We start from the raw sequence: 101,550 nt of genomic DNA, 5'->3' as shown, positions 1-101,550 counted from the left end.
GGAAGATACATTTTTAAAAATAATCGAAAAATATTTTTAGTTAATTATAGTGAATTTACTAGATGGAAATAAAATGTAGGGTTGAAATTGTATATAGTTGCGATCTGCATTAGCCAAAAAACAGACTGGCAGTGCGTGATAAAGTATATAGCATCTGGACGCAATAAAGCATTCACAATCAGTAAAAAATGACATTTTAGTTCTGCTTAATTCTGCCTGATTAACTTCATTCGATAATAAACATACATTTGAAATATGACACATGTTGATAAATGTGACAGTTCAAAGAAAATATATTGGATAATCGATCGGGAAGCTCAACCCTGCGCTGTTGTTGCCCAACCACTATTTCGCAACCACTTCTGTCAAGCTTCATATATATTTTCCAACAAGTTTCCCTGACACCATTTTTAAATAAAAAAATCCATTTGAAATAATTATAACACGGCGCAGAGACAAGGAACGCACATCGGTCGGGGGAGGCTGCGTGCTGCGATCAGTTGGAGTGGAGCACGGCTGAAGCGAGACGCGAGAGAGGGCGCGCACACAGCACACACATCTCGCAGCGGCGCCAGCAGTCTCGCGGCCTCGCCAGTCGGCAGTCGCGTCTCGTTGCGTGCAGTGCTCTCGGCCAGGCGCTCACAGACACCCATTCTCTCTTTATTCGTGCTTCAGCTGCTGCAGCCGCCGCCGAAGAAGCGCCGAAAGCAGAGCCGATCAGTCGTCGGACAGTGGCCGAGTTGCTCCGCCGATGGGCCTTCGGCAGCCCGCCAACGACCCCTTCTAGTCCGACAACTGAGTTTTCGTGAGCGTTTTAACGCGTCGTCAGGGAACAACAGGTTGCCCTGAGAAGCAGGCGTCGCACCGTACGACGGATCAGCCGATCGCTCGCTCCTTCGCTCGCAATGGCAGGTAAGGCAAACACGAAACCGTCGTCACACATTTACTTCTTCTTGTCTCGCGGAGACCCGGAAACTGCTTCGGGGGGACGTTCGAGATGGGTTTCTCTCAAGAATTTGAAACTTCACAGGCATCGTGTTGAATTTAATTATTTTTAAAACACTTTAAAAATAAAAATTATTATATTTATACTAGAATAAAATTAAATTTCGAAACGTTTTGATATCAGAGGAGTACGATCAACCTCACCTATATTTTAGAGGCCAATCAAAATAATTTTTTTATTGCACCTCAAGATTAATTGCAAGTCGTGCCGATTAATGTGACTCGCACTAGATATGACGATGACAATTATTATTTTTCAACGTCAACTCATTATTTGCTGAAAGTTGCCGAAAAAAGAGACCTTTTTACTATACAAGGGCGTGATCGAATTGTCCCCAAGCACGTATACGTACTGCCTCCCGCCGGGACTATCTCTTTCATGTTTTCCTCCAGACATTTGTTTGCTTTGAACAGCTAAATAAATACACAAATCAGTCAAATACTATAGCCGTGCCAGCTGAGTTCAAAGAGAAAGACCAAAGAGCACCGGAAAGAGTGTCTCAATACCCTGAAAAAGGTTCAGATTTTTTATTACAAATTTATCAACCTTTCACAAAACGTTGTCTCTGGATCTGGGAAGGATTTTTTAAAGCCTGAGAAATGACTCATCCTGCTCGTTTAATTAAAATCTTATGTAATCTCCTTAAGTAACTGTCGAAAACTCGTAACCGAAGCAAATTCCGGAGCCTTATTTTTTCTCGTTTTGCCAGCCTCTTGGCGCCACTTTGGCCGAAAGCCTGTGGCATGTCGTCGGCAGGAAAGGCCTACGAAATTAGCTGGCTCTCTCTGGTGTGTGTGTGTGTGCTGGTGCTGGGAGGCGAGTAGTGGGATTGACCTCATGCAGGCAGCGTTGGCCTTGACGCCAGCCTCCACAGCGAAAACCCTGTTCCCGGCGCTGCTTGGACCGCGCGAGAGCATTTTTCTCGCTGCTGGCCACACGAAACGGTTCTTTCCGACGAACAAACCACATGTGATGCGCTCTATAACGCACCTCAATCCTTCTGTTTCACTTTCCAACACACCCGAATTTTCTAGTTAAATTGGCCTGAACATTCTTAAAAACTGTTTCCGGATAAAAAATTGTGTTAACAATTAAATTTTTATTCACAGAGTGGATCTGTACTGCAAAATTCATTCAGAGGGGATTGCTACTGCAAAATCCTGGAAATACTTCTTTCCAATGCATGAACTCATCCCTTAGGATTCAGTTTGAGCCAAAATTGACTGTAAATTTTTTATAAAAATGGTCGCAAATTGGGGAGGACTGTCTCCTTACTTGATATCTTATTTTATTTCACAACAAATAATTTCTTTAAAACGCTGATGGACAGATCTCAACGAGAGGAATCGAAATCTGCCAAGAAAACATGGTAAAGAGCTGTAAATTTTGGATAACATTTTAATTTTAACTCTCTTTTTTAATATTGAAAATTGTAGAACACATTTTTTATCGATCAACTGCTTATTTCATCTAATAATTTTCAACTCTCGCCCTGTATCAATCACTTTTAAGTGATTTTACCTACGTACTACCTAAAATATTATCTAAAAATTGGGAAAATAATAAAAATTTGTCCAGAGTACCGTTAGAATTATTCAAAAAAAGTCGAACCAGTTGAAAATAATGATTTATTTCACGTGGAAGAAAATTTGCCTCATAATTAGCACACTAATTCATATATCGCAACAATAGGAATTGAAATCAAGCAAACAAATCATGAAAACACCGTTAAAATTTTTAAAAAATTCAGCACAAATCTAAAATTCAATTGTTATGTGGTTCTGGTCTAATTATTGCTCATTGTAGAGATGAATTGTTGCTAAATTCCGCAACTACTACTTGTTCGAAATTTAACGATCCATTCACTTTAAAGTTTAAAGGATAAAATCGATATAAAACTGTGGTCTAGACAAAGGAGTCGACAGAGTGTTGCTTTTCGGGCTGAGAATGAAGGCGCCTTTCAATATTTACCGGCTTTGAGAGCAACCACCGCAAAATTTATCCAGCAGCGTTCCACGTCGGCCGACTCGGCAATAATTTATGGGGTGTAGTGCAACGGCCGAAAACTAACTCTCTCGGCGGGCGGAGTGAATTTTTCAGCTCGGCACACACACGCGCGGTGCGACGGAATTTTCATTATTCTCGATTTACGACGTGTTGCAAACCACCAAATAGTTTTTCTATTATTAACAGTCAAGGGAGAGCGACTCAAAATCCAGTATTTATTCTGTGAGGTTTCGCTTAAAATGTTTCTTCAAGGCAAAAACTTTTGTTTGTAAAGTTTGCGCGGAGATAATTAAACGGGGAGTAAAGGGAAGGACTGTTTTGGCCCAGAAACGACTGCAAGTGTCTCGGAATTTACAACAACTGTAAGCAGCAGAGATTTTTAAACCCTGTTCTCTCCACAAAAGGCAAAAAGTAGACGTGCATCGCGAGAGAGAAAGAGGAGCAGGTGTGCAAATGGTGCGGTCTCGCCAATGCAGCCTTTAATTGCTAAACAAACGCCTGGAAATTTATAACGTTGTGTCTGCATGTGTTTGCATTTGCAAATGCACTCACGCCGCTAAAATGGAAAAGCATCCAGCGATTGAATGCATAAAATGCAATAGAGTCTGCGGCAGCCGCCATAAATGCAATTGGACCGATTGCAACTTTTGCATATGATATTTGACTGCGGCGGGGGCATAGCGTGCCGGGCAACAGCTTGCAACTTTATGGCGGAGACGCCAAGAAATGGATGCAAACGCCGCTCGCTGCTCGAGCCAACTTCCTTCCGTTGCACCAGCTGCCGCCACGCAAGCTCTTGCGATTCGGGTCTTTCGCCTTTTCGTTTGCAAAACTCTGGAAAAACAATTCGCAGACACCGAGTGAAATGAGGGAAATGCTTGCCTGAAATGAGAAACGTAAATAGCGTCTCTTAACAAAGAATAGAGAAAATGCAGAAATGAAATTGGCATGATTGATTTGATTTATACAAATCTGCTAGACTCATTATAATGCTTTTACATTTAGTAAAAATCTTAAAACTGTTACAATTACCAAATGTTTTGCTTGAAAATCATAACTGATAAAATAAATAATAAGCTTTATTTTTATTTTTAAAATATATTTTTTCATATTTTAAAATATTTTTACAATTATTCATATTTAAAATTTTTATTCTAAAACATAACAAATTGTTTTTATAAACTAGTCGCCAAGTGACTGTTTTTAAAGACCTTTAAACAGAAATGATATTCGACTTAAGGATTAACAATTTAAGAGAATTGACTTGAAGAACAATTTAAATTAGAAAAGAATTTACCCGATTGAGCCGGGTCCTTCACAATTAAACGCTCGGAACAATTAACATGCGACTTGTTGGCTCGAGTGTCCGGCGAAAACTAATTTAAATTCAAAATCTCTCTCTCTGTTGCATTAACGAATTTCTAACAATCATTAATAACAATACCCTAGACTAAAAATGAAAAAGGAGTGGGAGCTCGGCTCCGCAACCACTACACAGTTAATTTATAAATAAAATCTTTTTATATTGGAAATGGTCCAATTTTGGAATCTACTGAATACTTGAATAGTAATTTGATGTTCTTGGTTCCATTTGAATGCAGGCGTTTTAAATTGTAGAAACATTTACTTAAATCTATGATAAATACCAAGACCCTGAAAGTTAACAGAGGTAGACCTGAGTAATTAATCTCACAAAATTATTGAGGGGGAATTGAAGAATTCTCAGTTTCCTGATAACATGAAAAGAGGATAATCACAGCAGTTTAAATTATTGCGATTGAATGGCACAAGCAGAGATTGTTTTTGTCGGCGCGGAAATTGGAAATTAACAAGCTCGGCGGCGCGAGTAGCATTGTATTGCAAATAGAAGCTCATGAATATGCACGAATCCATTTCTCTGATTTATTCATTTAATCCGCACGGCTCGCAGTTCAATCGTTTTGTAAATATTAAATAATGCAGATTCCGATTTGCATCAACCCCCATTGACCCAGATGAAAACGGCCGGGTTGATCGGTGGAAAACAGCTGCCAGCCGCCATTTTCCCCCAGAATGCAAATGACGCCCGAAATCGCTATCGACAAAGTAATTTATCCCCGGCCGAAATAATGACAGCTTTCAAATCACAATTTTTCCAATTCGATTGCCATCTGAAATGACCGCCTGAATTGCTGCTCTTCGTGAAACGAGAAATTTGATTCGTTGAGCCGAAAAATTTTCGTTGCAAAAATAATTGGAAAATGTATGATTGTTTGTATTTTTTCAATTTATAAACATCACGAAAATGTCTGTTATTTCATATTGAAAGATTCATATGTTTGATATTTGTTTAGTGTTTTTGCTCTTTAAAAATTGAAGTTGGCCGTCAGGGAGCCCAACTTTTTCTTTTATTTTGATAATTAAAATTAAAAAAAGGAAAGAATTTTGTAGAAACCACCAGTACGCGCAGATATGGCGTTTGGTGGATTGCGGCGGGAAGATACAAACGTAAAATGAAATAGGCTTGGAAAATTTATCGTGAAAATACCTGCAAAACAATCAATTTTTGTTCTTATTAATTTAATACCAGCTGATTACCCCGGTAATTAGCGAATCGACCAATAGATGGCACATCAGGCTAATGGGAATGTAACAAAATACGCGGGAATGAAATTATTACGTTGGCACTTCTCTTTTTTGACGCTTCTGATTCGCCGCTGGACTGTCTCCTGATTGGCCTCCATTATTTCGAAGCCATATTGACTTCTGCCCGGCGGGAACAAACACAGATCGCAAACCGGCCCCTGTTGGTAAGATAACATGGCCCTGATTCTTATAAAATTCTGGAATGGCTAGCCGAGAAATATTTGTGCAACCACAATTAAACCTTCAAATCTAAAATGATGTAAATAACCATTACAAGGATCCAAATTAACCTTCATGGGCCAAAAGACACCTTCCATTTCCTCAGAAAACAATGCAAATCTGGACCTTTCTCTCGCGAATCACAGAAATATTTCTTGCAACTTCGAATAAAGCACGTTATCTCTGTTGGTGACAAAAAGTTTCGACATCGACCTATTTTTCCCTTATATATACTTGTGGCTGAAAAATGGCAAATGAGACTTGCACGTTTTAGTGCTAAAAATCCGTCATCGTTAAGAAAAAATGGCACTAACGGCGACCATATTTCTCAAGGAAAGCGCTTGATGTCGTGTGCAATGCGCCCGCTGCAACTCCTGCAATGCATTTCTCCTTCTTTTAGCGCTCATAAATTCTGATCGTCTTTCCCAGGCGTGGGTAGCCGCCATTTGTCTTTATTTTGCGATGGTCAAACGTTGGAAAAAAGAAATAAAGCTAATGAAATGTACTGAATCAAGTTTTAAAATTTAATTTATAAAAATTCGGCATATAATTTTAGATTGTGACCGAATTATATTTAAATTTATTTTGCTATGATTTTCAAGTAAAAAATGACAAAGATTGCGTTATGTATATTTCAGGCGTACAATATAAAATCCTTTTCGCCTTGGCATTTTTTCGTATTTTCCCCTCCAAAACTCAATTTCCCTGACTTTTGCAGTTTAGGCGGTGGGTGGTGGCCCTTTAGAGCGAGTGTATACGGGGGCACGGCGTCGGCCGGGCAGATTGAAACGGGATATATTACGTCAAAAATGGTGGCCGAGATGAGGCAAACGCTCGTTTTCCCGGCACCAGAGAAAATTGCTCCTTCTTTTTCACTGTCTGATTCAGGGCGAGTTGCAGACCCAAATTGCATTTCACGCTCCACCGAGCTCTTTATGCCGCCATGATTGCGAATATACATTTTTCAGTAGCCGAAATGATCAGTTTTTTGCGGGGGAAAATGTTCCAATTACCGAGAATGATGAATGTCGATTCGGGCTAAAGCTCGCTCGAGCGGTCTTGAATATAAAATGAATTGATGAACCCTCGATTAGATGGGAAAGTAACTGGTAACTGAGAAATGGATTTTTAATGAAAGCCAAAGCCTCTTCTTTTTTTCCGAGAAAGTAGTCCATTTAATTAAGCTGTAAAAAGGATTGGAAGGAAAAGAGAGATGAAATGTTGGAGATAGAGTTTCTGTAATTATTTCGACCACAAACTGAAAAGTGACCGTGATATCAGAGATATCATTATTTTTTTAGAAAGGTTTAAGGGAGCGATCAAAGTGGGTTACTCATTATTATCAGAGTGCAGTGAAAGGGAGTGGCCGATTTTAACAGAAAGACACTGCACGTGTGTGTGTTTGTGTTATGCGAAAGTGAATGATGGCTGCAGCCGATCCAGACGCGGTTGCAAAAGGTTATTTATAATTCAAGAATCCATTAGAGAGATTGGAATTGGAAACTAATGGAAGAGTATTTATGTATTATTTGAGTTCAACAACAAATCAACTATTATAGTCAATCAAAATCAGAAGTTATTGCAACGTAATCAAATATTCTTGCTGTAAATGCCAAAATGAATGAATTAATTAAACTACGTTCACCTGTATTACCAAAATTCATCACAGCAACAAAAAAATATGTTAGTCGCAAATCACGTAGTTTAAATTGTCGAATGGCTTAGCTTGGTACAAAAAAATATGAATAGAATTCTGAACCGGCGATCAATCGAAAACGTCTGACTTCTCATCGCTGGGCGACAATCGAAAAGAGGAAAAGACGAAATCGTCTCCCTCCCTGTGTAATTCAACTCTCCCTCACAAATTAATATTTATAAAATACCCTCTGAGAAATTTTAATCCATAAAATTATGTTTCTTCTAACATGAGAAATAAGAAAGGACCAAAAATATAATTATGTTCTCTTCTGATTGCAGTTTCACAAGAGTACAAATGGTTAGCTATTTTTTTAGTTTACCAAAGAGTTTTTAATTAATTTTAATGAAATTTATATTATAATTATAAAAATATTTTTAAATTAAAAAGTTGAATTTAAATGTATTTTATTGTGATTAAAAATTTGTTATTTAATATTTGCTCACAACATTTTATAATAAATTTATTGTTAGATAAATTTGACTTATTTTTTATTTTAATAATTAAGATGAAATACACATAATTACGCATGTTGTGCGTATTTTGTATTTTCTGTAATCTGTATCTCTTTTACTTATTTTAAAATTTACTTATATGCCACTTTTAACTATAAAAAAATCTCAGCTTTCCGCAGCAGAAATATAAAAGCATTCATTTTTCCTATTTCAATCTCATTTGGCAAATCCTCATCGTTTCAAAGCTAGAAATTCCCGTCTCTCGCCAAGGCCTGGAATAAATTCAGCTTGTATTGTCGGATTATCTGAAATGGGAAACTCCTCTTATCTGCAGTACAGCACAATTAAACGTGGCGAAATTGCGAAACTCGCTGGCCGTTACATCAAAACTACTGCAATGGTTTTCCGAGATTGCCCGCGCCTTGCGAGCGAAATGCTAATGCCGGCCGAGCAAGCGGCCAACGTTCTGGAACGGCAGACACGTGTGTGACTCGTCCAAATGCTGAAAGAAATGAGAAAAACTGAAAAAAACGGGGCATAAATCACGTAAGAGATTAAAGTTAAATAACAATTTTCTATCTTGAGAATCACTCCAATGATGCTATATAATTACACGTATTTGTTCTGACGAGAAACAAAAAAGGGTTTGACCTTTGGCGTGCGCGTAATTATCGTAGCGCCGCAATCGCTTTCTTCGTTCTCACGCAGCTAATGTAAATTACAATTAACACTCTTCATGCTGTCGTTCGGCAAGACTATAGTGTTGGATCTTTTTTTGTGTTTCGATGATGCGCGGTTTCGATTAATCATTGCCTCCGGGCTGTGTGATTTCTCTAATTTTGTGCGTTTGTAGCCTCAGCTGCCATGTAATTTTTGTCTCACAATCGGCGACTGTCATTATTGCGTCATTAATATTTAATAGCTTCCTTTGCAGTCTAGAAGGATTGTTAAATTCTTAGGCAAACAATGAATTAACAGCAAAACAATTTTTTTTTTCGAGAGATGCGTAACTTCGCATGGTCTTTTCCGCGTTAGAAATTGTGTAAGTGAATCGAGAAAAGGTTGGTTGGCTTGGCGTGTGGCTGGCTGAAGATCACCGCGAAAGAATGCACTTTCCCCCGGGAAACGGAACAAGTAGGCTCTTCTTATTTTATGGGAAGACAGCCAAAATCCTTATTTGCAAGCGTGCAGCTGGAGAAAATGCATGTCAAGGATTGTTTTACTAGCAAATCTCGAATTAGCTTTTCTGTCAATCGGCAGGCAGGCTTTCAGGCAGGCAGGAAGGAAAAACCACTTTCTTATTAGGCAAGGGCCGTTATTCGCACTCTTTCCAGCAGCACACACGACGCGCAATTCGGAATTCAGCACGAGACCGGCGGCAGCAGATGCTCTCTCGATCAAACTTATTTGCTTGGGCTTCCAATTTTATATTTACGGCCTGCTAGGAGGGATTCGCGAATGTCAAGTAGGTGATTTGCATTTTGCTTTTAATAAAATCAGCTAGATTTGTATTTCACCGGCTCATCTGCAAGTCTGATTGCAGTTTACGATCTACTTCGGTTACTAATGGGAAAGGAAATATTCAGCTAATAGGAATAAAAATTTACTCTTTCTAAAACGAAGATGAGAGCTGTGACATAAAGTTGTCGTTGCTCCAAAAAATTTAATTTAATAGGCGAAGAGTAAAACTCAAATACAGCGGGGACCAGATTCGTGCGACGCGCAGATATGGCGTCCAGTGGAGTATGGCAAGAAAAAACGGTCACGTGAAAATGCGCGAAAAGAACCAAGTTTTCATCAATATTGAGACATAATTTGCATTAATTGTACTAATTGTTTCTTTTGGATCGTAAAAACAAACTCTTGACACTCGTACGGCAATCCAAAGAGAGCTTTTTATTCCCACTTTCAGACGCCATCTTGGATCTGCGCAGTGGGAACCAATTTTATCGCACATCTGGCCCGCGCTGCGCAAATATAAATTTCAAACGTTTTATTCAAAATGGTTATCACTTCCTTAAAAAGATGTTCAAGGCTAAATTCCATCCATTATAAATTTTTTATAAAATTAATGAGCAAATAAATTTAAATTACATGTTTTAACTTGCAAAAACCCCACTCTCTTGGACCTAAAAACCATTTAAAACATGTTTATCTGGCAAATTTGCAAGTCCAGTGTCTATTTACGGCTTAGGGGGACCTTGTTAAACTGGAATAATAGGAGGAAAAAAGGCGAATAGTAGCGCAGACGAAAATGCGTTGCATAAACGCTCGGCCGCATTAACTGTTATTGTATGTAACACACGGCCAGAGGCTCGCTGCGGGCGAAGCAAATTATAGTGATTCACGTACGTTCAGTACTCGTACTCGCTGCTCGCATTGAACTAATTCAGCCTCGATTAATTGCATTCTAGCAGGCAGCAACCCCAGGCGCTGCAAAATGCTCCGCATTCGCGCAGCAAAAGTTAATTGATTTTGCAATATCTCGTTATTTTTAACCGCAAAACTTTGAGCTGTTTAGCTTGTTGATACGGGGATAATTATTGTTGTAATCGCTGCAAACACTCGGCCTTTCTCACCTCTGTTTATATGTATGGCAGTGAATCCGATGATTTTTTTCAAGGTGGGGCGGGCCTCTCATTCTCCTATTGTAATATGAAATGTTGTTTGACTGATGATATTTTAAAAGAGACAAGGAACAGGATTAATCAGGGTCACCTTGCTAAATTTTTCTGATCTAGATTATTTTTACAATAGCAAGAAATGATTTTAATAATGGGAATATCCCATGCTATACTTTTAACCAGCGTCACTCAAAATAATTTTTTACCTGCATAAATTTCAGATTGGGAAAATTATTTCAAGGATTCCAACGTCATACGTTTTCCAGGTAAAAAACAAGATTTAAGGAAATGAAAAGTTTTATTGTTGTGTGAGCAACAGTATGTATAATAATGGTCCCTAACACATGGTTTTCTGAGAAAACGAAGCATAAAAAGTACACCTCTAGAATCAGATCATCTTGAGGTTGCTTAAGAACGGCTCAAATTAAAGCTAATTACAATCTCTGTTTTTAATACCTGTGCTAAAAAATATATCAATATACAAACACAATTAAAAGTGTCAACTTTCATTAATTTGTCATAAATTATCTTGATAAGCTGTGATGACCAAAAGTGTAGATCAACTGACAAATTGTGCAAATCTTTAAATGATAATTTTTTATTGGCATTACTCAGAAACCAAAAAGAAAAAAAATAATGATAAAAATTGAAGAGTTAATTCAATATAAAAAATTCTCTTGAAAAGCAGAGGTGATAAAACTTGAAAGATGTTGATCTAATAACACCGGCAAATTGCATGGCTTAGTTATGATAAGAGATTAAGGCACTTCTTTAATTGGCACTGGTTCATATGCAATCGGATTAATGGGAATAACGGTCGTAAATAAAAATGTTTGACGTCACTATTTTGGCTAATAAAAATTGAATTTTTTTCGAGAAACCGCTTTATTACATACCAGGACGATTGAATATTTTTCCTCCTAAAATCAAGACGCTGTTTTACCAAACAAATTAAAATTTTCGCTTTCTGGCTGTCCATCCAAAGAGAGAGCAAAATAGGATTAAATGCGTACCAGCATGAATGTCGGCCGAAAACCAATTACAAGCGACAACCCTTTTCATGAGGATTAGTTTTGACACAATCCAATTTCAGTGCGAATCCATTACGATTCCGTTATCCGAAACAACGCGGCTGTTAATTGCGGCAAAACGGCCGATTATATCGAGATGAGCCTGTCGGTGCGAGCAACCGACCTGTACCGCGTCGGTCATTGCGCAATGCGATTTCCTTTCTTCAACAGTTGCGATTATGGGTTTAGCAGGTGCGTGCAGGCTGGCAGGCAGGCAGCTATACGCACGTGCGAATAACAGTGCCATTAAGCAGCGACGTTTGTTGTGCTGAGCGCGTAATTGATCAGAAAAGGAGCGGATAATCGTTCAATGTCATTAGTCCGTCTTTCCGCTACTGCAGGGTCCATTCGTTCGGATCAGAGCGGTAATAAAATCGGGCCGCAATAAACTTGTCTTGATGAAAATAAAATCCGATTAGTGCAGGGGAGAATAAAGGATGGTAAATTCTCTCTGTAGCCCTTTGGGCCCTGTGCAAAAATAATTTATCGGGAATAATAATTTTTTTACAGAAAAAAAATCTCCTGGTTCCTGGATTTCATCAGCTCTAACTCTTATTATTGCAGAGTTTCAATAAATTTTATATTTTTGTTAAAATAAATATTTTTTTGTCTAAATTCCCTATTTTTAATTATGAATGAATGTGCTATGTCGAATAAAAAATGATTGGTACGTATTTAAATACACTTTTTGTTTCAACAAAATTGCACTCCTGTATTTAAAAAAGAAACCACCCCCAGAGAGAATGATGAAATTGTAGCCCTTGTGAAATTTGCACAGAAGTGTTTAACAATAAATGTGGAAATTTGATTTGACGCTGATGAAACAGGGAGAGCAATTAATTATCCTGCGGCATTTCGAAATGAAAAGCATTTTCAATGGAGTATATTTATTCCCTTTTGTTGGTTTTCTATTAAAAATCGAATCCAGCAGCAGCGCGTGGGCTGGCCTCGTCTGTTATTTAAAATAATTTTCGATTTCAAAAAAAACAAGAGAACGCTTTTGCAGAAGATAATTAAAATTCCATAGCAGCGCCATGCTGAATCCCAATCTTTTTTTGCTGCGCTGGCTGGCAACACGGCTGCTTAAGCGGCATTTTTTTATGCCGCCAAAAACGAGGAGAAATCTGTTACGAGAGACACTCTGCAGCTGTCATGCGTCCCTGCTTTTGCGTGCGACACATAATTGCCGCTTTTGTGAGCACAATTAGGGAGCGGAAAGTGATAAGCATCCTTTTTTTTTGCTTTGTTATTTGCATGCACGCAAATTTCCGCAAAATTCACACTTTCCATTAAGTCATGCATGCATGGGATATGCTTTTTTATTACCTAATGAGTGTTTTGTCAAAAGTTCTGGTACAGTGCCTCTCATGAATAGACTATAAATTTTTAAATGCAGATTACTGTAACTTTAAACCTAATGTTTTATTTTAAATGCATCATAAATTATTCTCAGGATTTAACGGTCAGACAAAAATGTTTTCAATATGATACTGTTGCCCAGCGGGGACCAGATTCGTGCGATGCCGGTGGAATATGGCGGGAAAAAACAGTCACGTGGAAATGCGCGAAAGGAACCAAGTTTTGGTCGATATTGTGACATAATTTGCATTACTCTTAACTAACTGTGTCTTTTGGATCGTAAAAACAAACTCTTGACACTCGTACGGGAATCCAAAGAGAGCTTTTTGTTTCCTACATTCAGACATCATCTTGGATCTGCGCAGTGCGAACCAATTTTATCGCACATCTGGCCTCCGCTGACAAAATGCTTAGCGACAAAAAGCTCTTAAACCAAGGTGTTTAACTCGACCCTTTAACCTAGCGTCAGGTAATTTGACAGCTAAATAAATTGAATCAGAATTATATTCACAATCAGTAAAAAAGTCATTCTTTACGTCCAATAGGAGAAAGATGATAATTTAATTTGATTCATAAAAAATTCTAATTAATTAAATATCGATTAGGTTGCGTAAGGTGTGTGGGATAACAAAGGTGCGGAATGACTTCCAAGTTTTACTGACAAGAGTTGGCGTCGACCTACAAAGCGGCATCTTGATGTCTCTGGGCCGTTGATGGCACTAATGATGAGGCAGCGAGATTTTCACTTTTCGCTCTTGCGCGGCAGCTAACTCGAATCACTCAGTCAGTTTAGTCGAGCGATCCTGAAATTTTGATGCGATGTCGACACACACACACGGCGGCGGCGGTTGCTCCAGTACCGGCGGCACGCGGATGGGATAATTAATCTCCATCTCGGCTCCCGCGACATTTAACACCCATTTACAAACACGAGCGATGAGGCAATTAGCGGGAATCAAATCGTCAGAACGTCAAAATAGCTCATACATTGCGATAGATAAGATAAAAAGGATCGGTCCTTTTATAGGGCTTCGCAGAAAAGGAGATCCGTGCGTCTAAACCTTTTCCGTGTGCGGTGTGAAATTACATTATCCCAAAAGCCACTTGACGGGATATGTTATCAAAACTTGCTCGACGTGCCTGCATGATTGAAGTCGGCGAAATCGCTTTCCGAAGCCCTGTGTGTGTGTGTGTGCGATGCAAAATTCAATTTATTGCTCCATCGGCAGCAGACGTACGGTGGTGCTGCGGTGGCGGCCAAAAAGAGTTCGCGCAGATAAGGTGCGACCGCCGCGAATTAATGGTCTCGCCCGCCCGCCCACCCGCCGATTTGCTGCCAAAAACCCAAAGACAGCTTTACATCCGACAATTTTTTTGCGTCTGCGTCGCGCCGGGAAATTAATGAACGCAGACTCCATTCGGAAAACTGATACAACCATCAGGATGAAAACCTGCAATGCTCGATTTGAGATCGATTGGTGAAGCGGGATAAAAATAGAAGTTGCTTTATCTTACAAGAGCGAGTTCCGTTGAAAGAAATGAAGAAGTAAAATCTACAGAATAAAAAAAGTCCAATTTTTCACTGAGGCTTGGAAAACTATATTAGAGTGTACAATTTTTTATTGATGAATTTAAGAATACATGTATGTAAAACATCTAATTAATTGAACGCTTGTTTAAATCAAGTTCTTTGAAATATATATCTTTTAAATCGTATTTTAATTTAAAAAAATATAAAACATGAAACGTATTTTTCCCATGACTCGATTCCACGACTGGATCAAACGGTAAATTTTCCTAAAATACTGCCAAAGACCATTTTGTTTGCGAGTATGACTTACAAACTACTAAAATATAAAGATTATTTTGGTCTAAAATCCACAACAAACTTTGAGTGCATTAAAACACAAAGCAGAAATCTTCAGAATGAATAAATTGAACAAAAAATTGTCATTAACAGCTCGTAAGAAGATCCTATTCATAAAGTTAAGCAAAAAATGATAAAAATAACTGTTTTATTTTGAAAATTTTCTATCTTAAAAAAGAAATCGGGTGATCTGAGCAATAAATATCCTTTTTGGCACACTCTTTGAATCACAGCTGGTCCAGGAGTCTAATCTTTCACGCTTTCTGTGACCTTTGGCTTGAAAAAGAGGACATACGACTCCAAAAGTTAATCTTCCGGAAAAAGAGCTTATAAAATATCCCGGAATTATTCGTATTAAAGGGAGCAGAAAATGCCTCGGTTTTGTCCCCGTGGCTTTGTTGTATATGTGTGAGTTTGGTTTTACTCTTTTTTAAAATGAGCCTCTGGAGGCGTCTCGAATTAAGTGCACAGGCGAAAAGCGAACGGCTCATTTGACCTCTTGTGCACACAGAAGGAGAGGAGAAAGAAATTTATGCGCTTCTCTCTCCCAGCCGGATACAGCTCGCATGAAAAATGGCTTGAGAGAGTATATATTATTATATTCCTTTTTGCATCGGATTGCGAAAGGACGGGCTGTTGTATTAAATATTGTGCCGCCATAATTTTCGATCAGAAGGAGGGGCTGCGTGTTTGCCGGGCGCAAACTCCTGTGTTTGCCTTTTCCTGGCGTAAATATTTCGACTCAATTCCGCGTCAGCAATCCATTGGGATTGTTTGTGCCATCAAAAGTCGCTCAGCGGCGCGGCAGCTATAATTTCGCGGAAACCGTGGCATCCTTCTGCGTCGCGAGATGAATGCTAGCCGGCCGACAAAAAATCTGGATCACCAGACGACCGTCTATAATGGCGTTCAAATGGATGTGGCGAGGATGAAATGAGCCACGCTCGCGGCCGGGGATGAAAAGCTGCTTGCTGCTCTCGCCCGGCAAAAACCTGCAGAGAAAAGAGGCAAAACGAGCATCTTGAGTCCTAAATGTGAGCTCTTATACTGGGAGGAAAAACTTGAAAGTCATTTTTAGGGCCGTGAAATGTAGACCCTTAATCTGTATTTTTTTATACTGTTAAACAGGAAAATAAATTTATAGATTAAGGTCAGAACTTTTTGCTATCGGTCGATTAGTTTTGAAATAAATCTAACAATTTGGTGCAATGTTGTTCTCACAGCTCAAATGTAAAAAAATGCTTGAAATTATTTAAAAATTCAAATTTCATCTCCAAAAGAGTTTGTGGATTAAAGACTAGACGTGTAGCATAATTTGGTATCCTAAAATTGAGGAAAAATCTCTAAACGGAATTATCTAAATATTAAATGCAAAATAAGGAGCAAAATATTTGGTCAATAACTGGTTTGCATTGTAATTTTGGCCAATCCTAGGCCTCATCACCATTATTTTTAATTTTTAATAATTACCGTTCAATCTTGGAACTTGGAAAATAAATTATTCGCATTTAATACAATTAATCTTACTCTGGATAATATCAACGAAATTGATTTTTTTTTCATTTTTACAAATTGGAATTTTAGTTTGAATCAAAATCTGAAAAAAACTTTGTTTTTTTAGAACACAAATCGTGCAATTTTAGGATGCTCAAAACACGTTATTATTTATATGTTTAACAAGATTAAGGATAAAAAATATTACAAATGCATTTAATTGTAAGAGAATAAAGGATTAATTATTATAATCTAAAAATCAAAGTTTGTAAAAAAACTTTCAAATCTCATAATTGATTTATATCGAGAAATGCCGTTTGGCGCCTGTCCAGCTGCTTTATGTGGAAATAATGACCAGGTTAGAAAGAGGGATGACAGAAATAAGACCGATTTTCAACTAGGATACGAGGTGATTGCTTCACGTGACAGTTTGTTCGCTGTATCTTCCAAGAAACGGTCATTATTGCACATTTTCTAGCAGAGTCCAAGCAGTTACGTTGCCAATAAAAATGGATTCATATAAAAAGCTTTCACAAAACGATATCAAATGGAAAATGACGAGCATTGCAGCCAAAGACCGTGAGGAATTTGCCAACAAACTGCATGGAAAGGCTGAAATCTTTTTTGGCACTCGTCCCTGCGTGTTTGCATCGATGACGGCGGCGGCGGGCGGACAAAGCCATTCGGAATAACAATAACTCGGCAGTTAGATAATGAAAGTGGCCTCGGGCGACACTGCAATAGTAATCGCACTCGATTTTATCATGCGCCTTTCTTTGTGCTCCCCCGACCGGCCGGCACTTTCCATTTCGTCCGTCGTCGCCGCAGCAGAACCTTTTTTTCCTTGCCAACCAACGCGCGGATGCGGCGCGGATGAGCGATGCTGAGTGTGCACATTCACGGTTGTTGCTGGCGTTTTGACAGCGCATCCTATCGACGCCAATCACCAGCAAAACACTCCGCCGCTGCAGACAGACGGAGAATCGCACGAGTCAATGATCGCGGTCCAATTTTTTTTTCGGCCGTCGCCAACTCTTGCACCGCCGCGCTGCCCTTCGAGTGCTTTTACGTGAATTGCTTTCCAAACTGCGACTGGAATGACGGAGAAATTCTCCTGGAGAGAATAAAAAACTTCTCCTCTGTGGAAGAACAAAGAAAATAACAAACTGCTTTTAAATCTTGTTTGGAGATATGTAAATCCTCATTGCCAATTCGTAATTTTAAGAATTGAGTTAAATAAGCCGAAATTGACCTAGGTATAGCAACGTAATTTATATATTTATAATTAAGCCAGGACAGACCCAAGAGCGTTTAAACAGACGATTGAAGATCTGATGATTTCTCACTGCAGAACAAACCTTTCCTTTTATTTATTTTTTTTTTAATTAATTTGTGATATTTTGGTTTTGGTTGTGGGCAAAGTTGCACTGCTGGCCCATAAAGTTGAGCCTAAATTTAACAGACCAAAATATTAATGGATGCTTTTGCATATTATGTAACCTTAAATTCAATGACGGAATTGTTTTTAGGAAAATGTATTTTTTCATCAATCCTCATTTGTTTTTTTGCCGCAATCTCAACCAAAGCATTTTTGTAGAGCTAAAGCCACCAAAGTAGAACACACAAAAGCTGTCTAAAGCGGATTATTTTTGTAATCCATGGAAGTAATCCTTTTTAGTCGCAAAATTTACGGAATACAAAAAATAATAGAACTTTGTCAAGGACTTATATAAATTCTGTTTAGTTTGCTAAATATAATTCTTGTTGTTATGTTCAATCAGAAAAGATGATGGTTAAAATACGGTTGGGGAAACTCAAAATAAGACTATTTAGACGTATTTAACTTTCAGAGATGAATATAGTTTTCTTTGTTTGAAATTAAAATAAAAATTAAATCCGGCAAGGACATAATTTTTATCGATTTTAAAGTGCTCAGTAAGCTTCACTAAGGAGTTAAGCTGGTTGTAGACGGATTATGCCCAAAAAAAGATAAAATAAAACCCATAAAACCTATTTAAAATACAATTAATATTTTCATTTTATTAGATTTCCGTTAAGATTTAAAGCCTGAAAATAACAAAAATTCAGGCATTCTCTTATATTTCTCATTCAGAAGAGTCAATATTTTAATTTATGGAGTGAGAAAGCTTAATATCGAATTGTTGCGTGAGAGAAACTTGGACAAGTATAAGAGGTTCGACATACACGTCGAGCTCCAACAATAGTTTTTGGTTTTTCATTTCTGAGGCGAGCGTAATGCGTCTGTGGATATTCACGGCACATTTCACTTGATGCGAGCTATGAATTTCAAAAGGGCCGCAGCACATACATAATCGAAGTGCTCTCCGCCGCACTTTTGTTCAGCACAACCGCGCGCGTGTGACGTGGGTGGGTGGGTGGGTGGGTGGGTATATGGCTTGTGGGAGGACTGGCAGCGAGAGAGCGAACGAGCCAGATCCATCTATCCGTCCATCCGCCCACGCAGAATTCCTCGGCCGAGGCTTAAAACTCATGCAGGCCTGCGTCGCGCAGGGAACATCCTCATTTTTCAATTAATTCAGACGTCGGGCAAAAAGCTCCGCGTGCACCGGCCACCGACAGGCCCTTCCACCTCGAAAGAAAAAGTTTTTATGCAAATTAAATAAAAAAATAAAAAAACTCACCTGCGGAACTCGGCGGAAAGGCTCTTCGCCGCGAAATGAGCGCTATATATGTAGAGCTGGAACTGCATGAGAGCAAGAAAAATCTAGCAGAAGTACTTTTCCGTGCCGTTTATGTGCGGTTTGGAGAGCTGCCTCCATCTTTTATGTAAAAGTATCTCTCTCGGCTTTTTTTAATTAGATTCAGTGGAGCACCATGAGTGCAGAGCTGCGTAACCGAATCTTCTTAGTTAGCCTTTTATTTCTTAGCCTTTTTTGCCATTGATTATTAGCAAAACCAAATTAAAATTTGTTTTTCTTGGGAAACGATGCAATGTTAAAAGAGATTATGAATTTTTATACAAATTAATTTAAGGCACGAAATAAAGATTGGTTTTTAATTCAAACCCCGGTATACCAGAAAATAATGTGCAGATGCGATGTCAAATTTTTCGAATTTGTGGCAACCAACACGACTATCTGTTATTATTTATTGCAGCGGGGACTAGATTCGTGCAACGCGCAGGTATTGCGTCCGGTGGGGTATGGCGCGAAAAAACGGTCACGTGAAAATACGCGAAAAGAACCAAGTTTTGGTCAATATTGTGACATAATTTGCATTACTCTTGAACAATTGTGTCTTTTGGATCGTAAAAACAAACTCTTGACACTCGTACGGGAATCCAAAGAGAGCTTTTTGCTTCCCACATTCAAACGCCATCTTGGATCTGCGCAGTCCGAACCAATCGCGCATCTGGCCCCCACTGATTAATTATAAATAATTAACTATTTTTTTGTTTATTTAAATGGCAAAAACCTTAATTGCTTCCTTGCTACTTTGAACTAAAGTGCGTATTGAATATTTTGTACAAGTAATATTTTTAATTATTTTTAATTTTTATATTGTTAATTTAACTTAATTAATATATGGATATTTTTAATTAGTAGATTTATATAAATTATGTTTTTTATTATATTATTTTGGGCTGTCAATTACCATTATTGGCAAGAAATCGTAATTAATAAACTCCTTTGCTTGAGAATATAGAATAGAGATGATGTATCTAACTGAAATATATTCGGTTTAAGCACATTTTTCGCCTTTCTCTGTTTCCCTCACAGGAAATTATAATTTAAGTCTTGAGAAATAATTTTTTTTCTGCTGTTATGAAAGATTTAAATTGTTAGGTTTATAGTAGTGTATCGGAATCGCCTATTCAGCTGCTTAAAACACGTTTTCTTCTGGCAGCATGATTAAGAAAAATGATATTTTATTATTCAAATCTTTATGCATCTCAAGAATGACGAAGTTAGTTTCGGTATATCCTGTTTATTTCGCACACAATACTCGAGTCGGTCCAGTCCCTTTGAGACATTCAATCAGATTTTATGTTCACTGCTCGGTTATTGTTACGATTATTATTATTTAGAGGGTATCCAATTCCGCGCGCGTGCTTTGTTTCACACCGAATCAATTCCGACCGAATCCGAGGTCTCTTGTTTTTCCGCTCATTGCAAACAAAGAGCAATTTCCATACAGCGAAAACAATAACAACAATGAGCTATTTTTAGCCATAATAGACCACAAATCGCTTCCCCGAGGCAATCTCGCACACGGACGGGAAAATTCCTGAGCAAAACGTGCGGAAGCAGCCTTGGAGGCAGAGTCTCATTCCCATTACCGAATTAAGCGGAGGAAATGAGAAGCAGATGCGCTCACGTCCAGCCTTGAGATTGCAGGTGAAAGCCAAAATTTGCATGGTTGCACGGACAAAATCCGAGAGTCACCGCCGTTAACAACTGATATGACATCAAATCGGAGCGTTTCCTTTTTGTGTTTGTGCCAATTGTCCTCCGCGTGGCGTATCTCATAAATCGAAAAGTAAACGGCAGTGAAAGTATTAAAAAATGAAACATAAATTAAGCAATGAGTTGCATAAGTTTGCCTTTCACGCCTTTGAAACGCATTTGAAATGAATGAATGAATGAATTTTCGGCCCTGGGAACGTTGCTTTGTGTCTCGCCTGACAAATCAATTTCTGCAAATTGGCTTTCTGCAAGCAAATAATCCCCTGCAAACGAGGATCGCGAGCAATCTCGGGAGACAAGCTGCGCACCAACGAGATTTATTACGGGCAAAATCTGCGCCGAGAAGCGAGCGATTGCCTCGGATTTCTCCTGCTGGCAAACTGCGTGCGCTTCCAACAGCCCAATTGTCAGGGCTCAACAACTTACAACTTTTGGAAAAGGGTACAATAAGTCAAGAGAACTAGCTGATCAGTTGGGATCATGTCATGAAGTCGAAAGCAATTAAGATTACAACATATTTGAATTTAAACAAAGTTTAATCATTTTTTAAATACATAATAGAACCATTTTTAGTGTTTTTGTCATATTTAGAAACCTCAAAAAATGTTTTTTCTTTTAATTAAAATTAGGTTTTTAAAAAATATATAAAATATTTTAAATTTATAAATCATTAGGTTCAATGGAGAGAATATTATAAAGATTTTATAGTCTACTACTACTACAACTACATGTTTTTCTTCTTAAAAATATCTAAAAATTTAGCTTTATAAATACACAAAAAATTTACATAAATTTAAGTCGACGATTAGAAACAGAATCAGCTCCTTGATTTGTATTAAGCTTCAATTTCGTTTTTTTATCTTTTCAGAGAAGTTTTGAGGCCAAAGTAGAGAAACCAATAAAGCTAGATCATTCTATGCCATTTAAAAAATGTTTCTTCGTAGTCGCGGAAAAGCATTTATTTTTATTTAATTGCTTTTCAAAAGTGCAAACATGAATGTAGGCTAAGCCAACAATTTGCGAAAGGTTGACGGGCAGATTTCTCACGCATCAGGGCTTTGGCACGGCAAACAATCCTGATTGTCATCAGAGAAACTCTGCCAAAAGAATTTTATAATATCCATACAGATATTCTAATTAAATACCTGGAACGAAATTCCACACACAGAAAATAAAATAGCATAAAAATGACCCAAATAAATTGTGCGCAATATTTGTTGCTAGGCCTTTTCACCAGCATTCTCCCTGGCCAGATTAAATGTGCAAAGCCGGGCTGAGCGGCGAGAATTTGGAGAATTCAGTGCACCCTTCGGACTAATGTGTTTGCGCTGTGTGACGTCGGGGTGGAATGCCGCGTGCGTGCGTGCGTGCACTGCAACACACCTGGGTGCGCGCCGTTTTCATAAAAGCAATAAAGTCGCATGATTTAGTGGCGTGTTTTTCGAGTGAGCGCCGAAAATCCTTTCATTCCGCCTAAGCCGCTTTGCCGACGCTAAAAGTCGAAGGAGCCGCCTCGCGAAAATTGCGATTTCAACATTTTCACAGACTAAATGCTCCCTATTCTCTTTTGTTCCAGGTGCGTACGCCCGGTAGAAAGCCGAGGAGAAATATTTGCTTCGACAGCGTCAAATGTCAAAGGTTTTTACCGCTGAATTTTGGTGGGTTCCTGACCAACAGCTCTCTTTGGAGCTCAAACTGGTTAAATATTACAATTTATTGATTCATGAATTCTAAATAAGGTTAAAATGTACAATTTCATATCCCAAATTCATTATTCTACGCAATAAAATGAAAATTTCGATTCAAAATAACAGTGGCAATATTCTCTATATCCTTTCAACAGTTATATGATGTTCAAAATTTATGTTATAAATTTTCCACTGAATATTCTGCCGTCAATAATGAATATAAACCTCAAAATTGAATGAAAAGTTGTAAACCAGAGTGAAAATAATTCAAATAACAATAACTCTACAATTTTGTTTCGATAAAATCAATTTTAAGGCACTTTCGGTGCAATTTCAGACTCAAACCGGCCACTGTGCATTCTTCTCTTAATATGTTTTCTTTTGACGTCATGAAAACCAAAATCGGTTAAGCCAATCGCCGCAGAATCGTGAAAAACTATTTTTTGAAATAAAAAATGTTTACCGACGTTTCTACAACGAATGGCTATCTTGATTTTTGTTTTCAGCACGTCTAAATATATTATTCTAGAAATATAATGCGCAGCAGCAGGACTAAGTCTGCAATTGCAGCGGAAGTGCCTTAAAATTAAATTTATTCCGAAAGTATACGGTGGCGCCAACTGTTGGCGGCTTCGAACACTAAAGGTTTACCCAACTCCCGACTGTAATTCGTTCTCAAAGTTTTTATTTTCGCATTTCACGTCAAAGAAATTTAAATTTCTTCGTGCCCTCAATTAAATTTATGCTTGAATGTAACTTTTTTCTTCTAGTTTTTCTGTTCAATCGGTTTGCCATGCATTTATTCCAATCCATGCGCCAAAAATTTGTGGGAAAACACGAGAAATATTCCAGAAAATATTTTTGGCTCGTTATTGGCAAGGCAGTTTTTTCTCACAGTAATTCATTCTCATTGATAAAACACGTCTTTCACAAGACGACAATAAAGGGTTATTTTTGCTCGGAATCTTGGCTGCGTGCCAATCGCTGGCTATCGATCAAGCGTTCGAAATCAATTGGCCCGTTGGAGCAGGGCCTGCTAATTCAGCTGCAACTCGTAAAATTCATAATATGCACCCCGACAATAAGCCGCACGTGTTTTTTACGAGCCGACATTTCCGTCCGGCACAACACACAAACTTTCTTTCGATCTGGGGTGGAAACAATATGGCAGACTTTGACTTATTTCTTGGCACGCTTGGCGTTATTTTTCTGACGGGCGCACACCATTTTCCAGTTGGTTTGCAGCGGCCCCAATAGCACGTGGTCTGTAAACTTGCAGAGTTATTCGCGAGCAGGTGCAGCCGCAATCAAAAGTAGAACGTGATCTCTGTGTTTCCCTTAATTGGCTGAATGAATGAAAGTAAATATGGAACGCTCGTGCAATGGTAGTAAATTTACAAACAACCTTCGGCAAACGGTTAGAGCTAATAGGGTCCAGTATCATTTTATTTTATCTGGATTTATTATCATCATATTGAGAAACAGCGGGGGCCAGATTCGTGCGACGCGCAGATATGGCGTCCGGTGGAGTATGGCGCGAAAAAACGGTCACGTGGAAATGTAAGCAAAAGGATTTTTAATTCGCTAATTTAATTTATTTGAATATAGTTTTATATTAGTTTCAATTCGACATACAAAGCTAGGACAAAATACCAACATTGCATTGATTTATAAATCTTTACTGTTTATTTTGTCAGAAGAGCTTTAAATTTGAAATAATTAAACATATTTAGAGCTAAAACATAATTTAAAATATGTTATAAAAATGCTTAAGAAAGATTATAATAGTAAACATGATTCAGGTTAAATTTTAATTTTCTACTCTTAGCAATTAGTCGTTGCAATGATTGCAAACTTTAAAAATCTAATTAATAGTTTAACTCTAAAAGGTTATTAAAAGGACGTTTAGAGTATCGAGGCCAAGCTACTTTATTACTCCGTGCGTCAGTTATTTAATTGCACGCAGCTGCTGTCGGAGCAGTAAATTCGCCATTCGAAAAGTGCTGTTCTCTGAATAACAATTTCGAAAGCGTCGATCACAGTTCTTGCGCCCCCGACAAATCTATTGCTGTCAGGGCGGCAGTGAAAGAAAGGTAATGACCCTCACCTTGCGCACGACCTGTCAGACCGACAAGTGAAATCCGCAGTGAGCATCCTCGTGGCCTAAATCCGAAAGTGAGCGGTAATAACCGTTTGTAAAAAGAGCTTTTCGGCGCATCCAAACTCGTTCTCCGCGGGGAGAAAGAGAATCGTTCACTTTTTGCGAGTTGGGGAGTTATAACTGCGCCTCCACTTTTTCACGCTTCGCTGAGAAAATTCAAAACGGCAAATCGCATTCACCAGGAAAATGCTGCTTTTGTGACAGAACTCCAGCAAAGTCTAAAATTAAACCCTCCTGAAATTCTTTATTAAAAAATATATCATGCCTTGTTAAATTTAATCTCAGGAAGTAATGAAAAGACGATTCCGATGCTTCGTGAGTGAATATCAAGTGTCACTTTTTAGAGAAACTAGCGTTGTCTCGAGTGATCGACAGAAAACCGGTTGCGTCGTCGTCCGCAAGCGTGTTATTTATCTCTGAAATCCGGTGTCAGGGCCGATAGCGTGATTTTCGCCAAGGCGAGACAGGGGCACAGCTGGAATGGATGAAGCAAGTGCAAAGCGATGTACAAAAACATGTGTTTCGCCGGAAAGATCACGTGATAATGAAGAGAACCGAGGAATTGCGTCATTGTTATATATCATCCACTTTTTATCCAGGTCGGCCTGAGAAAGCTTTCTTGAATAATTTCACGGTGAAGCCATTGGGCGTCTGGAATGTTGTTTGTATTCTAATCAACGACAGGTGAGTCACGAAATTTTGGGCTCACTAAAAAGCTGATCATCTCTGAAATTGAGAGCATTCAATTTTTAAATTACAAATGGAATTGATAAAGAAATAGGAATATTTTGATTTCGGAATTGAAATTTATGTTATTATTTTATTTTAACTTAAATTAAGATCAAGTATTTTGATATTGTTTATAACTAGGATAGACAAGAAAAAATCTTGTGTGTAAAAGGCATAATGAGCCAAATGTTTTAACCCGGGTGCCATAGAAATGAAGTTATTAAGATATTAAAATTCAATTATTGAGGATGAGTTAATTTGCTTACATGAATATAAAACAACAAGAAATTGTATCAGATGTTTGGGTTTTTTGCGTAATAGTAAACTTAATAAGGACAAAATCCAAAATTAATTAACATTTTTCGTTAGTTTGTTAATTTTCCAGTTGAATTTAGCTAAGAATGCGGAGCACTAGAATAAAAGCCGAAATCAGAACGGAAGTACAATAAAATGTCCAATGAACGGGTTGCTTTATCTACCACATCAATCAGCCATAAAAATTAATTGAAGTGTTTACTCCTCACGAAAGCCAACGAAAGAATTCCATTGAATATAAACCGTGCTAATTTTTTCAACCTAATTGGCATGACTGAAGCGAAGCCAATCGATTTATAACGGCAGTGTTTGTGAATCGAGGAATTTTGGTGCGGATTTTGCGAATAATCGAGAAGGTGGAGGTCGGTGCACCCGGCCGCACTAGCTTTAGCACGCTTTTCGCGTGCAGCGCGGCGCCACCGCGTTTAATTACGGCGCCGAGCTCAGCACCTGGCCATTAAGCGCGGCTAATTTGCAGACGCATTAAAAGCGGCCAGGAAGGAAAGTGCACTCGCTCGTCCCGGGGAAGCGAGTGCAAAAGCGTGTTTTGTTCGCGAAACACCCACTCGACGCGGCCGGCGCTCGCGTGGTTTGCCGTTTGGATTTTCGGGCCAGGCCTTGCGCTAATTAGGCAAACAGCTGACCAAATTGCCTGTTTTGCCTGCGTAAAGCCGGCTTTAATTAAATTAATTAATATAACGCTGCTCTCGCCGCCGTCAAAATGCGGAGAGGCGGCGAGAAAAGCAGCAATAATTGCCTCCGGGGCCTGTGGATCTGCACCGAGGGGAGAAATCGAACTGCAATAACAAAACCACGCCTCCCAGAGAAATTAATTACTGCAACCAGAGTCTGTTTCAAATAAATTTCAATCCTCTAAAGCACTACTTGATGGCCTCATAAATAATAATCTTTTTCTTTTTTTTATCAGATTATGATATCGATTTGTAAGTCACAAGTGAGGGCTGTTTTTTATTGACTTGAATGAAAGCTGTTTTATTAAAAAAGCAATTTTCATATTTCGGACTTGCATTCATAGAATTTCTGTCAGCCCAACATGTCAGAGCGGGAAATAAAATATTTGTAAATAAATCTCTCAGCTTGGTATTCATAAAATGCCTATTTTAGGACTTTTCATACAGGTCCAATCGGCAGGAAATTTTTTAAAGAGGAAAAAATACGTCAGCAATAAAAAAACTCCGCTATGCAATGAATTATTGAACAACCTAGGAAAAAGATTTTAAAGCGTGCTCTCATTGTTAAATAAAAGAGAATTATCACTGGAACGAGGGCAACCCTGACGTGCCAGGGTTCACTTCCTCACCTGTCATGTGAGAAAGGGTTACACTTCAGGAAAACAAGTGACTAAAGACCTTGCCCTGGGGGACATACATCTCATACAGAACAAAAAATTCTTGCTTGGGCAGTTAGAATTAACTTTTAAAGTTGTCTCGGCTGTTTAATTGAACATCTTTTGGCAAAAATGGGATTTTTAAGAATATTATCTTTTTTGACTGAATGTACCCTGCGTGGAAAAGAGAGTAGAGCCATTCCGTTTCTTAAATTAAAAAAGATAAATCCGGTGTTTTTATTCCTTTTTTGTTTTAAGGTATTACCTTTTTTGGTGCAGTGCTGCAAAAGGGCACAGACTGAAACAAGGCCTAATCCTGGACCACCAAAAATTGCCATCTTTTACAGTACAAGTTTTCAAAGTCACTATTTAACAAATTTAAAAGGATCAAAGATAATTTTCCATGAAAATCCTGGTATATGATTCTTTTCAAAGCACGTATTACATCATTGAGAGACTCTCCGCTTAGAGCAGGTGTAAAACAGGATTCTCCTCTGAAACATAAGAATAAATGGCATTGAATTCACAGTTACATCCACTGAGCTGAATTTATTGTCCAGATAGAACGCCGCGATTTAAGAAGCAGATTGTGAAGCGGCCAAGCAAATTTGCATTTGTAAGCCGAAAAGGTCGAAATTTCGCGCTCACCTTGCCAGGGTCTACGTGGAGTGCAGCACGTTTTGGCAGAATTTCAATCGGGTCGCAGCTTTTTGCTGGAAAAACGACGAGTGTGTGAGCGTTGAGAAAAGTGCCAAGTTTCGCAACTGCAGCATTCTCTTGCGCGCGTGTGATAAACACTCGATTCGAGTCGTTTTCGCTTTCGACAATGAGCTCATCCCGCTGATTAATCGTCTATTGAGAAGACTAGAAGATGCGGCGTACGTATGAGATCATAATGTATACCTGGCTGCCACTCTGCCGTAATTAATTTGCATCCCGTCCTTGTGGCATCGAGTGTGTTTGTCTTGGTGCGCGGACGAGTCTCGCCGTCTTCTCCAAACCGAGAGCTTCTCTCTGCAGCCTGCCTGCGTGTTTGTGTATATATACACACAATCGATGCATATGGAAGCATGACGCAAGACCTTTTTGTCTTCCCCGAGAGTGACGTCACTCACACAATGTCAGCCGCGCAAAATGATTTGCAAAAAATTTGTTTAATAATCCTACGTGTATGTGTCAGCCTTTTCGATTTCCCTCGCTGCTACACTATAGGGACGGTTGAAAAGCGAGAGTATCAAAGGACGAAATTAGATTGGAAAAGGAAAATTGCGGAGGAAAATCGAGTTTAAAAAAAACTCGTTATAGAGCGTTTTCAAGCCTGATAAATTGTAGACCAACAAAAGGACAATATCTAAAGGCTGAATAACACGAAAAATGGCGTGAATACATATTTTCCTTTAGTTAACTTCATCAAAAAATGGTAGAACTAAAAATATCATAAATCACAAAACACTGGGAAAAGAGGATTTATTTTTATTTATTTGTGTTTGTAGAACTTGTGTATTGTGTTCATTTGTTTGGCTGGCAAGAAATTTTTAAATTTTATGCCTTTTGGTAGTGTGTCCGGTTATAATGACCGTTCTTAGAGATGAAAAAGCCGAACTTTGTGATTTGTTGAGCATTTTTTAAATTTTTATTCGGACTAAAAATTAGACTGACTAACAAATATTTGAAATATTATTTTATATTTTTTAAGCTTGGCCGCTACTGAAACAATTAAGATTTTTTGAGTTTGCCAAACCTTTTCGAGGATAAAAATTTAAATTAAATGAAGATAAAAAATACTTTTTAGGGTTCAAAATTCATTTAAAGATAAAATTTTGACAGCTCGAGAGGAAATTTGAGATTCTGAAGCTTTGCACATATTATTATGCTACAAAATGAGTAACAAAAAATGTCTTCTTGCTCTTGACTATTGGGTTCGGCAATTTAGCAATGCGTAAAAATTGGTGTTTTGCGCAAAAAATCAGCTGGAACAAACACCAGTTTTGGTGCTTTCCGCATTTTACCGAATTTAACCCCGAAAAGGTCCGAAAATTTTCGGTCTCTTGATGAAACCAGTGGCTTTTTTTATACTGATTTTGTACAAATCTTTATTTTTGGTCATCCATATCATGATAATTTTTTATATTTCATAAAATGCACGTGGTTGGAAAAATGCGCATATTTCCAGAAAGTGATTTTGCGAACCTTGTTGACTTTACTGTAACGTAAAGGATTAAATTTGCTACTTTATTATGGTGCACTCGCTCAGGGCGCCCAAGTTTAGCAAGAACTTTGAAATGCTTTATTAGATTAAGGCGTATGAGTTCTATGGCCTTCTTCGAATAACTCTGGAATGAAATTAAACTTGTGCTGCACAAAAGCGTCCCGTCTTTTTGATCCCGAAAGGGACGTTTTGGACGAAACGAGAAAAGTGCAGACGGAGTTTTGCCTGGCCACGCACGAAATGCGATTAAATCGGACGGCGGCGGCGGTGGGTGGAAACGCCGGGGCAAAAATGACCGCAGCCGCGCAGATTTCATTATTTGCGCACGCAGAGAGGCGAAACCGCGACGTCCAAAGCCGCTTTTGACAAATATTGAACTTTGCCCGATGCAAATTGTACGCGAGAACGCGCGCAGGTGGAGCGGACTTAAACCCTTTTAAACCTGGCCGGTGCGGCACAAAAGGTGCTTATTTGTTCTCCCTCGTCGAGGAGCTGTGAGCGAAACGCGCGCGCTAATGAACAAGCTGCAGCTTTTACGGGCCATTTAGTCGTGCGGGCAAAGAAAATGAGCCCGGAGACGGGTTGTTGCTCAGCCAAACGGGCCAGTTTCGTGTCTGCATGCACGCAGCCAAATGGCCTATTCAGCCAGCGCGCGCCCGCCTTGCCTCGCGCGATTCATCAGCCAGCAACTCGAGTAGTCAGCGCGGCCGAAACTCGGAAAATGTTCAAAAGTGAAATTTTATTCCGGGCCAACTGAAACGCACCTGGCGTGGTTCTCAGGGTTCACAAAACCGGATGCGAAAAAAAGGAATTAAAATAAAATTATGCACTGCATTGTAAAAACCCTTTAATTTTAATATTTTTAATGCCGCTGATTGTATGATATGAAGGATTTTTGGAAGATTCAAATTCAAATTTTCATATTTATTCGTTTTTTAGTGCGAAACACGCTATGTTATCGATCGAACTTTCTTTTTACGCAAAATATCAGAGGTGCAATATTGCGCATTGCAAAATATGGCCCAACCTCGTGGTTTCTGATAAAACCGCAATATTTAAAAACAAATTTTACAATTTATAATTTTAATTCTTTTTGACGGCAAAAACATTATTTTAGCTAATAATAAAATTTTATTAAACGCACTCTTTTTGCTAATTATTACCTATTTTGATATTCCACTCAAATATATGCCACTATTTTGATATAACTTAATTTTTTATTTATTTCTAATACGTTTTTTCAATCACGATCATGAAAATGGTTTCATACTATTTCATTCAAAGAATTTGCTAGTATAAATTGTCAAAGAGTAATTTTTCATAATTTTTAGTACCAATTCGGTGGTTTATTGAATTATTGTTTCTTGGATCGTGGATTTTTTGTAAGTTTTCAGAGAATTAGAACAAATTATGAGATGAAGTTTAGCAATATTCTAGAACATTTAGCACTCCATTTATATAAATAGTGTTTGGTGCCTTTCAAAAGGAAAACAAATCAGTGGAGGGTAAGAAAACTTTCCCTAATTTTCAGGGTCCAAATTTTTCTAGCGCGAAAATTCAAGAGTTTGTGAGGTTAAAAAGATTTTAAAGCCAACCCAATTTACTCTGTCCTTTTTTATTAATTACTTTGGTAAATTTTACCCAAAAAGGAATTGATATTGATTTTTCAAAACAGAAATTCCTTATTCGTAAAAAATGTTGAAACTTTTTCTCTGGATGGATCTTAAAAATGTTTGATCTAAAAACATTACGAAGTCAGATGCATTATTTATCCCCTCAAAAATTCATGATATTTTACCATATTTTGGATAGAGAGATCCTCTCCTTAAAGGCTTAATCTGATCTCTTGAACTCGTTTTTAAAGCCAAATTTTTCCTACGAAGCTGTAAAATTATTCCTCTCAAAAGTTTGTGTGCCTCTATACTGACAGCTAAAGAACATTTTTTTAAATGTTGCAAACATTAAATTATATAATGTTTTGGCCAGAAAACAGCCCGTTTTGGAACTTCTGGAACCATTTTTCTCTACAAAACACGAAACGAATTTTGTCGAGTTCAAAACTTTCATGTGTTCTCTTTTTTCGAAATGAATGTATACAAGAAAAGTTGTTGCACTTTTCTGTCGTTTCGCTTTATAGAGAACAACGACGACGAACAGTTTTTCTGGCGTTTGATGCCGTTTATAATCCCACGCGTTGCCAGGCTGAGCGCAGGAACAAAACAAAACGTCCACATGTGCGTGCAAAGAACGCTTTGGTTTCAGACTTTCTTTTTCGTCCCTCCAGCTGTGGACCAAGTTGTTTGGGTTTTTTTTCGGCCGACGCGTCCTATATATATAGCAAGATTCTTTTTCGCCTGCTTGAATTTCAATTTCGTCGCAAACACGAACGAGAAAGCAAAAAGGGGCGTCCGCTATATATATGTTTGGGGCCAGATATTGTGACATTTATTGGAAAACTTGTAAAGGAGCCAAATACAAATTTCCTCTCGCTGCTTTTGTTCCCCTGCGACGCGTGGCGCAAAAAAAAAAGAACTCGATCCAGCAATTTATCGGTTCTGCCCGCAAAGAGCCGCTTAAAAGTTTCCCCTGCTAATCCTCTGCGGAGGAATTCCTCAATTCCACCAAAAAAAAAGGAGAAATCCAGCTAAAAATTGTGTTTTTCTTTGGCAAAGTTCAAAATTTGACGGAAAGCCGGAGATTTAATTACGTTTTCCATTCCCAGGAGGATTTCCGGCTGCCAAACTTTCATTTATTTAAACCGAGTTAGTGACGGAAATTTTCTACTTTAGCTGGAAAACGGAAGAGCAATCTCGTGCGCGTCGTGAATTTTTTGTTTCACCTTCGTGCCCAGATTTAGTACTAAGGGTGTGCGGCAAATAAATAAGCTGTGATAGAAAAGGAGGAAAAGTCGGCGCGCAAATAATGGAATTGGAAACGTGACGCACGCCTGTTTCGTTCCTGGAAAAAAGAGGAAAGTTCGGCGACAAGGGCGAACTTTCCTTAATTGCAGGCGAAACTTTTCTTGTTGCGACAAATAATACCTTCTTCCGCTCCGAAATTAATGAGAGCTAGGTGAAATTTTGAAGGAATGACAAGATCTCGGCCAAGTTTGTCGTCTGAACGAAAGCGAAGGGAGAATAACAAAAAATATGTCTAGTGTGCAAGATGATTCTTCCTTAGCCAGAGGGGAATTTTTAAATCATTTACAGGACATAAAAGACGTTTGGCTATTTTATATGTTTCAATTTGAATAGGTAGCATTTTTATATTGAGGTCTTTTGCAGTTTTTTTTTTTAATTTAATACAGATTTAGAACGATTTTTTAAAGAATTATTTTGAAAGATGAAGAAAAGGTTTATTTTCTCTTTTATTAGTATCCTAGTTATTACCCAGAAAATTTAAAATTTAAAGCCATAAAAACAAGGTTTTAAATAAAATAAAAATTTTGTAAAAAATATTAATAAACGATAAATATAAAAATTTTATTCATTTTATAAAATAAAACTCATAATAGGAGATAGAAATAATTTTTCTCCTCGTAGCAAATTGTTGCTCTCAATTTTTCCCCGAGGTTTGCTCCAAATTTGGGCAAACGACTGAAATAAGCCTTCTCGTGCGAAAAGCAATCTGGCTGGGCGCGCAGAGACGTATAAAGTCGGAGAGTCTGGAGAGTCTTATCATTTTCGGCACCTCCATCTTGCTCTCGCCGTGCCGAGATAAGCAATACGCACGCGGGCCAATGTCGTTGCACCCTTGATTAAAGTCGACTTTATCGCCAACTGTAAAAATCTATGGATTCGGGCTACGCACTGCCTCCTGCTGTCGGCAAATGGAGCGTGCGGCTCTCTCGATGCATGCGCTTCCAACGGAGCAAAGATCAAAGCCAACCCTTGTTGGCCGCTCAAACAAATATTATGCAAATGCGATTGAATTTGCAAGTGATTTCTCAAGGCAAATACTTGATTAATTTAAATGATTGCAAAATTGGATTTTTTACGGATGTGTTTAGTAAACTCAAGAATTTTCAGCCTCCATTAAAAATAAATATATAATAACAATAATTTTGACCTCTTGCTTTAAAATATCTGTATTAACTTAGAAAGATGTAAATTTTTACCGTACGAAATTGTGAGGAAATCGGCTCCGAGGTTAGCAAGTGAGCAATGTCAATTTTTTTTTATTTAATTCACCAGCTAGAAAATTTACCCATAATTCACACACCGTTTGATTATTCGATAGGAATCAAGCAAGAAAGCCATCGACAAAACCTTTTATTTTTTTGGGAAATTTTGCAACACATACTATTCTAATATTTGATATATTGCACAATAGAAAAACTATTTCTAAATTCCACAGACAACAAACTCTATGATCCACATGCCAGAGCCAACAATGACATATATACTCTTAAATTTTTTATCTACTCCAACCTCGCCAAATACTGACATACATTTTTAATTTGTAAATTCTGTGTAGGGTCGGATAATGGAAGATTGATTTATGAAATTAAATCATATTAAGATATATATAACGGATGAAATACACTACACTTTAAATACTTTTAATTAGACTCTTTAAATAGTTAAATACAGCATACAGATAAGCATTAATGTTAAATTTCGTTGAACTCCTCCATGATTAATCATGTCATTTTAATAAATAAATTTTAGTGACTTACGCCTTATAGATATTATTCTGAACTCTTTTAAAGGAATATAAATTTAGATATTGGATTTTAATTATAATTTAAAATGAATGAAAAATATAAAATTAATTTATTAATTTATTTATTATACAAAATAATCAGCCTTTTAATATAACATTGCAAATTGATAAGCAGCTATGCTGTATTTTTTAATATTTTTTTATTTGCCACCTCTAATTGGGTTTGCCCAGGCCTGGTAATCAGCTCCTCCGCCACCACCACGGCCTTTCCTTTTAATCTTGACACTTTCGATGGCGAAATTGCCTTTTCCTCTCACTTCAACCTGAATTTTAGCAGCCTTATTTTTGCCACTGATCACCCTTATTCCCTCCGTCTGCCGTCTGTTGGTCACTGGTTGAAAAATCCTGCGCGTCGTCGGCATGAAATTGCTCAAGTCCATCGTGACGAATATCGGACCTCGCACCACTCTTTCGGCTCGATTTGCAATAATTCTCGCAGCTGTTGGCGTCGCTGTTGGCGTCGCTGTTGAACCTTGCTCCACATTTTTCGCGACGCAAACCTGCCGATGGAAGGATGAGTTTCAATCTGCGTGCCAAAAGAGATTGTTTTAAAGGCTGTGAGATTCTTACCATAATGATCAGTGTGAAGAGAACGAGCACCCGATGCATGACACTATCAGATCTGCTTGATTTCAAACTACTGCGGTTTGAAAGCATGGCGTCGAACGGTCCAGAACAAACGTCACTTCCCGTCCGGAAATTAGAAGTGGGACGCCGAATTCACGGTTTGTGATATTTAAAATTTGTTTTTGTTTGATAAATTTATTTTGAAATCTTCAAATAATTAAAAATTAATTTAATTTAGTTATGCCACTAAATTGAATGATAATTTATTGATATTTTTTTTTAATATTTTCATTTTAAATGTGGAAAATTTAAATTCATTCTATAATCTCAACATGGATCAAATGTATATTCGATATAAAATTAAATAGGTATCTTAAAGAGTAATTTACAAACTGTAATTGAAAACAAAAGGGAGCAAAATCTGTCTCGTAGCAGAAAATAGGAAGAAATAGTTTAACCGAACAAATGGGAAATAAAAAAATGATAAACAAAAAGTTTCAAAATATTAATTTAGTTAACTACTGATTGATGTTCTATCTTATAATTTTTAATATTCCAATTCCATTGCAATTTGACGATTAAATTTATTTATTCTTTGCATGAAGCCACTATTGAAATTAGAGTCATACATTTGGAGCTCAATAGATGGCACCACCATCAGAGCTCAATTAAATAATATCTTAATTAAAAGTAAAATTATTTTTCTAAAGCCATAAAAATTAAAAAAATACTTTAATTAAGTTTTGTCACTAAATTCATTTTTAAATGAGGTAATTACAAAAAATTTTAATTTCCCCTCAACATTTATCATGTGTAATCTCGATACAATTGATTGAATAGCACTATAAGAGCAATTTACAGACTGTATTTGAATCCAAATGGGAGCAAAACATGTCTCATATATATAGCTGAAAACCATCTGCATTTTGGCTGTCCCAGCAACAGTCGGGTTCGAATGTAAATTAGAGTAGTTTCCGCTGTTACCGCATAAAGTTAGCCGGAATCGTGTTATTGCACACGCAGAGCCGTTTCCAGATTCGACAAGTGCAGCTCGGGCTGACCTGTAATAACATTTAGCCGAGCAGCTGCTTTGCATGCGGGCCGAAGGGGTTGTGCGCAACACATTTCATCCAGATAAATAGATCTGCTGCTGCCGGAGAAATTCCGACCGTGCAGATGGTGTCGGTGTACGTACGTAGTTAGTTCCATCGAGCTGATATAGTGTGTTCTCTCTGCCTGCACTAAATTGCGTGTTGACTCACGAGGTTCAAAACGGAGCAGAGAAGTTGCATCTCCATTTGTTGGTTCGGTTTCGCCACTCGAGCGTATATCCAGCGAGATTAATGGACGCGCCCGAGTGAATTCAATTCGAGATGCGAACAGAATGGAAATTATGCTCCCCCCATCAATTTAGTCGAAACAGTCGAGTGGCTTAACTTCTGTATTAATCGCCTGAAAATCCATTCTTGGATTAAACGCGACTGATTTTGGTTATTTAGTCTTCTAAGCGGATAAATTAATTGGTGGATATGAGAACTTAAGGCTAACTACAATTTTTGGACCAGAGTGAAATGCAGAACGATATTAATTTAATTAAAAATACGTTTTCTTGAAGAAGGAATTATAATATTTATTTTTCAAAATTATGTTGAAAGGATTTTCAGCAATATCATTTCGCATTTAGTTGAATTTAAGGGGTTAAATTTTATTCCTCAATTTTTTTAAATTGCTTAAATTTTTGTGATCGTTAAACTATTTTTTTCTATCAATTAGACAGCAGTTGTCAAAATTTGAACGTGTTTTCACATTTATATCTCCTTAGACATATGTTTGAAAAGCAATAAAAAATTGAATTTCAAATTTAATCACCTTTCCTATATTTATTTCTTAATCTAAAAATTGAAACTACGCGAATTTTGATTATTTTCTCAGGGTTGAAGATTGAAAATTCCAAACAATTACTTCAAATAACCTGAAAATCTGAAAATACAGTAAAATAATATTCTTTAAATTTGTATTTTTTTATAAATTTTAGATTTAGAATGTTTTATTATTATAAAACTCAATTAATCAAAAACTGAATTTTTTCTTTAAATTTGAGGTGTATCATCGTTTTTTCTTCATATATATTGTAAAAATTAAATTGCTAATTGTCATTAGCGTAAAAATAAAAATTCATAGTATATGAAATTGAAAAATTAAAAAAGGAAAACATAATTTATTTTGGTTTATGTCAATCAAAACAATTTTTAATTTATAAATCGCTTTAAATTTCGAGATTTAATTATTTGAACGTGTCCATTACCCCGTACTCCAACACTTTAAAAAAATACTCGTAGACTGAATAATTTATAAGAAATGAGAAACAGTTTCAGGTGGCCAATTTGCTTTTAAATTACTCAATTTGGCCAGAAGGGCAGAGTCTGAGGAAAAAATATCTCAAACTTCACAGTCGTTGTCTTAATTGGAATTCATAGAGTTGCGTGTGTCTCTCGCTCTCGTTCTCCCTGGAGGCGGACTTCAGTGAAATATTAATTATCCAACTGCGAGCACTCCAATTACAAGGAGCTAGCTGCTGGCCCGAATTTATTATATTTCTGCTGATCCCCTTGATCCTTTATCTCGCTGGGCGCTTTGTGCGAAATGTTTTGCTCCTTCGAAATGCGCTCTGCGTCGAAACTATCTTGCTGCTGCTGTTGTGCTGTGCGTGCCCGCTTTTTCCGCCGCCACCGCCGCCGTCGACGACACGGCTCCTTCTGCGCGCGTTTCCAAACTGCCGGGTCGACGACTTTAGTCGCCCCGAGCGAGTGGAGAAAATTGGCTTGCGACCCAAAAGAGCAATGCTGTCAAAGAAATTTAATGCTGAGTAGGAAGAAATAGTTCAACTCACCAAATGGAAAATAAAAAAATCTTAACCAAGTTAAGTTAAAAACGAAGAAGTGATAGATATTAATTGTGATATTTTATTATATTTTTTTAAATTTCCGTTGCAATTAAATAATTAAATTTATATTTTCTTAGGATTATTTGCATACAGCTGCTATTTAAATTAGAGTCATACATTTGGAGCTCAATAGATGGCGCCACCGTCAGAGCTGAATGAAGATGTATCTTAACTTGAGCCAAATTTAAGTTAAATGCAGCGATGCTCTGCATCGGAGGCTTCAAATAATTTCCAGACTTGATATACGAAAGCATTTTTAATCATATTTTTATTTAATTTACATGGTTTAGATGTAAGAATCTTATTTTAGTCGTCAGATCTCACTTCTTGCTCTTCACTATAATTCATCAAAGCTCTAATCCATAAATCTTCCACTTGACGTGCTGAAGTAATTTATTGATTGCAGTAACGAAATAGAAATTTATGGTGTTAATCAACCAGTCAGACAAGCTGCTCATTTTCTTCACAAAACTGTCTCGTCAGCATCAATAAATCGTGCCCTGTGCCTCACATTACGCGACCCGACTGCCTCCCAAGCATGCATGTTTATGCTATTTTGTTTCACAGCGATGCGTGAAGATCAAAAAGATTAAGCGAGCGTGCAAAGCAGCAAACTCTGGCAGGCTTATTATCAAATCCGTCTGTAAATGGCTGCAACAAACACACACACTCTCTCTGGCAGAGTAGCGGGTGGGCTTTTGCTTTGCGCTGCGCATTCGATCCGCGCGGTGCAAAAGGGGTCAAGTGACCGGACCAATTGACCGTGAAGCATTAGTCTGAGATGCACGCCAGCAGCAGTTGCCATTTGCCAGCCGCGGCGAAAGGGGTGCGCCACGGGCCTCTTTTTATCCTGATTGATTCAGCCGCTGAGTGCGCCTAATCGTGCGTGCGCCGTTTGCAAATCTGATTTTCGCCGCAATGCATCGCCCAGCAAATCGACCGATTTTCCGTAACTCCTCCGTGCGTAATAAATCCGATTGTGCGAGCGTACAGATTCATATTTCTCGGTGCTTGGAAAGCAATCTGAAGCACAGGGATCTCTTTTCTCGCGCAATTTAATACTTTAGAGTTGTTGTTACGACGCTCCAGGACTTAATATTTTAATTTTGCCTCTCTGCGTATTTGCATTCTGTATCCCTGGTTGACGTTATTAGATTCAAAATTCAATTTTATTGCGGATCAGCAATATCCCAGGTACAATTGGTTCCCACTGCGCAGATCCAAGATGGCGTCTGAATGTGGGAAGCAAAAATGTCTCTTTGGATTCCTGTGCTAGTGTCAAGAGTTTGTTTTTACGATCCAAAAGACACAATTAGTACAAGTAATGAAAATTATGTCACAATATTGACCAAAACTTGGTTCTTTTCGCGCATTTTCACGTGACCGTTTTTTCGCGCCATACTGCACCGGACGCCATATCTGCGCGTTTGCAAGAATCAGGACCCCGCTGCAATATCCTTAGTTAAATTAAATTAAAAATGAAGTAATCAATTTCCTTGACTGCTTTATAAGTTAATATTTGAAATTAACCGATGCTTCAACGTCAAAAAAGGAAACTTTTCTCTAGTTTCCCAACTCTCATTCCCGCTGTCAACATTATCTTTCAATCCCACTTGCCGTCTTTGTTTTCTTCCGCTTTCCGCTCAATTTTTGCTCCACTTGGAGTACAAGATAAATAAAATTGTGCGAATGGAACAGCTGGTGCGACCCGTCGGCGAATTTGCCAGCTTCTTCTTCCACTCCTTGATGCTTGTTTTTAGAGCCAAATCGCATTAGCACAGGGGAATAGTGGAGCAGATCTTCAAGTGAATTCCGCCGGCGGCAAAAAGGGCGCTGAATTTTTGCACACTCGCAAAAACACCACTGATGAGTTTTCTTGCTCCCCATCCAAGGGAGCAAGACAATGCTTGGAATTCCTGTTAAGTTTTGTTACAATTATCTTGCTTTACCGTATCAGAATCTGTCAACCAAAAAAATTAATAATTTATAATGATTTAAAAACCACATTTTTTACTTTTAAAATTTTGTGGCATAATATCTAACTCAATTTTTCTAGAAAAACAAGAACAAGAAAATTCAGGGAGCTCTGAGAGCTAGTTCTGTTTGGCGGAATATTTATTGTCACACCTTATTTTTATTCGTGGAAGACAGGAAGAGTAATGTCCTCAAGAGGACTGCGGAGGAGTCGATCGGCTGGATGGAAAGCCACTTGGTGCCAAAGCAACGGCCTTTGAGGAATTTGAACCACCTTTCCCTCTCGGTAGCAATTTCACCCTGCTCGTCCGTGGGGAACGAAAATAATGCTCTTTCTCGCCGCTTTCCCGGCATGCGAGCGATTTTTATCAATTTGGCCTAGCTCCGGGGAGCTTGCAGAAAGCTTTCGCGGCAACAGGCCCGACGAAATTCGACGCTGAAAGATGCACGCCGCACCTCCAAGGCGAATTTAAATTGCTCTGCCCTGGCTGAAGCGCTCAAAATGGAAATTATGGACGGAAAAGGTCAATCTCATACAGGCCTTGTAACTGGGACAAAGCCTCACGACTCTATAGGACAAAATCCACAAAATCCCAACGGTACACAATACATGAAAGAGCTTTTTTTAGTTGGATGAAGAACTGAAACGGAAAATTATTTTATAAATTTTAATTTGTACCTTGGAGACAAACTAAAGTTTGGATTTAATATTCAAAGTTTTTATCACATATACAGAATTGTAAGATATTAAGCTTTTATAAGATATTTTGAGACTTGCTATCATATATGCGATAAGATATCTTAAAAGGCAAAAAACAAATCATTTCCGCATTGAAAATCTGAAAGAAATTTCTTTCGCATTCTCTGGCAGTGGAGGAAATAAACTTAACCCCTTCAATTATTCCGACTTCTTTAGTGGAAATCAATCAATGACCCTTTTCCGAGCTCACTTTTAATTAACTCCACGACTCTTTCATTGTACACAAACTTTCTGGTCAAAGCATTGAAAAGCAGAGCAGGCATTGAATTTCAATTCGAACCATTTGCGGACATAGCATCAGCAGCAGGAGGCTGAGGACGGGCCTAAAAGCAAAATCCAATCAGGCGCGAGTCGAGGGCAAGTTTGATTTTCGCTTCGGAGCAGCCGGCTCCTTCGCCTTCCATTCAGTCCGCGAATTCGCGCATCTGCGCCATTAACAATTCTAATTCGCGTCGGTTCCGGCGGCAAAGAGGCAGAGAAAGCAGCAGGAAACGGCACTGGCAAAACTGATTCGTCGTTACCAAACGAATTTGCATCCGCTCGCTGCACTATGCATGGGGCGGCGGCTCCCCAGACTCTAACTTTGCACTGCGCTCCGACACGTTCGAGTGCGTCTCTTTCCTGTAACTGTAAATAGTGGCTAATTATTACGACTCAATCGGCACTCGGAATAAATTATAAAAACTGCATAAATACGTTTCACGATGATAAAAAATTAATTAATTTACCTACACCAGTGCAAACTAACAATTAAATTGATTTAAAAGTCGGTTTTTGTTTTATTTTATTTATTTATTGATTGCATTTTATAATAATCGGAAGTAATATTATCATTTAAATTTGAACTGTTATGTACGTATTTATATATAACCCTCTTTTCATTCCTATTTAAAGTATTAAAAGCCAATTTAAGGTCATTAAATTCCACCTTCGTAATATGACATTAATTGCACAAGTAAAAGAAATCTTCATTTCTCAGAATCCTCTCTTTTGAGCTTTGTGAAAAATTAAATCCTTCTCCTCTCACTAAATTGTTCTAACGCTTCGTATTAAGGAAAAGATTAAATGAAAAGGCACATACAGTTTTTACTCAAACTCGATTTCCCTGCATCCAAGTGTAAACACTGCTTTATTTTTCCAGGGATATTTCCTTGAATTAAAATTAGCACACAGGCTGTTTAAGAAACGGAGAATCAATTTGAGTCAATATAAATAGTCCGTATAATAGAGAGGCCTAACAGCTTGGCACGTTTCCACCAGCAGTTTCTTGTGCCGACGAGAAGGCGAAAGAAGAAAGAAATTTACTCGTTGCGCTAACTGAAATAGACGAGTCGGCCTGAAAACTCAATTAAAACTGAGAGCAAGTGCAATTTGCTCGTCCTCGCTCTTGCCAGCCATTTGACGCGTCTGCTGCTGAACAATCAGAGCACATAATTTTAATTTGCCGCCAGGGAAAAGGATAAATTCGCTACGTCTGACTTAAGGAGCCTATCTGGCGCAGTTGCTTGCGAAAAGTTGCCAAGAACTGAGATTGCAGCATAAATAGTTTTACTGCCACCAAGCAGAACTCTTCGGAATTCCTCCTCCTTGCATACGTAGCTTGTTCCAGAGTGTACAGTTTTGCATCTTTTTGATTGCATCTTGTGCCTTGGGCATTAATTAAAAGTTGCATCAGAACAAGTCGCTACAAATTCTGGAGGAATTATTAAATGCGGGTACTTAGGATGCGTGCTGTTTGCGAGAAGTTTATTTATGCAAATTTATGGAAGAGTTAACGAAATTGTTTATTCTGAACAAGTCAGAAAGTTTTGACAAGGATAATATGAATGGCGGAAATTGAAGCGAGCATATCTCGTATGGACATAGCAGCTGTTTTGAATTTTTACACTTGATCAGTCAACAGAATTCACTCCACAGAGCTAACTGAAAAGCATTCTGGATCTAAAATCGACGGAAAGATCGACTGAAATCCTTGCTAATCACAATGAAATAGAAAAAATGTGATTAAATCTTGTGAATACCAAATCTTAAAATAATGGTGGCGCCTTCTGTTGATGTATCTAAACACTAAAAACTTTCCTAATTAGTGGAATGGTAAGTTAATCTCGTTCTGACATTGGAGCTCTGCAATTTAGGAGAAGGACAAGGAGAAATATGGCTTAAAAATGACGAACAAACACAACTTTAAACCCTAAAGAATGTCTAAATATTCAAATCAACAGTGGTGCCATCTGTTGGCCGTTTCGAGAACAAGCAAATAGCCAAAAGTCTCCTTATAGAACTGTTCAAGTGGAATCCAAAGAGATCTGGCAATCAGGTCAATGTGTACCTACCTCTATCACTATATACAGAGCAGAAAACATTATAATCAATGGGCCGGGAAATGTTTGTCTTCCCTAAGAGCTGTGGGAAAAAACGTCGGTAGAGATTAGCGAGGTCAAAGTTCTCGCGAGTGGCTGTCGGGGCAGCGCGGCGAAAACTTCTCGCCAATGTTTACACCTCGGCCGCGGACTTTTTACAGCGCACTCTTTCTCCGGGCTCCGCTCGTAAATTGTCAGGGTGCGAACGCAATTATCCTGAGTGTTTTGTCTCGGGCGCGCGTTGCGTGTGAAACGTGCTCGAGAGTGGAGGTCGCGGCAAGAATGCAATCTGGTTCGTTAGCACAGAGAGCGGTGGTTTTTGCCCTCCGCGAGCGAGCAAATTGAATGGAAGCACACGCAACTAACGAGTTCGCCTTGTCTTACGTGCTGTGTCACGAGATCTATTTGTCTCTCGGCGGGCAAACTTATTGGCCGATGCAAACCGAAAAGCCCCCGTTCCCTGCTCTCGAGAAAGGCTTTATTGGTGAAATTAATGTCCCTGGCGCCGAATTACGCTACCACCCTTAAAAACGCCTGCCCCTGCCTATATATATAATACGAAACTGCTTCCGCTCTCGGTTGCCAGCGTGTAATCAAGAAAAAGAGACCATTTCATCAAGCAGACCCTTCAGGGATGGCCGCTCCTCCCTTAAATTGAATCAAGCCGCACTACTCCCCGACAGGCAAAGCAAACACCGTGTTTTCCTCACCGCAGCTTTTTTCTTCCTTCAAACACCACGCCAAAGGGCGTTGTTTATTCGCTGCTGATGATGAGTCTTCGCCTCGTGAATCCTAATCGCTCGTCGTTCCAAATGAAGGAGACATTCGTTGATTCTGGCAATTTAGGTCGTATCTTCTATCTCGGAAGCAATTTTGTTAATAGAAAAAGGCCGTGTAACCAATAAAAATTTATTTCCTGCGGTGTTGATCTTGTGTTTCTTTTCACGTAATGAAAAATCCTTTACGCCTCAAAGTAAATTTAAATTATTTTATTTCAAAGGGTCTTGAATATTAGACACAAAATGATCAGTTAAATACAAACTTCTTAGTACTTTAGGCTTCCAATTCCATTTAATTTCAACCGAAAAAAAAGGAAAAATATTGCTAATTCGGTTTAGCCAAATTGGATGGCAAAATGCACGATCCGTTTTCCTTTTACACTCTTGAGATGACTTGGAAAAAAATAAAAATTCAGTCTTGCGAAAAAAAATTCATTTGAAGAAATAAAGAATATATTGAAGAGGTGACAACGAGAGAAATAAACAGAATTAAATTTCCATCCCAACGACAAGGGTTGCGTTCCCCCTGTCTGTTCACAGCCAATTCACTCCGTTAATTAGAGGAGGATCGATTTTGCATCAGACATGGCGTAATTACCGTCACGTGAATAATTAAGGAGTCGACCGCTGTCAAGCACCGCATATTTGCTCATTGTACGGCTCAGCGAGCTACATGAATTAATGTTGTTGTTGTTACGATTCCGGTTCCCCGCTCGCCGCTTATTGGATTATCGATGTTTTGGTGCTGAACGGAAATCGTTTGGTGCTGACATTTGCACGAGTGGGCTTGCAATTAACCCTTCCGACCCTATTGTTCGACTTTCAAGGGTTGCAACAAACGGACAGAGAGAGAGTAGAGGCAGGCGAACGAATTTCATTATTCAAGGAGCGGCAGGCGACAGGATTTTGTTCAAAAAGTCTTCTTTCCCTTCATTACTTTTTTACGACGCAAGAGGAATAAAACGTGGCCTAAGTACGTTTTGGTTTGCCGGAGAGAGAGAACACAAAACTAACTCCAGCCGAGCTGCTCTCTCGCTCGGCTGCCTATTTCAAAGTTAATATAACAGAAATAAGTGGTTCTCACAGCGTCGTGAATATTGCGAACGCGTGCGTCACAAGTTATGAGCGCAATCGGCGACCACCCTCGTCTCTCTGACGCCGAAATTCCTGCCAAGATTGCGTGAAACCTGCTTTTAATGGTCTCAACTTGACATTTTTATTTTAATGGGATTTTGGAGGAGAGAAAATAGAATTAGAATCTGATATATTGTTAAAAGATAAATACATCATTTTAAAAATAATACATTTCGCAAGTTTTTGCTAAGAACAAAAGCTCAAAGTTTTGAATTTGCCATTCTTACACACTTCATTTTCATTTTTATGTCTGCGGCTTGACATTATTTCAGTCAAGTGTGGTGAGAATATTTCAGCCCCGAGAAAAAGATGTGATAAAAACACGGTTCGGCAGCTTTTAATGTGTTGCGGGGTTTCGGAGCCCGGAATTGCACTGGGGCGGATTACTCTCTGAAAGAATATATTCATTCAGCCGAGAGCCGCTCGTCTCCTCGCCTTTTATGCACATTTCATTCGCCGTCACTGCCGCTTTTTGCCCTAATGGCTTTTTCGGTATTGTGCGCCAGCTTAAGCGACTTTTTCCCCATTCGCCTTGCTTAATCTACGGATCGGTTTTTGTTTTTTCCCTCGCGAAGAGAAAGGAGAGGATTTTGTTTCCTTGTTCCTTTTTGGCTGCAAAACCGACAAAAGTGTTTGTCTTTGTCGAAAAAATGATGGAAGTGGAAAAGGAACAAACAGAATTGTTAAGAAGGAGATTTTATTAGATATTTGTTCTGCCATACAAGCCTTTTTTGTAAAAAAAGCTGTTTGTATTTTCCTGGTTAAATAATTTTTCTCGTTGGAATAAAAAGTAATGTGGTAAAAAGGAGCCAAATTTATCCAGAAGGATAAGCATGGATAAAAGACTAGAAAAGTATACTACGTTTTTTTGGATTTAGACAGGAAAAGAGATTACTAGATCGAATTATAATTTTTTTTCAGAGTTAATAAAAACAAACCAAAATTGATCAACCACACTGTTTTGATTTTCTCTCTTTTAATGTTCATTACTGGTTGATTTTAGTAATTTCCCTCTTAAAAAATTTTCAGACCAAAAAAAATACTCTCAAAAACAAACAATTTATTAATTTTATTGTTGACTATAACTCTCCCTCCATTTGTTCCCGCAAAACTCGGATATTAAGAATTCCACTCTTGAAAATCGATGAATCGAATCCCTTTTCTGTTTCCGTTCTTCCGATTTGAGGCGTCCGGAAAGTGGCATAAAAGCGTTTCGACTCGGTGAGAGGCTCATTTCGGAGCCAAAGTTGGTTACAGGCACATTTCGCTCACGTGCCGAGTTTGGGTCGGGGCCCGGAAACTGGTGCAGCACGCCCGCCGAGCGCTGAATACCAAGCGCGTTTTGCGGCTGTTCGCACTTAATAAGCGGCAGCAGGGGGTGCATCCCCTTTCTCCTGAGGTGACACATGCTTTTCCGCCTTGTCTCGCCGCGCTCAGCCCGGCAAAACACGCAATTTCCAGGCCACGTACGCCGTTTGCTCTCGACACATAAAAATCCTGCCTGAATTCTTTACGCTTGACACGTCACGAATGGTCACCAAATTTGAATTTCCGTGAGTCAACGCTTTAATAAACAATTTTTTGTGGACGTGCGCTGCCAACTTCTTGGCTCATTTAATAATTTTTTTAATATATCAGCGGAGTCCAGATGTGCGATAAAATTGGTTCGCACTGCGCAGATCCAAGATGGAGTCTGAATGTGGGAAACAAAAAACTATCTTTGGATTGCCGTACGAGTGTCAAGATTTTGTTTTTAAGATCCAAAAGACACAATTAGTACAATGTCACAATATTGACGAAAACTTTGTTCTTTTCGCGCATTTTCACGTGACCGTTTTTTCGCGCCATACTCCACCGGACGCCATTCTGCACGTCACACGAATCTGGCCCCCGCTGTAATATATAGAATAAAAAACCCTCTTTGTTAGGATTAGCGATTGTTTAATTTTTCCGAGTTTGGATGTCCTGAAAACGATCTAAGACATTCATGAAAAAAATAGGGCAGCTTTTGAGTAATGTTCTTGTACATCCAGCTTCCAGCTCATTAAATAATAAAATTCTCTTCTTTTTCTTTGAAGAAAAGCTGGCTTACTTTTAATCGGCTGAATTTTGAGCCTTCTGCAAACAGTCTGCTCCATTTCCATGCCTCATTTTTCACCGTGCGCGTCCTTTAAGACCCGCCTTGCACCCCAGAGGGCGGAAAAAAGACGGCGTTGCACGCTTGAACTCGCAGCCTAATCACTCCACAACAGAGTGGCGCAGGCTTGTTGCGGAGAACACCCTTGCTCGTCCTAATTCACTTGCGGGCAGGAATTTAATTAAAGGATTATCCCTTCTTGCGCTTCCACCCGAGGAGGCGATTTTTCAAACCTTCAGCCTTCTGCAGAGATTGCTTTTGTGCTGTGCACCTAGCCGATTTATTACTTGCCACCGCACCGAATTTGCTCTTCCGCTCGCTGAGAGTGAATTAAGCCGCCAGCCGAGCACGCAAGCCCCGTCCATAGTTCATTAATGGAATTAATGTCTTCATTGTGCGGAGAAAAATCACCCTGATGCGATTTAAAATTGAGGACAGGATGCCTTTAAATAAAATTCTCAAATTCATCTGAACCACCCCTTCCCCATTGCAATCTCTAGGGTTTAAATCAAACCCTTAAATAGTGTATTTATTTATTTATTCTGTGTCGTTTGGGTTTATTCTGTTGGAGTGAAGCATTAGGTTGGATTAGTTGGGAAAACAGAAAAGAGCGTAGGCGGTGGACACATTGAAGTAGGGCCCGGGGTCGCTGCCTTTCGTCCCTTACAAGCACGTTTTGTGTAAGTCCGCTAGAGACACACATGCACATTGTGGTGCAGGCTAATAAACACGTCGGTCGAGTGCGCAAGCGTGTCTTTCGAGTCTTGATACACGACTCTGGAAGTAAAGATCCACGCGGGATTTTAGCTAATCGGAAGTGTAATGGTTTTTTCATGCTCTATTAAGATCAGTTATTAATAACAGAAAATACCGTTGGTTCAAATGTCGACGTCATCTAGTAATAATTATTGTATTTTCCCACATTGAGTGAATAATGAAAGGGGTTGTTTATAAACAAGTTATATTAGAAAAATAAAAAATTAAATTAATGTATTCTCAAATCAAATTTTATCAAACAATTGTGAAATAAATTACTCAAGAGTTTTAAAAATTGATAAAATCAGATACAATAACTTTGGACAATTTTAAATAAATAATAACATAAATAAAACAAAAAGGTTCTCGAAAATGCAACCCTTATTTATACATTTTGGATGAGCGGGGCGGTACGCGTGTTCATTTGCCGGAAGGAAGGTGTTCACGTGCCCTCGAAGAAGCATAATGGAGGGTTGTTGAAATCGACGTCACGTCGGCCACCCCCCAAAAATCAACCCTGCGAACAAAGGGCAAGCCGGAAACAAAGAGCGTGCTTACGCAAAGCCGGTGAGGCTGCTGCCGCGATAAAATTAACAGAACATTCATCACACGCCTGACGAGTTTTGCAATAAGGTCCGACGAGGGTTGCTCGCTCTCTCGAATTGCCCACAGGCGGGTTGCAACCCCCGCTCGCACATTTGCACATCGATCTTGCAATTGACCTTTGTTTTCTTCTCGCCTCTAACTTCACGTTCTGCTTTGTTCCAGGTGCGTTGTTGAGGATTAATCAGCGAAACGAAACGTGTGCGGCTAATGTAACCTGCTATGAGCGGACTTTTTGAAAATTTCGAGGTTTGAGTGGAAAATCTGTGTTTGTTCAGCTGGATGAAAGAGAAAAAGGGGATCGAGTAAAATGAAAAAGAGAGCAGAGAGTGGTTTGATGTTGGCTCAAATGAAATCCTCATCAGATTTCCATATTTCACAGGGCAATTTTTATTTTTTTTTTTAAATATGGACTGAATTCACCATATTTTTTTAAATTCACTAGAGAAGAGAGGGAATTGAAAATGTTGAAAGAAAGCTTTTCGTTGTTAGTTTGATATTCATTTAGTTGAAAAAAAATATGTAAATTTAATATACTAGATTAAAATTGCTGCAATAAGCAATAATTTATCAGAAGCACAATTTTCTGTTGTTATCTGAACCAACATTCTGTTTGCCAAACATATTGAGTTTCTTTTCCGTTTGCTAATAATTTGTAATCCGATTTGGCACGGTAATAGGCTTTTTGCCTATATGATGGTAACTAGTTTTGGAGCTGATTAATAATCCAGCTGCGGCTCGTAGCGAGCAGGCAGTGAAACCAATAATAGCAGAATTTGTGGAGCAAAAGCGCGTTATTCGCTCGGTGGAATTCATCATTTGGAAAAGCAGCGGCAGGGGAACATCGATGAAACGCCGGTTGGACCTTTTTGCCGGCTGCAATCGCAATTTCTCCGCGAGCGCCGGCTTATTTTTCAAAGCGGACGGACGCTTTTAGAAACACATGGCAGAGCTCGCATTACTTTTAATGCCGTTACGAGGAGGGCGAAATAGTGCATTTTGCACCATTCAACATCGAGCAAAGTGGGCTTATGCCCGCGTATTATTATTTGGCTCTCCCGCAGCGCGTTGTTCAGACCTGGAAATAGCTTTCAACACGCACAATGCTCGAAATTCTAATAGGATCGAAGAAAAAGAAAATTAGCGGTGCTTATCCTAGCAAATTTAATCAATTTCACTTCAATCCGGACAAAATAGTTTTTGGCAGCTCCTTTTATTTTTCAAAGTACCGCGGGGGGAAATTGAAGCGGCTAATTCGGCTTCTTTGTCGTAATTTGATTTTATTTACAACTTCACTCGTGTGCCAAGCAGCTTACTTAATAAAGGGTTCTTTTCTGCAGCGGAATCCATGCCAAGTCTCGCCGCTGCCGCTGCCGCCGCCACGCCGACAAAGTGCATCTCGCTGATTTCGAAGCGGCACAAACTTTGCGAGAGCGAGCGCATTAGCCTGTTGGTTAGTTAAATCCGGCGAGTTTGTGGTTGCACCGAGTACTAATCCGCGCCAGGCAACAACTTTGCGCCGAGAATCGCTCGAATTTGCAGGCAAACTTGTTAACACAGCACGCCGCGAGCGCGTTTATCAAGCCCGAAACTTTGCCGAATCGCACTCTCAAAGCGCCACTCGATTTCCGCGTCGTTCGTTTATCTCTCTCTCTTTGTTCTAAAAAGCAGTTGAAGCGAACCGAGTGTGCATAATGCATATATGCAAATTCTGCATGAATTGAATTGCAAAATGGTCGGCTGAGGATTCACTTTCTTCATTCAATCAGACTTATCTCTCCAATGGGCTTTTTGTTTTTTTGTTGCACTCACAACGCGGAAGTTTTTCATACTTCATTTTTTTATTGTGATTAACAAGCTGATTTTTTTTCAAATTTAGAGAAATGTTGATTAGAACTTGGTCTACAGGCTCAAAAAATTACAGCACAAATTTTACTAAATGACATAAAATTTTATAAGACTAAAATTATTCAGTTTTTGCAACGTTATGAATTTATTTGGTAGTATGTAGCATTTAAATTTTGTATTTTTGGTACAATTTGTTTTATTTCATTTATTGGAAGGAACGTGAGCAATTAATTATTAAAATTAAAATAAACCCTAATAAATCGAAATGGTTTTGGGAATCATTTTTTACAGTAGCTTCTCATACAACGTCCTCCGAAAATAAATATTTAAAAAGCAGGCTGGAATTTCAATTTTAACTGCAACGGCACCATTCGAAATTAAAACTAAATTGTTACGTAAATGTCACACCAAATTAAAAAGACATATGAAAATTAAATCTATAAATAAATAAATTCTCGAGAGGGATTTTACTTACTTAATTTTGTTCATTTTTTTGTTTATTTTTCACTCACCAGTTGAGAAGTCCTAAATTTTCTGAAAATTCGTCTGGAGAATATTCTTAAAGCTACCTAGTTGTTTCATTTTGTTACACACGAACCTATTGGGCTTAAATTCTTGTCGCTTCGGGGCTGCAACATGAGGCACGTCCATTACAGTCCAAACCTTAAGCCACGGCTCGCCTGAGTAGGACACAAAAGCCGTCCGATTCGAAGCGGCGCATTACTCAATCGCGTCATGCGCTCAATTACGCACTATCTACTGACACTGCACTCGCTGAGTAAGCGAACGCGCGGCGTCTTGAAATGGGAAAGGTTTCACTACTTCTACTTTAATTAGACGATATTGTGACAGTTTCAATCAAGCGCCGGCTAATGAAATGAGCGAGCAGGAGGCTTTCTAGCCCATTGAGAATAGAAGGTAGATCGTTACTGCTAATTGCAAAAAGCAGATCGCGAACGGACCATTCCCTAGTAAACAACTCACAGACAAAGGAACTTTCCGAAGAAGCGAAATTAACACAGCAAAAACAATATACTTGTTTAATTCCACAAAGATGCCCTGTTTTTTAATGTCTTGAAATTATCCGGAAAATCATCTCTTTGCCTCACGAAAACACAAAATTACAAGTTTTCCTTTGATCTGTTGGCGCAGAATTTAATAATAAACAAACTAAGCAAGGAAAATTACATTTTCCGCGTTTCAAAGCAAATTAAAAGCTGCGCATCTAATTTTGCTGCAGATGGAGCGTTCCATCTTCAAAGAAAGTATGACACTCGCGTTTTTTTATCCACCAGAGTTGATTGCAAGTTTGAAATTCCACTCGCGGACCTCGTTATTGTCTATATATGTCGCATCGCGAACGTCGAGTTATCGACTCTCCGCGTGGAATTGGCACTCGAGAAAAGAAGGAAGGAACGAACCAACGAGACAAACAGTGCAGATTCGGCGTCTTTTGTTCGACGCGCAAACACACATTCTCGCTTCGCCTCCGATCGCGTTTATCTTCTGGTTTAAATGTGCTGTCAGCAGAAAGTAAACTTTTCCGCGAGGCACTGTGATTGGCAGCACACTGAAATCAAGACAAGTGGAAACTTGCGTTTGACTTTGTTGGTTACCCGGCGAGTGAAGGGTAGAGAAAATAGAGTAAAACGTGATTTAAAAGAGTAAATATACAGTAGAATAACTCTAACAGACTGCAGAGAAACGATTGAAGTTTGTGCTTGAGGCTGTGCTAACTCGCTGAGGGCAAGTTTGGAATATGGTTACCAGAGTTTATACATATTTTGCATCCCATACCATTTTCTGATTGAAAATTGATTTTACAGCACTATAATGAAATTGTAATTACTCTTGTAACGATCGAATTCAAAATCTAGCTGACGTCAGTGCATGGAGAGATTCATGATACGAAAATAATAGGTCATAATAACTACGAAAATGTGCTGTAAAATAATTTTCAAGACACATTTTCTTTCCTTTTTATTGTGATTTTGGAATTAAGCACTTCTACTCAATAATAAAGCAATTTGTTCACCAAGGAGGCACAATAGCAATATTGCAAATTTACCTGATGAACGCTGATGCCATCTCTTTGCAGCTCAGAACGCTATAAATAAATTCCATAAATTCCAAATCCACCATTTGCGTACCAGTCGTTAGTGTTTAAAAACAGCCAACAGATGACACCATCGTGTAATTACGATTTTAAGGTTCTTCCGCTGCGATTTAGGACTCAATCTTACTGCTTTACATTCTTTTGATAAGCTGAAACCAAAAGAAATATTTTAAACTGTAGAATAAACAACTATTGAGTCTGAAATAGCAGCAGAGAAACCTTTAAATCGTTAGTACTCGGTGGTGCCATGTATTGGCTCTGACAATAAGGGTTTTACGAAAATGTTTTCTTACATATTTTGCTGCGAACTTCATATTCATCATCAAAATATGTTTAAATTCGTTGTGTGCTCAACATGGGGTGTCAGAAACAAGAATAATTATCAAGGGGAACAGGTCTTAACCAACGAATTGGAAACGAAATTCGAAGTCTGTTTGCCGGAATTGTTTTGAGGAGGTAAAATTATTATTCGCCCGGGCCAGAATGCAAATAGAACATTTACAAGTCGGTTGTTTGGCTGTGTTGCGAAGTCGCAAAGCTCCTTATACGCACTGCTCGGTGGTTGGGATCCGCTGACAACGTTTCCGCACAACTCTTGGACCCAAATTTATTACAAGTTTGCGTTGTCTCCAATGATTAATTCACCAAGTCTGCAGAGAGGTACTCGTCTCTGCCGCAAACGCCGCCTTACCCATTGATTTTTAGGAAAAGCCGATGGAGTTTTTATATCTCCGTTGACGCAGAGACCGGCAGCATTAACATAGACGTGCATTTAAAATCTGAGCAGCTCGGTATTCTTTTTCGTTATTTTGTTTAATTAGAAAGTCTGGCGACGAGTTTCTTCTCCTGTCCAAACAGAATTCCGCCGCTCCGCCGGCTCATTTAAATTGCAAAAATAAATTCCTGCGAGAAACGAAAAATGGGCTGAGTTTGGCAAATAATTAAAACTCCAACGGCTGCTCTTCTGCTTGTTGAAACGATCTCGTGCTGAGAAGGCTACTTGAGAACTCAATTATCCCAGAAGAAATGGAGCAAACTTTGAATGGCAAACTCGAGCCTCTATAACCTTGCACAAATTACGCCAATTTCTTTTTCAAACTCTCCATGGTACAATCGACCTGGACAAAACTTTGCACCGATTAAGAATATTCATGCAACAGCCGGTCCTAATGTCGATTAGTTCCGCTGGCAGCAGGCCTCTAAAATCATGCATGCCGTAATGAAGTCGACAAAGAGCAGTTTTGCCAGCAGTTGTGCTGCAGGTTGTGTTGTGCGAATGACTGCCTGCATGTAAGTTTTGAAGCAAGAACAATGCCGTTATTATTAATGTCGCGCTCGGAGCGCAAGCGAGATGATGTGTACACGGCCGACAATAAATCACGCAGAACACTCGCTCCGTAAATGTATGCGTGGTTTCAACCCGACCGCTCTGGGACACTTGAAATGCACAGAGATCTATATGTGTGTATGGAAAATCGGGGCCCCTGAAAAACTTGTTCCACGAGAAGTAGCAAATGGATTATTGTCGTGCTCTGACGAGGATTTTCATTTGGCATGCAACCAAATAAATAGGAATTGAAACAAGCGAGGTCAAATAATTAATTAACCCTTTGAAAGTCATTGGGGTGTATACAGAAAACGCCCTGATGTGCCCCAATTTTCAGAGCATCACAGAGGAATATACTGAATTTAAAAAGGCACTGAATGCATCAGTTGTACAAGCACTTAGTGTTCGAAGTTGTCAACAGATGGCGCCACTGTATACTTTCTTAATATATTTAATTTTAATGCACTTCCACAGTGATTTCAGACAAAATCCTGCTACTGTGCATTCTTCACTTAATATGCTTTCTTTTGACGTCCTGAAAACCAAAACCGGTAATGCCAATCGCATTAGAATCGTGAAAAACAATTTTTGGAAATATACAATCTTTTCCAACGTTTCTACGGCGAATGGCTGGACTGATTTTGGTTCTCAGCACGTCAAAAGAATAAAAATGTTAAGTGGAGAATGCTTAATACCAGGATTGAGTCTGAAATCACAGCGGAAGTGCATTAAAATTGAATTTATTACGAAAGAATGCGGTGGCGCCATCTGTTTGCACCTTCAAATATTTAGGGCTATGGTTTATTGACCGTAAAAATATATATTCATGGTAATTAAATATTAAAAATATTTTATTTAATTTCGAACATAATTCATTATGAATTTTAACGCAATTGAAAAGCATTGAAATTCCATGCGCGCAGGAGGAAATTTTATGCCTCACATCTCACATGACATAAAAATACCGTGTTTTTAAAGTTAATGGAGGGACTTTGATGACATGCAATTAATGTTTGTCAGACCGCAGCACATAAAGCGAGCGAAATAACTCATTTTTGACATAATTGCGCGAAAAACGCGGTATTTTGAAGTGGATGCCGCTGCCAAACACAGCAGCTATTTCAATTACCGCGCTGCTCGTGAAAGATTACGCCGCAGTGACCACATACACGCCGAGCTCGCATGCAATTTTAAAGTTCCGGCTCGTTCGTTTCCATTACTGAAATTAGCGTCGTTTGAATGCTAAAAATTTAGCACCCCAGACGCATCGACAGACCAGTAATTGCTGATAATTCAGACAAAGCTCGAAATTAATTAATTTTTCCGGGGTAAACCGATTTTCACCCTCTCGGCGAGTATGATATGATTCAATAATTAATGTCGCCAGGCGAGGCTCCGAGTTTCGTTAGCTTTAATAAAGAGGCGCGCGCCTAATTTATTATATCCACCCGTTCGCCTCGCAGCACTAAAAAAACTCTGTGAAAAAAACGTGCCTTTTTTAATAAAGCATGCAGGCCCTCGCATTAGCATCTGCTGCCAAAACGAAACGCCCGCCAACCCCTTCAGCCATTCGCCACGCGTCATTTAGCCTGCGATTTATAATCCCTCCTTTTCATTATATAGCCACTCTCCTAGCTCAGTGGACTCTCCAGAATCTTTACTCGGCCACAGCGAAAAATTAAGCTCTCCGTCCATAAACTATATCTTTTTACGCGAGCCGGGTAATCTCTGAAAACACTAAGAATTAATCATGAATAGGGACCATTCCTTAATCTTGAGATTCTGATTCTGAATTCTGAACATAACCCTTAGGCCTTAGATGAGTCAAAGAAATGTAATTAGGAAATTTAATGGATGGAATATTAAAAACCCAAGGAGAAGTAAAAAATATTTTTTTTCATTTAGCATGAAGAACGTGGTTAAAAATTTAAAGAAAGAGAAAACATCAATTTGAAGCAAACCTTATTTTTATTTCTTCCTAAAATAATGTTAAGTTGTAAATAAAACAAATAATTTAATTTTTAAATCTATTTAAAGAGGAAAAAATAATTTTACATTTTTTCAATTTATTTTGTATCGAATGTAATATCACTTATTAAAGTTACAGAATTTAAATTTAAACAATTTTATTTTTTACTGTTGCTCAAAGGTGTCACTGACTCCTCGCAATATTAATGATTCATTCTTAAATATTTCCTCTCAGCCAACAGGTAAAATGTTTGTACAAACACAAGGAAAATTACCAAACGAGAGCCGGCAAATTGCCATGTTTGTTTAAAAACATGACACACCATGTCAAAACAGTATCGGGAAATACAAACCCGAAGTGACAACGTCATTGGTGAAAGGAAAAAATGGGGCGAAATTAAAATGACCTGCGGCATCGGTATTTCCATGCAGAAAGCACGACTTGCTCATGAAATATACATTCTGCAAAGCCGTATACGCGAAAAAAAGGCAGCACAAAGAACGAGGCAACAGTCGCTTTGGGGGATTGGCTCGTTTGCTTCCTATTTTATGGATTGCGAACTGTTTTCTGCTTTCGGAAGCTAGGGTTGGAAGTTGGAAACTCGGGAATCCGCTTCTTAGTTTTCAGGTTACGGGGAAAATATTTACTTTCGTTGCTTAATTTTTTTGATAGTATTAATTTATTGTTATCTTTAAGTTGACGGTCAAGTCAACTCGTGATTCATACTTGTAATTAAAATCTGAGAGATAGAAATATACATTAAACTACCGGTTTAACAAAATGCCTAATTTATTAAAACAAGAATTCAGAGAGGCTACCAAAAAAAATGCAATTTGAAATTTCTAAAACACAATTATTAGAAATTTAATTGCACTGCAATTATTTTGTTTGTTTGGCTTGCAAATAATTGATTTGGCTCATACTGCATTGCGTCCGAGCTCGTTAATTACATAGCGATATATATAAGTGGCACATTGGGGCGAAGGACGAGTGTTGTTTAAATCCCATCGCACAGCCGTCACGCACGTCTCACTGTTTGCAAACGTGTGCAAAGCTCGAGTAAAAAGTGGCTGTTAATTAGTGGATGGGCGCTAAAACACCGGTTTTGCTGCACAGGTCGTTTCATTAGATGCTGCCTAGACGCGTCAATTTTTTGCAAGTAATTGTGAAAGTCTTATAATAGCACATCTAAAAAAGCTTTTTGCAAGGCTTCTGACGCCTTGATAATTGCTTTTGATATTAATGTTTGTACAGATGACTTGTCATTCAGCGTGAACTAACAAAAAGATGTTTATTTTCTTCATTAAATACTTTTTTAAAGAGAAAATTTGATATTATAAATAAATTATTATTACGAGCTATTTTATTATTAATAATTTTTAATTTAATTCATACCATGAGTAAATTTATATTTTTTACCTTCGTGATATTTTCAAGTAGAAATTCTAATTATGAATAATTGTCTTGTACTTTGGTGTCACTAAACAGTTCAAAAAAAAATTTAAGGTGAGTAAACTTTTTTTACACTGACGAATTAAGGACAGTAATTTTATTACCAAGTTCTATTATTTAAAGTCAAAATCTTTAAATTACATCCAAACCAATTCAGAGAAGCCTCTCACAGGATTATGAAACATTGAATTGCGCCGGTCACTCCGCTCCCATGATTGAATTGCGAGAGAAACTTGCTCTGCTCCCCAGATAGATGAGTTAGTTGGTCAAGTTGTCCGGCGCGGGTCGAAACTCCCTCGTGACGACGCAATTGTCGTCAGCCATTTGCTCTCGGCGTACGTTATTATTTGCGAAAACTTTTCACCGTCGAACACACGAAACATTAATTTCAATTTTTGACTTTCGAATTTATATCTGACGAAACGTAATAATTGTTATTACTTTTGCGGTCTGTATTTCACAAGCGACCGCATCCGACTCGGTTACTGGATCAAAAATCGTTTTGTGGTCTGTCCGCTTAAATTTCCTAGTAACAGCGGTGTTTGTATCACATTCCAATGCAATCGTAATAAAATATTGTTGTGCACAAACATTCTAGTTGGTGTTTATTAACACAGCAGGCACTTTTTTGTGTCATTTTTAGGTAATATTGAATTTTCCCATAAGCATAAACATCAAAAGATACATTTTTATCAACGGAAAACTGGAATGAATAATTTAAATCTGATTCTGATCGTAGTTTTTTTATTTAGGTTTGTCAACTTCATTTAGAATAAATTATTCATTCATGCTCCTGCATTAATATTTCTACAGGAATTGTTTGTAGATTGAAAAACTCCAACACAATAAGGAAAAAAGGTTTTTAGTTTATAAATAATTTATTTTAATTTTTTTAGCGCACAAGCTAAAAATTTGAGGAAATTTCAATGCAAAGGCTGGAACACAAGTTTTTATTAAAATATTTAAAAACTTTCATCCTTATAAAATTTAAGCAAAATATCTTTTAATTTTAAACTCATCAGCGTTTCTTTAATAATGATGTATGTACGAGTTTTATTTATTTCCAGAAAAAAGCAGTGCTAAAAGAGCAAGAATATGTTTTTGCTCACTAACCTGGCAACTTCTATATAGCGTCGATAACTTGGGCTAATGAGCAAAATTCGAGTGCCTCGGGTTGGTTTCTAATCTCAACTCAACTCTCTCAGTTAATTCTCTTTGACTTGCGCGCAAATTAAAGTCGCGCGCTGCTCGCTTGTTGAGTGCTGGAAACTTCTGAACGCTGCTCATTAGCATACGGAGCGGATATCATTTCTCTCCGCGCTGAAAAGATTATTGCTGTGCGCCTTCGCGGCGATGGGTGCCCCCCTTGGGCTCTGAAAAAAGGTCAGCCAAGGTCGCGACATCCGTAAATCATCCGTTCAAAGAGGGATTGTTCGCTTTCCTCGGTGTGATTGCTTCTCGTACAGTTTCATTTCCAGGAATGAGTCGAATTTATCGAATTTACGGCTTGAAAATGAGAGGATTTGAGTTGGAATTGTAGAAAGCGTTGGCTGTTTGCGGTCGGAGCCGATCAAATCCGTGCGTTAGATGTGCAGAAGAATTTTTATTGGATAATTTTTTAATATTAATCATTTTTATTGTCTTAATTTGAAAGAGATTTTGTAATCAGCGGGGACCAGATAAGCGATAAAGTTGGTTCTCACTGCGCAGATCTAAGAAGGCGTCTGAATGTGGGAAACAAAAAGCTCTCTTTGGATTGCCGTACGAGTGTCAAGAGTTTGTTTTTACGATCCAAAAGACACAATTAGCACAAGTAATGCAAATTTTGACTCAATATTGACGAAAAATTGGTTCTTTTCGCGCATTTTCACATGACCGGACGCCATATCTGCGTGTCGCACGAATTTGGTACCCGCTGCTTGTAACTAGAACCAGTTTTAAATTATTAATAAAAGTTTAAAAAATTACCAAATGTTAAATTTTAATGTAAAATTATTTTAACGTTAAAAAGTCTCTTCAAATTATAATGTATTACAATTTAAATTTAATAAGTTTCTTAATTCTATTAAATATATTTATTGAAAAATATGTTCTATAATTTTTTAAACATTAAATTTGATTTAAATTTGTATAAATATTTGAGCATAAGTACATTGAAATTTAAATACAAGCTAACTTAGTACTGCATAGTAGACAATAAAATTGTCATGTTATAATTTCTTTACAAATTCATATATTTAAACTATATCATTGAAACCCAAACTTACTTTCAACCTTTTCCACCCACGGAAGGATAAAATAAACCCAAATTTCTGTATCGAAAGGAAAAAAAGTATAGCAAAAAATGGAAAGGCCGGTGCGGAAGCAGTTCATGGATCCGGCAATGAAATTTGGCAGTGGATGTCATTTATGAAGCGCACGTCTGCGGCCAGCTCCAGAGTAAAAAAAAGTAATAAAAATCGCGTCTCGCCACATTGGCACACAGCAGCTCCGTTTTGTTCCCGCGAGGGCAACACCGTCATCGGCCCTCAATATAAAAGTGTCCACATAGACACTGTCGTCGCTTCGGAAGCAGCCAAATGCCAGGCTTGTTACACTGGGAATTGTTTTTATTTTTTACTCTCTCTTTAGCCTGACACGCGCACGAACGCACCGCCGCTCTCGCTATATTATTTAAGGCTGAAAAATTAAATCCGACTGGCGGCAAAAAAAACCTGCGCCACGCGTGCCTCTGAATTTTTAACTCACTCTTCCGCTCAAACTCTCGCACGTAGGTCAGCACCCGACACGTTTTGCACAGCGCCGATTGCAAAATGGGGAAATTTTGCTCTGCAGATTTACAATTGAATTTGAAATGCTGTGAATATGGATTTTACTTTCAGATGCGGCATGTTTATCACTTTCTAAATGATTCTTGTTGTTCAGGACGAGTTAAATCAGCTGAATATTGATCCTAATTTTTTTTTAAACTACGCGGATAATTTTTTTTTTGTTAAGGTCCAAAAAACAAAAAAAAAGCTATACACTATTTATAATTGTTTAAATCGAATAACTGTTGGCTCCCCTAGGAATTTATAATTTTTTTAATTAAAAATATTTTTGATTGACCAAATAGCGGGGGCCAGATGTGCGATAAAATTGGTTTCCACTGCGCAGATCCAAGATGGCGTCTGAATTTGGGAAACAAAAGCTCTCTTTGGATTGCCGTACGAGTGTCAAGAGATTGTTTTTACGATCCAAAAAACACAATTAGTACAAGTAAAGCAAATTATGTCACAATATTGACGAAATCTTGGTTCTTTTCGTGCATTTTCACGTGACCGTTTTTTCGCGCCATACTTCACCGGACGCCATACCTGTGCGTCGCACAAATCTGGTCCCCGCTGGAAGAAATATTGGTTAAAATGACAGACAAATGAATATTTTTACGAAGATACGCTAAATTGACCCATAAAAAAATAAAATCACAGTCACAGCTATATCATCAGAAATAATAAATCACTCGAAATTATCAAATTGACAGTGGAGCCACTTGTCAGGGGTTCTGAAAGAAAAAATACAGTCATTATCTCCTCTAAACCCTGCCGGGCCCCCATTTAAATATCTTTCAAAGGACACAATATGATAGCCTTCGCTTTTGCTGGTGACGTCAGTCCTTTTTTACTTTTCTAACACGGAAAATGATGGTAAATGGACGTAGCTGCCCGGCAATTGCGATTTTTCCAGCGCTTTGAGCAACGCAAAGCCGGCCGGCGTTTGCAATTATCGCGAGTGTCGTATTTTCAAAGCCGCTCGCGCGCTGACAGTGCATAAAAGCTCTCAGCTTTTAATGAATTCCGCAAACTGACGCATCTCCTGCGATCGGCAGGAATTGAAACAAACTATTGGGGCAGCCAGTGTGTGCACACAGATCACTCAGTCCGTTTTATCAGTGCAGCGCAGATGTATCTGTTCTCATGAGCCGGCTCTCTAATCTGGATTGCAAAAAAGTTCTTTCAAGGAGATATGCAAAAAGTTTTGTTATCAAAAGAGTCTTTATAATGACTTCTCAGTTTGTTCACTAATTAAAAACTAAGAAAAAACAACTGGGAAAGCACAGTTTCATTTAATTTTTCTTCGCCGTTCAAATTATAAAAGATCAATTTGATAAAGAACGGAAATATAAAAATTAAACCAACTAATTGTAAGGTTTATTTTGTAGCAACTGATTTCATTTAAAGAGAATTTTTACTGCAAAAGCCTGGAAAATACTTGTTGCCAATGCATAAACTCGTCCCTTAGGATTCCGTTAAAGCCTAAATTGACCTATGAAGCACTGTAATTTTTTGAGAAAATTGGCTGGAAAGTTGCCGTGCTTTTCAAATGGCAATGGCTGTCTCCTTACTTGAAATCTGATTTATTTTCACAACAAAGAGTTCCCCCAATTAGTGGCATACACCGTTGAACAGATCTCGACGAGAGGAATCGGAATATGCCAAGAAAATATGTTCAAGCATTGCAAATTTTGGAGAAAATTGGAAAAATTTGAATTTTTATTGTAGGATGGTCCTTTTTACTATAGTAAATTTTTAAACAAATTGTTTATGGCATCCAACATTTCAAATAATTTTCAATTGTTGCCCTGTATCATTCCACTTTAAACGATACTTTCATGGATATACTCCATTCTTTTGTTCCTTTTACAGATATTGCGTACACATGCAAGAAATTTATTGTTGCGTTTGTCTTTTTCCACTTTGGAAAATCCACGCTGCACCAGATGTTTTTGGCTGGGATGAAACGGTTTTGTGGGCCATAAAATTAAACACTTGTTGGGCCCGAGTTTCTCTTTCCGTGCTCCTTTTTTACGGCCACCATTATCATACGACGCAATACATTTTGCAAGCGGACCATGCAGCAGTAGCAGTAGCAACGGCAGCGCCATATGCCCGCAATTCCAATGCAAAACGCGCCCTTTTGTTTGCAGCATTCGATTGTGTTTTCCGCTAATGCCCGTTTCATTTTGGGCCCTGCGCGGGGCAACGGCTGTCCTTAATGAGTTGGGCCTGACGCGAAATTGAATTAATTCGATCCAAATTTTGCATTCTACCTGATTGATTGAAAGGCAGATAAAGATTTTAATTACAAATAAAAATTAAACAAACTGAAATATATATTTTATATAATTGTGATTTATCAACAAAATTCAATACATTTTTTTTAATTTTAGTTCTGTTTGCCCACAGTTAATTTGTCAAGGGTCTTTTTTCCAGTCTAAAAGTAGTGACAGGCCTAAATGGAAAATGAAGATTTGGAAACAATAAAAATAAATATTTTTGTCCACCTTCCGGTGATGTTATTTTAATTTCTGGTCGAATATATCAAATAAAAAATAAATTTAGTTTCATTTGAGCTAAGTTCACAGTTTTCTATTTTAATTTTTTATGTATTGTTGTTTTGATAGTTCTTAATTCCAATAATTTGTTGGTTGTTAAAAGAACTATTTTTATTTTATTTATTTAATAATTTACTTAGAACATCAATTTAATTTTTTTACAAACTTATTTTAAAATTTCACGCTAAGAAAAATTTACGCGAGCTTACGAATACAAATTATAATTTACAGTTGTTTTCCCATTTGCATTATATATATTTCCCATCATGAGTTCACAGGTTCAATTCTTAAAATAAATTAAAATTACATCTCTGAAGGGTTTGGAACAGTAAACATTAATAAATTGTGAATTCAGTCAGACGCATCCTCGCTCACTCAGTTTTCATTTCCTGTTTATTAAAGTTTCGCCCCGATTCATCGCTGATGGACATTCAGCGCCGTCTGTGCGCTTTTGTTTAGCGCCGAAAGGCATCTATCTGCCGTTCGCGTTTGTGTACACGAACACATATTTATCTATTAAATTCTGACGCTTCGCGTTGCGATGATAAATCATCGCGAGCGGAATAATTCGGCCACGCGCCGCTGGATATAACGCCGAAAAAGAGAGGAAAAAGTGGATTAAAAATATGTGTGTTCGCAGCGCGCTTGATTTATTAGAGCAGCGATTGCCTTTGACAAGAGAGCGTGAATCTGCTCCGACGAGAATTCATCCCGCAATGCTCTTATTACTTCCTGCGGTGGCTCAAATATACAGCTCGCCATATTTCAAACACACCATCCACATCAAGTTTTGCTTTTCCTTTTTTTTAAATGTATGCTCTGCCTAAATGATATTAAGATTTTAAAACTAGTGATTTTTTTTCAGGCTAAATTAATTAGATTATTTGGGACAAAATTAACTACTGTGGATTTTTACAGGAATGAACATCATTTTGCACTATTATTATTATTTTATCTATTGTGTGTGAATTTAGCAACAATTCATGTGGAAGAATTAGATAAATTTTCAGATTTTGCCCATTTGATAAAAATAAATTAACAAAACGGTTTTAATTTTTTTTTTAAATCCTCTTTTCACCATCTTTTCTTCTGTGTTGTGAGGTAAATTTGCCTCTTTTCTCGCAAATTTCAACGGCAACCATGGGAATTTTTTTAAAGGTTTTTAATTTTTTTAAATTATTTTAAATATATTTCAGAATTTTCTATCACAGATCCACTTTCAAACCCCAAATTAAAATATCCTAAAAATATTGTTCCGAAAGCGGAACACAATCAAGATAAAAAGAATTTGCCAACATTCACGTCTTAACGCGAAAGGAGCTTAATGAATTTTGCTCGAGCCACAGTGTTTTGTTTTGTGTGTTCTCGTCACCCGGCGACGTGCAAATGTCACACAGACTGCTGTGAAAAAATTCAATTAGCGCACCGGCAGTGCGGGAGACGGTGTTTCATCACCCGTTGCGTTCTGTTCATGACGCACAAAGGTGCGTTTGCCGCAATGAACCGCCGCAAACTTGAACAGACAAAACACGCGGGCTCATTTGCGCGGATTCAGCGCATCCACCCACATTATGATGTGTCACATAGTTCCACGAGTCTATATTTTTTAAAACCTTTTTCGATGCAACAAATACGAGAGATTCGAGGGAGCAGGGTATAAACCTTCTTAATTAAAGTAAAATAGTCTTTTTGTGCGAGGCAACGCTTATTTGGTACTTAAGAGCAGCGCACTATTTATTTTCCCCCGTTATTAATGCAGCGAACGCGCTTCAAAGTGGCTCGGAAAGCAATTTCCGACTGGAGAGTCGGAACGCCTTGTTTGCTGAGGACAGGCAACCCGCGCGGCGTGGGAGACGTGCGGGTTGCGTGCTGCCGCAACGCTTTGTTCGCTCGCGCACGACGAGATCGATTCGTTTAATTATTATCGTTTCTTCAGGAAGAGAAACAGACCGTTGGCGGGAAACTGCTGCCAATTAATTTATTTGCTCATTTTATTTCTTATTCATTACTTTCTCGTGAACGTTTGCCTACGAGGAGACATTTCGGAAAAATTAAATTAAAATGAAATCTGAATAATTTAAAAAGAGGAAATTTTCGGTATTAGACACGATTGCTTAAGTTAGATTAACCTGGCAGATTTAATTAAATTATCATTTTACTTATAACTAAAACTGCTGTCACAATAATTTAAATTTGCACGAAATGTAAATTTTCCTGCCAATTTAAATCTCTTTTTGTTGTTTTACGATTTAGAAAGCTATAACCGTAAAATGTTTCAATTTCAATTTAATCATAAAGTGCCGCAAAAATATACTTAAAAAACTAACACAATTTTAATTAAAGGATTTTTTTTAAAAAAACCTATAAATAATAATATTTTCAAATTTCTTTCGGCTATATTTGTATTCAAAAAATCATGGTATGACAATTTCAAACCCAATGAGCAACAATTGATGGAAATTACCCATCAAATAATTTGTGGATCCATAAGTTAATTATTAATTAGGTTAAAAAAATAATTTTTAAGCAGCAGCACGTTTTTTAGTTTGGGAAGTGCAGAATTAACTCAAAAAATTTTAATGACGATAAATAAAACGGTTATTTTGTGCGTATATTTTATTTCTTTGAATATTAAAATTAACAATTTCTATTTAAATTAGCATAATATCCTTGCTGTTTTAGTTTTATTAGTGTGATTATATAATAAATAAAATTAAGTCCCCAATATGTTTCTTAAAAAAATTTAAAAAGTAATTGTAATCACGCGATGGTCTTGAGGATAGTTTCTAATATCTAATTTATACTTTAATTGCCACTAGTTCATCAAACGATATTAAGACAAATTTTCTCATTTTCGTTTCAGCCATACGGTGGCGTCAGCACTTGGCGTCGCGCAGTCTGCGCAGGGTGTCCAGCCTGCTGGCAGCCTGGATGGCCGTGGCGCTTTTGCTCTTCACCCTGGTGAGCAGAGACGTCAATTTGCAAGGACTGGTGCTCACGCAAAAGGGGGCGGCGGTCAACGGCCGCCTCCTCCTGCAGCAGCCACCCCCGCCGGTCACCGCCGACGCCTCCACCACCGAGAATCTGCTTGAACTCGAACCCCTCGTCGACCGGTCGCCGGTCAAGAACGAAAACGCTATTGTTGAAGAGGTGAGTGGTTGAATTAATTATTAATGCTGGAAACCGCAGAACAATATAATTAATGCCAAATTGATGGGATGAGACACTTTCCTAAAAATTTGTAAAAATTATTTATATTAAAAATTCATGAATGATATCATTATTTTTTAATTTTGACAAATTTTAATTAAGCAACGAATATTTTGGTTGGAAACGCAGCTAATTTAAAATTTAAAAATGCTCATCATTAAAAGCACAGAATATAACTGTTCATTTTATTTTGTGTTGCCATTTTATCATTCTTAATTTCCATCCCTCTCCATTTCAGGTGCAGCGCAGTCTTCCGAGTCTGCCGCTGGAGTACTGGAGCAAAACGGCCAAGAACAAGGTGGGCCTGTCCAAGAACGGCAGCTGCGCCAAGTACCCGAGCCCGTACGAGCTCGAGTTCAACAACATTTACTGGCAGACGCTGCGCACCTCCAACGGCACCTTCCAGTTGTACGGCGCCTATTACGACGTGCGCCACCTGAGCCGCATTGGACCTGCGGTCCGCATTTTGGGCATGCTCGATCGCATCGAGCCCAAGGTCAAAACGTTCTGCCAGTTCTGGTTTGAAGACCAAAAAGAACCTGCAATTATAGAGGTAAAAATGATTAATTTTGTTTTATTTAAAAATTAAACTCTTAATATTTTATTTACTCATAAAACAGTTATTTGCAATTAAATTTATTTTAACGAATAGTTAAAAATATTATTGAAAATAACATTCACGTTAACTTACGGTTTTATTAATATTCGTATGATTAATTTAAATTATATATAATAAATAATTTAAAGTCCCCATTACCATCATTTATGGAATAATTCCACAAGTACTTTTAGCGATACTATGAAGCTCATTTTATGAAGTTATCTATGAAAAATAAGTCAAAATTAATGATAATGAAAGATTATGATATGATACTAAAGGGGCCGTTAAATTTAGCTTGAACTGGCTACTGTTTAAAAATGTATATTTAAAATTTTGAATATTCACTCATTGTCAGCTGTTTAGATGGGGGAAATAGATTTATTTACTGAAGCTATTTTAGATTTTGATTTCAGCTATTTTCTCAAAAACCTATTCTTAAAATTTTATAAAATATCTTTCTCATATTAATTTAACTATAAAATTTCCATTGAAATGTGCTTCAGGTGATGGAGTACAAGTACATCTGGTACAAGAAGTGGGGCAACTACAAGCAGGGCATCCTGCAGCCGTATCTGATCGCGTGCAAGCTGCCGCCGACACACAAGAGCCGCGTGCCGATCTCCGTGTCGCTGGTCGAGCGACCGTGCGACACGGCCAGCAACAACCTGCGGGTGCTGTACAACACGCCGCCAGGCGGACAGAAGAAGGGCTTTGCGGTCTGCGTCAAGGGCCTCGATTTCCTGCACGAGGACCTATCGGTCCGCATGGTCGAGTGGATCGAGCTTCTCCACTTGCTTGGAGCCGACAAGATCTTCATGTACAAACTGCAGGTGAGTTTCTAAACTTCCTTATCATATTCAAGGCTCATGTGGTGTTTAATAAAATAACTAACACAGCCCCACATGCGGTTGCGATGGCAAATTTTTGAATGATGTGGGAGAACGGAACTCGTTCGGTAATTTGTTGCAATTTTCAAGCACTGCCATATTTTCAAATGAGGTTTCCTCTTAATTAAATTTTTTACTTTCCCCTAAAGCTAATTAATTTTTACAGAAACTGGCAATGAACTAATAGTTTAGTTTTAAAATCTTCAATAAAATTCAATATAAAATAAGTTTTTCTTTATATTTCAACTTTAAATCTTTTGATTTTGTAACATTTGAAATGTGGCAAAACTTTACATGAATTTTTGGGCTGAATTTTATTCATAATTATAAAAAATCTAGCTTGGATCATCTAACTATTTAGGTAATATTTCCAATTAGCAATCTTTCTCTTGACCTTTTGCATATAATCACAATTATTACGTTTTTAGATGACACGCCGGAAAGGATAAATTACATTTTTCAAGTTGTGAGATCCGCCACTGACGCTGGGCCCCCTTTTTCAGGTGCATCCGAACATCAGCAAGGTGCTGGACTACTACCAGCAGGTGGGCAAGGTCGAGGTCACGCCCCTCACCCTGCCGGGCACGCTGCCCAACATCGCCGGCTTCCAGCACATGTATCTCACCAAGAAGGTGAATCACAAGCGGCAAAACGAGCTCATCCCCTATAACGACTGCCTCTACAAGAATCTTTACATGTACGAGCACATCGCACTGCTTGACGTTGACGAGGTACGTGAAAAGTATTAAATCCGAGCTAAAAATAAAACCAGCGTTGAAGTTAGAGTTTTCTGTTTCAAAAATAAAAGTGTTGTTCCAGACGGTTGACGTCAATCCATTCAAAACCACTTAATTAAAGAAAGTCTTAGTTGGCCGTTAAAAGATTTGTTATGCTAAATTTAAAAATTGTTCCAAAGCTTTTTTTAAATTTTTATTTTGTGTTGTAAAAGAAAAAACAAAACTTTTCTTTTCCTTGTTGCGAGGTATTTTTATTTTTAATTATAGTGCTAAGAATTTCAGACGGTAGAATTTTTTCTGACTATTAAATTGAGCACGAAACATGTAATTGTAAGCTTTTAGAACCATGCTAAAAACAGACTACAACTTCCAAAACTCTCTCTAAAAGTGTCTCCATCTGCCAAAAATCCGTGCAAAATTTAGGCTCATTTTGATACATTTTCCCGGTTTTAAATATACAGAAAGGCTCAAAAATATTTTGGATGTTCTCTTTTCATTTCCAAAAGAAAAAATTGTTTGCGTTTAAATTCAGATCCAATTTACATTTTTATACCTTTATTCCCATTGTAATAAATATTTAAAATTTTCCTCGAGAGAATTATAGCTCTTGAAGAAAGAGAAAAATCCCACAAAAATGGTGAAAAATGATTATTATCATAAAAAATATTGTTTTTTCAAGCCTCATCAAGTAAAGGATTATTAATAATTTGGCCTGTAAAACGTCTAAATTGACCAATTAAGATAACGACTATTTTGTCAAAAAAGCTCTCCAATTAGAGTTCGTAATTTGGTCCCGAATAACTCAAATTTACAGACATGAATTTTGTAGCATCATTAACTGGTTATTTTCCTGATGGCAAAAACAAACGTTTCTGATCGTGAATATAATTTAGTCAGCCTCAATGTAATGTTTTCAAAAATTTAGGCATTTTTATTTGCAGATAAAACCTTTTGCGAAATTTATAGCATTCTTAATGTTTTACAATGTCTTTCAAAATCTTTTTTAAGCTTGGTTAAATTACTCTTCAGTACAATTGTCTACTGTCAGAGTCCAACTCGTTGCTAGCTGGCTGTGGATCAATTACATCCTATTTAAGAAAATTTAAAGGCAGAGCAATTTTATTTAAAAACAAATTTAAAATAAATCAGCGGGGTCCAGATGAGCAATAAAATTGGTTCGCACTGCGCAGATCCAAGATGGCGTCTGAACGTGGGAAACAAAAAGCTCTCTTTGGATTGCCGTACGAGTGTCAAGAGTTTGTTTTTACAATCCAAAATACACAATTAGTACAAGTAATGCGTCACAATATTGACGAAAATTTGTTTCTTTTCGCGCATTTTCACGTGACCGTTTTTCGCGCCAAACTCCACCAGACGCCATATCTGCGCATCGCACGAATCTGGCCCCCGCTGAAATGAATTACCAATGAAGGAAACTATTTTGAATTAAAAAAAACCGTCAGAGAAAAGACAAATTGGAAAATCTCCATGATAAATCCCAGATTAATTTATTTTCTCATAAATCTGACGAATATTTCATTTTGCAGGTGATCATGCCGATCAAGTCGATGAACTGGCAGCAGCTGATGTCTGAGGAGGTGCTTCCGAAGGCGCTGTTGCTGCGTAACGAGACGCGCGCCTCGTACAACTTCCGCAACGTCTACTTCCTCGACGAGCTGAGCCACGCGCACGGCTGGTTCGCGCACATGCCGCGCTACATGCACATGCTGCAGCACGTGTACCGCAGCAAGAACTTCACGAAGCCGGGCCAGTACGTCAAGTGCTTCCACAATCCGGAGCGCGTGCTGACGCTGCACAACCACTTTCCGCTGGCGTGTCTCGGCTCGGGCTGCACCTCGTACCCGGTGAACACGAGCGACGCGCAGCTGCAGCACTACCGCGCCGACTGCGTCAAGACGCTGAAGAAGTCGTGCACCGAGTTCCGGCAGAACTCGACCCTCGACACCACCATCTGGAAGTACACCGACAAGCTGGTCGCCGCCACCACGGACACGCTGAGGCGCCTCGGCTTCTTCCGCGCCCCCTCCGCCGCCTCGTGATACGCCAGACGCCCCCTCGCCCGGCGTTCTCCGCCGCCGGCCTGAGCCTCGCGCGGCGTCCTTTCGCGCCCCCCCCCCCCCTCACGCGGCGCCGCTGCCTCGTTTCCGCGCTCTCCCGCTCTGAAAATGCTGGAGGGTCTTTTGACAAGGCGTCTGTTGGCTATTCTCCTCGGGGGCCCTGACATTTTTTTTAATGCTGACAGGGTTAAAATGAATTTGAAATATTATATATGCTATATAAGATAATTTTGTTTTAAAAATAGTAGAGTTAGGTTAGATGTATATCAACAATTCCCTTTTCCCGTTGCTCTTTTAATCTGTTTTTAAATTTTGATCTACGATTTTGTTTAAAATCGTTTTTTGCGAATAGATTTTTAAAAATTTTGTTGAATAATATTTTAATCTTTTTATGTGTGTTTTGAGTCATTTTATTTGATTTGATCTGGCTAATATAGTCGTTCACAAATATGAAAATGGTGAGATAATTGTGATTTTATTGTGTTTTTCTTTTTACAATATTAATTTTGGAAATGAAGTAAGTTGAAACATATATTTTTTCTCTCAAGTAAATTAATTGTCTCTTGAGCCCATTATAATAGAAGAACAATAGACGATCGAGTGTTTAATGTTTCAGAGCAAAAATATTGATAGCCTTTAGAAGAAAATGTTTTTTTACGTATTTTAATAGCAAATTATATTTTTATATATACCCAATTTTAGTCGTTTCGTTTAAATTTGTATAAAAATGGTATAATTATAATCGATTTTTCCATATTAGTATCCAATTTTTAAGTAAAAATACTTATTGTCAGAATATAAATAGTTCATTGGCCGTATTTCCCAAGTTCAGGGGTTGATAAAAAAATAAATACGTTGAAAATGTTGATCTGTATTTCTCACGATTATAATTTTAAAACCATCAATCTTATTTGAGTTTATCTGAAGTAAGAATTATAGGGCAATTCTCTATTCTAATAACTCCAGGATGTTCTAAAATTTAGACAGGAAATCTTTCGTTTTTCAATTTAAAATACTTAAAGATATATGTGGCAATCTTTGCAGTTATAAATGATCTGCTTTAATTTGTCAAGAAAAAAATTACACAACAAAATATGAACTAATTTTGGAATTCAGTCATTTAATAAAAATAAATTCCAAATAGAGTCTCTAAAAAACCATGTAATTGGGAGAGATACAAGTCAGTAAAAAGTGAAAGATTTCTTTAACCCTCGATCGCAAAATCTTCTAATACTTCAAGCAAAAAATACATTTTTTTATTTAAATTTTGGTGTTCTGAAGTTTTTGCAGATGAACACAACAAAATGTTTCACCTTCAGAATTTCATTTTTTCTCCGTGTCTATTACAAACGTCCTCCAAAATTAATACCCTCGTCTTCTTCCGCAACGTCGGCGGACAGGCCCCTTTGAGAGGAGAATCGCCAAAGAGGCCTTTACCTACCGGGGCTCTACGAGAGTGAGTGAGCGATCGCCATACATATTGAATGTAGAATAAATATCGAGGGTGCGTTGCGTCCCTCAGCGCAGCCCAAACTTTGCTCCTCGTCGCTGTGCTCAATGTAATTAAACCGAAGGAGGGAGGGAGGGAGGGAGGGTGGGTGGGTGGCATTTTGCGGCTTTGATGTGTGTGTGTCGCAGTCAGGAGGAATGGGCCAATTTCCGCCTCGGGAGCTATTATATGCTGATCAGTAATTATTGTACGTATGTGCGTTCCCCCCCCCCCCCCCGCCCGGCATCGAATCGAATGTGTGCGTGGTGCTGACAGTGCGTGTGCGTGCTAATTATTAAGTCAACTGTGATATACAATTACTTATTAAAACGGACTCGTATTTTCTCATCTCGGCTCTGCGTGTTTCCGGTGGCATTTTAAATAAATCTGTATAAATCATGTACTGTAATTACTGAACTATGTACTTTGAGTCTGACAAAAAATTCGTGCTTGTTAAGATCGGGCAAAGAAAGAATTGTGATAGACGCAGAACACGTTATTAGGCATTCGAGAGTGTGTGCCATATTTAGGGATCTGACGATGAGCACTTCCCCCCCGGCGTTAATGACTATTTTCATATTGTGTGTATTATATATTATTAAGAGGATCGCCAGCTGATATGTATAGTGTATCATTATTTATGTTTTCCGAAAATAAAGCAGTTATTCTCCTTCGACAAGTTGCGAAAATCATGTTAGTTCCAATAAAGAATGCTAAAAATGACGGATCTTTTTTATTTTTTGCACATTTCTCAGCTCAATTTTATCGAAATTGCCTCTGGGAGTTTGCTCTGTGTCCTCAAACTGGGGATGAAAGGACTAACAAGAAACTTTTTCTTATCTATACACGCCAGCGCCTGCGACTTTACAGAATTTAAAAAGGGTTATTTAATTTTTCCATTCTGTTCTAAGCCCTCAAGAGTCATCATGACTGAAAGTTGGAGCTTGAAGCGAGTGATATCAATCTTTTATTTTTTAAATTAAACCTTGTTTTCAGTACATCAGCTGACGCAAAGCTTCTAAAACTTGTTTAGAATGTACAGCAGAACATCCTGGAGCTACGGTGTTTATTCATTTAACTTATATTTTTTAGAAATAATTAGAGGGGACTGTATCTAGAATTTTATATGCTCAAATATTTTCTTCTGTGCAACCCATTAACATTAGACTCTAGAGAAGAAAGTCGCGCAATTTTTAAACATTTGATCGTGCTTGAGATCCCAAACCATCTCAAACCATGCAAAATAATTAAACATCCCAGTGAACTCTTACAAAACTGTTTTACATTCGTTGGTGATTGAAACTCTTAAAATTCCGACAAAACACAAAATCGTTTTAAACGTTTTTTTATAGATTTGAGACCTTTTGTGAGACAAAAGAGAGCTAAAATAAAAAATTTATTTTATTAAAATAAGAAATGGACTCCTCAAATTAACTAATCTAATTTTTTGCTGGAAAATCAGAATTTTTAGATTTATTGTTTGCTTTACAGTTGTTACAAAATACATAAATAAGCTTTATCAATTGTTACATATTTTTAACGAATAAAAAGTAAATTATTAATTTTAAAACAATTGTTTTATATAATTTTATTTCTATTTTAACTGTCTCATGCAAAATTATTTGTTCATTTTAAGTGGGTCATTTTAGAAAAATTATTTAATATAATTTTTAAATATGTGATCTGATAACAATGAAAGAACATAGGACTTCACAGAACAATTCTAATTAATGATAATTTTTTAACCATTCAATTTAGAAATTTATTTATTTACCCAATTACCGTTCATAAAGAAAATGCCATTCTGGGTCTATTGTTGAAGTCTTACCATTTTTAACACATTCAAATAATTTATTTTATACCTTAAGTAGGAAAATAATTTAAGAATAATTAAATAAATTAATTCCTAAAGTCCCTAGGTGAATCAATTTCCCAGAAAAATGTAAATAGGAATGAGTAGTATTATTTGAAATAGATGGTTGGTTTGGAAAATTAAAAATTTTTGAACCTGGTACAAATGATCACAAACTCATATTCCAGCAAACAAATTCATTAAACTCTCGAGATTAAATGTAAATTAAGCGTTTCAGAATGGCGGCTATTTTTTTAGCTCGCACTCCACTGAATCGAAAATTCCAGTGAATAATCGGGCAAATGAAGCGTGCCTACGAGAGTGGAGTCCATAGAGAGCATTTCCCCAGCGAAAGCGTTGGAAATTTCTGTCACATTCAGCGGCGAAATTATTCTCTGGCAGCGGCGCGGCGGCGGCGGGAGCAGAGCCATCATCGGCCTTAATTGAGAGATGAAGCGCGCACACCACTAATATATTTTTAATTCACCGGCTGAATACTAAGCGCAGAGAGAGGGTGGCGATGGTGCGGTTTCACCCGCCGGCCGTCGAGGGAGAGTGCGACGAGGCGATGACTGGCAGCCCAGACTCCGACTAGCTGCTCCGCGCGCAAATTAAATAAAAGGGAGGTGCTCGCTCGTCTCTCTCTCTCTTTCACCAGCACCACGCGCGCGCGACAATTGTTCGAATTTGCATTTATAGAGAGTGCTTGACGTCTGGATCGTTAAAAATGAGGCGATAATATAATTCACTCTCAGACGGTACGCGCGTGATTGGAAAAGTGGAGGAAATTCTATTATTCAGTTTTGCCTTTGACTTTCTTGACTCTTCAATGGAACTTATTATACAATCAGTTAAGGAAAATATATTTGCTTACTGTGGAAGGAAAAAGACATGGAAAATAAAAATAAATCATTCTCACAGTCCTATATTTATAATTTTAGTTTAGTCTAACTTATTAATTACAAATTACATTGAACTATATATAGGATAATTATGATGTCAAAGGTTTTTTGTCACTGTGTATTATCATCGAAATTTTGATATGATAAATCAAGAGGGTCACAATAAGCTTTAAAATAAGAATCCAATAAAAGCCAAAATCAAATATTTTATTAAATCCTTCCCATTTGAAACAAACCACGAAACGCAAATAGCGTCCGAAAATCCACTGCCCTAAGGTTTCACACAAACGAATGTAGCAAAAAAGGTCATGGGGGAAGACTGATTGTTGTAGTAGTATTCCACGAAGTTTTCTTGCAAATATGTGTAAGCTTTGATTCTTTTATAATTCGCACTCATTCCGACGATGGACCCAAAGCACGCGTACCTTGACGCTATTTCTTGCGAGGCGTTTGCGAATAAGCTGTCGGGCAATACAACGCGGCTGTGACACCAAGCCTCGTGCGTCTGGTTCACCGACACAGTTTCGCCCACGAACGTGTCAGCATCTGTGTACAAAAATCCACAGTAAATTAAAGAATATCTGTCAAAACAACAAAAGGGCCTCAAAATCTAAATGATTAATGCGGCTTTGACAGATCAGGCGGGTTCATAAAACTTTAATAAAATTGGTTTATTTTTCTAAAGGCAATTGTTATTATTTCTGGAAAGAAAAAACTGGGCAGTCTTTTTGCAGAATGCAAACCCTATAAAAAGTGACAGAACTTACACGAAAATTGCAAGAACAATTCAATTTCCTCAACAGTTTCAGGCTCAAAGAATTTCAGTCCGAGCTCGCAACAGTGTTTATACACATTCACCGGGTTCTAAAGATTTCAATTAGTCAGTCCAAATATACGTAATTTAAATATTCAACTCCTTACGACCAATCTAAGACCATCAGGATTTCCGAAATAATAAGTCCTATTGTTTGACAAAGTTACCCATTTGCCTTGGTCATCTTGGAGAAAGGAATTTAGTTAAATCGAAGAAGAAAATTAATAGATACCTCGTTTGTTTGGATCAGAGTTCAGCCTATCAATAGCTGTTTGCTGCAGATTTCAATAAATTTTCATTATTTATCAAGGAGTAAAAAAAAAATACGTTTATTATGCAGGGATACCGATCCGAGAGCCAACAAGTTCGGCGCAGCGGAACACATGGAGTCGGGCTGCTCAGCTGCAAATCGCAAATGTATGCATATTCATTAAAACTCTTAATTAATTTGGATACTATCGAATTGTTGTCAAAATTGTTCGAAATGATGTTCGAGACCAAATCAGGCGCTTCTTGCAGGCCGCATTTGTAAGTTTCGTAGGCTGTCACGCACTCGTCGTCAAACTCTGAATTATTCTTTCGTTTATAGATATTTTGCTGGGAATTTATTATTAAAAAATCTAACTTCTTCCGCTGCAGGTGTCGTAGGCAACAAATCCGTGCTCCAGTTTTTCAGGCTCCTCTTGCGACACAAACTCTATTTGGCGCAATGTCGCAATGCTGTTCAATGCTCCGATGTCAAACTGAAGTGGAAATATTGTATTTTCTGATTTAACTATGATAATTAATTAATTACTATTCCTATTTCGATCCCAACACATTTCAAGAAGCACTGAAATTATGGAAAAGACATATATTTTAGAAAAAAAACAGGCAGTTTAAAGCAAACTTTCAAATTGAACGAGATATCTGCGGAAAGGAAAGCGCTGACGTTCATAAGCAAGTCAATTTGATCTAAGGAAAATATTGATTTAAATATTTTCATATTTTTTTGTTTGTACCGCTAGTGATGTCCCAAATTTCTGCACATTCGGTCTGCATGGCTCTCTGGGCGGTGGCTTTCTTCCGCACTTCGCAAAGGAAAGTTTTATTTTCGGCACAGTTCGCGGAGGCCAGCAGCAAGGATCTGTTCCTAACTTCGAGATAAACGCAGTCCAGATCTGCCTTTGGGTGTCCAGTCTTCCACTTCAGCTCAGAATCGACGAAATCTCGGCCCAATGAGCACCACCGGAAGTTGGATGGACAATTTAGGTCAGTTCCCGACAGCCAGAAGTCACCAAACGAGTAAGGGGCGTACTCTAAATTTTGATAAAGGTAAAGACGATCTGGAACTGCATTTTTGACAGTGCCAAAAGATCGGCAGCGAACAATCAGCGTTCTTGTGGTACCTCATGCAGAAACCACTATATTTTTAACAGGAATCGACCACTGTCAAAAATGTAATTTCATATTTAATGGATTTAAATAAAATTTCTTTACTAGTGGTGATTTTGGAAAAGCAACTGAGTTTTCCAGCCGTTTCCATCGATGCCAGGGTCAAGCCAATGTCACAGCACTTATCCCTGGCAGCTGCCCAGCTTAACTAGATGTTTTTTTTATTTTATTTATTAAATGCCTCTAAATCAAAATACAAATCTTTACCATTGTTGAGTTGTGAGCTAAAATGTTTCTGCCACAACCGTCGTACCAAGATCCGTAATTCATGTAATCTAAATTGTAATCTTTTTATTTTTATTACTGTTAAGAAAATAAATGAAAACCCTACCGATTAAATAGGAATTTCCTCTGGCATCCTTTATAAAATTATCCGGCTACAAAGAGAAAGTAAAAAAATATCATAAAAATATCAAATTTTTAAGACTCTTAATACATTTCTCTGACAGATTTTACTAGGACAAGAAGCCACGCAGGGCTGAGCTGGAGCTTCTATCTGCATCTGTGGTTTTTTATGATTTGATTTGTAAAGAAAATTATTTATAACAAAATCAAACCTTGCAGGCGAAAATGTATTTGTTAGTACAATTCCTGTCACTCATGGTGGTGCCTGTGTCGTTAAGAACAAAGCGAAAGTGGACACAACTTTCGCTCCCGCCGGTGTTGTCGGGCTGGCCAGCTTCCCACTTGAGTCCAGGGGCGAAAATTGTGGGTCCCGTGGACTCGCAAAATGACCACTGACGCTCCGGAGAGCCCTTATTTATCTTGCCGGACGTCCAGTAATTGAAATTGGCCTTCCATTTGTCTGAAGATCAAATTTAAAATGCATTTTTTTTAATTTTAGACTTAAAGAAACCTTTGTAAACATTTGTCATGTTAGTAAGCCCAAGTTGCTCGGCCGCGTTATCAATGTTGAGAGTTTCCATTCCTAAAGCGCTGCACTGTTTAAAGCTGGAGAGCCACGTCATCTGTTCGGGAATATTTATTTCTAAATCCATTTTTAATGTTTATAACAGTTATTTTTACCGGCTTGTTTCCAAGGAGATAGGTATAGTTGCCAATTGTGATCCAAATTCCGTAGGAAGTCTTGTCTTTTTTAAGATAGAATTCTAATTAAGTGTTTTGAAACTATCATTCCAATTACTTATCAAGTTTCCTGCAGGATCAAAAAGGGAATCCTGAAAATTATAGTAACTTAGAGTTTGCGATAGGATTAATTAAAATTGAAACATTTTTCGTCAAAAGCTGAGGTCGAGGACATTCAACAGGGTATTGGCAGATGTAGTTGAGAGCGTCGTCGCATTTTCTGTGCACCAACCCCTGCGTTTTGGGGTTGTCAGAGTTGACGAGCGCCAGACAACGCTCGAGAAAGGACGCGGTACCGTTGAGCCAAAAGTCGGGAGAGAGGATGAGGGACGAAGAAGCGTTGTAACCCGTCGAGCACCACGCGTACTTTTTTTCAGAGTCGCAGTTCAAATCTTCATTCGAGCCGCTCGTCCAATACGTGCCAGCTATGATTGTTAATTAATTTTAATTTAAAATTTATTTATAATTTCAAACCTTTGAAACTGGCAAGACAGTTCAATTCCTCGACTGAAGTGACAGCTAAAAGTGTCATGTTCCACGCCTTGCAATTCAGTGCTGCTTCGTTTCTCGACGCCTATTTAAATTTAACTGGTTCATCTCATCTTAAATTCGCTACCCTTTTAATTAAATACTGACGGTAACAGTTGAAACAAAATATTTTCTGCTGTCGCAGTTTGAAGAACCAAGAACTGAGCCTTGCGCTGGATAGTTCAGTAAAATTAACATAAAATTATATTAATTATATTTATATGATCTTTACTCTTATCCGGCTGTTTCGTTGGAGTTTGCTTGAAGAAAAGTGTTAGAGAAAGTTAAAAGTTTACTCAATAAGGTCAATCTTTACTACCGTTAAGAAATTATTGAAATTATCGCAAGTCAAATGGCACGGAGCAGGCTAGAAAATTATATGTATGTATTATAGCTATATACATTTATCTAAAACGAAGAATATTTACCGTTGTACTAGTTGTTGTTGTGGTAGTTGTGCTTGTTGTAGATTTTGATTGGGTGGTTGAATCAACAATTAGAGAGGGAATGCCAGAATTAATTGTTGTCGTCGTTTGTGTCTTATCTGCGACTGTTGATTGTTTCGAGAGGGATAATATGGTTGTTGAAACTTGGGTTGGAGCAGTCGACGAGGGTAAGAAAGTGACGAGGGTGTTAGTCATGACGCCACTGCCTGAGTTGGTTGAGGTTGAACTAAAGGAATTAGCGGAGGTGCCGCTCGGTGGTGTTGAATAATCAACATCGACTTTATTATTGCTTTGATTTATTATTGAAGTGCCTCCAGACGTGGTTTCCGGTTCTGCAGACTCTCCAGGTACTCCAGAAGTGCTGTTTTGTAGATTACCGTCTAGATTTTCTAGTGCTATGATATTATTTTTTTAAAATTATATTTCAGTTTGCAATTTTCATCCCTACTTGGTCCGATGACAACTTCCGTTGTTGTTCGTACGTCATTATTTTTCTGAGTATCCTGTATCTCGACAGAGCCCCCTGCTGCGGTGGAAACGTAGCCAATCAACGTTGTTGGCGTGTTTTTATATTCCTATCGATTATTATTAAAACGTATTCTGATAAAATTTAATCTTGGACATTCTATACCTTTCCTTTTGGTGACGTCGTTCTTCTGTTCGCAGTCGCGTTGGCCGCTACGCATCTTTTAAAGCCGCAACACTTGACGATATTTAACCTCTGAATTTTCTTCGGAAGTTTGATTTTGATAGGATCTGCTTGACATTCAAATTTATAATCAAGTTTAGTAATAAGCATAATTTTTAATTACCTGAATTTCCTCCGCGAATTTTAATTCTGATCGCCTTAATTTTGCCATTCTGTTAAGAACAGTGTAACTTAGTTTTCATCACCAAGTAAAGTATATAATAAAGACTTGCATGATTTTTACCTACGCCAATTCTGATGAGAATCGTGAAAATCAAGCTCCAATATGCGATATTCATGTTGTTTTCACGCCTTACTATGTGGCTGGACAGAGCGAACTAAAAAATGAATCATATTGTGGTGTTTTTGAGCACACGTTTTGTCATATGGACATCATTTACCTGGTTTCCTGTTTAAAAGTTTGAAAAATCTAGCTTTTGACTGTAAAAATCGTACACATCAATATCTGTAACCCTCAATTTTCATCTTAAAAAATAAACTGTTTCTTTTAAATAATAAATACGACAGTGAGTTTTATATTGAGTCATATAATTTAAATTACAACTGTAAAAAATGCTTAACCATCTTTATTTTTTACTGAACTGATTCATTGGTGGAGTATAAAGACTAGAGGATAATTCAATCTTGAACAATTTCGCATTTTAGAGCTCCTAGCTGTTGCCAACTCTGTTTGAAGCTGCGGTTTTTCCAGTAAAAAATTGATTTGTATTTTACTGCGCGTTCTCGCTTCTTGACATCCGTTTTCGTTGGCTTCTCGTCAGAGTTTTCCTGTTTTATTGGCCTCATTATGCACCAAATAGAGAGGCAAATTTTCTGTTGGAAAAAGAAATAATCAACAATGATATACATGATTTTATGAGATTAATTTTTGCTAGAGCTAAAGCTTTTACGTTAGTTGAATTCGATGCCGAATAGGAGTAATAAGTGACGTTTTGTGTTATATTGGCTCATTATTCTGCAAGAAAAAACCAGTATGACGTCTCAAAATCTTTTTATAAATTCTGCTGTAATCACAAAATAATATCAAAGACACATAGCAACAAAAACTGCTGTTGTGATACAGTGTAGTGCTCCTCCGTTGTTGCGCCGGTTCGTCATCGACGGTTGTACTTCCCGTCGCAGCTAAGTGGACGCGTTTCACGCGTTGTTCAGCAGCGATTTTTCCAGCGGAGCCTGTAGTTTGAATGTAGGCAATAAAAATCGACTCGGTCAATTTGAGCGCGACAAAATATAATAATTGATTGTTTGTTGATTATCTTTCAAATGTAATTAATAAAATGAATGCTAAAAATACCTAGAGCAGTTACGATTTTAGGAAAAATTAGCAAGAAAATCTGAATTATGCGATCGTTTGGTTTTCTGAATTGTTCGTTATTGCTAGATTAATTTATTTAAGGTTTAAAAGTAGATGATTTATGCTGGAAAAAACTATTACAATTATTTTTCGCTAACCAGTCACTGAAGTTGATTGCGTCAACAATTGAAATCTACAAAATTTGCAAAAATATAAAAAGAGGTAATTTAGTAACAGATAAATTTCAAATTTTGCCAATTTTCTACAAAGTTTACAGCTTTTGACCCAATTTTCTTGGCAGATTTTAATTCCTCTCGTCAATATCTATAACTGTCCTACATACACAGGATGTATGCAACTTTTTGGAAGACTCTTTTTTTTTAAATTAAAAGATTTCAAACAGGGAGACAGTATTTGCAAGCAGCGACCTAAAAACTGATCTTGGTCAGTTCTGGCTTTAAAACTCATTCCTTTAAAAAAATTGTTTCTAGTCCGGCAACAAGGATTCTTTTCGATTCATGCATAGCATCAGTCCCCTCTAACTAAATAAAATCACTCATGTTTGATGTGCACCAATCTCTTTAAAAAAAGAATTAAAATTTTTAAATAAAATTGAACAAAATGAAAGATTTTCGATTTATTATTGTCATGCGATATGCGATTAAAAAAAATGGCAGGACAAAATTAGCTAGTGATTTTCCTTTAATCTACGAACAGTAATAACTTTGTAAAAATGTTAAGGATAATAGAAATGCAACAAGTTTGTCTTAGAGTGGCTGTTAGTGATCTCGAATTGTTTTTGCAATTCAAATGGTGCAAGAAAAATCAGTGTAGCCACCGTCTCCATGTGGATATATATCGATTGCCGTCAGGACGAGAGGATTTAACCTCGCTTGCTGCTCCCGGACAAATAGTTGTGTGTGTGTGCCAGTAGCGGCGCCGAGCTGAGAGGGATTAAAAAAGAATTGCCCAGCTCTCGCGTCTGGAACTGGAAGCGGAGTCCATATCAGTGGTAATGAGATGTCTGAACAAGGAAATAGAGTCGCTTTTCTCTTTGAGCGACGTTCCGCAACCCGACAACAAAGTGGTCTCTTGGGACTCGCTTTTGCGGTTTAACAAACTGAGAGAAAATAAAAAGCACAACACACCATCCGGGTAAATAAACCACTAGCTCTGTTTTCCAATAACCTTATAGCACATGGACAATTTTCCTACTCGGACTGATGGGAGGCTTCAGTTGGTGGCGGCAACGAGGTTTTCTCTAGATTTTTAAATTTGTTCCATTGGGAAAATTTTCATAGATGTTGTTTTGTAGAATAGTCTGTCTTTTAATTTCTTGAGATATCGGGAAAATTCTGGAGTTTTATTTTTATCTTTCCCAGATTTCATTTTTTCACTTCTGACACTTCAATTTTATTGTTGCTTAGCTAAAAAAATAAATTAAATCTGGTACCTGGGCACATTGCAAAATGTCCTTAGTAGTTACATTGTTACAAAATCCTTAAAATACTGCTTCCTAAAGCGGCGGCCCATAAATAGTGCTTATTTCATTCTTTTTAATAAAAATTATGGCTTTTATTAGCACTTAATTGAATTGGAGATTCTGTTTCGATCGCAAAAAAACCAGCTCATGCCGATAATAAACAAATAAAGACGATTTTTGATAAATCTTTTTTGTGTGCCATAATGTGTGTAAAAAGACCAAAACTTTGCTGCAGCTAAAATATGGTAAAAAAACTTTCCTTTGTAGAAGATCTGATATCTCAAAATTTTTGTGAAAATTAAAAATAAAATAACAGGAGTACAATTTGTGTGACACTAATGAGTTTTGAATTTGAAAAAAAAAATTGGAAAACACCAAATACGCTGGCATACCCGCAAATTTTAACTTTGAGTAACAGGATATATTTTCCTTTATTTTGCTGCAATTTTTCTTGTGTCAAAAAGTGTGATATTTACTGTGGTAAAAAATAAGAACAGATTTCTAATGCTATAGAAGTTTTAATTCAAAAATAATTTACATAAGAGTTCTCGGGCCCATTGGGTCAATGATCCAAAAATTCTAATCATAAAAAGAAGTTAACATCATCCGTAATAATTAACGAAGGTTAGTGAACTAACATGTAATTTTGTTGTATTTTTATTTTTTATAAAAGTTATTCAAACGAGTATAACCGGCAGAATTGGAATGTGACCATTGCATGCACACGATAAACTCTATGAGATCTATAATTTTAAGAATTTCAAAGAAAACAACATTTACGTTTTTTTTTTAAATTAAATTAGTGTATGTGTTTTACCAACAGTGAATTTTCCATGATGCTCCTCTCCGATCGGCAAAAACACTGATTCGAAAATTTGTATATGTACATTGGCACTGTGATTAATACAAATAAGATCCAAAACCCCCATTTCGCTTTATATGCCTCCGCGAGTCCGAAAAATTTTACTCCGCCACGACGACCGCATGAAAGGACAAATGCAAGATTCTCTTGGTTTCTGCTGAGAAACGATCACTCGGTGATGGGCGTGGGGTCGGCCACTCTGCCCATGAAGAGTACGATTCCACTGCGGTAGTCCCAGATGAAGAAGAGAAACGGGTGGTCCACTTCAAAGTACTTGTCACCGAACGAGCCTATCCGCTCCAGCCCGGTCGCTGTCGCCGAAGCTGCGTCCGCCCCACTCTCGCGGATTTCCAAAATTGTCCTGGAAAATAGAGTAATTTTTAAACTAATGGCGTGAACAGGAAATATTAAAGGAAGTTTATAATTGATTAATGAAATCTATAGATCTAGGCAATCGACTGTTTTTTCTGTGTTCCAGGACCATCAAGGTCATTTAATAAATAATTTAAAAATAGTAAATAAACAATTTGAGTACTAAATTTAATTTTTGAAAGGAAATAAATCAATCATCACCAAAAATTTAATGTTTTAATTAATTTAAGTGGCTTTAAATTTTGCATAGTTCACCAGTTGTATAAATCCTTAGTGTTTAAAGCCGCCAACAGATGGCACCACTGTATATTTTAGTGATAAATTTAATTTTAAGGCACTTCCGCTGTGATTTTAGACTCGATCCTGCTAGTGGGCATTCTTCAATTAATACGCTTTTTTAGGACGTGCTGAAAACCAAAATCAGTCCTGCAATTCACCGTAGAAACGTTGGAAAATATTTTTTATTAAAAAATTAATTTCTCGATTCTACGGCAATTGGCTTAACCGATTTTGGTTTTCAGCACGTCAAAAGAAAACAAATTAAGTGAAGAATGCAAAGTAGCTAGATTGAGTCTGAAATCGCAGCGGAAGTGCCTTAAAATAAATTTATTACGAAAATATACGGTGGTGCCATCTGTTAGCGAATTGCCTGTTAAATTTTGAACATAAATTTAATTAAAATTATTGCACATTAGCTGTGTAAAAATTTCGAGTTATTTTCAATCTTGGTGAGAGACAGTCATGCTAAGCATCGAGTGCAGCGGCTGCGATAAAGTTTGAATAGAATTACTTGTGGGCAATGTCGCTGATGTGAATGCTGCGGTCGTCAGACATGCCGGAAAAGTCAGCCTTGGACGCGGAGAAGATGTCTGCGACGCCCATTCGCACCAACGCCTCCACTAAGTTGGCGCTCTGGGACACCCGGAAGCGAGGAAGCCGGATGTTCACCATCTCGTCCTGAAACGAATACGGCGCGTTAGATTTACTTTCCAACCAATTGTATTTTATTATAAATCTTATTTTAATTTAATTGATTGAATATAATATGCTAAATGCTACGTTATTTAAAACTTATTAATTTAATAATGATATATAATTATTTTTTGAACATTAAACATTTTTTAAATTTTTATTAAAAAAAATTATAAACAATACAATTATTTTCTTTCCACATATTTAAATATTTTAAAGAAAAATTTATATATTCATTTCTTTGCACTGTTTTAGAATCCCTTCAATAGAACATAATATATATTCATTGGCTGAAACAGATGATGCAATTAAAGATTCAGCATTACAAGATTATAATAAATTATCCTTTAATTTTAACACCTTGGATGGCTCGGCCATCTCTTGACTGCCGACGTTTTAGCGACCTGATCGCTTTTTCAAGTGCCTATTTTCACTTTTTTTTGCATGTTTAATAAGGTGTTAAAGGAATAAATAAATTTAGTTCATGTTCTGCTCGTTAGACACCGGTTTGCTTTCTGATCATGAGCGAGAAATGATGAATGGCGAGTACGGCACAGTGCCACCTGGAGCACTGACCCCTCGAGCCCCTCGTGTGTCCTTGTGTGGCCGTTTATACAGTGATTGGGTGGACGTCTGTGTCCCTCTCTCGGCCGCACCGCACAGACCTCCCACCGCGCCATAAAACAAAACGCGCGCGTGTAAATAATTAAGAGACTTTATAATTCAATTCCGGGTCGAAAAAATCTGCTCGCCGCCTGCCACCTACACACCCAACAACAACAGTTTCTCTGTAAATTTACTACTAATAAATAGCGGTCTTCTCAAAGCCGGAATCGCTTTTCATCGACTCGTCGTCGCTTCGATCCCACGCGCCAACGTGGAAAAAACGGCTCTTCAGTCATCAGGTGCCGAGCAGAAACGTTTTTCCCCCCACAGATATACTCGAAAAGTTGATTTTTTCAGTGAAAATGAATATTTGTATAGTGCCCAGTAACCAAACGAATTTCTCGCAATTACAGTTTTGAAAATATTCGCTTATATTAGTGTTTGAAAATAAAGTGGAAATTATTTTAAACAAATTAATTTATAAAAACAATTGTTATTCAAAATAAATTTATAATAGCAATTGAATTATATGCAATGCGAATTTGTAACATAGCAAAAATATGAACTGACTTTGAGCGTGGAGAAGAGCGCTTTGATGGTGTCTGAAGACATGTGCTCCTCGAGGCGGGCCAGCCCTCTGTCCAGGTCATCCGGAAGCAGGATGAAGAGACTGATGCGTCGCTCCTTGAACGGAATCTCCAGCACTCTGCATTCCAGGTCTTGACTGTAGCCTAGCGGAAGCTTGAATTTGCCGATCATCATCGGGATTTCAAATCTGAAAAATAAATTAAAAAAATACTGTTTGATATAACAATATTTTGACCTTCGTGCACTTTATAATAAATTGGAGGAAAATTGAAGTTTAAATTTCACTTGTAGGCTATTTTTTCAATTTTTTGGATTAAATTAAATACTCTATGTGGTTTTGAACTGAGGAGCTAAGAAAACGTAATATATTTCGCACGTTCTCATATTGCGGTCCCTCAGACTGCTCTATTTTCTTGCTCTGTATCTTTTTTCTGTTACTGGAAACCATTCTGGACTTAATAAAAAAATTCTGAACAATGTCAATGAAATCTACTGTACGCCAAAGGAATTTTAGTTTTTTTTCCGTTTGCTCATTCATCCGATATTGCATTAAAATAATGAAGAATATGCTATTTCTAGGAACTGCAATTGATGAAGCAATTTTCCTGAAAACGGAGCTTTTCCTAATTTTAAATATACTCTAATAAAGCGAGTAAAGTTGGAAAAAAAATGATTGCAGCATTATTGTTCGATTTTAAACTGCACTAATGTGATAGAAGGTTTAAAAATTACTTTTTGATCCATTTTATGGCAGTTCAAAACTCTTAATTTTTGGGTGAAAAACTAACGGAATAATTTTTTTATTATGACAAACCCTCGTATTTTAGTCAACATTTGGATTGCAATACTAGTTATCAAAGATGATTGGACAACATTTATGTTTAATGAGCAATTTTTTGTGTCTACATAAGAAAATTTAGCTGAAGCGTGCATTATGTCAAAAATCGCTTCTTTTCTTCACTTTCAAAATTTGAAGTTTTTTAATTTATTGAACCTCATAAAGAAAAATAAAATAAATAAAGGTAAATTCCTTATTTTTATTGTCTAAATTTGCTATAAAAATTAAAATGTGTTTATGGAAAATCAAGGTTTTAAATCAAATTCATAATAGACTAAAAAGTCAATTCCAAAAGGTGCCGGGTTTTTTAATGAGCATCCTATTTTATATTATTGTGTTCAAAGCGCCTAAAAAGTACACATAAAAATTAAAAGTGTGTCAACAGGAAACGAATTTATGATGATAAAATTTTTAAAATGAAACTGTAGCAATGAAGAAAGCTGACTGAGTAAAACAATAAAACAAATACTACTTTTCCCGGTGTGATGCTACTTGCAGTATGTGCGTTTGTTAATTAATTTTGCATCAGTTATTGCGTAAGAGGAAGGGAGAGGCGGGCGACACGCGAAGATTTCTGTGCTGCTGCTGTGCTGTGCTGCGTCTCGTGTTCCAGGAGACGCATTCCTGTGCAAATAAATATGCGGCAGATCCTAATCGAGTGTCGGCGGCGATCGGCATTGTTGATCAATGAAATGAGTGATTGATGAATGCGTGGATATCCGGAGGAAATCTGCATCAGGCATGCAGAGCGAGTCGCAGGCCAAATTGCAAATACCGCGCGCGGCCGACGGGAGAAATGGCGTGCGCGTTTTGATACTCGGCGATTCGTTTCTCGTACGTCTGTCTCTCTCTTCTCTCTCTCTCGCTCACTGCACGCACCCCGTGAGAGAGCAGCGCGAGAGCGACTCGCTTTCGGGTTTTATTCCGCGAACGAGAAGCGCACCGCGTTTCCTCATCCGCGCCTCCCTACATATTAATGCGCGTTAATTTCCTCCACGTCGCTCGCTCTCTTCTGTGCACAAGTATTTTAATGCGACACCAGCAGGCACGCCGATTACTTTTGCGTCATCTCTCGAAATGCGCCTCCCGCGCCGCTGCATAGCTCGCCCGCGAATTCAACTTCAATTCACTTCGATATGCTTGAAAAGGGTATAAAATGAATGGAACTAGGCTATCTTTTGTACATCAGTGATTTATAATAATAATTGCTTTTGTTGATAAAATAAATTAAATCTATAGAAATTTTACCTTTTAGTAATTTTTAGATTTCAATTACGAATTTATCAATATCCTCGATTTTGGAAAGTGAACTTTTATGTGATCGAAACAGTGGAAAGGCTGACGAGTTGGCTGAAAATATTTTATTTAAAATAAAAATTATTTTTAATTTCGTCAAGCTAACATTAAGAAGTAAAATAGTGGACATTGGACAAGTTTCAGACCCTGAAAATTTCCTAAATTGCAATTCTGTTTCATTTTTGAAAAAAAAAAACATTTGGACAGAGGAATACCTGGATAGAAAAAAATTGTTTCAAAAACGATCTTAAAAATATGCGGCATTGCGATTCTTGGCTTCGTAATCACAACGAAAAAATGGACGAAACAGAGTAAAAATGTAAAAATTGAGTCTAAAATAATAAAAATTGCAGGGATTCCAGAAAATTGGCATGTTCTGAAATCTTTACGGAACACTGAATTGCAAAAAAACTGCTTTTTCTGGGGTTTTCCGCATTTTTGAGGATTTTCTGAAACACTTACCGAAATTTATTTAATGTTAAACGTCCATTAATCAAATTACAAACGATCAATGCTTGTAAGGGTTTCCAAAAACCCGCATTTTTCTGGAAAAAACACAGTTTTTGCGTTTTTATGTGCAATATTGCGTATTTTTCCAACACATGCATTTTTATTGAAGATCTGAAGACGGATGACTAAATATAATGACTTTTACAAAAGCCCCTGCGGTTTCAACGAAAATTTGAACACCACCATCGTAATTTTCAAACAATTTCTGACTTATTTCGCTCAAAATATGACCTTTTCGGGATTCAATTCGGAAAAATTCAGAAAAACAAGTGATTTTTAGCACAAAAACTAGTGGTGCATTTCTGCGCAAAATTGGCGAATCCTGATTCTACCGGTACCGATTTATCTAAATAAAATAATCATTTGGAAATTCAATGGAATTATGAAAACTCTCTGTCTTGTTTTTCCTTTAATAAGACCAGGAAAATACCCTTCTCCTAAAAATCTGCTCTCTATTTTCATAATTTTTGTACTTTCATTGAACTATCTGAATTGTGAAGGAATTATTGATATATCAAAATTTGCTTTATAAAACCCAATGTAGGCGTTGCGCATTGCTATAAATCTATAATTCATATAAAAAATCATCAACAATTGTCTAATTATTTTAATAAATATTATTATTCATTTTATTGGACACCATCGGTGTACAACTAACAGTCACTTACAAATTTATTTATTATAACGGAATGCTTGAGATAAAGTTAAAGGTTTTTTGACACATCAAAATTATTATTCAATGAAATGAATAATTATTTTAATAAAATAAAGGTGAATACTTTTTTGAATGGTTATTAGGAATGTCGAATTCGGACTGACCTTCTCTGCGAGTTGATGTAGAAAAGTCCCTTGGCGAAGGTGTGCGCCTCGTCGAAGCTGAAGAGCCAGCGGGCGCGCATGGAGAGCGCGTTGACGAGCACGAGCTGCGTGTCGGCGGCCGGCGGCTTGGTCAGCAGCTGCTGGATGCGGTGGCCCGTGCGCTGCGACACCCAGTCGTTGATGAACGTCCGCGTCGACTCCTGGTCACCCGCGAAGTCCAGCTCGTCCATGCGCGTCTTGTAAAACTCCTCGAGGGCCCGTTCGTAGTAGGACGACACGCCGACACCCTGCTGCCGGAACACGCCGTTCGCCACTTGCACCGTGTCGTTGTAATACGAGTCCTGACCAAATTTTAGTATTGTAATTTAAAAAGTTTATAACTAAATTAAATTAAATTTTAATTTTTAAATACTATTATATCAAGAATTAAGTTTTTACAAACAAAATTTATTTAAACATTTAAATTACTATTTAACTATAATTTATTTTTAATCAATAAAAAAAGCTTAAAACGATTTTGTTTTTCATAGCTTAAGTTATTTTTCAATATCTATTATTCAACTTGTCTTAAAAAAATTAATTAAGCCAAGCAATTTCTTATCATTCAAAAAAATCATAAGGATTGATGGTCTGCCGTCGTAATTTTATTTATGCACCTTTTTCAGCAAACAATCGAAATTTTAAGTATACGTTAGTATGTGCTATGTTGAATTTAATTAAACCTGAGACCAGCAAAAATTGTTAGACAGAATTTTAACATTTAATTTTGGTATTTTTGATATTTTAAAAGTATCACTAAAAATTATTTATGCCTGGTATCCATGATTTAATTGCCAGCTCATGGGTGCATGAAATAAAATGATAAAAATCATTTGTCCACATCACATTGAATTAAAAATTTACGGAATTTGAAGAGGTCACCAACAGACGCTCACTGTGAATTTTGGACTCATTTTTTATATCATAAGACGGTTTTATAGTTAATTTAAAATTTTAAATTTATGAGGAATTCTCCACTATAGATGAATGCATATTGAAGAAAGCTCGACTACAAGGACGAGCCCGATTTTTGTTCGATTTAGAAGGTTTTCATAGCGCGATTTACGCGAAACAATAACTTTTGTTGGGCATCTTTATATTTTAAGGAGGAAGAAACTTAATTACCAGAACTTAAAATGTTTTTAAGAAAAATCATTTTGTTCTAAAAAAAAATTTACCAAAAGCGAAAGAGCTTCCCAAATGGAGCATGATCTCAAAATAAGTATCTCTACTGGATAATATTAAAAAAAATAGTAAATCTCAAGATTAATTGTAAAAATATGTATTTTGTTTGTCTATATTTACAGGGATTAGATAAAGTTTTTATCTAATATAAAGAACATGATTTATCTTGAAAAGAATGGAAGAGGATAGGATGACAAACAGGTTTTATCCAAAATAATAATAAAAAATAATCATCAATATTTTTAATGAAATGGTTAGTTTTTAACTGCGAAAAACATTTCTGTACTGAAAATGAAAAATCCGATTTAAAACCTGTAGAAAATTCTAGCAACAAAACCTAAAGGCTTTCAATTTTGTATAATGGTGATACTTATATTATCTGTAGAAGGCTTTGGAAGTTTCAGACGGTTTGAGAGGATTCTTCAAACTTCAAACAGCATGATTTTGTACACGTGACGATTAAAAGCTAAGAAAAGCACCCACAACACTATGGGTAGTGATCTGGATTTAAATTGGTAGTTTTAAATTTTCTTACAGAAAAATTTATGTTAAAGTTTAAGAAAAAATCCTGAAAAAACAAATACACATTTTTATCAATGATGTTGCTTTAAAGTTCGTAAAAATCACTGAATTCTTAAAAGAACGACGGTAGAAAGATTTGACTGAAAATAATGCTAAAATTTTTCAACCCCTCATGAAGTGATTTCATTTATTAGAAAATTTACTCAAAACTAAACGAATAAAACCGTTCAAAATTCATATATTTTGTCAAGAAATGCTGCTACCTAAAAATGTTTCTAGTAGGCAGGAAGTGATCGTCTTTTGCTAGTCAATTTCTCAAATTTAACAGTGTTCTGCGTACCATAATCAGCTTCAATGAAATCCTCAAGGACTTAAAGTGGAATGATACTGGGCAACAATTGAAAATTATTTAAATTGTTGGATGCCTTAAACAATTGACCGATAAACAATTTGTTCAACAATTTGCAATAATAAAAAAGGACCTTCCTACAGTAAAAATTCAAATTTTGCCAATTTTCTCCAAAATTTACAGTGCTTGAACATTTTCTTGGCATATTTAGATTCCTCTCGTCGAGATCTGTTCAACGGTGTATGCCACTTATTGGGCAAACTCTTGGTTTTGAAATTAAATCGGATTTCAAGTAAGGAGACAGCCATTACCATTTGAAAAGCACGCTAACTTTCCAGCCAATTTTTTCAAAAAATTACAGCGCTCCTTAGGTCAGTTTAGGCTTTAACTGAATCCTAAGGGATGAGTTCATGCATTGGAAACAAGCATTTTCCAGGCTTTTCCAGTATCATTCCTCTTACTCCTTGGAAATGGCAACAAGGATTTTTCTACATTTTGGCAATTAATATTGTTGGAATTCGTCCAGGTCCCGGCAAAATTGCGCAACGTTCAACAAACACCCAAATTTTCATTGTCGAATTGATTGTTGAACTTTTCTTGCAACAAGGAAATTCGTGTTTGGTTGTTGAAAGGTACGCAATTTTGCCGGGACCAGGTCGAATTGATTCAACAGATCCATGGTCACTTTCTGCTGTATATCTTTTAACCAACATTTCAGCCTATTTATTTTTAATTAATTTGCATAGCTTCTGCGCCCCAAGCAAAAGTTTCATTTTTATAATTTCATGCGCATTTATTTACCTGGAAATTTTCGAGGACGAGCTTGAAAGCGTTGTGGACCTCGGCGTAGCTCATGTTGGTGTAGTGCAGCGCCTGGCGGAGCTGCCTGGACGTGTCGGAGCTGGCCCCGGCGCCGAGGAACAGCATGGACAAGACGTTGTAGATGGAGTAAGGCGAGAAGAGGACGTTGTCCCGACCGCCGGGCGCCTCCATCAGGTGCCGGTAAAGGTCCAGGGTGAACTCAAAGTGCGCCCGGGATAGACGCTGCACGTTGGTGCCGTATGCCAAGCTGCTCTGCGGACTGGCCACGTGCACCAGCAGCGCGGCAGTGCTCACCAACCGGCACCAGCCCATCCCGCCAGCCTCTGCGTGCACCTGAGGACACACGCGAGTCGCCACTACGTTTAATACTCGAATATATTTGTGTTTTAAATTGATGTCAATCGTTAACAACTTTGCTAATGCAATTAAAAGTGGAATGATACTGGGCAACAATTGAAAATTATTTAAATTGTTGCATGCCATAAACAATTGATCGATTAACAATTTGTTCAACAATTTGCAATAGTAAAAAATGAACCTTCCTACAGTAAAAATTCAAATTTTGCCAATTTTGTTCTAAAATTTACAGTGCTCGAACATATTTTCTTGGCATATTTCGATTCCTCTCGACGAGATCTGTCCAACGGTGTGTGCCACTTATTGGGGAAACTCTTGGTTTTGAAATTAAATCGGATTTCAAGTAAGGAGGCAGCCATTACCATTTGAAAAGCACGCTAACTTTCCAGCCAATTTTCTCGAAAAAATTACAGTGCTTCCTAGGTCAATTAAGACTTTAACTGAATCGTAAGGGATGAGTTTATGCATTGGCAACAAGCATTTTCCAGGCTTTTGCAGTATCATTCCTCTTTTTAAATGGCGACAGTGTTTCAAAAAGTGTGGTAAAAAGCGATTTTTTTCAATTTTAATCAAACTCTTGCAGGCAATGTTTGCCCCTCAGTTTTCAATAATTTTCTAATTTTTAGCTCATGATCTCGGCTTGAAAAATTATTGGAGAAATTGAGCCAGCAAATGGCAATTTAAATGAAAAAATCTGCACAGTAGAGGAAACTTTGACCACTCCGACTGCAAATTTCTCATGGGAAAAATGGAATAAATTAATTTTTCCGCGCGAGAAATTGGTACAAACCAGTGGTGAATTAAACTGGGTGATAAGCAAAAAATGCAACCCTTAATGGTGGTCTTCATGTTTTTAGCTGATCCAAGATATGCACCTTTTTTTTTTAAAAAAAATCTCTATAAATTGATATCAATGTATTTTATCCGTTTTTATATGTACAACTTTTATTTTTGCTCTGAAATCTGGGTTTCCTGATCAAGCAGTTAGTATTTAAAAATAAAGAAATTTAAAAACCAAAAATTAAAATAAACCTCTCAATATAGAAAGTTTAATTTGAATCTTCATTCCATTTTTTTTAAACAATTAGAAACTATTTAAAAATTTTAATCAATCTATAAATTTATAGTATAGAGATACATTAAAAAATGGATATATGTTATATAGCACACACCAATATTTTTGTTGAGGCTGTTTAAACAAACTACAAACAAATCCAAATGATGAGGTTGTGAGATCCGAAAAAACATATTTTTTCTTTAATATGGCATTTTTGCTCTGGAAAGTTGTTAACACAGATTCTAATAAGATAAATTTTTAAGATGCTATCAGTGTTTAAAAGCTACAACAATGAAATTTTTGTTGAAGTTAATTTAAGTGTCACCTTATATGAAATAATTTATATTTAGTTAAGTCTGTTCTTGTATACATGCGGTTAATCAATGTTCAGGAAGTTTAATATTCATTATGAAATTTTAAGATTTCTATATAATTTGTTACAGTTGAGACCAAAATTTTTATATAATAATAATTATTTTACTTTTCAATTAGCCATCTCGTTGCCACTATTATTATTTTAATTTTTATAGTCAATTAATGTTAGTTTTGCTCAAGAAAAAAATTGTAAAATGATTAATATGAAACTTTAATTAATTTAATGTAAAACTGTGTGATTTATATATGTCATTATAATTTATGTTTGAGTTATTAAATATACACAAAAGACATTAATTAGTTTTTTTGCAAATATATGTAGTTATGAAATGTTTTTGTCAAAAGCATTTTGCGCATTAAGTGTTAATAATTAAACTCTCATCTCTTCTCTTGTAACAATTTTGTTCACATTTTAATGAATTTGTCTCGACAATTTATGGCAAAACTAGCCCTGCAGAACCATAATAAAGATCACTTGAAACAAAATAACTTCATAAATAGGCGTACAATAAATTAGGTATATCTATATGTCTATTTGAGTTTATTCAATAATTAATCTTTACATGTTTACCATTGTTTTGCAAAGAAAATTAGTGACAGCTGGAGTAGCAAATCCAAAAATAAAATTATACAATTCCAATCTTCGTGTTAAAAGAGAGCTTTGCGAAAATTGAGCCATCACGTGGCCTTCGCACGAAAGGTTGGCTGGCTGGCTTCTTTTCGTGTTCTGTAATTTATCATTTTGAAATATTGGCGAAACGAGGATTAAGTAATTAAGAGAGGGCTTAAATGAAGCGGCGAGGAGCTGCTGCTGCGAACACGGAGGAAACGAGAGAGAGAGAGAGAGAGAGAGAAGCACCCGTCGTCTCCCAGATGTGTTCTCGGCGCGGCGGCGAGAGAGAGAGAGAAGAGAGAGAGAGAGCCGAGGGACGAGAATAGCAGAGAGGCAAGTAAAGCAGGTGCGAGTTACAGAGGCGTGGGTAATTGATTGGAAGGACCACACAGCGCCACCGCGCCCTGAAATGGTAATGGATTCGCGAAATCTGGAGCGCGATTCTGCTGAAAACGGGCTCCGTTTCTCAGAAGGGCCGCGCCGCTCGCTCTATCTGATTTACTGTAAATTCGTCGCCGCGCTGCTTTGCATAAATTAAGAATCAATTTATCCGAAAGCGATTTTTTGCGAGCCATTAATACCACCGCCGCCCGCCTGCCTCACTCTCTTTGTGACCAGCTAGAACAGGTGTGCAAAATTTCGCACTCGCCAACACCTAACTCCTCAACGCCCCACCAGCGCTTTTTATTCGTCGTTTTACCCCTTGATTGCGCGACAACCTTTCATTCAAAAAGATTATCTTGCGCTATTTATAAGCATTGGAATATTCAATTTGAGTTTCCCCTTTTTAAAGTTATTTACAAGGAAGCGTTTTTACACAGAGAATAACATTTGGTTGATTATATAGACTGTAAAATTTAATGTACATAAGAAATGAATGAAGGAAATTCATTTTAATCAATGATGAACGTAGGCACAAGTGAATTGATAGGGAGGTGATTTTAATTATTCATTCAGACACTTTACCAGATGTTTTTTTATACTCTAAATCAATAAAAATGTTTAACTTGTAAAAGAAACAGTCTTTTGAAACTAAAATTAAATTAAATTAAAAATTATTAAATATATCAATGACTTTTTAATTTGCACTATCAAATAAGATAGAATATAAACTTATTGTAACTTTGTGTGTTTATTTAAAATTTAAATATTAGATAAAAAATTTAAGATGCAATAAGTCGTTCTTTGGTCATTCCAAAAGAACCGTAGCTGACAAAAAACAAACAAATGAAGCTACAAAATTTAATATTTAATTTAAATGTTTAAATAAATGCATCACTCATTTAGAATTAAGCCTTAAATTATCAACAAACAGAGCAAATTGTTATTAACAACCAAATCATAATCCTCGATGATGGTTCTGATCTCATGTGGGTTAACCAATGGATGAGCATTGTTTTAAACAATTACATATCTCCTACAATGCTTAAATTTTCAATTTTTTCCATCGGATTTCAACAATGTATAGTTATAGAATCTTAATTATTATATAGCCATTTCAGATAATTTTCAATATTACAACCCGGATCGTAGCCATTACGGCGCGGCCGAAATGCTTGGTGCACTGATTATAAATTATTATCAGCTTTTTTAAGTTTGATGGGATGGTAGAGTTTACCTCAATTAGGCCCCTCCTTAAAAATTATACAACAAATTTCCAGTATTTGTGATTAATTTCCTAGTAAAATATAAATATTTCAGGATTTGATGAGTTAATCTTAATCTCGAGTTGGATAAATTTATTGAGTAGATATTGTCGTGATGCCATTAAATTTTACTGGTTTTAAATTGTTTATTCGAAAATTTTGGTAAATTCACGAGCTCTAAGTATACACTTAACCAAACAGACAACAAGTGCGGTTTTGATCAATTTATATGAAATTACAATTGAAAATTCAACTTTTGAACTTAACTATATTCTTCTCTAAATCTATAAAAAATTGATAGTGAGAAATATTTAAATGGCGTTACTTCTCCATATTTACCTGCAGTTTTTAATATTTTTTGATGATTGGTCACGAATTAAAAAAAACGATCTTGGTACAACATTCGTCACAAGTATTAAATATTAATTATAAATAATAATTAAATATTTCGAGATATTCATGTTTATTCTATTCGCGATTACATTACCAAATGAGAAAAATCATCGGCAAGCAAATTTTGCTTCAACATTTGATTTTTATTATTTAATTCTTACGAAGCTCCATATCCATGACAATGTCAAATTACAAATTTAGTAAGATTATGAAAATTAGCAAATATTAAAATTATTTCACATTTTGTCTCTTTCAATTTAAAAACAAAAACTTACAATTTTAAGCAAATTTTAAGGACTAGTTACATTTTACTGTTTTAAGAGCCACCTTTTTATATGTAAATGTGTAAAAACATCGGGCAAATCAGACAATATCATTTTTATTTTTGTTATTTAAGAAAAGAGCCGGCCGCGGCAGCATTTTGCACGAACGCGAGCGCAGGTATTATACGTTTGCACCGCTCGCGGGACTGGTTGGTTCTCTCGCAATAGCTCACACACACACACACTCGCATGGCTTTTTTATGGCCAATATCGGAGGCTGCAGGTGTTTTATATTCATTTTCCGAGTGAGAGACGAGCAGAGAGAGGCGGATGGCCAGCGCAGAGAGCGGCGGACGATAGCCATCTTTTTGTGTGCAACACCCTCTCGCGCTCCATCCATTCCTCGCGCGCTTGTTGCTAGGTAATTAAATTAGCAGCCGACCGCCTACATAATTACGACACAAAATCCGTTTCTTTTGGTGGTCGATTTTTCGAGTATGTGTATTTTATGTGTGCGAGAGTGTGTGTGTGTGTGTTTTTCTCTCTGCACATACATATACACATATATACGCGGCAGAGAGCAAAGAAAGAGCGACGAGGTCGTCCGGTTTGCCTCTCTTTTTTTAAGGTTGGTCAGTTTTATGAATGAAAACCCCTAGCTCTGGTCGGAAGCTCTCGCCAATTTCGAATGAACGACCGACACCTGCCGCTTTCCTTTCGTTATTATGTGCGTCGATCAGTTTTCACAGTTCTAGCTGAGGCTTGCTTTCCGCACGACCACGATTCACACGAGAAGAATCCAAATCATCTTTTTGAAGCACTATAAAAATGTTGTGGTTAAATTCTGATTGGTTTGGATATCAAATAGAAAATTTATGGGAATGTCAAACACTTTTCTAATGGAGAATTTATAGGTTTATCCCGGCATATTTTAGTTAATTGACAGTATTTATTCCGTACGGTTCTAATATCACAAAAATCTGGTTTAATAAATTATCCTCCAAGCCAAAATCCACTAAAATGGTTCTTGCTGGGCGATGAACTTTTACTTGATAAATTGCAGAAATAATTAATCGCTCCCCTTACAATAAGAACTCTAAATTCAAATATTTTCTGGTTTTGAAATGATATATTTGGCTCTGAAGAATAAAGAAAAACATTTTAATAATTAAATATTAATTTAGTGGATTGTTTGCTGATTTATTTCATTTCCTAATTTTTATCAACAAATGCAAAAAACGTGATTTTCTTTGCCGAAAAAAAATTTAATTTTGCCGATTTTGATCAAAATTGGTCGCGTAAAGAATTCCACAACAAATTTAAACAAATTAAGTCTTTTCTATGAGCCAAATTATCGTAAATTGAAATGCATTCCATCTCTATTGCTTAATAATTGAATATCTACTAATCCAAACAACCAGTCAGTAGCTGAAAATTTCCCATTCTATCTGTTAATAGCTGTTTTAGGAGCTAATTTTGGCCTCTTATAAATTTGGTAGGGATATAAATTATCAGCACCTCAAAACTTGTGTTTGGGTGTAAGAGCTATTTAGCAATATTGTAAAAAAATCAACGTTTTTCATGAAATAGAGGACCAAACTTGTCAGAAAATTGAAATAAATTCAGTAAATTTCAATTAACAAAAGAAGAATCATCCTCAAGTGGAAAATATTATTTTAAAAATTAAGATTTCCCTAAAAATCCGTCTATTTTTTGGCCAAATCAAAAAAATTTTAAAAGAAAAGTTGCAAAAAAATACTCAGGAGTTCCTTTTTTCATGTACTTTATCTACCGAACATAAAAATATAATTAAATTTCTGAGGTTGAGAGGCTCAACAGGTCTGTGCAGGGTCAAGTTAAATATAGCCAAACATTAGATCTAAAAATAAATTGCAGCTAGCTAGTAATCCTGAGAAATTATTGCAACTAAGCTAAAGAACTGATTTTAAAAAAAGAATCCTTTAAGCTTACAAAATCTTAAAATTTGAATTCATTTTTATACGTTGAATGATTTAAAATTTGCAGCTGGAAAATCACAAAAATTGAGTCGTTTCTCGGAGAGTTGAATGATGGTTTTTGTGAGCCTGCGTTTGATTGGTAAATTATACTATTTACCACAACACATTATAGAAGGTCGACCATTTATATTCCCAGAGAAGTTAAACAGCGTGTGCATATGGAGCGGGGAACACACAAGTCGTGTGTGTGCTCTTTTTCTCGAGGGAGGGAGGCGCTGTCTACCTGAACCTGATGCTCTTTTTATTGTTGTCTAGTTAAATGGCCTGGGATAACCTTTTAAATTGCATAGGCGGTAATATGGGGCGTCAAAAAGGTAAACACACAATAAAAGTTTACTTTTTTACATCATCACAAACGGAGATGAGAAAGAGAGAAGAGAAGAGAGCGAGAGAGAGAGAGAGAGAGAGAGAGAGAGAGAGAGAGAGAGAGAGAGAGAGAGAGAGAGAGAGAGAGAGAGAGAGAGCAATACAAAGCAGCGACGAGGAGAGAAAAAGCAGGCTGTGCGCCGAGAAGAGAAGAAGAAGAAGAAGAGAATAAAGCGGCGGCACCCACATGTTGTTCTTTTTTGTTCTTTCTTTGGCAATGAGTGCTGGCACACACAAAAAAGAGAAGAAGAAGAGAACTGAAAAACGGCGGTCAATAAAACGCCCTTTGAGAGAAAATCAGCGAACAAAACCGGCGGCGGCCCCTTTGTCACGCACTTGAGTGAGCTTTGCGATGAAAACATCACAATTCTCTCCAGAGATCGTTTATGGTTACTGCGCATTTCAACAAAACGTGTTTTCAGCCTCCCTGATGATTTGTTTGTTGATCAAATAAAATCACGAAAGTTTCAGGACAGTTAGAAATCAGTTAGTTTTAAAAAAAAAATTTGCTGTGCATTTCAAAATTATTTAAATTTGTTTTTGGATGCGCAATTTTTAAGATCTAAAATGAATTATTTAATAACCAAAATTGTATTTAAAATAATACCTTTAAACCATACTTCATACTCAAAAATAAAAATAAAATAATGCGTAATGTTTTAAATTTCAAAATAAAATTGCAGTTTTCTATGTTTCAGTGTTGCAAAATCTTTTTATAGTTCAGATATAAAGTACTTGGTTTTCCCAAGCTGCTTTGAAAACTCAAGGCTGACGTCGTCAGTTCATTAAGTTGCAGACGTGTTGGTTGACTAAAATTTAATATTAAATTATTTTAAAAATTTAGATGAATTTTCTTGCAGAACCCGAATTAAATTTAATTTATGAATTCTTTCGCGAAACCTTTCAAACAATAATTTTCTCTCTGGACAGACGATATTTTAATAAATAAAACAAGGATTAATTTAAAATTTTCAATTTTTTAGGCTCGAATGAAAATTTAAAATTATTTCCAGTTATTTTATGTTTTAATGAAAAAGCTTTTGAGTTTAAAAGTGAGATACTCGCCGAGCTAGCAAAAGGTCAGGCGAAAAACGGTGCAGTGGAAATCAATTAAAGAGAGATAATGGCTCGAACCTGGGAAGGTCGTGGAGATGGAACGAGTCGGGCGGGCAGGGACGATCGGCTGCTCCCACGCTGAGCGAGGCTGCACTTGGACTGGCCCCGTGTGCGCCTCGAGTGTGCGACTATGGCTCCTCTCTCTTCTCTCCCTCTCTTTCGCTCTCTCTCGCTTCCTACCCTGCCGAGCCGCCGGGACCTGTTCGCAGGTGCCACCCTCGCGTTGACCTTCTGCCGAATTGGAGCACCGACCCACCTCGTTGCGCCGCCGGTTCACGGCCAATCGCGCCAGCATATTAAATCGATCGCCGCGCGCGATTTCGACGCCCGCAATTCCAACGGAGATCGAGGCAAAGTTCGCAGTAGTTAATTCAAAATTGCGTAGTTTAATTCTTTCAAAAAAAATGGAGATATAGAAATTTCAAAGGTAAACTTTTTTAAACCTTCTTATACATGTAACTGAGCGTTTATTTAAAAATTCATCAATTTTTTCTGCATGGATTAATTTTGTAAAATTAAAATGTGGTAGATAAAAAGTTATCAAATCTTATGCATTTATTCCTGTAGAAAATTCAATTGAATTTGATCAATTTCTCCTCTCGGGTGGCCTCTTTCCTTCCTATCAACCAGTTTTTGTGTAGCTCACAATCAGCTTGTCTTTTTCCCTTTTCTTGTTCCACAACTCAGCAAGAGGCAACTTTAATGTGCTGCAAAGGTCATATCTAATATACGGAGCTACAGCAAAAATGAGACCAGATTTTAATATTTGTAACTAAATAATTCTTGAGTTTTTACCATTTAGAAAACTTTAGATATGCCAATCTACTAAAACTAAATCAATCAAGCCGAAATAAGCAACTCGATTTCATTTTTAAAATTTTTTATCGGTTCCCTACGTAATTTTAAAATGGTTTACAATTAGATTAAGGCTTCTGAGAGAAAAAATATTTTTTATTAACTATAGAGTAGGATTTAATTTAAAAAAGAAGCCAGTTTGTTTGAACAAAACATCATCAGTATTTTTCCTGCATCAGTTTTTGCTTTGACCTGCAGTTTTTCGCCTTGATTCGTGAGTGTGTATGTGTGTGTGTGACCTCGCGTCCATCACAATATATATATACGGACAAGACACGCAGTCGGAATAGAGGACTCGCGTGGACGCGGCGGCGACTGCGGACGGTGCGGCAGCGGCGGCGGCGGCGGCACGCACGTCCACACGCATGGCGGCTGCACGACGCGCGAGCGAGTCGACTAACCTTCTGCCACATTAAATTGTTCTTATATGAGCAGCACGACGACATTGTCTTCTTTGTGCCACAGCGCAGCTCGTGTGATCCAGCCATCAAAGTCTATTACGCGACGCGAATGCAAATCCCTGCTGACGTATGTCAAGTCATCGCATGTGTGTGTGTGTGTGTGTGTGCCATACCTTCTCTTTGCCCGCCGCGGATTCGCCGCCGATGACGACGACGGTGCGGCGAACAGCGGAAGGAAGCTCGTTTTAAAGTGGAAGATTTTCTAGCTGTCATCACCGACAGCTGCCCTGCTGACGTAATTGAACTTCTGTCAAAAGGGATAATGTGTGCGACTGGTTTCAGAAGCGTGATTGTGCAATATTGGGAAAATTAGGATAGTTTCTGAACTTTTTTTTTAATGGAATTTCGGGGTGATAAATACTTAAATTAATAATTTCTTGGTACATAGTTGATATTGAATTGATTTAAGATAAAATTCAGATACAAAAATAATATTTTTCTTGAAGCAAAACTATCTCTGATTAGATTTTTGCCAGAATTTTTTGACTTTTTTAAAAATCTAAAAGAGTTCTGGCTCTACATTTAGCTTATTTTCTTGCAATTAATTTTGAGTTC

General features: G+C 37.4%; 3 protein-coding genes and 1 long non-coding RNA gene across 4 annotated transcripts; 1 reads left to right on the top strand and 3 right to left on the bottom strand.

Annotated features, from left to right (window-relative positions):
* The first annotated feature begins 581 nt into the window (after nt 1-581).
* LOC135935988 (uncharacterized) lies at nt 582-71,254 on the top strand. Its single transcript, XM_065478644.1, has 6 exons — nt 582-912; nt 65,009-65,295; nt 65,594-65,908; nt 66,460-66,786; nt 67,347-67,574; nt 69,128-71,254. The coding sequence occupies exons 1-6, from the start codon at nt 906-908 to the stop codon at nt 69,638-69,640; spliced, it is 1,677 nt and encodes a 558-aa protein (XP_065334716.1). The 5' UTR covers nt 582-905; the 3' UTR covers nt 69,641-71,254.
* Nucleotides 71,255-74,116: 2,862 nt separating this feature from the next.
* On the bottom strand, nt 74,117-77,331 carry LOC135937474 (uncharacterized). Its single transcript, XM_065480626.1, has 18 exons — nt 77,294-77,331; nt 77,176-77,240; nt 77,006-77,117; nt 76,707-76,954; nt 76,586-76,651; nt 76,481-76,526; nt 76,357-76,424; nt 76,195-76,297; nt 75,717-76,013; nt 75,605-75,669; nt 75,512-75,547; nt 75,341-75,458; nt 75,172-75,281; nt 75,043-75,117; nt 74,948-74,990; nt 74,823-74,899; nt 74,669-74,765; nt 74,117-74,447 (listed from the first exon to the last, which is right to left on the bottom strand). The coding sequence occupies exons 3-18, from the start codon at nt 77,115-77,117 to the stop codon at nt 74,173-74,175; spliced, it is 1,836 nt and encodes a 611-aa protein (XP_065336698.1). The 5' UTR covers nt 77,176-77,240; nt 77,294-77,331; the 3' UTR covers nt 74,117-74,172.
* Nucleotides 77,332-77,380: 49 nt separating this feature from the next.
* Nucleotides 77,381-78,177, bottom strand: LOC135935210 (uncharacterized). Its single transcript, XR_010574186.1, has 5 exons — nt 78,083-78,177; nt 77,996-78,023; nt 77,872-77,936; nt 77,710-77,809; nt 77,381-77,660 (listed from the first exon to the last, which is right to left on the bottom strand). It is a non-coding gene; the product is annotated as an uncharacterized LOC135935210 (long non-coding RNA).
* Nucleotides 78,178-82,200: 4,023 nt separating this feature from the next.
* On the bottom strand, nt 82,201-99,807 carry LOC135936717 (leukocyte elastase inhibitor-like). Its single transcript, XM_065479645.1, has 6 exons — nt 99,698-99,807; nt 91,455-91,808; nt 88,559-88,899; nt 85,078-85,282; nt 83,720-83,886; nt 82,201-82,918 (listed from the first exon to the last, which is right to left on the bottom strand). The coding sequence occupies exons 2-6, from the start codon at nt 91,785-91,787 to the stop codon at nt 82,726-82,728; spliced, it is 1,239 nt and encodes a 412-aa protein (XP_065335717.1). The 5' UTR covers nt 91,788-91,808; nt 99,698-99,807; the 3' UTR covers nt 82,201-82,725.
* Between the last annotated feature and the right edge of the window lie 1,743 nt (nt 99,808-101,550).

The sequence above is a fragment of the Cloeon dipterum genome, chromosome 2 (genome assembly GCF_949628265.1).
Source record: "Cloeon dipterum chromosome 2, ieCloDipt1.1, whole genome shotgun sequence".
In the NCBI taxonomy this organism is placed as follows: Eukaryota; Metazoa; Arthropoda; class Insecta; order Ephemeroptera; family Baetidae; genus Cloeon; species Cloeon dipterum.
The sequence above is the reverse complement of the archived record's forward strand: the minus strand, read 5'-3'. Positions and strand labels throughout refer to the sequence as shown.

Bases quoted from the DNA above. Each gene is read 5' to 3' on its own strand.
- LOC135936717 (XM_065479645.1), bottom strand. From the start codon at position 91,787: ATGGGCTGGTGCCGGTTGGTGAGCACTGCCGCGCTGCTGGTGCACGTG. The intron at 85,283-88,558 runs GTCAGTCCGAAT...TTTATTTTTCAG, and splicing joins TACATCAACTCGCAGAGAAG to ATTTGAAATCCCGATGATGA. The intron at 82,919-83,719 runs GTAATTCTATTC...TCTATTTTCCAG, and splicing joins ATCAGCGACATTGCCCACAA to GACAATTTTGGAAATCCGCG.
- LOC135935988 (XM_065478644.1), top strand. The intron at 65,296-65,593 runs GTGAGTGGTTGA...TCTCCATTTCAG, and splicing joins AAAACGCTATTGTTGAAGAG to GTGCAGCGCAGTCTTCCGAG. The intron at 65,909-66,459 runs GTAAAAATGATT...AATGTGCTTCAG, and splicing joins AAGAACCTGCAATTATAGAG to GTGATGGAGTACAAGTACAT.
- LOC135937474 (XM_065480626.1), bottom strand. From the start codon at position 77,117: ATGACGTGGCTCTCCAGCTTTAAACAGTGCAGCGCTTTAGGAATGGAA. The intron at 76,652-76,706 runs GTTTGATTTTGT...AAAAAACCACAG, and splicing joins AATACATTTTCGCCTGCAAG to ATGCAGATAGAAGCTCCAGC. The intron at 75,118-75,171 runs GTATCCAAATTA...TGCGATTTGCAG, and splicing joins ATTTTGACAACAATTCGATA to CTGAGCAGCCCGACTCCATG.